This window comes from Mytilus californianus, unplaced genomic scaffold (assembly GCF_021869535.1).
Source record: "Mytilus californianus isolate M0D057914Y unplaced genomic scaffold, xbMytCali1.0.p SCAF_8, whole genome shotgun sequence".
NCBI classification, from domain to species: Eukaryota; Metazoa; Mollusca; class Bivalvia; order Mytilida; family Mytilidae; genus Mytilus; species Mytilus californianus.
This window is the reverse complement of record NW_026262734.1, coordinates 51183784-51327962: the sequence shown is the minus strand read 5'-3', so window position 1 is coordinate 51327962 and position 144179 is coordinate 51183784. Positions and strand designations below refer to the sequence as shown.

Sequence of the window (144179 nt, the reverse complement as noted above, 5' to 3'; positions counted from 1 at the left end):
GACAAATATGAAAAAAAAACTTGAAACACGTGTCAAATCACGTGTTTGGATTCTATCCATTTGTGCAAATTTAACCCTTAATTCTTTAAGCTTTGGAAAATTATCACACAACAAATAAAACCAATGTTTTGTGACTGGTTTATCATGCTTACGCTTGCCAAGGCTTAAAGCATATTGACCTGATTACGTACTCAATTCATCAATTGTATAATTATATCCCTGTTTCAACAACATCATTATACATTTGGTCAATTTTTCTGATTGATTTTGATCCAGGGTTGCATTTTGTCCTCTTCTCCTTTTCGTAGGGTTTCTTCTTTTCACTTTATGTGTGCTAGCAGGAATCTTGAATTTCGTGCATGCTTCCTTAAAGGACATTTTCTTCGATACAACTGCCTCGTATGCAATTATCCTTATTTCTTCATAATTCATCTCTCTTTCTCCTTCTTCCTTCCCTACAGAATAAATATAATAAAATAAACACATAAGATAATCTAACTTGATGCAAAGTATACGTTATTAGAACAAATATCTGAATTTCATCCATTTGGAATTCGTTGAACAGCATCTGCATATCGGAAAAGGATACATGAAGCATTCACGAGTCGTGAAATACAAAAAATTAAAAACAAATGTGAAAAATGCTTGTAAGTTTATAGAACGTACGTTATGTATTTTTGTAATGCTAGATCATGGTTCCCCCGAAAACCCTCCCACACAATTTTGAACATAAAGTTTTATACAGATAATGAACAACTTTTTAATTACAAAAGAAACCTTCAAAAACAAAAACGATAACAGAAGATAACTTATCTGACACAGATTCCAAAAATATTGAGCGACAAAAGAAAGGATACATTTTTTTTTTTTTTAATATTTTTGTTAAAACTAAAGATATAAAAATGAAACTTGATGCACACGTTAATTAGGTAAAGCTACGGCTGATACATATCGATTTATTTACCTGTGCAACAGATGAGTACCTCACAGTATTTAAATTCGAATTTTGAAAAATTTGCACGTGCAGAAAAATCTGTCAGTAAAACTCGATTACATTGGATGTTGTTCGACACCTGTTACTGTTTCCAGTCGTAAGTTTACAAAGTTACAAGAAAACATTTCAAAAGCCCCGTCTTACGCTCGCATTACGGGAACGTTTAATTGGCATGATTCAAGCCGGCATGGGTATAACTGCCGTGTCAAGAGCAATTGGTTGTAAACGTTTGGCATTATATCTTCTTCAGCAGAGATTCCAAGTGACTGGTTCTACGGTGGATCGACCTCGGTCTGGGCGTTCACTGGTAACAACAATTGCTGACGACAGATTCATTCGTATACGACATTTGCGGGATAGGTTTATGCCTCCTCAGGCTTCGACTGGTGTTGTTCAGGGTAGACGTTTCAGTGCAAAAACAGTCCGTAGAAGACTACGGTCATTTAATCTTCGTCCTAGACGTGCTTATAGGGGACCGACACTGACACAGACAAGAGCGGTTAAGATGGAGCATCAACAATATCTACGCACAACCGGACTAATCTCGTGAATGTCAATAGAACATTTAATGCCCAACGCTATAGAGATCACATTCTGTCAACGGAAGTGGTTAATTTCATTAACAGATATGGACCTGGAATAACATATCAGCACGACAATGCCAGTCTCCATACTGCTCGTGTTTCAAATGCCTACTTGCAGCAACAAAACATCGATTTGTTGCCATGGCCATCGAAATCTCCTGACCTGAGTCCTATCGCGCACATATGGGATGAACGTAACCGCAGAGTTCGCTCAAGGCAACGCCAACCTGTTACACTGCAAGAATTGTCCCCAGCATTACAACAGGAGTGGAACAACATGCTTCGGGCTACAATTTCAAAAATTGTCTTGTCTATGCGACATAGGATTCAAGCAGTAATTAATGCCAATGGTGGACACACCAGATATTTACTTTTCAAACGCTAAACATCTGATGAAACGTACTGTTATTCGAGATTTTTTATCTCATCTGTTGTTTTTGACATTGCGCCAAAACTGTTACGCAGCTGTACTTTATTTTTGTTAGGATGCATACTTCATTGTCAGTCTTTCATACATTTGTTATGGTTAATTTTGTTGTTAAACCAATTTTTTTGAAAATTTGATAATAAATAAGTGTATCCTTTCTTTTGTCGCTCAGTAATCTAGCTTTTGCTGTTTGCAATTATCCTTGTCCTGATGCTTTTGATCTTCAGATTCATTATAACCTTATGTGTTATGATAGTTTAACGATTTACATCTTTGATTTAACCACAAATATCGTAAGCAAGATTTCAAAATATTTACATGATTGAGATTGAGATTATATATGGTTTAGTGGAGTTGATCTCTGAACCATTTACAGATACTTAACAATGTATTGTATAAGAGGGGTGGCATCTTCCTCCCCGTCACACATACACCCTGCAAACCCTTAGGAACATTAAAAAGATATGAAAAGGCTAGCATGGACAAATAAATTATCCAATTACTTGACACTGAAGGATAGAGATCGTCTTCAATGTTACACAACGAAATCGCCTCGGGGTGTTGCACTTCAGTACCAAATATTGAAAGCATACATAAAAGACTGAATGGTATTTCTTAAACAAAATAACAGAAAGAAATCTTCAACAGTTGAAAAACAGAGTTTAATTGTCTATTCATTTTTATACTTTTGAGATATACAAATTATAAACATGATAAAGAGAACATACCCTAAGTTGGTCAGATTCCTCGGAATGGATACTAAATATGTACCATTTAGCGAATTTCAATTCCGAGCTTCAAGCAGTAATAAATGCCAATGGTGGACACACGAGATACTTACTTTTCAAACGCTAAACATCTGATTAAACGTACTGTTATTCGAGATTTTTTATCTCATCTGTTGTTTTTGACATTGAGCTCAAACTGTTACTCAGCTGTACTTTATTTTTTTATGATGCATACTTCATTGTCAGTCTTTCATACATTTGTTATTGATAATTTTAGTGTAAAACCTATTTTTTGAAAATTTGATAATAAATAAGTGTATCCTTTCTTTTGTCGATCAGTAATCTACCTTTTGTTGTTTGCAATTATCCTTGTCCTGACGCTATTGATCTTCAGGTTCATTATATCCTTTTGGCAAAATTTGGAATTTTCACCACAAATTTTACTCTGAGAACAGACATTCAAATGTACCTGTGCAAGCGGAAAATGTTTAAACATAGATTGACCTATATAAATAAAACCTAAATGCATTTTAAGTTTTGTTTTAGAATACTAAAAACTTTACTAGATTTTGCCTTGGAAAAAAAATAATCGAATTCAAGATAAGGTTTTAATTTTCTGAAGCATGAAATACATATAACCTTTTCCAGCAATCTTTAAAAACTATCCTATATGCACCTGTATGCCTGTACTCAGGGTAGATTTAGCGATGTAACACAGCCATATTTTGTCAATTCATTTTTTTCATGCAGAGCAACAATCAATTTTGTAAGTTTTGACATCGCAGGTCCCTGATTGAATTAACATGTTAAGATACCTACGCCTTATTTTTAGCCTGGATTATTAGTATTCGTATTGTCATCTGATAAAGGCATGTTGATTATAAGGCGTACCATTGTCTCTGCTTTCAAAATTTTTCTATTTGAACCCGTCCTGGTTTTCTTACTTTGAACCGGAATCTAAGTATGTCCTTACCGGTTTTCCGTTTGGTGCCATGACATTTGTGAGGCTTCCAGGTTGACCTTATCCCTTATTTTGTATATAATTGCTTTTATATTTTGTATTTTTGTACATTTTGAGGATTAGCTGAATGTGTGTTTGTATGTTTTATTACATTGTACTTGTTTTTTGGGGAATGTTGACTTTCTGGTAGTAAGACCCGTCACAGCCAGCCGTGGAAACTAGTTAGGCTAATGTTCACATTAAATATGTATCAATGCAGTGTGTTAAATATCCTTCTTTTACACCACAAGCAACGGTGGTGATTATTTTAAAGGAGGGAGATACAGAACATACATACATATCGGAAACTACATGTGAAATTTTGTATCGGTATCGAATTCGACCTAGAACTGGTTAATTATTTGTAATACTAATTGTGTGGAAAAAAAGGCCTGGAAGGGTGTAATGTTTTATTAACATCATTGTTTATATTAGTAATATATACAGCTGAATTCTTTGTTTTTACGTCATGCCCGCTAACAAATTGGACTTCGTTATTTTAGTAGTATAGATAAAGGCGTGGAATGACCAACCGAAGGGGCACCTCCCACAGGACAAAGCTTTTCGTTGCATTTGAATGTCCTACATGTCAAGCACGATTATATATATATATATATATATATAAATATATATTGGTGAGCTTATACATATCAGTAATATGACCTTGTAGGTTAAATGTCAAGACCAGGTGTCATCTTTAATGGTATTGTTTTAGGTGCTGCGACCATCTGCCACATACATAGATCCTACATCTAAATCAAAGGCGAAAACAATTGTGTTCCTTATATGAAAATGTAAAACAATTATGGTTATGTTTACCTTGAGGAGTTTTAAGTCGCGTGAAGATTGATTGATTGTTGGTGTTTAACGCCACTGTCATTAGTGTTGGCTTTATCGGGGCGGACAGTTCTAATTGAGGAGGAAGTCAGTGGCTCGGATAGAACCAGTAAACTTCGGCAAATTTTAATGCAAAGTTACGCTCATTCAAGTGAGCTTCATGTGTACGTAAATAAGCAAACTGAACAAGTTGTGAACTGTACATGTCATAGAATGCGGGAAAGGGAACATCGACATCTAAAAGGAAAGATTGTTATGACCAAGTTGATTCCAAATCTTTTTGTATTTTTTAAAGCAATCTTTCCCTTTTGCATAAATACAATTAGTATATAATGAACAACTTGACAACTATTATTGCATTAACAGCTTTCATAAGGACCATTTAGCAAATTTTAATACCGAGATAACATTATATTCAGTAATACACACACACACACACATATATATAAGATCAATCTTATAATTAAGATCAATGTTACATCTGGTGATCAATTTTTTTGGCAATCGCCAATGGCAGTCAGCAGGCTTTACGAACATCAGTTGTTCGACCTGTTAGTCAAATGCGTTTTGTTAAAATATTCTTTTCACTTTTTGGTATTTTGGAAAATGTTGTTTGTGCTGTATTTATTCCCCTCTACCAAGAAATTTGTTTTACATTCACACGTATAAAAATTGCGGTTTTTATCCAACGCAATCATAGGTTTGAACGTTGTTATCAATTTAGACTTGTTTATATTTTTTCGTTTGGGCTTGTTTTATATTTTCCTTCGGGTTTATATGATCCGTTCATCCTATTTCGACTCTTTAAAATTCAAGAGTCTATCCTAAATTGAGGTAAATTATATGGCCTTCCAAATACCGTTTCGATCCCTAACATCACTGAAGAGACATTAATTGTCGAAATCCGGATATGGTGTACAAAGTTTTGCACCTCATGTTTGCGATATACCATCTTTTTCGCAAGTTTATTGTTTTCTGTTTGATATTAAATTTATAATTAAGATCAATGTTACATCTGGTATCAATTTATTTGGCAATCGCCAATGGCAGTCAGCGAGGTTTAAGAACATCAGTTGTTCGATCTGTTAGTCTAATGCCTTTTGTTAAAATATTCTTTTCACTTTTTGGTCATTTTGAAAATGTTGTTTGTGCTGTATTTAGTCCCCTCTACCAAGAAATTTGTTTTACATGCACACGTATAAAAATTGCGGTTTTTATCCAACGCAATCATAGGTTTGAACGTTGTTTTCAATTTAGACTTGTTTATATTTTTTTGTTTGGGCTTGTATTATATTTTCCTTCGGGTTTATATGACCCGTTCATCCTATTTCGACTCTTTAAAATTCAAGAGTCTATCCTAAATTGAGGTAAATTATATGGCCTTCCAAATACCGTTTCGATCCCTAACATCACTGAAGAGACATTAATTGTCGAAATCCGGATATGGTGTAAAACGTTTTGCACCTCATGTTTGCGATATTCCATCTTTTCCGCAAGTTTATTGTTTTCTGTTAGATATTAAATTTATAATTAAGATCAATGTTACATCTGGTGATCAATTTATTTGGCAATCGCCAATGGCAGTCAGCAGGCTTTAAGAACATCAGTTGTTCGACCTGTTAGTCAAATGCGTTTTGTTAAAATATTCTTTTCACTTTTTGGTCTTTTGGAAAATGTTGTTTGTGCTGTATTTATTCCCCTCTACCAAGAAATTTGTTTTACATTCACACGTATGACATGTATAAAAATTGCGGTTTTTATCCAACGCAATCATAGGTTTGAACGTTGTTTTCATTTTAGACTTGTTTATATTTTTTCGTTTGGGCTTGTATTATATTTTCCTTCGGGTTTATATGACCCGTTCATCCTATTTCGACTCTTTAAAATTCAAGAGTCTATCCTAAATTGAGGTAAATTATATGGCCTTCCAAATACCGTTTCAATCCCTAACATCACTGAAGAGACATTAATTGTCGAAATCCGGATATGGTGTACAAAGTTTTGCACCTCATGTTTGCGATATTCCATCTTTTTCGCAAGTTTATTGTTTTCTGTTTGATATTAAATTTATAATTAAGATCAATGTTACATCTGGTATCAATTTATTTGGCAATCGCCAATGGCAGTCAGCGAGGTTTAAGAACATCAGTTGTTCGACCTGTTAGTCTAATGCGTTTTGTTAAAATATTCTTTTCACTTTTTGGTCATTTTGAAAATGTTGTTTGTGCTGTATTTAGTCCCCTCTACCAAGAAATTTGTTTTACATGCACACGTATAAAAATTGCGGTTTTTATCCAACGCAATCATAGGTTTGAACGTTGTTTTCAATTTAGACTTGTTTATATTTTTTCGTTTGGGCTTGTATTAAATTTCCTTCGGGTTTATATGACCCGTTCATCCTATTTCGACTCTTTAAAATTCAAGAGTCTATCCTAAATTGAGGTAAATTATATGGCCTTCCAAATACCGTTTCGATCCCTAACATCACTGAAGAGACATTAATTGTCGAAATCCAGAAATATATATATATATATATATATATATATATATAGATTCTACCACTGCATCAAGTGTGAGACGATATTTATCCACTCGAACCATTTAATTTTCAAATTTTAAAAGGCGAGGCCTGCCGAGCGTTTTAAATATTGTAAATTTAACTGTCAAAAATGAATATATATCGTATTGCACGACATATTAATTTACAGTAATATTACGAAAATGTATTATTGACTAAGAAAATGAGGTCAAGGTCAGATAATACATGACAGTTAATCATGTACACCTTACAATTATTTCATTCACCAAATATAGCTGACCTATTACTTTCAGAATTTGAAAAACAGACCAAAACACAAAAACTTAACATTGACCAATGAATCCTGAAAATGAAGGTTTGGAAGGGTCCTTCATTTCTTTATCGGTACACCGGATAATGCTGCTCGTACCCAATGACTCATAAATCCAACAAAGGATCAGGTAGTCTTAACCATGTGTCAATTTATTGTACAGGTACTTGGTTGCTAACATACTACATGTTTCCAGCAATATTCCGGGGATTCACGGTGAAAAGGGACAGCCTTGAAACGCGATCACTGTTATTTGGCAACAATAATAAACTTGTATAGATCGCTCAGCTGCCTTGTAATATAGAGCTAAGGAATGCTTATTTTCAAATACATGTACGATACAGAAACATTTTTTTTATTAACTTTTTCTGCTTCTGTGGATGGGGCTGGTCTGACGGAGAACCTCAAAATAACGATGCAAGATATTGCAAATGAAACTGATGACAATCAGTATATAATATCTTATATAACTACAGACAGACACAAACATGTAAGTTAACTATATATTGGTGTTGAAATGTGAAATATTATTTTCATTAATAAATTCATTTTCAGTTGGAAGTGTACAATGCATCTCAAAATGCCGCCCCCAGACAATTTGTTTCAGTGGCTACTGACAATACATGCCGAAAACTCAAATGGGTGTTATGAATTATGAATGAATGACATAAATCTATGAGAAAACAACTCAACAATACTAAAAACCAGTTACATGCTACGGGAGGGAAAAGAGAGGGGGTGTCTTCCTCGGTAAGTACAGACGTTACGCAGGTATTGATAACTTTTTCGAGATGTCAAATAAATCAATGGGTGCAATTTCACGAAGACTATTTAACAATGGATAGACATTTATATGTCAATTGGACTTGAATATTAATATTTTGCTAAGATGTGTGTAAAAACTGTGTACTGATCCTTTTATGTAGTTAATATGAATGAGCCCTGTGGTAAACATCTCAGTAAATGTCACGTACATATTGAATGTCCAGCTGATAGCTGGGAAATATATGAATGGGTTATGATTTTTCTATAAAATATATGTATGGGTAGGGATTTTCACAAGAATCAATTTATGAATGGGGGGAGGTTACAACCCAATCCGGATGTGTATACCCACATATTTATGTTTAACTTTGAAGATCAACAGTCTGTCCCTCTAGTGAGTACTGAATATAGACAGACTGGTTAAGGAGGTATGACAAGACCCCACGGTATGGTCGGAATGGCGAACAAAGGACATATTATCATGATTCTGGGAATGCCATAGAAGTACATCAAAATGTGCATGCATCTATCAACCAATAATGGTTCAGGATACCCACAACACCGTATCAAATTTACAACAAAACCAAGTTGCCTGCCAACAAAGGCAATCAGTCCAAATCGTTGTAACAAACAGTTACAATCAACCACAACAAAATATCCAACAACAAGCAGCCCTACTTCAAATCGTACAACAGCCAACAAGGATTCAGACACAACCAAATATACAGCAAAACATGCCACAACAATTCTCGACAACCAAACAACAACCTGCAAAATATTTTCAACAACAACAGAATGTACCACAACTGCAACAACAACCAACGATGATGGCAGTTTAACTACCACCGATCACAAATCAATATGTACCATCCGTACAACCTCAACCTGGTATTTGAAATGTCACAAGCCAACAACAACAACAGGACTATAGTTCAGGGTTCATAGCCAACAACTTTCCTTTACAACCACAAAGAGGCATACAAACTGGTTTTCAGAACACCGAGTTTCAATAAAATTTAGATTTTTCAAAACTGCTTCGTTTATTACAATATTTATCCATTCTTAAATTTTAAAATGAAATAACTGATAGTATATAAATAGTGTAGACGTCCATTGGGCAAATTGGAATAATCTGTTTCTATAATGAAGACTGATAAGTGGTTATATATGGCGGGAAATGCATACAACATTAGATAATTATAACTTTAAGTTATCCCATTTCACCTATTCAGGTAATGGGGTACGTAAAATATTTGAATCAACTCAAGCATCGCATACTTGTCATATTTTCAAAAAACATAATTGTATATTCATTGACGACGTAACCACGCAGAAGTGACATCACTTATTATTTCATTTTATTTTTACAACCATGAGTTATGAATATCAATGTATATAATATGTATTGTAAAAAAGAATGTCGATACTGTTTTTTTGTGTAGCTATGCGCGTGCTCCAACATGTTCTGTGTTTACTAAATCTTTATATCCATGTTAGTTGAAATAAAGATTCATTCATTTTTGTCATTCATTCATTCACATGTGTCCTTTTATTTGTTTGGTTTCTTAGATGTTTAATATTTTTTATGTCGTTGGGTTGCTGTTTCAATAACGTACACAAACATCACTTTATATTGAAATTTGAAATGTGTATGAACAGTCAATCAATTTTCTAAAAACAGAGAAAGCCAGATTTCCCGGAGAGAACCTTCCGTAGGAAAACTGATATTTCTAGTCAATTAAACATCAGTGTTGACAGACAAGTGAAACAGTAGATGAACCACTTAGATCACGCGGCCACGAAGCCTCCCTCAATCAATTGGATCGAATCTAAATTAATCTATAATCAACAGCAGTTCCAATCAAATTAAAGCCGGAAAGCCAGGAGAGAAACACCGACCCTCCGCAGGAAAACTGGCAATCCTATTCAATAAAGATTATATTCGAACGTAACTACCACGTGTGGGATTTGAGCTCTCAACCTCAGTGTTGACAGGCCAGTGAACCAGTAGAACTACTTAGACTTCTCGGCCACCATCAATCAAGTTGATCGAATCTATAATCATCTATAATTAACAACAGTTTCAATCAAATTAACTAAAACGTTTTTGAAAAATACAAAAAGATTAAAATATCGCGATTTTCTCATTGAAACATCTTCCAGTCAGTTACTGGCAAAACAAATTTCTATGATTAACTATCAGTGGTTTATTCATGCAAATAAGCATCCATATGTAGAATAGTAACGGACAGGGGTAATCCTATCGTACAATCAAGGTTCAAAAATACTGTATCTGATATAACACAAACATATTAACTGTTCAACAAAAACAGCATTTCATTGGTTAGCAAATTTCCAGTTAAAATGTTAAAATTCAACAATACAGATGGAGCTCTACATTATACACGGTGAAATGATCAAAATTATTGTATTTTATTTGTTTTCATCTGTAGTGATCTGAATGCTAAGTGAAATCCAGAACAGCATATAACTAGGATACTTTTGAATACCAAGGCAGAAAAATCTTGAAAGGTTCAACGAACATTTGGCTACACGTTGCTGTTTTTTCTTCGAGATGTTTTCTTTTACAAAATTTTTCACAGCTCCGCCGTTTTAAAACCGCATTGGCTTTCCATATTTTTTTTGTGTTTTAGTGTTCCTGATAAATGTAATTCCAGAAAAGCTCTTCGTAGCCACCAAAATCATCAAGTGCTTTTTATTTTTATTTTCTAGCACTCGAACGATACCGTTGCTGGTAGACTGTTAGTCCCCGATGGTATCATCAGCTCAGTAGTCCTTGCTTCGGTATTGCCATGATTTATAATCTCCTTCCTTAAATTCTTAAATCAAGAAATAACTAAGAAACTAGCATATCTACCCATGAGGAAAAAGTGATCTTAGTAGATTTGGTTTATTCTCTTAAGGTTCCTTTTGGTCATATAGCTTCCAAGTATTTACACATCTATGACTTTCCTTATTTTTTGGTTAGGGCATTCTTGCATCAGGTAAATAAAACAAAAGCAACTCGGATGCACCTAATTTATAAAGTGCTATAATATCATAGAGGTCAAAAGTACAAGCCATATATTTTTATTTAAATATTATCACACATGACCAGGAATAATTGTTAATCTGTATTACATTTTGCTAAACTTTGCTACTGGTGTTAGTTGAAAACTTGTACTCAAAGGACCGATTAAAACCTAAATTATTACCATGCTGACATAAAAAATAAGACAAGAACACTTTATTTTTATTTTCAAAGTGTGCAACAATAAAGCGCAAGCTCTATTACCATATAAAAGAAGGAAATAAAAAAAATCCAATTAAAACAATAGATCATACTAACAATATATATACAATCACCTCAAAACATGATCTATTCAGCAGCAAGACTTAAGAGATAGAAATATAACATAGCAATTAAATTACATGGACTGGGAAAAACAAACACAGGAGATGGCAAGTATAAAATATGCAAAGCATACAATGTAACTACACAGCGACATTCTAAAACATATATAGACTTATAATGTTTTTTTTTTAATTTTGGTTCATTTATATGTATGGAGTTTAGTGTGACGAGCATTTCGCTGGACAAGTATATATTATTGTTTAGTGCCAGCCGAAGCCCACCTCCAAGTGCGGGATTTTTTCGCTGCATTGAAGCCCTATTGGTGGCCTTGGGTTGTTTTCTGCTCTTTGGTCGGGTTGTTGTCTCTTTACCACATTCCCCATATGTTTGTAAGCAAGCGTATCACGAGGTGTTTACATTTGTTATGTGATAATTCATTGCTTTGACTTTTATCATTTACACCAATTAATTTTGTACCTTGGGCTTTAGCTTCTGAACCGTAGCTCTTAGTTCCTTATGATATTTTTTGACAATTTGCTGACCATATTGTCAAAAAATATCATAAGGAAGTAGGAGCTACGGTTCTGCAGCTACTTGGTACCAACGCATTCAAACAAAGACTTAAATTCTATTAAAACTATCGCAATGTTAAAAAACAATTAGGAAAAAGTGATAGACTATCTTCCCAGAAATTTCCTGAATCTAAACCATAAAATTGTTATATTGCTTCTTTCACCTCTGCGAACATATGACAAAACCAAGACTATCATGTTTCTTATACATTTAATATAGCAAAAGATAAATTCAATCCTAAATTCCAAACGTTATAGAAGTTTACAGCGACAGTTGATAACCTTTTAGAATTACAAATTATAAAAGGGTAAATTGAATATTGAGCCATGAATATATATATAAACGTATTGACTTGAAGCGGTATTAATATAAGAAACTTCTTATCACTGTTTAATGACACTGTTTCACCCGCATATACTAAAATATGAAAAGATCACAATTTCAATAAACTTTGTTATGTTAATTCATTTCGGAAGATACTTAGAATGAAATATATAGCAAAAAAAATTGAAAAAAAAAGAGTAAGGCTCAAACACAACAATGTGTGAGCAAACCAAACAGACATAAAAGGTAAAAATGTCAAAATTGGGGTTCAGCAGTAAACATTCTTAATCACTATAAAAACAAACAACTATGTCAACAAGGAAAAACAAAATGGCATATAGGCACTCTATAGACAGAGCACATAAGCAAAAATGAAAGACAAGAATACAAAAATGACCTTTGCACAATAACACAATGACGGGATGTATAAATACCGATTCTAATATGACGTCCTTCTTTCGCTTTGGAATTGTTTCAAATAAAACATGGACTGAACGTGATTGACGTCACAATTGAAATTGCAACATCAGCTGGTTTTTTATAATGACGCCGGAGATCAAAATAGACATTAGTGTTGGTGTTGCTCGCTAGGAAATTAAATAAAATCATTCTAAAAGTCAGTTTACATATATCTTTTCATTTTTTCTCGTGAAACGGTTGATTTCCTTTAACGTTTTGCTTTCATCAAATCAAAATGGCTGCCTTTCAAACATGTATTATAGGTTCACTTTTCAAGTGCAAAATTTCTAAAATTACCAATAAGAATCGAAATAATTCTGTCATGACATGCTCTATGTTCATTTTAACATGGGTAAGCATTATAGATATTGACAAATATAATGCCTACCCATGTTAAAATGACCAAAGAGCATGACCCGAAAGAATTATTTCTTAAGCCACGCAAAAAAACAAAAACAAACAAACAACAAAACAAAACAAAACCATAGCTCACTTACATATATGATGCAACCACAAGGGGTATATGAAACTAGGATCTTGGATATTTAGAGAAATATATATTGCACTTATATATATATCGCAAAAGTATATAGCGTTATCTAGAATTACATGTAAATATAGTGACATACATGGACATATTTATCCAAACACTCTTACAAAGTAACACGCTCCATTGTAAACAGCTTTGCACACACGCCTGAACAAAGAAGTCTTCTCTTTAATGTAGCGAACATCAGTACTGGCAATCTCGTTAATAATGTTGTCCGCTTTAGTCGGGTTGAACAGACAATTTTTCACCGTGTTTCCATTTTGATCTGTATAATCTGCAAAAAGTGTAGGTGAGGTGGTTGGTAAAAAATTTTGTATTGAGTAGATAAAAATTGAGGAGTTATGAACGTTTTCGCCTAAAAATCCTGCCGACCATCCCTCATTACGGAGGGCATCATTCGCACCCGAGGAATCGCAGCATACGGCTGTCCAGTAGTGATCAGGTATATTGACTCTTCCATTACCCATGAACCTATTTTTGCTCGGTAGAACGCCTGTAATGAAATAACGTCTTGCTCCTACAAAATTACAATACTTTTTTGAGATGTCATAGAGAGTGGTTTCAAATCTATTCCATATTCCTTGATTAAATGATGGGACTTGAGGTGCGATATTGGTTAAAGTATTTGTCGCTTTTCTACTGTCTTCAGAATAGCAATGATATAGCTGTGGATTTAAATGTCCCCTGTCATAACCGCTACCTGTATAGTCAACATTTACTGCTTGTTTACTCCCGAACGCAGCTACATTGTTGTTTGCTCTGTTGATCTTTACCATACTTGGATCATTTTTGGTGGCTAGTTGAGGCTCAACAAACCAACCATTATACCGATTTCCGCACCTATCAAACGACAATGTGTATGCGCTATAGTATGGAATTCTGTTTGTTGTGTCATAATCAGTGGCGTAATAATATAGGTTTTCAAGTCGTTGACAGATTTGAGTTGAACCGACCAGTCGTTTCAACTTTGGTGCAGTTTTCTGGTAGAAAAAATCATTTATACATTTTCTAAAATTTGGAGATACTTCTAATTTTACAAAATTAAAAGATAGGAAAATCACAACTGATCCAAATATATTTATCATTGTGTACAATAAATCCGCCTGAAAAAAAAAACAACAATAAATATATTTAATATTATGAAACCTGATACATAAAATATAAATCAGTATCTAGTTTTATTATTAACGTAATTAAGTTTTTCCACCTTTCTGTGTAAAGACATTTTGGTTTTGTGTGGATTATTATTATATGATATCGAACAGTCTGATTAACTTTGAAACTTACCCTGTTTAACCATGTTAACCTAACACTTTTCTTTGTATTAGTTATATCCCCTAGCACTGTTTTCCTGTCATCGCTTCTCGTCAATTACCAAATTTATATTGTTTGTTATATCCTAAGAATATCAGTTTTGATTGAACCGATCCAGCGACATTTTATATGAATGATTTCCCCTTATTTCGTAAGTCGTATAGACCTGATGTCCTTTGATTAAAAATCATTGACTATAACTTGGAAATTGATATTAAGGTCATAGGTCAAGATTATGTTCTAACGTGAGACCGTTGCTTGTTATTGCATCGCTTCTGTCTATAAAACACAAGTATGCTCATTTGGTACATTTGATTGAATCAATATATCCTTTGACTTCTAATATGTGTTATTACCCCTGAATGATTTAATTTGAGAGTAATTTAAACATATTTCAAACTGATACATTATAAAAGCATGGGGTCTTCTGATAATGAAAGGATCCACTTTACCTAAAAATGGTTATCTGGACGTGATATTATGCAAACCAAAATAATTGTGTTTACACTTACAGAGTCTAGATATCATACAATTTCAGAATCTGTGTAAAATCAGCTATATTATGACACCGCAAGACCATTATGTAAAGCGGAAGTAAATAATTGTGGTCTGCATTCCACAGAAAAGAACCTGGAAACCATGTGGTTTTGGAATAAATATAGAACAATATTTCTATGCCGTAGCGAAATGTACGCCGCGCCCTATAAATGAGGAATTAGATTGTGTGTCACAATGTGTAAATGTGGTATGATGGTCAATATATATGGTAAAAGACTCATAACACAAAAATGGTCAAATGAAAATCACGGTATAATGAGGTAAATTACACATGATGGCAAACAATCTTACCAAGTATGAAAGTTTTCTGGCCAATGGTTTCATAGGAGCTGCATTAATGAGGTGACACTAATACAATTCTTCAAAGAATAGTTAAAGTACCTTAACTCCCGTAAAATAGTCAGACTAAAATGACGATATATGGCCATTTATCCTACCTAGTATGAAAGCTTTATGTCAAAACGGTCTCAGAGTAGTTGAGTTGACAAGGTACAATTGTCACAACACTTCAAAAAATAGTCAAAGTCCCTTAACTCCCGTAAAAAAAGTCGAATAAAAATGACGATATACTATGATCAACTACACATGATGATAAAACTTGGAATAAATTTAAAAGACATTAAAAGTTGATTCAACATTAATGCGACTTCAATTTAATAACAAAAAACTACTCCCGGATTGCTCCGACGTCTGACGGTTTCTCGTTCCTAGAAAGGCCTAAAACAGGCTGTCAGGCTTTAGAGTAATGAAGTAGGAACTTCAATAAATAATTTTGATAATATCGAATGAGTCATTTCTTATACAAACGTTATAAGTTTCATTGAAATAAAACATTTCACTGCACTAAGCTTCCTTTCCTTTTAATTTTCTCTCACAACTACACAATAAAAAAGTAATAAACAATTCTAATTGTAGATGTGAATATATCATAAAATTGAGAATGGAAATGGGGAATGTGTCATAGAGACAACAACCCGACCAAAGAGCAGAAAACAGCCAAAGGCCACCAATGGGTTTTCAACACAGCAAGAAAATTCCGCACCTGGAGGAGGGCTTCAGATGTCCTCTAGATAAAAATGTGTACTAGTTCAGTGAAAATGGACGTCACACTAAACTCCAAAACATATAAATGAACTAAAATTAAAAAACATACAAGACTAACAAAGGCCAGAGGCTCCTGATTTGGGACACGGGGTTAAACATGATTTGTGAAATCCCCCCTCTCCTTTACCTCTAGCCAATGTAGAATAAACAAACACAGCAATACGCACAGTAAAACTCAGTTTAAAAGAAGTCCATGTATATTACAAGAAGCAATAGACTGCATAATTATTACCCGTAGAGGGTGACTATCATCTATTCATCCGACGTTTGATCAATTTATGATATCGACATCCTGTATCCTTTATCGACATCCTGTATCCCATATCCTTGTGTTTTTTCTATTATGTAGTAATCATATTACACATGATACATACGACTCTTGGTAAAATAAAATATGCAATCCAAACACCAGCATATTGAACAAACTGAGAAATAAAATACCAGTAGGTACATCGTCATTCAGGAAAGTTTCCAAGTGATCATTAGCGAAATGAAAGCCGCCATTTCGTTTGATTACCAAGACGTCTTTCTTGTCCGATTAAACCAGTGCTAATGAATGTCCATTTTGATTTGAGCGTTGTAAAAATACTAAGTAAACTCCGGTTTTGTTGGTTTTTGTTTAAAAACAAGAGGTAACTATGACAATCTCTCTACGTTAAAGACTGCAGGGAAAACATGTAGGTATTATCTTGAAAGGTTAATCTTTTGCAGCTATCCTATATTCTTCCCTTCTCACAACCTATTTACATTTCGATTTTTCATCTCATCAATCGCTTTCTTATTTATTTTGTTTTATTTCAAAAAGTTATGTTTGCTTGATTGCTTTTCAACGAGAATACTTATTGCATAATTATGTTTAACATTGTACATGTTATGTTTTTAAATATAGCATTAAATTTAGAAAGCAGTATATTTACTTACGAACGATTAACTATAGCACTACATTCACTGTGTTTTGATACGAGGCAAAGTGTGGAAGGAAAGTACCGTCTCTTCTTATACTTTAACCGATAGTCACATGCCTAGACTGAGGGTTATTAATCGTATTGGGGTGGGGGTTTGATGGGCAGATTATTCAATCCTGTTGTGAATATTTACGTAGGAAAATTGTTCTAAGAAAACAAGTGGGCTTTGGTGATCATGGCTTCTAGGAATTTAATTTCTTTAAACGGTACGAGGAAAAGTACCTTTTAACCTGATGTTTTAAATATCGTTTTAGATATATTTCTTCGTTCGTTCATGTTTAACCAAATCCATCAATGTGGAAATAGCATGGTTTTAAATTTATATGATACCTGTCTCAGTGCGCACGAAATTTGTAGAGCATTTACTAAACAGCTGAAAAGGCTAAATAGTATAAGATAAATTTTCCTAAAGGGACATATAACCTTAGGCTTTGTACAATACTATTGACATAGAACTCAAGTTATAATATATACGTTTGACAGCATAATTTATGAAATGAATATATGTTGCTAAAACGAACATTTTACTTATTGCGATTGCGGAAGCATTAGCTTCATGAGAAATGATAAATCGATACCCTGTTACGTGTAATTCATGAGTAATCTCACTAATCCCACGTTATACATGTTATATGGATAGTAATTAAGGCATGCTTTATCGGATGGTTCAGTTTTGTTGGAATGTTGAGCATTTGAATAAGTCTTTCTGGTTATAATGAAACATTAAGACCAAACAGCTTATTTATTATATATATGCATATGCTAGCTCAATGGGCTTGTGACATAAAATCTCGTTGCATACACTAACAAAAACAAGTATTGTTGTTAATAACAAAAAAAAAAAAAATAAAAAAAATTGCGTCAAATGTTCTATTTGCGGTACATGCGAAATTGTTAATCGGACTTTGAGGACAACGTTTACGTGAAATTCGGTGATCTGAAAAAGACAAATTGTTTTACTCATAACTTTTGCCGAAGGCCATTGAAATATATATTATTTTAAATATCATTACTTGAAAGAGATTCACAGCATTTGCCGTTTCTATTTTTTGTAATTTGGTAATACTGGAAAAGTATTTCCCTTTTGCATATTATTCCTGGCGGATATGCACTTAATCCTTATGCTAAAGATTAAAAACACATACGAATGTATGCTTAAAAGTCTTGAATCGATCGATCCAAATCGTTTTGTTTAACCCTCTTAATGCCAAGGCGATATTTATGGGTTTTAATGACAATGCGACATATATGTCGTCACATCAATTGAAACTAGTCTACTGTTACGATCATTTTTAAGTAAGATGGAAAACATTGGAAGTTCTATGACATTCTGTCCCTCGTTTTTTAGTGGATTTCCACACGACGATCCAATATCGTGGTTAGGAAGTTTCCGTGCCTGTGGAGATTTTAATTATTGGAAGGACCAACACAGATGATTCATGCAATGAAATTGCGTCCTACCGGAAGAACTCTGTAATGGATTATACAAGTGAATGCCAGCCAAACAGAAAATTCGGAGACCCTGAACAAGGCCTTTAAGAACTATTTTCAGGACATTCACCCTAAGTGACCTTAGGAACAGCAACTATATGATGAACGAATACCTGAAGATGAGAGTCTCGAGAACTGTGCCAACGGCATTAAAAAACGCTGTATCCTTCTGCGGAAAAATAAAAAAGGACAAAGTCATCTGTTTTATACTAGGAATTACAACAGCGTTAAGAATGGTCGTTATTTGAAAGAGCCAATGAATCCGTGAACATTCTTCCGCAGTTCAACCGTACATCTGACGACCAAACAGAACGTGATACAGTGCATTAAAACTAACTGTTTTGCAGAATGAAATAGCCATTTGTTCAGTTTCAAGTATAACTTGCCAGTTCCTTAATAATCAGAATACATCGCAAAGGAGTGACACAACCTGCAAAGATTCAGCACTCCAAAGAAGAAACTGAGGAAATGTTTTAAGTGTGGAAATGTCGGACACATTAAAAAATCTGCCGAAAAAAGTAGGAGTGCCTAGCCGTGTGAGGGCAGCCGCTGCGCTGAATGAACCATCTGCCCTAGCTAAACTAACAATATAAATATTTTTATGGATGGAATTAATTTGACAAATAGTTATGTTCAGATAAGGTAGGATAAGTTATTCAGTTTGCTTTTACTGACTCAGGGTCAGACATTAATGTTATAAATAAACAAATTGTCAAAATAGTAAATACTGATCAGATAAGATAATGAGAATATGCCATTCACAAGTGCTGTTTATATTTCAGTTACAATCGGAAATCATATATGAAGTGTGAAATTGTATGTGGTTGAAGGTAAAATGCCAGATATTATTTTGGACTTGGAATTTTTACAGTAAAAAATATTGTTATTGATTTTTAAACAATATAATACGCGTAGACCCTAGATGTCAGTTTACTTTAATTAACGGTACTATCATACCGCCTATGACTGAGGAAATAGTTGCAACAGAGATAATATAGTTGGTTTAACATCAGCATCGGCAAATTATTTGTCTTCTTGGTTAATGGCTGCTAAGTCAATTATTAGAGTTGATAAAAATCAGATTTTGTTTGGTGTTGGTAATTTTAACAGATAAACCAATTACTTTGTCAAAACAATGTAATTTAGGAAAAATCGTTTGTTTGTCGAAGCATGATCAGCTGTTTGATTTGAATCTCTTGATATAGAAATAGGGTAATGTAATATCACTAAATCAAGCTGACCAAACAATATCAATAAATCAAATATATCAGTAACAAGCGTTAGGTGACAAGCATAATGAAGTATTTGTTCGTAAAACAGTTAGCTTGGTAAATGATCACTCCTGCATATGAAACACAAAATAGAGGTTCATCAGGGAAAGACGAGCAAACAAGGCAGACTCACGTCAAAAGGATGTTTTGAAAAATAAACATGTTTGAGAAAGATATTATTGAAGAGTCTATTAGTCCCTAGTAGATCAGAAGTATAAACTTTTAACATATGTACAAATAGATTTTCGCATATACTTTTTATTGATCCCTTTTAACGTGCGACTTAAACTTTTTTCATATAAGCCTTTTCTGGAGTAAAACAAGTAAGTAATTCTAGTGTTTTGATCATTCATTAAACATTGAGAATAAAAATAAACTGTTCACACAGAGATATGTCTCGCCTTTTTGATACTTTGATAGTAAAATGCAAATGTTGAAACTAAAATAGCAATATTTTAACATGTAAGCTATGCAAAATATTCAAAGTCAATGAACCATGACTGAAGGCACAGGGTATAACAATCTCCATGGAAATGAGATGTGCCAATGCTTTTATATATGCATACCAAATATCATTGACCTGCCACTAGTGGTTCCCATTAACTGACCTAATCACAAACTAATACATGTAAACTAAGCAAAAGTTTCAAAGTCAATAGACCATGACTGAGGGGGTGGGCCAAATAATGGAAATGAGATGAGCCAATACTTATACAACTACATACCATATACCATTGTCCTACCACTAGTGGTTCACCATAAACTGACTTAATCACAAACTAATAAATTATTGACGCCGCCGCCTACGCCAGCATACCTATGTCTCGCTTTTTGAGTCCATCAAGGCGAGACAAAAACTGCATTACAGATACAGAATATAAAATTAACTAAAAACAATTCATTAGAAAAGCTCGAAAAGAATGGTTGTCAGTTTCAATAATATTATTTACTATTTCACCTAAACGTTGAACATAACAATATCAAAAATGAAAACATAATTTCTTTGTATTCGTGTTATTCGGGAAGTTTTAGAAGAAAATGCAAACAAAATCAAAAATCTACTGTGCGAGTCTACTTTAAAAAAAAAGTAAATACGGGTTTATACGGCACTTTAAATGTTTAACTATAATTGTATCCATTTTCTTCGTATTTTATGGTGTAACTACTACCTTTACAACACAAAAGAGGGTAATTGGTACCGTTATTTTACCCCATCATAACTACCGACAATATTTGCTTTAATCTGTTTATCATGTAATTGATTTGGTATATGAAATCACATAAAAGCAATTTATTGACTAAAAGAAGCATCTTCAAATATCATGAAGAAGAGTTGCGAATTGTACGGATACCTACGTTAATGTGCTGTAGCAATCCAAAGAAACAATTAATAAAAACATGACATTTAGAGGTCAGAAAACAACAAGCAAGCATCTGTATTAAATAGTAAAAAGTCCCGAGACTAGACAGGTTGAAAAAAAGCTACCTTAATTTTCTGTAAACATAAAATTCATGAATATAGCAAAAAATTGTAACATATTAACAAAGACAACTGCTGACCGCGTTCCTGTACTTTGAAAAGCGAAGTAAGTTTTTTGTCGTGATTAAACAGTCGAGCAAATACTCCAACCTCCCCTTTTATATCAATCATTGCAATACTGTGAAAATTGCACGCTTTTGGCACGCGTGAAGATTAAATAATTATAATTGGCCCTTCATTTTCCACTTATAAAATTTTTTTCTTGTAAAATTAAAATGAAATGATTGCTCTTCCACTTATATTAATCATTCTTTGTTTCTTAAAGAATGATAAAACAAATATTTGCTTAATGTCATACTAAAATAAAATTGAGGAAAAACTTACCCAAAAAAAGTTGGTTGATTAGAGATGAATGAAATGACGTTAATTTCACAAGTACAACAGTGTTTTAAGTTAATTTTTCATGCACCCCTTCCGTCCAAAAACGGAAATGCGTTGTTAATCTACGTAATTTATGAGCATATACAATTAAATAGGTCTGTAAATGCATCACCAACATTCTATCATGTACACTTCCTTTAACATGTTTAACAAAGTGCATTGCTTATTTAGGAAAATAACCTGCTTAATCATTTGAAAAGTCCATAAGGAAAGGATGACGTCAAACGAAATTGCCACTAGTGACGTTCAGATGTGAAACACATTGGCAATGCCATAACGTTAATTTAAAAAAAAAATCCGACATCAAGATGGTTAACGGAAAGAACAATGGTTTTAGGTTTGATATTAATGGGATATTTGAATTAAAAATTACTACAGAATGAAATTAACATTTCTGGAAAGAACAAGAAAATTAGGCTGTTATAGTAGAGAGGCGAAAATATCAAAGAGACATTCAAACTCATAAGACGAAAATATACTGACAAGGCCATGGCAAAAAAAGAAAAAGACTAAGACAAACAACAATATACAAAACACAACATAGAAAACTAAAGACTGAGTGATTATAGTGACAAAACGAAGTGTCCCACATTTTTAATACACATTTTTGTCTCAAAATCATACAATTACTTGCCACAAAAATAAAGCAAAGCATCGTTGGTGTCTGAGGCAGCCAATCTGATTTGAACATCCATACATTTAAATCATTACATTAGGTAATTTCTTATCACATTTATTGTTTATTCCAAGCAGGTGTTGGCATGAAATCACTACAAAATATAAATAAAGCTAAATCTTTAAAGTCATTCGAAACGAGTTTCTTGAAATTATAATGTTATTGAAATTATTGAAATAATGCATGCATATATACTAAACTAAGTCCTGTATGCACGATTTTTTTTAACATTTATTACGAATGTATAACGTATTATTGACTAATAATATTTCATTCAGTGATTGTTGATCGCAAGCTCATTAACTTTCGAGTTTGTTGCCGAAGTTTATAACCGGTTCGTGACATTGATTGATAGAACCATGACATTTGTTTTATTTTCCATGCGTTCCCATTTGTTAATTAAACTTTCCCATAACCTCTGTTAAATGATTTGGTGTATTTAATTTGTTTCTTTAAAATAAGTTATTACTATTTTTCCTTCCAGTGTATGCTTGTTTGGATTCTTTCACAACGGATTTCGCTATGCTAAGTAACAGCATGACAAAATCTGAATTTTCTGAATATTCATTAAGTTGTGCCAGTGGACGTTACACAGACAACAATCAATCAACCTTAATTTGACTTCTAGGAAAACTTATTGCGGACAATTAACTGAGGAACGAACAAAATTATACTCCATGCTTCTTTGTATATTATTATGTTATATATATATCATAACATCTTTGTGATGTAGAAAATTCGGTAGATGGTAGATTTTTCATAATAAATATATTCATACATTCTCGACATCTTCACTATTTGTGTTTGAGATTGTATAGACATCTGTCTAGTGTTGAAGACAGTATGCTGGACTTTATAGACATCTGTCTAGTGTTGAAGACAGTATGCTGGACTTTATAGACATCTGTCTAGTGTTGAAGACAGTATGCTGGATTTTATAGACATCTGTCTAGTGGTGAAGACAGTATGCTGGACTTTATGGACATCTGTCTAGTGGTGAAGACAGTATGCTGTACTTTATAGACATCTGTCTAGTGGTGAAGACAGTATGCTGGACTTAGATAAATGGCTAGATATCTGTGTGGTTTAGTTATTGTTCCATTGACGTGAACTCCACATCTGTTTAAATAATATTTGTATTAATAAAATTTGACTTAAATGGAAGGTATTGCTGTCAAATGTCAATCAAAGTGAGCTAATTACAGATCAGTGAAGCACGCTTCACATTTTGTCAATACAATGCTACTTACCAGCTGTCATAACTTTCGATAGAAATATTAAAAAAAAAGCTACAAAAGGAAATGATAGGGTGGACATGAATAAACCAGTACATATCCTTTCTTCCGAGCAGGATGTAAATACAACAAAGCAGTCACGATTTGACAAAATATATTGTTATGTGACAAACATGAGAAAAGAAATAATGTGTAATTTTTAATACGTAATATATGTATGTCGGTTAAACAGAGGGTCATGACTTGGAGATAATGTGCAAAATATTTTATAGAATGTCGTCCCTTCCATACAGGATGAAACATTTTTAAAACGTTTTTATTTGATAGGAATTTAAAATTTCTTTACATACAAGATGATTTCATAGAAATGTGCGTTACTAGTAACTGTTCCATTGGAAAAATGTCTTGGCTCTAAATATTGTGTTAATCATGAGTTAATTGATCCCAGACTTTTGTGTATTTTCAATATCCCCCCCCCTCCCCCCCCCCCCCCCCCCGCCCCCTTGCCAAACAGATAAAAATCCTTCCTATGTAGATACACTGATATTTCTTCACTGTATCTTAGTCTTTTTTTTAGTTTTAATTTTTACAAGCGATTGTATTTGATATTGACTACAGTAAGTGGAATTCTGTCAAATCATTTCCGTATGAATCGGGAATGTTTTTGACATTCTGAAAGAACGCTGAATTTCTTCACATGTAAATGCATGTTGGTATGCATCTGAAACAGTTTAACATAAAGCAGATCTTTCCAACTGCGAACCTGACACGCTAGCTTTGCAGTTGTCTGTAAACATACGTTCAAAAGCACTTAAAAAATCAACTTGTAATGACTGAATGGTCTTGTTTTCGTTGTTTTTGTTCTTCTCATTCCAATATTTCAACAGATACATACAGGTCATGTCCGTCCACGAGAAGACTTTTCTGATCCCGTGGTAGCGTGTGCCGAAGAAAATGAGTCCTCAGGTATTTTAAAAATATCTCTGATGGAAACAGTTCTTCCTCTGCTGGAAACCCAAAACCTGGTTTACAATCTTCTTGTAGACGTTTTATATCCACCTTTGATTTTGCTTCGGGAAAAACATACCACGGTGGGATAACTTTTGCCAGCTCCATTTGCACAAATGAAAAAAGTTATGGCTTCTTCATGAGAAGGGACCTCTCTGATTGCATAAGGCCATGAGTAAGACAATTCTGTAGAGCTTAAACTATAAATTGAACAAGGCTTCTTGGATAAGTCATGTTTGTTCACACAAGAAGACAAATAAGAAAAAAACTAGAAACACGTGTCAAATGACGTGTTTGGGTTTTTTCCATTTGTGCAAGTTTAACCCTCAATTCTTTAAGCTTTGGAAAATTATCATACAACAAATAAAACCAATGTTTTGTGACTGGTTTGTCATGCTTACGCTTGCCAAGGCTTACATCATATTGATTTGATAACGTACACAATTCATCAATTGTATAATTATATCCCTGTTTCAACAACATCATTTACATTTTGTCAATTTTTTCTGAATCTTGAATTTCGTGCATGCTTCCACAAAGGACATTCTCTTCGAAACAACTGCCTCGTATGCAATTATCATTTTTTCTTCGTAACTCATCTCTCTTTCTTCTTCTTCCTTTCCATACAGAATAAATATAATAAAACAAACACATCAGATAATATAACTTGATGCAAAGTATAAGTTAGTAGAACAAATATCTGAATTTCATCCATTTGGAATTCGTTGAACAGCATCGGCATATCGGAAAATGATACATGTAGCATTCGTGAGTCGAGAAACAAAAATTAACAAGCATTCTGTGGGTATTGCATGGCAATACATAGTTCCCTACCGGTTAAAAATTCAGAACAAAATGATAACTTGATCTATAAATTGTCATGGTGTAAACTATATAACAAATATCAAGTCAATATTAAAATAAAGTGTTGAAAACTGATTATTTGAGTGAATTTTATATGTCCAAGGACCATAACTCTGCTCAACATCATCAGACCGGAACAAAATTCAAACTTGAACTGTAGTTTGTCATGATAAAACAATACACTTAATATCAGATCAATATCTTCAAGCATGAAGAAAAAAAGTGTAGAAAACTAATTTGCCGGACTGACGGATGGACAGACAGACGGACGGAGTGCAAACCTAAAGTCCCTTTCGACTTTGTGGGCAGGGGACTAAAACAAAACTGAAATTTGCTTGTAAGTTTACAGAATGTATTTTTGTTATGCTAGATTATGTTTTCTTCGAAAATCTAACACAATTTTAAACATAAAATTTTATATAGATATGAAAAACTTTTTAATTTCAAACGATACATTCAAAAACAAAAACGATGACAGAAGATAAATAATCTGACACAGATTCCAAAAATATATTTAGTTTATTAGTCTTTTCATTTAAACAAAGCGATGATAAACTAGTCACTTCGAATAAAACTGACTTTGCTCAGTTTATTTTTCACTGATTCCAAAAATATACGATTTCTATGTCTTTGCCTATGAAAAAAGGGAGATAATCGACTACAACTAAGCCAAAGATGTACGTGAAGACTGCCACTTGTTAAAAAAGGAAATCGGTTATTTCGATCAGGGAAACCTACGGGTAATGTGTTTTCACGGATAGTTTCTATTGGACGCAAAAAAGGCATTTGTATATGTCTGTTCGATTAATGCGACGTATATTTAAAAAGTTGAAAAAGGACGCATTTTCAGTAATCCTGTTGATTTGCGTAAATTTGTCACTCCAATCTCCTTCTTTAAATTTTTATTTTTATATCCTAGGAAATTACATCAAATGTTGACTTTGATATATACAAATTATCTAAATTGTTTTGTTGATTTGTTAAATTATACTATTTAGCCATCTACCCACTGTCCTGTTTGTTGTTCATTTAGTTACATAAACTTTTTTTATTGATTTTAGTACGAATGTAATGAGGTATGAAATTATACCATATGTATATATATATATGATACAACAAGAAAAAGTTGAGATCTACTTTTTGTTGTTTGTAATAATCCTTGTCCTTACGCTATTGATTTTCGGGTTCATTATATCCTTTATTCAAAATTTGGCATTTACACCTCAAATTTTACTCTGAGAACAGACAAACCTGTGCACGCGGAAAAATGTTAAAGGACAGATGGACCTATGGAAATTAATTTTAAATGCAATCTATGTTTCAGAATACTAAAAACTTTAGCTTTTTTCCCTTCCTTCAAAAGGTACCAAAATAAAATAAGGTTTGAGAGGCTCTACTCACATAATAAATGTTATGAACTGTATTAATTTACATGGACACTAGATATCTTAGCAATAATAGGTGATTTAAACTTTTTGTAGCTGAGTGGAACATCGGTGTTTGTTTATTTTGTTATATTCTGCAGATTGCCAAAAACAAATATTCAAGGTAAGGTTTTTATTTTCTGAAGCATGAAATGCATATAACTTTCCTATACTAGTACCTAGGTCCAGCCATGCCTTAAAATTCTCCTATAAGCATCTGTGTGTGTGTACTAGCGGTGTAACACATGGTCAATACATTTTTTTCATGTAGAGTAACAATCAATTTTGTTAGTTTTGAAGTGAAATAATGAAATTTGTACGTATATGATGTCTTCTTTGCTATATGTTTTTTTTTCTTCATTTTTTTTATTACATCATATTCTTTCATTCAAAATATCCATATATAATTATGTTTCGTTACTAGGGGTAACGTTGGTTTATGAAGTCACAAATTCCTTCGTGTTTTGACAGATTACTTATTATCAAATCAGAGTACAAAGTTGAGATGGATTAAAACAGATGTCTCCACTATAAAACGATCTTCTCAAGGCAATTTGGAATTGATATGCTTAGGGTATTAAACATGCAAATATAATAGTTGGAGGGATATTCAAGCAATTTACAATCAAATAGAGACGCAGGAATGATACAAATTCTCCTCAAGAACGAAACATAAAGTGCACTAGAAAGTCTTTTAATGTAGACGCTTTACTGTATGTGTTGGAAATATTTTGATATACCAAACGATAAAAGATATAAAGGGGAGTGGAATTACAAACCGTAGGTTCTCTCTCCAAGGACAAACCTTTTGTTGCATTGAAATGTCTTATATGAGCATATGAGCTTTTAAATCATATATATATGACCTTGTAGGTTAAAAGTCAAGACCAGGTTTCATACTTAATGTTACGCAACACGTGCACATTGTTTTGAGGTGCAGCGCACAGTTCATAAAAAAGAATGTTTGTTTGTCCTAACCCTTCCTACCCAGAAAATAGCAGCCTACTCGAAAACTTTTATTGTCTTGATGTGAAAATTTTGTTTAAATCAGATATTAGATAATAAAATATGACTTAACACTTCCGACACTTCAATTTCTCTTTGCCGAAAAAACAAAATGTCTTCCTAACTACCCTCAGTCGCTACCTTAGGGTAGGGTTTGGGCAAACCAAAATATTCCCCATGTGCCAATTAAATAAATCCTACAACAACATCGAAGGCAAAATCAATTTCGATTTTCATATAAATTGTAAAACTTGGACATTTTTACCTTGATTGATTGGTGTTTGATGCCACTTTTTTGATAACACTATTGTGCTTTTTCGTAGTGGTCAGTTTTTATTGGTGAAGACAACAATAGTGCCCGCGGAAAACACCATAGACCTTTGGTAGGAAAACTAACAATCCTTGTCAGTTAAGATTGGAGTTTAGTGCAACCTCTACGTGCGGGATTCGAACTAACAACCTCAGTGTTGCCAGGCTACTAATTCGGTAGTTCGACTACTAAGACCACTCAGCCACCGAGGCTCCTTATATAAATTATATTAGACATATTGGATATGGCTCAAAATCAACATACATTGATATCATATTTTTTTTTTTAATTTTTATTCAGAAAATGTGGTTGAACATTTTCAACTCCATTTCACAAGGCTTTTCTAAAATCCGGATAAAGAAGACAATCTAAAAGTGCTCAAAATTCATCTTCTACAGTATAATTACAATTAAAAAACACACCCTCTGTCACAATTATTTTTATGAAAATAAAGTTCACCATTTAGATCCTGGGAACATGCTGAAGTTTAAGTATGTGCCAACCATTGAAATCGTCCTTCTTCACTAATACACATGTATATTAGACAGGTAGATCTAAAGAAATTTTGAATGATTTGACAGTTTGAAATACTGCATTTACAAAGTAAGTGCTAATTCATTGACGATTTTTTAGTAATACTGTTCACATTATTTACATAATTAACAGATTTAGAGGATTTGCTCTCTGAATCCTAAGATATTAAAAAACAACAGTCACAAGTAAAAAAAAAAAAATTTTAAGCAAAAAAAAAAAAATTAGTTTCTGAGCAATCATCTTGCATCAATATGTAAAGTCAACAAACAAATTATCAATACAAAATATACAAAATTTCAATCCTGGTATCTATAATGAGTTTATTTACCTGTGATAACAAATATAAGTATGTGTTATTTAATATGCACGATAAAGGAGAAAGTATTAGTTGTAATATCAAATTTGAATATTGACCTTATATATATCATTTGAGACATTTGCATACCAAAGTATCTTATGAAGGATTTCTTTTTATTTATAAATATAGATTTTCTTTTAAGGGACATTGGCTACGAGACAATCACATGGAAAAAACTAGAACATGATTTTGTTTTATTCAATATTTCATTAAAGTGAAAGAACGAAAAAATATTTTTTTCTAATCAAAAGTTGAAAAATACGAAAGTGCACACGTTTAAGTGTCTCGCCTACTTTACTAACCATTGACAGTGTGAAGATGGTCCTAAATATTAAGCTCAACCTTACTATTGATAAATGAACCATAAAAATGAGGCCACGGTCAGAAGAACCCTGCCACACAGATGTGCACACCTTACCATCAATACATACTTAAATATAGTTAACCTATTGCATATAGTATCTTAGAAACAAACTTATCCAGGAAAACTTACGATTGACCAATGAACCATAAAAATTAGGTCATAGTCAAATCATAATAGCCAGACAGACATATAAACTTTAGAATCATTTAATAGATTGATGACCTAGAACATGTAGAATGCTTAAAAGTATTAGAAAAAAAAACAACGTGAAAAAACATGCCCTGCTGATATAAACATCGTAAAATATTATCATATTTCTTCCAGTGTGACGTTTACATTCTGACGTCAAACACGTGACGCTACACTAGATTTGATGTGAACCTTATCATTCAGTCACAGGACTTCAAATATTTCAATCCTTTATGGGTTGATTTAAAATACATATATAAGTAAGCAATTCATGTGGTTGTTAAATCTGATAGATGATTTTTTGTGCTTCTTTGTTAAATATTTGTTTGTTTTTGTTCTAATTGAGATTGTGACACAGTGATGACTGCCGTGCCCCTATTTTGAAAATTTTACCTATTATGTCTGTTGTGTTCGCGCATCGTTGTAAATATAATGGCATTTGATGCGACTGTCATGCAAGTGAGAGGTTTAGCGCTATAAAACCAGGTTCAATCCACCATTTTCTACATTTGAAAATGCCTGTACCAAGTCAGGAATATGACAGTTGTTGTCCATTCGTTTGATGTGTTTTATCATTTAATTTTGCCATTTGATTAGGGACTTTCCGTTTCGAATTTTCCTCGGTGTTCAGTATTTTTGTGATTTTACTTTTTTCTCTTACACTAAATATATTTTACCTATTGCATACAGCATGTACAGTATTAAAAAAAAAACCCAAAACTTAGAAAAAAAACCGTTAACTTTAAAGAGGCACTTGCTGTCAAATTTATGATCACCGATTTGACTTAAAGTCTTATATTTGATTTATAACATACTGAAACGTATATGTAAATAACATTAAGACTGAAATTACCAGTTAACAATGCATGTGCTCGATAATATATATCAGAATTTCGTGTGTATTTCAGTGCAGACGTCATCTAATTAGCTATCGAGATGACCACCGTATTCTGTCGATGATCAATGAACATGATATAAACATAAGCATAAATATAAATAGATCGGCACCCTCGTGAAATTAGATTTTTCTATGTCTGTTTGATTCCATGTTATAACTAATAGGTTCAAAACAAAAGATAATTATTGTTTTTACCTGTTTAGGAATGTTTTTTTGTGGATCGAGTCATTCAATGAAGTGGTTCACCTTTTTTCACTTTCAAAGTTGACATTCTTTTCTTTTTATGGTTGGACAAGACTAATTCGTGCATAACAATCTATAGCTAAAGGGTATAATTGAAGGTCAAATGAATACGAATATAATGAGGTTGAATTATTCACTTGCAAGTGTATAATTCACCTTGGATGATTCTTTGCTCATTTAGACAAAATTGAACCAACTTGGCTGCTGAAAGCTAATTATTATTTTATTATTTCACTTTTTTAAATGATTGAACCAAACAAAATCACATTCTATTTTTTCATATCTCGTAGCTTGTGCCCCTTAAACCACTGAAAATGAAAATGAGGTCAAGGTCAAATAGACACAGAAATAGTTAAATAAGGTCAGATAGACACAGAAATAGTTAAATAAGGTCAAATAAAATACGAAATTGTAGACCATTGTAATCCAATTGGACAAGATCAACTTACAACCATTCCTTACACCAAATATAGTAGACCTGAACCATTAACATACGGCCAAGGACAATGGACATATGACAGACGGAAACTTTATAACAAAAGGATTCTGTATTCAAAGTATGGAGGATTAAGGTCTTATACCTTATGAAATATTAAGCCTTTGAAAACTATGTTAACACTGCTGTGCCCGCCAACACCGCCGGATCACTCTCCCTATGTCTGACAAGGTTGACGACAGTCTCGAAAAAAAATGTTAGTACATGTAAACATAAAATTCGAACTTTCTTTGGTTTGAACATATATATATTCTTCAGATTAATAATGTCACAACGTACAGTCACTAATATCTTCATTTTGCAATATCAGAGATTAATTCATTCTATGCCAATGTTAAGCATGCCACCTTAATTTTCTTAATTGTTCAATATCAATTCATCTCCTTCGTCACCAAACGTCATTTCAGATAATACTCAGATAACTTACTCACATCTGACTCATTACTTTCATCATTTTCTGTTGTCATTCCACCATTATCATGAATATTATCACCATTTGACAACACTTCTTCCTGAATCGACGTTAAATTATGATCTGCAATATGAACATGTTCTATAACACACTCTTCATTTCCATTATTCAGATACTTTTTGCTTTGCCTTAGAACTTTCAGAATATACTTTGCACTTGAACTTTAAGATGTGCGATCTTCCATTTCATCTGAATCTATAATGTCTTCAGCCTCCTCGGAAACCTCTTATTCACAAAATGGTTTAAGCACAGGTTCATTATGACATTTGTTATGCTGATTAAAAGATTCAATACTGTCAAATGTTTTTCCACAAAAGCAATCAAACATTCCATCATTATGTTTTCTCTTCTGCCCTAACAATCCTGCTGATTTGCTCGCAAACTATTTTCGCATAAGTGACACTGAGTATGTTCGTTTGCTGTCATATTCATTATGCATGTATCTTCATGTGGTGTTAGCTTACTGTTATAAACAAATTTCTTGTTGCAATTCTTGCATTTCAAAAGACCTCTATTTTTATGATTTAATATGTGTTTTTCTAATTGCTGTTTATACTTAAATACACTAGTGCAGGATTTAATCTGGCATTTATAAAATTGATCCGAATAAAAAGTGAGATCATTCCTGATCTGGTCCTGAAGGTCAATACAGAATATCTACAAATATGTATATTTGTTTCCTTCCTCTTTAAATAACGATGGTTGCTTGAATGCTGTTCATAATTCTTATGATTTTTTGTTGAAAAATTACATTTATCACATCTAAAAACCTTTGACCTTTTCTTATTAATAGCATCATTTAACGTTTTTTTACAATACCCTCAATATCATCATAATCACCATCATCATCATCATCATCCATGTCACCATCATCAACATCATTATCGTTATTTTCATCGTTTTCACCACCAGTTTCGTTAGGAAAGTAGCTATATCCTCATGTTCTTTCAAATCATGTTTTGTAACAAATGATTTTGCACACTTTCCACATTGTATTAAACCAATTTCTTCATGTTCTAATTAATGTTCATTTAACTTGTGTTCATCCGAAAAAATTTTAAAACAACCTTTCTCTAAGCATTCAAATACCATAGAATGTACCTTTTCCGTATGAACTTTCAAGGCAAGTGTAGTTTTATACTCTGTTTCACACTTATCACAAGTATGCGATTGGAGTTCTGCACTCTTTTGCTTGCGAATAAGGTAAGCATGGTGTTTTCTATGTTTAGTATACTGTATCTTATCTTCTGTTGAGAATTCACAATGTATACAACGGTAAACATCTTGTGTCTGTCTTGATTTTTTTTCATTCTGGTGGGTAAGTAAAGTTGAATTCATCCCTTCAACAAATTCCTCAACATTATCAGCATTAAACTCTTCCGTCGTAGTTTCTAAACTTGTATTCTCGACTGTTAAAATTGCTCTTTTGTTCTGATCAACTGCAGAAGTCATACTGTTGATATTTCTGCTAGTTTAAAACTTTAAAGATTCCCTATAATTGAAGCCTTTAACACCTGACAATGAATTTTACTCATATGTTCAGAAAGATATTTTTGGGCTTTATACACTTTATTACAAATGTCACATCGAAACATTAATCTTTTGACAGAATAATCCTCATGTCTTTTTAGTGCACCCTTTAGTATAAATACCTGTGCACATTTCCTACATTTCAGGACACCTTGTGATTTGTGCCATAACAAATGTTTTTGTAAGAAAGATTCTTCCACAAAACGTGATTAACACACTCTAAGCACACATCTCCATATAGGCTTATCCGAATGCACTATTTTTTGATGGCTTTGTAAAGCGTCTTCTGATTTACATTCATTATCACCTTCATCACAGGAATATTTTGGAGGTTTATATAGTTTAGACATTCTGACTTTTCGTTCAATGTAAGAGTGATGTCTCACTTGTTCCTTCTTATCAGCTAATGACAATTCACACTTTTTACAATGCCACAACTTTTCTTGATTTGTCTCACCTGATTCTCTCTTTACTTTATCTGATTGGCTCTTATTTCTAAGCTTTCTTTCAGATATTTCATAGTGTTCACATCCATCAATGATTATTTGTTCTTGTAACCATGGTAATGGATCACAGTCACCTTCTTCTAATGAAATGTGGTCTGGAAGTGGTGATCCTTCTTCCCCAGTCTTCTTTAAACATTTCTCTTCCAAATCAATAATATCCTATAATCAGATTGAAATTCTTTGTTTTTCATTTAGAATTTCAAATTCAATTTATTCTTGCAGAGCTAAAGTTTTAGAATTAGACTATTAACGGGGTTTGTAATAACATGAGCAATATGACGGTTGCCACATGAGGAGCAGGATCTGCTTACCCTTCCAGAGCACCTAAGATCACACCCAGTTTTTGATGGCGTTCGTGTTGCTTAGTCTTTAGTTTACTATTTTGTGTATTGTGTGCACTATTGTTTGTCTGTCTTTTTCTTTTAGCCATGGCGTTGTCAGTTTATTTTCCATCTATGAGTTTGAATGTCCCTCTGGTATCTTTCGTCCCTCTTTTAGTGATTTTAGAGAATACGCTCAATTATAGTCATTACACACAACTGTAATGACTATAATTGAGCGTATTCTCTAACAATGCAATAACCACTTTAAAATATCATTTGTTGTTTAAATAAAAAAAATGCCCTTGTTATCCCTCATGTGTTAATCTATCCCAACACCTTCATCCAAGGGGGTATGTTTATATAACAGGTTTCTTCAATGGTAAAACTTATTTTTAAAAGTGGAAAAAAGGTAATCAACTCGAGCTTTATTAAAAAAATGATTAATGTGTCCATTCCCACAGAAGTTGCCCCCGCTTGAATATGACGTTATATAGGAACATAATAGAACATTTAAAGAAACGCTATCCAAATTCGTACTGAATCTAAGTTTTGTGGTACCAAGCATTATTTATAAGTTTCATAACATTTGGTTAAGGAAAACTTGAGTTAGAGAATGGAAACGAAAAATTCTGCAATTTGAACGGAGACCAATTTTGGGACGTTCAGACGACAATTGTAGAACTTAATGCCCCCTCTGGTTAGGTGGGGTCTTAAATAAACATGAGAAAGTGATTTATTATTGTTTTTAAAGGTAATTTGTATTTGATAGGTATTGACCTGCTATTAAAATCAAGACATGGTTATAGGTTGCATTTCTGTAAATATAGACAATGCAATTTCCCATAGGTACTCCCTTTGCAGCTAAAACTGTGACACTTTTTCTAAGAAATTTGGTGAAAAATTATATCCTAAAATGGAAAGTTGATATGCACTACTATTTTATTCAAAGGTCAAAACATAGGGCTGTGCGGCATATTTTCAACATTTATATGCCCTGAACTTGTTAGAGTTTAAACTTATACTAAAATTATGTACTACCCCTACATTTACTTTTGCCTACTTCAGAATTCATTTTTCACCGCAAAAGTATGTTTTTATACTGGCAACAGTGTCAAGGTATGTCTCTATGAGAGGAAACATAGAAATCATATCTGAGAACCAGTATGTCAACAAATCAAATTATCTATGAATAGTATTTATCTCCCCAAAAGAGGCGTGGTTTGAGAAACAGCTGTATTCGTAAAATGAACCTATAAATATTTATACCAAATTTTACTTTCCTTCGGTGCCCTTCAACTGTTCAACATGTCATTTAACGATGTTCGCTCCTCTTGATTTTAAATTATTGACCGATATTCAGAATCCTCTGGTTTACCAATGAAGTGGTAAGTGCCATTAAAATATTGTGCTCACTAACCATTGCTAACCCCTACTATTCTTTCCATAATTTGATTACATGTAGTTTCAAATTTATTATGTATATGAACATCTTATAAATTACTTGTAATTTTTTCATTGTTTTTGAAAGAAAAAATGTGCCAATGTTAAATGTTAAAAGAACACTGTCTTCATTTTCTTCTGCTTTATTTAGTCATGTTAGTTTCTATATCTATATACATGTACTATCAATTTATAACAGTCTTTTAAAAAACTTATTATTTCGAAACAGAGTAGTAAACATCCTAAGGGAAACAACTCCAACTCAATCATATACAAGCTATTAAAATAGGCATCTGTGTTTTCATTTATTGTCAAATTGTCAAACTATAAAAATGTCTCATAAAATCGGTAAAAATAATTCTATGCATTCACAGTTGCTATAAACTCATCCTATTCGAGGTGTTGCAGAACTGAGTTATTTAAAGTATTCATATACGTGCGATACAGTTAAAATGAGTATCTTTTTTTTCTGAACCGGCGACTCTATCAATGTATTGATTAAATCAAAATGGGGTATCCTGTCATTTGTGCTTGTTTTTTTTCTATATGCCTCATTAATGTACAAAACAATGAAATACCGAAGAATGATTTTTAAAGACAGTAATCAAAACAAAATTTAACTTGAGATTCGATTGTAAAGTCAAGTACACCTGATATATTTAAAGCGTGTTCGGGTCGATTTTTTTGTCCTTTAAATGTTTGATGCAGAAGCTAAAAGAATATGATCTCGCTTCAAATTCCATTATTTTTATATTTTAAAGCTAGATTTTTATATATTGACATTCAAAATTTCATATTAAAAGAAAGCAAAAGATATGGGTCAAATGAAATATATTTGTGATGAGTCATCATAACAGGGTAGGAGTGTTTGATTATAGAAATAATTTTTATCTAATTTGTTGAACGTCTTACTCGTAATGAGTTTTATTTACTTGACCAATTTGAATTAAAATAAAAGTTTTTGACACACTAATCATTTTATTCATGAACATGTGCTTTAAAATAAAAGTCGGACGTTCATTCATTCTTCCCTTTTTGCTGCTAGTTTAATTTTTCAAACTACTAGTATTCAAAGTAACTATATATTAGCCTTCAACTTGTGGAAATTTTCTGTATGCCCTTTCACGAAACATTATCATATATTTTGTTTTTTCAGAATAGCAGTCTTTTATTGAAAAATGCGCCCAGGCAAACAATTTGACATTAATTTATGTATTATATAGACATACAGTGTGAAATTAACATTATATTAAACACGATTATATATTAAATCGCATTGGACAACATTAAACTCATACATGCATTCATTTAAAAGTTGCGAAATTGAGCACACCTTATACATGAGGCGTGTTTGAGTTTTTTCTGAAAACTTGACACAAGAAAAATAAATGTGCTAAGATTATTTAAATTTAAGGTTGAGTTTACTTGGTGAGAATGGATTATATAAATATGTGAAATATAATGAGTTCTAATTTTTTTCCCAGATATAATATAATATACTATACATGCTTGTCACACATAATTGGACGATACGTCGGAGGAACATTCTATTTTTGATGCTTTTATTTCACTGGCTGCTCTATACATACAGAAGTATCTCAGGAAGGTTCCATTATATTTATCATGCTCATCGAGCGGGCCTTTCTCGGTAATTTTTAACGTTAAATCTTTCACTCCATTAGTTCCTGTTAATTTTATGAACAAATCATTTTCAAATACAAAATCTGTCTATTTCAATTATATATTATATCTTTTACGCTTTAAGAATTTTATCGTCTGTAAAAAACTTAGTAGAAGTTATGATTTTTTTTCAGATACACTATATTTACAATACATGATTGTCACACATAATTGGACGATACGTGTAAGGAATATTCCATTTTGGTGCTATTATTTCATAGGCTGCTCGATACATACAGAAGCTTTTCAAGACGGTTTCATTATATTGTCGTGCTCATCGAACGGACCTTCATCCGCTTCGGTGTACTCGGCTTCTAATTTGTTGGTTTAGCTATAAATATAGTGGTTTACAGAAACTTGTTGGAGAATATTTCATTTTAACCCTCTAGGATTGCAGGAAGCTTAAGAGATATTTATTCAATCTTGCTAGGAGTTTCACCAGATTTTGTCAATAAATAATAAAGTTAGTCATTAGGTCTCTAGGGGAGGGGGTGACAGGGAGTAGTATTCTCCCTTCTACCGCCCTCTCCTCCCTTATTGCACCTGAACAATATATCTCCCTATATATGCAAAAAGTTAAAATCAAAATTATTTTATTTTCAGTTGAAATTCTTGTAAATGTCTTTACAACTGTTTGTTCTAGTTCAAGTAGCTCGTATGTTTTTTTCGTAACTCTTTTAGTATATTTTCGACACTCGCGCGATTCCAGTAGAGCCTCTGTTGGTCTGGTCTTGTAAGTGCTTCCTCGTGTACAATTCTTGAAAGGGTTTTATCCGGAATGTTTCGGACTAATTCAAAATCAGTGCTGATCAGCTATATGTATTTTTAATAGAACTAAAATAATACTTAAAATTTTTACTGAACTATTACACATTTTTTGTTAAAGGGTCAGCTGAAGCCCGCCTCCGGATACGGGATATTCTCGCTGTTTTGAAGACCCATTGGTGGCCTTCGGCTATTTACTGCTCTTTAAGGAATATATCAATCCATGTACTTTCACCCAATGTGCAGTGAATTAAGGGTTGAAGGGTGTAGAAGTCTCAATCTAAGATGAGAAAAAAAATCCTTTTCCTTTACATTATTTGATAAATTCGAATCGATATTTTTTTTTCATTATTACGCCAACCCTTATCTCGGACCTGGATCAGACCCAGCCATATGTAAATGTTATATACTGACAAAGCTATATAAATGTATGACAACTAAATACTATGCATGAAATAGTCTACACAACGGATTGCTGTCACATGAATATCCGCTCATAAGTATGCTATTGAAGGTTCGTTTTCTGTTAGTGATACACACCTTTTACTTTCTGCTCCAACTTGCAAAAAAAAAAAAAAAGTCATAAAAAATAATTTCTATGTTTATAGCTGAAAAAAAGTTTAAATTGTGACTACCTGTTGAAAAAAACAAGAGTGCACACGCTGGAATGTCTGGCCTTCTTTACTAACCATTGATATTATGTTGATAGGCCTAAATATAAAGCTTTACTACAATTATCGCATAAACTTCACCTGATCTAAGAAAATGAGGTCAAGGTCATAAACTACACGAGAAATACATGTACGACTTTCAATCATTCAATACACTATAAATATAGTTGACCTATTGCTTATAGTTTCTAAGAAACAGACTTAACCAAGAAAACTAAACATTGACCAATGAACCATGAAAATGAGGTCAAGGTCAGATGAACCATGTCAGACAGACATATACAGCTTACATTTTTTCCATACAACAAATATAGTTGACCTATTGCTTATAGTTTAAGAAAACAGACCAAAACACAAAGGCTTAACACTGAGCAATGAACCGTGAAAATAAGGCTAAGGTCAAATAAAACCTGTGAGACTGACATGTACATCATAACATATTTCCATACACCAAATATAGTTGACCTATTGCAAACAGTATTAAAAAAAGACCAAAACACAAAAACTTAACTATAACCACTGAACCATGAAATGAGGTCAAGGTCAGATGACACCTGCCAGTTGGACATGTACACCTTACAATCCTTCCATACACCAAATATAGTAGACCTATTGCAAACAGTATTAAAAAGACCAAAACACAAAAACTTAACTATAACCACTGAACCATGAAATGAGGTAAAGGTCAGATGACACCTGCCAGTTGGACATGCACACCTTATAATCCTTCCATACATAAAATATAATAGACCTATTGCTCATAGTATCTGAGATATTGAATTGACCACCAAACCTAAACCTTGGTCACTGATCCATGAAATGAGGTCGAGGTCAAGTGAAAACTGTCTGACGGGCATGAGGACCTTGCAAGGTACGCACAAACCAAATATCATTTAACCTATTACTCATAGTAAGAGAGAAATTAACATTACAAAAAATCTTATCTTTTTTTCAAGTAGTCACTGAACCATGAAAATGAGGTCAAGGACAATTGACATGTGACTGACGGAAACTACGTAACATAAGGCATCTATATACAAAGTATGAAGCATCCAGGTCTTCCACCTTCTAAAATATAAAACTTTTAAGAAGTAAGTTACCGCCGCTGCCGCCGGATCACTTTCCATATGTCGAGCTTTTTGCAACTAAAGTCGCAGACTCGACAAAAAACCTTGTTAAACCAATACGGAAATAGTAAACCCCTTGTTCTGAAATGATTGATCCGTTACATTTTTTTGTTGTTGCAGGGTATTCTTGTCCATGCAATCTTTGCATACAAACGTCTTATTATATGCACATCGTAACTGATGATTTCCATAATTGAAAACGTTGAACCTCAATTTATATAATAAAAAAGTCAAAAACATGATCAAACGTGAAATCAAAATTCACGTTTTATTATGTTGATCTTACCAGTTTCACTGGTACCGTGTTTTATATTTTCGATTAAATGATAAAGTTTCATCATGTTTCATTACCGTTCTGTCTTTTTGTGTCATGTTGTGAAATTGCTTTTATTTGTTTCCTCATTTTCACCTCTGATTTTCTTTTTTGCCTTACTAACACCCTTTCCTTTTTCTATCTCATACCCCCTTTTTACCTTGGATATCTTTTTCGCATTTCTTCCTACACCCTGTCCTCCCTCTTCTCTTTAGTGAATTCCAAACAGTCTTTAATAAAATGCTTCGCAGAGCACAGCCTGATACGACCGCAGAGGTCATACCTGAACAGTTGGTGCAAGTTTGGACACAATATTCAAGCTTGTTACTGTCTGAATTTGGATTGTGATCAAATTTTTGACATAATATAGGTTTCTGACACAAAATAAATGTGGTGAAAGATCTTAAAAAATTGAAATGGGTATAAATATTTGACTTCATTTTCAATGGAAGATTTCTTACTATTGCGAAATAATGTGCTATTCCCCAATACTGTGCTATTAAGCAATACTGTGCAATAAAAGATTTCTTGTTACTGGGCAATACTGTAATATTGCGCAATACTGTGCAATTAAAGATTTCTAGCTATTGCGCAATACTGAGCAATAAGATATTTCTTGCTATTGTGCAATTGAAGATGTCTTGCTCTTGCGCAATACTGTGCAATTGAAGATTTCTTGCTATTGCGCACAACTGTGCAATTGAAGATTTCTTGTTATTGCGCAATACTGTGCTATTGCACAATACTTCATATGATAACTTACACATCCTGTTTGGTGTGTATCTCCTGTCATATCAGTATTTTTTGCATTTACATATATCTGAAATAATTAATGGAAAAATGGAAAATTTAAAGAAAAAATTCAAAAAAAGATGAAAATAACCCCAATCCTCCATTACTCAAGCTCAGCCTTCCCTTGGAGGCATGGCAACTTGCAATACAATTTCAGAGAGATCCATACACTTAAACACAAGTAATTATCTGGAAACTAGAAAAATGCTAGTTTTTGTCCCTTATTCTTGAACATTTAGGGCAATTAACCCAAACTCATACCACGTCTTCCCATTGTGATATGGAACCTTGTTATACAATTTCGGAAAGATCTATAGACTTACACACAAGTTATTGTCCAGTAACAACAAAATTGCTTGTTTTTTTTACCCTTTTTTTGCCCTTTATTCCTGAACATTGAGGGCAATTAACCATAAACTCGTACTACGTCTTCCCATTGTGATATGGAACCTTGTGATACAATTTCAGAGAGATCCATACACTTACACACAAGTTATTGTCCAGAAACTACAAAATTGCTTGTTTTTGGCCCCTAATTCCTGCATATTTAAGACAATTACCCCCCAAACTTATACCCAGTCTTCCCATTGTGATATGAAACCTTGTGGTACAATTTCAGAGAGATCCATACACTTACACACAAGTTATGGTCTGGAAACTACAAAATTGCTTGTTTTTGGCCCCCAATTTCTAAACCGTTGGTACCATAAACCTCAAAATCAAATTTCACAGAGATACATTCACTTAAACTAAAGTTATTGTCCGGAAACCATATGTCTTCGGACGACGCTGAAGACGACGACGGCACCGTCATACCAATATACGACGCAAAAATTTGTTTTGCGGTCGTTTAAAAATCAGCCATTGGCTAGTCCATAAATAATACAAAATTTGGTGACTATGTTGAACGAATCTATCCCATCGAACTAGAGATAAAGGATACTACAGATATAATAAAGTCTGTCTCATATCTTGTCTTACATTTAGAAATTGACAATGAGGGTGGGTTGAAAACAAAACTTTACGACAAAAGAGATGATTTCAGCTTCCCAATTGTGAACTTTCCATTTCTATGTAGCAACATTCCAGCAGCGCCTGCATACGGAGTATATATCTCCCAATTGATACGATATTCCCGGGCTTGTATTTCCTATCATGATTTCCTTGATAGAGGATTGCTGCTCACAAGGAGGCTATTAAACCAAGAGTTCCAAATGGTGAAGTTGAAGTCATCCCTTCGTAAATTTTACGGACGCCATCACGAGTTGGTTGACCGTTATGAAATAACCGTTTCACAGATGATATCGGATATGTTCCTTATGTCGTAACTACAATACCCTTCCCTTTTCACGAATGTGACCTACCGAATTAGACTACTTACCGGATTTGTAATAACATAAGCAACACGACGGGTGTCACATGTGGAGCAGGATCTGCTTACCCTTCCGGAGCACCTGAGATCACCCCCAGTTTTTGGTGGGAGTTCGTGTTGCTTAGTCTTTAGTTTTCTATGTTGTGTCATCTGTACTATTATTTGTCTGTTAATCTTTTTATTTTTGGCCATGGCGTTGTCAGTTTGTTTTCGATCTGAGTTTGACTGTCCCTCTGGTATCTTTCGTCCCTCTTCCATAGCAGTACGTATAATATTCACTCAAATACAAATGATCATGATAATTTCCATTCATATTTAAATTATGTTGTTTTGAATTATGAATAGATAATCTCACCAGTTAGTGCCACGGTCAACTCGTTTTCTCCATTTCTGATTATTAAGCTTGTTATGAATTTTTTTAACAGTAGACTTAACGGACGGAACGGTCAGAGTTCGTATAACATTTAAATAAATATACACTGCAAAATAAAAAAAAAGATTTTTGATAATTCATTTTAGAAGATTTATAGAATTTAAACGGACTATTGAGTTATTTTTCAAACTCTGCTTTCATCATGAAAAAGAACAACGAAATACCATATAACAAGAGTGCACACGCTGAAATGTCTCGCCTTCTTTACTAATCATTGATATTATGTTGATAGTCCTAAATATAAAGCTTTATTACAACTGTCACATAAACTTAACATTAACCAAGTAAACTAAACATTGACCAATGAACCATGAAAATGAGGTCAAGGTCAGATGAACCATGCTAGGCAGGCATGTACAGCTAACAATTCTTCCATACAACAAATATAGTTGACCTATTGCTTATAGTTTAAGAAAAACAGACCAAAACACAAAAACTTAACACTGAGCAATGAACCTTGAAAATGAGGTCAAGGTAAAAAAAAACCTGCGTGACTGACAAATAGATCAAAAAATATTTCCATACACCAAATATAGTTGAACTATTGCATATAGTATTAGAAAAAAGACCAAAACTCAAAAACGTAACTTTGACCACTGAACCATGAAAATGAGGTCAAGGTCAGATGACACCTGCCAGCTAGACATGTACACCTTACAATCATTCCATACACCAAATATAGTAGACCTATTGCATTTAGTATAAGAAAAACAGACCAAAACACAAAAACTGAACTATAACCACTGAACCATGAAAATGAGGTCAAGGTCAGATGACACCTGCCAGTTGGACATGTACACCTAACAGTCCTTCCATACACCGAATATACTAGACCAATTGCTTATAGTATCTGAGATATGGACTTGACCACCAAAACTTAACCTTGTTCACTGATCCATGAAATGAGGTCGAGGTCAAGTGAAAACTATCTGACGGGCATAAGGACCTTGCAAGGTACGCACATACCAAATATAGTTATCCTATTACTTATAATAAGAGAGAATTTAACATTACAAAAAAACTTAACTTTTTATTCAAGTAGTCACTGAACCATGAAAATGAGGTCAAGGACATTGGACATGTGACTGACGGAAACTTCGTAACATGAGGCATCCATATACAAAGTATGAAGCATCCAGACCTTCCACCTTCTAAAATATAAAGCTTTTAAGAAGTTAGCTAACGCCGCCGCCGCCGCCGCCGGATCACTATCCCTATGTCGAGCTTTCTGCGACAAAAGTCGCAGGCTCGACAAAAAATACACTTTTCGACTTGCACTTCTTATTTTTACAGAACTTCACTTCTTTATTTAAAGACAAGGAAATGACAAGTATGTGTCTTTACGAATACATGTAAAACTCTTTTAGCATAATCAGAAATACGTCATATACGTTCCGTCATATACGGATACGTCCCCGATATGTGAGTTCTGCAACAGCTCTATTTGATGCTTTATCATCTATCTATGGCAAAGATAAAAAATAATTCAATTTCAATTACTGCCACCAAAATGTGACCACTTTACCATTGTTTAAAAACCAGTGTTGTTTGAAAGTTTCCTTTATAATACCTTGATGAGTCTGATAAACAAGATTACCATATTTTGTAAGCAGTGAATACTTCTTTTTTTATGCTTCTATACAATCTTGGGAGATGTTTGGAGAAAAAACATGGCTAATAAGTAGTTCTCACACAAATTGCTCTGAATTATCATCAAGATTATAGCACTATTTTGAAGTCTGTACACATTATTTACACGATTAACAAATTCACAGGCTTTGTTCACTAAATCCTTAGATATTTAAAAAAAAAAAAAAAACAGTCACAAGTTAAAATATATTTTTAAGTTTCTGAGCAATCATCTTGCAATAAGATGTAGTCAACAAGCAAATTAACAATATAAATAAGTTAACACAGGAACAAGATTCCCCATAATAACATATATAATTGTTGTCAGACATGTTTACATTAGAATAAATTATTAACAGTAATATTCAATTTGCTAATTGACCCGACCTCATACCAAAGTATCTCAAGTAGGATTTTTTAAAATTTATAAATATAGACTGTCTTTGATGTATGACAGACATGTGTTATTACCTTTCAACATAACAACAGGCAGATACGGAGAACATTTCTTTTCTATTATAACACATTTTGATATAATTTGTAAGAATTTTCACTATATATATACAATGCTGTAGATTTAAGAGCTGGAATGCTTATATGTAATGATGGCATATTAATGACAAATGCCATGAGTCAATGTGTACAAAATCTATAAAAGGATGTACCATTGTGTACTAAAAAAAAATAAAAATAAAATGAAAGAAAGAAGAAATTAATTTCATACTTTAATGTCTCATTTTATCATGTTTTATTCAGACAATGGCTACATGAAAGCGATACAGGTCTGAAACTGTATTGTAATTAAAAATATGACACATAATAGGTTTCTGACACAGAATAACTGTATTCAAAGAACTTAGAATTGGTTATTTGATTAGAATTTATATTCACTATGATGTTGCAAATTGCCCCCCCCCCAAAAAAAAAAAATTAAAAACAATTACCCCCACCCCCACCCCTCTTGTTTTTGCCAAAAAAATTAAAATATTTGAAGAAATTTTCTTTTTAATTCTGAAATGATAAAAAAAATGCCCCCCCCCCCCCCCCTCCCTAGTTCCTTTTTACACCTTCCCCTCCTTTTTCCATTATTGGTCATAATCTCAATTCAAATTTCAATTGGAGTTTTCAACCATAATTACCCGTTTAAATACATCATAAAAGTCTTAAAATAGAAAATGACATGCATTATCATGGCTAAAATTAATATTCCTTAATCATAATTTAAAAAAAAAAAATATTAACTTCTAAAAATAAATTGACAGCTAATCACCTCAAGACAATACAACATTTCTTTACACATAATTTAAAAGCAGTATAATAGAGATAATCCAAACATATAATTTGTACTTCTTTTTTAATTGTCCATTAACCAGGAAACCCTTTTTTGACCCTAATTCCGAAACTGTTAGGACCATAACCCCCAAAATCAATCCAAACCTTCCTTTTGTGGTTATAAACCTTGTATTTGAATTTTGTAGATTTCTATTTACATTTACTAAAGTTATTGACCTGAAACCAAATGTCTTCTGACGATGCAGACACATCGTGTTATCAATATACAACCGCAAAATTTTTTGTGGTCGTATAAAAATACAATAGTGCACACACTGAAATGTCTCGCTGTCATTACGAACCATTGATATTAAATTGACAGTCCTATATATAAAGCTTTACTTCAACTATCATATAAACTTTTATTGGTCACAAAAAATGAGGTCAAGGTCAGATAAACCAAGCTACAAACAGTCAAAGCTCAGACATAAACAAGATAGTTTTTTTCGACTCATAGGAGTCAAAAAATGACAGACTCGTTTAACTCTATTTGTGTTTATGAAAAGACTTGATTTTATTTGCTTCCCAAAGTGCACAACATATGACATTATAAACCTGTCTGAACGTTCACAAGGACATGAGCTATCTATATCTAATTATCTAATTGAACATTTTTACATAACATAAGATTATTTTCCTCCTTTAGTGTGGCTATAGATGGTTGCTTTGTAAAGTAAATAAACATAATTTCCGTTTGTTTAGGGTCTCATGCATAATTTTCTTTAAAAGACAAAGCATTGTATTTCAATATTGTCATAATTTCATATAGATGCATGACCTTTATATAAATATCCTTGGGTTTGAAGTTGACCAATTTGGTTAACTTATCGACTTGTAGGGGTCAATATTTGCGACTTTTGAATTTAGGTCAATATTTCTTGCTTAACACTAATCGAATTATTGAAGTCGTAAATTGCCTTAAATTAAAGGGAGACAAATCTTTGAATCTACAAATTTAGACCTCCATGAGTCAAAAACAGATTAAGACTTATTTATGTCTGAGATCTGACCGACAAATACAAGTACACCTTAAAATTATTCGATACATCAAATATGCTTTAAATATAGTTGACCTAATGCACATCTAAGAACAAACTTAACCAGGAAAATTCAACCTTAACATTGATCAATGATCCATACAAATGAGGCCAAGGTCAGAAGAACCTTAACGCTCAGATATGTACACCAAACAAACATTACATGCTTTAAATATAGTAAACCTATTGCAGTTAATTTATTAGAAACAAAGTCAACCAGAAAAACTAAAGATTGACCAATAAACCATGAAAATGAGGTCATGGTCAGATGTTAATAGCCAAACAATATAAACCTTACAATCATTCCATACACCAAATATAGATGTCCTAGAATGCTTATAGTATTAGAAAAAACAGACCAAATACTAAGAACTGTCACGATAAAATAAAAAATGCCACACTGACATGTATATTTTCATACACTAAATATATTTGACCTATTGTATACAGAATTAGAAAAACAGAACAAAACATAAAAACCAAACTTTAACTACTGAACCATGAAAATGAAGATGATACATGCCAATTGCCCATGGCAGGTTCAACTTACAATAATTCCTTAAATCATATATAGTAGACCTATCGCCTATAGCAGTAAAGTATCTGATATATAGATGTCGAGGTCAAGTGAAAACTGTCTGACGAGAATGAGGACTTCAAATTTGCAAGGTACACACATACCAAATATATATATTACTCATAATAAGAGAGAAATAAAGAATACTTTTTTTATAAGAAGTCACTGAACCATGAAAATGAGATCAAGAACAATGATCATATGACCGACGGAAACTTTATAACATAAGGCATCTATATTCAAAGTATGAAAGATTCAGGTTTTTCTACCTTCGGAAATATTAAGCTTTGAAGAGATTTGTTAATACCGACGTGGCTGCCGCCGCCAGATCACTCTCCCTATGTTGAGCTTTCTGTGACATATTAAAGTTGCATGCTCTAGAAAAAATGTTAATACATGTTAACTAAAATTCACACTATTTTGCTTTTTTTTTGTTTTGTATGTCTATATATTCGACAGACTATTCAATGTCACTACATATAGTCACTAATATCTTCATTTTACAACATCAGAGATAAATTCATTCAATGCCAATGTTAAGCATGTCACCATCATTTTGTTTATTCTTCAATATCAACTTATCCTTTTTATCACCAAACGCCATGTCATATTCCTTTCTCTCATCTTACTCATTTTTTTCATCATTTTCTGTTGCCATTCCATCATCACAATCGATGTTAAATTGTGACAATCTGCGATATTAACATGTTCTATAACAAACTCTTCATTTTCATTATTTAAATACTTTTTGCTTTTCTTTAGTACTTTTCGAATTATACATTGCACTTGAACTTTAAGATGTGCTATCTTCCATTTCATCTGAATCTGAATCGGTACTATCTTCACTCTCCTCGGCAACCTCTTTTTCACAAAATGGTTTATGCATAGGATCATTATGACAATTTTTATGCTGATTAAGATTTTTAATACTGTCAAATGTTTTTCCACAAAAGCAATCGAACATTCCATCAATATGTTTTCTCATGTGCACTAACAATCCTGATTTGCTCCCAAACTGTTTTCCGCATAAGTGACACTGCGTTGGTTCATTTGCTGTCTTATTCCTTATGCATGAGTCTTCATGACGTGTTAGCTTACTTTTCATAAGAAATTTCTTGTTACATTTCTTGCATTTCAAAAGACCTCTATTTTTATGATTTAATATGTGTTTTTCTAATTGCTGTTTATACTTAAATACACTAGGGCAGGATTTAACCTTGCATTTATAAAATTGAGCCGAATGAGTAGTGAGCTCATGTCTACTCAGTCCTTGTATGGACCTGAAGGACGCCCCACAATGTCTACAAATATGTATTTGTGTTTCATGCTCTAAACAATGTTCATTTAACTTGTGTTGATCTGAAAAATATTTAAAACAACCTTTCTCTCGGCATTTATATACCATAGAATGTACCTTTTCCATATGAACTTTCAAGTCAAGTGTAGTTTTATGCTCTGTTTCACACTTATCACAAGAATATGATTGGAGTTCTGCATTCTTTTGCTTGCGAATAAGGTAAGCATGGTGTTTTCTATGCTTAGTATAATGTGTCTTATCTGCTGTTGAGAATTCACAATGTATACAACAGTAAACATCTGGTGTCTGTATTGATTTTTTTTCGTTTTGCTGAGTGAGTAAAATTGAATTCATCCCTTCAACAAATTCCTCAACATTATCAGCATTAAGCTCTTCCATTGTAGTTTCTAAAATTGTTTTCTCGACTGTTAAACTTGCTCCTTTATTCTCATCAACTGCAGAAGTCGTACTGTTGATATTTCTGCTGAACTTTAAAGATTCCCTGTGATTGAATCCTTTACCCTCGTCACAATGCATTTTACTAATATGTGCAGAAAGATTGTTTTTGGCTTTATACACTTTATTACAAATGTCACATCGAAACATTAATCTTTTGAAACAATAATCCTCGTGTCTTTTTAGTGCACCCTTTAGTACAAATACCTGTGCACATTTTCTACATTTCAGGACACCATGTGATTTGTGCCTTAACAAATGTTTTTGTAAGGCAGATTCTTCCACAAAACGGGCTTTACACCCTCTAAGCATACATATCAATAATGGGTTGTCCGGATGCATGAATTTTTTATGGCTTTGCAAACCGACTTCTGATTTATATTCATTTCCACATTCATCACAGAAATATTTTTGAGATTTACATAGTTTAGACATTCTGAGCTTTCTTTTGAGGTAAGAGTGATGTTTTCGGTGTCTCTCTTGTTCCTGTTTATCACCTGTTGAAAATTCACACTTTTTACAAGACCACAACCTTTCTTGATTGGTCTCACCTGTTTCTTTCTTTCCTTTATCTGATTGGCTCTTATTTCTAAGCTTTCTGTCAGATATTTCGTAAATTTCACACCCACCGTTGTCTATGTGTTCTTGTAACCATGGTAAATGACCGCCGTCACCTTCATCTAAGGAAATGAAGTCTGGAAGTGGTGATCCTTCTTCACAAGTCTTCTTCAAACATTCCTCTTCCAAATCAACACTATCCTATAATTAAATTGAAACTCTTTGTTTTTCATTTAATATTTTAAATTCAATTTATTCTTGCAGATCTTAAATTTTAGTGATGTTTTCAATTTAAATAACTAATGAATTTTTAAAACAGTTATTGCATTGTCAGGATATACCCCTAATTAAAGCCATTAGTCAACTATCTTAATTGACCGCTTCATCTTTTCACAATTGCCCTTCTTACAGCATAGTGCACACGTGAATAAGAAGTCATTCATAAGGTCCTTGGTGAAAAACTGTGAACCTTCATGTGTTAATCTATCCAAACACATTCATCCAAGGGCATTATGTTTATATAACAGGTGTCTTCACTCATTGGTTAAACTTATTTTTAAAAGTGGAAAAAAGGGAATCAACTGGAACTTTATCAAAAGTAAACTAGAGGCTCTAAAGAGCCTGTGTCGCTCACCTTGGTCTACTGTGGATTCATTTATTTTCGTGGGTACCATTTTTCGTGGATTGAGGAAAACTTGCATTTTCGTGGATATTTAATTTCGTGGTTTTGGCAAAGTCTGTATACATTCTTTTGGAAAATTTGTTATTTGTTGAACATTTAAATTCGTGGTTCCCCTGTACTCACGAAATCAACGAAAATTGGTATCCAACGAATATTAATGAATCCACAGTATGTGAATATTAAATAAAGGACGCAGATGGATTCATGACAAAATTGTGTTTTGGTGATGGTGATGTGTTTGTACATCTTAATTTACTGAACATTTTTCCTGCTTACAATTATCTCTATCTATAATTAACTTGGCCCAGTAGTTTCAGAGGAGAAGATTTTTGTAAAAGATTACTAAGATTTACAAAACTAGAGGCTCTAAAGAGCCTGTGTCGCTCACCTTGGTCTATGTGAATATTAAACAAAGGACGCAGATGGATCCATGACAAAATTGTGTTTTGGTGATGGTGATGTGTTTGTACATCTTAATTTACTGAACATTTTTCCTGCTTACAATTATCTCTATCTATAATTAACTTGGCCAAGTAGTTTCAGAGGAGAAGATTTTTGTAAAAGATTACTAAGATTTACGAAAAAATGGTTAAAATTGACTATAAAGGGCAATAACTCCTAAAGGGGTCAACTGACAATTTCGGTCATGTTGACTTATTTGTAGATCTTACTTTGCCGACATTTATCGTTTTTTACAGTTTATCTATATCTATAATAATATTCAAGATAATAACCAAAAACAGCAAAATTACCTTAAAATTACCAATTCAGGGGCAGCAACCCAACAACGGGTTGTCCGATTCATCTGAAAATTTCAGGGCAGATAGATCTTGACCTGATAAACAATTTTACTTCATGTCAGATTTGCTTTAAATGCTTTGGTTTTTGAGTTAAAAGCCAAAAACTGAATTTTACCCCTATGTTCTATTTTTAGCCGTGGCGGCCATCTTGGTTGGTTGACCAGGTCACGCCACACATTTTTAAAACTAAATAACCCAATGATGATTGTGGTCAAGTTTGGTTTAATTTGGCAACGTAGTTTCAGAGGAGAAGATTTTTGTAAAAGATTACTAAGATTTACGAAAAATGGTTAAAAATTGACTATAAAGGGCAATTACTCCTAAAGGGGTCAACTGACCATTTCGGTAATATTAACTTATTTGTAAATCTTACTTTGCTGAACATTATTGCTGTTTACAGTTTATCTCTATCTATAATAATATTCAAGATAATAACCAAAAACAGCAAAATTTCCTTAAAATTACCAATTCAGGGGCAGCAACCCAATAACGGGTTGTCCGATTCATCTGAAAATTTCAGGGCAGATAGATCTTGACCTGATGAACAATTTTACCCCATGTCAGATTTGCTTTAAATGCTTTGGTTTTTGAGTTAAAAGCCAAAAACTGAATTTTACCCCTATGTTCTATTTTTAGCCGTGGCGGCCATCTTGGTTGGTTGACAGGGTCACGCCACACATTTTTAAAACTAGATACCCCAATGATGATTGTGGCCAAGTTTGGTTAAATTTGGCCCAGTAGTTTCAGAGGAGAAGATTTTTGTAAAAGTTTACGGACGACGGACGACGGACGACGGACGCAGGACGACGGACGACGGACGCAAAGTGATGAGAAAAGCTCACTTGACCTTTCAGGTCAGGTGAGCTAAAAATGGTTAAAAATTGACTATAAAGGGCAATAACTCCTAAAGGGGTCAACTGACAATTTCGGTCATGTTGACTTATTTGTAGATCTTACTTTGCCGACATTTATTGTTTTTTACAGTTTATCTCTATCTATAATAATATTCAAGATAATAACCAAAAACAGCAAAATTACCTTAAAATTACCAATTCAAAGGCAGCAACCCAACAACGGGTTGTCCGATTCATCTGAAAATTTCAGGGCAGATAGATCTTGACCTGATAAACAATTTTACTTCTGTCAGATTTGCTTTAAATGCTTTGGTTTTTGAGTTAAAAGCCAAAAACTGAATTTTACCCCTATGTTCTATTTTTAGCCGTGGCGGCCATCTTGGTTGGTTGACCAGGTCACGCCACACATTTTTAAAACTAGATAACCAAATGATGATTGTGGCCAAGTTTGGTTTAATTTGGCCACGTAGTTTCAGAGGAGAAGATTTTTGTAAAAGATTACTAAGATTTACGAAAAATTGTTAAAAATTGACTATAAAGGGCAATAACTCCTAAAGGGGTCAACTGACCATTTCAGTCATGTTGACTTATTTGTTTATCTTACTTTGCTGAACATTATTGCTGTTTACAGTTTATCTCTATCTATAATAATATTCAAGATAATAACCAAAAACAGCAAAATTTCCTTAAAATTACCAATTCAGGGGCAGCAACCCAACAACAGGTTGTTCGATTCATCTGAAAATTTCAGGGCAGATAGATCTTGACCTGATAAACAATTTTACTTCTGTCAGATTTGCTCTAAATGCTTTGGTTTTTGAGTTATAAGCCAAAAACTCCATTTTACCCCTATGTTTTATTTTTAGCTGTGGCCGCCATCTTGGTTGGTTGGCCGGGTCACGCCACACATTTTTTAAACTAGATACCCCAATGATGATTGTGGCCAAGTTTGGTTTAGTTTGGCCCAGTTGTTTCAGAGGAGAAGATTTTTGTAAAAGATAACTAAGATTTACGAAAAATGGTTAAAAATTGACTATAAAGGGCAATAACTCCTAAAGGGGTCAACTGACCATTTCAGTCATGTTGACTTATTTGTTAATCTTACTTTGCTGAACATTATTGCTGTTTACAGTTTATCTCTATCTATAATAATATTCAAGATAATAACCAAAAACAGCAAAATTTCCTTAAAATTACCAATTCAGGGGCAGCAACCCAATAACGGGTTGTCCGATTCATCTGAAAATTTCAGGGCAGATAGATCTTGACCTGATGAACAATTTTACCCCATGTCAGATTTGCTCTTAATGCTTTGGTTTTTGAGTTATAAGCTAAAAACTGCATTTTACCCCTATGTTCTATTTTTAGCCGTGGCGGCCATCTTGGTTGGTTGACGAGGTCACGCCACACATTTTTAAAACTAGGTACCCCAATGATGATTGTGGCCAAGTTTGGTTAAATTTGGCCCAGTAGTTTCAGAGGAGAAGATTTTTGTAAAAGTTTACGGACGACGGACGACGGACGACGGACGACGGACGCAGGACGACGGACGCAAAGTGATGAGAAAAGCTCACTTGACCTTTCAGGTCAGGTGAGCTAAAAAGGAATTTGTACATTCCCACAGAAGATGCCCCTGCTTGCATATGACGTTACATAGGGACATAACTCACGAACATTAAACGTAACGCTACCGAAATTCGTACTAAATCTGAATATGGAACCAAGCATTGTTCATAAGTTTCATAACAATTGGTTAACGCAAACTTGAGTTAGGGAACAGAAACAAAAAATTCTGCAATTAGAACGGAGACCAATTTCAGGACATTGAGATGGACAAGTGTAGAACTTTCCCTCTCTGTTTAGGTGGGTGCATAAATAAATTTGAGAAAGTGATTTACTATTTTTGAAAGGTAATTTGTATTTGATAGGTATTGACCTGCTTTTAAAATCAAGACATTTTTATAAATATCATGAATATTTAGCAAAATCCTACTTTTCTTGGGTGGCATTGAAGATTTCAGAAAGGATTTATTCTGGCCTAGAAAAAATGAAAACAAAGCTTACCCTTGAAACAGGTATGATGCAAATGAACATGTAAACGAAGCAAAGAAATTTTAATCTCAGATCAACCTCTTTTCATCCTCCCAAATCAAAATCAAATTGCGCCTTCCTTATTGTATTTTTCAAACATGGTTTCTAAAAGCAAAGAGGCAATATATGATGCATTAACAAAGATAAATGATTAACAGATAGGTGTTGATAAACTGTTTAATATCCGCTTGAATATAGTGTCCAAATGTGACCAAACTGTTCAGGGTTTGACTCTGGGGTGGTATCAGGCTGCGCTCAGGGAAGCATTTAATTGGCGTTAGACTTGTTTTTTATAAATCTACTATTTGTTTTGATTGAATTTGTTCAAAATGGTCATTGACTTTTGTTGAACAAGAATAACAAATTAACAATGAAAAGATACATGTCCATGTTGTATATATTACATACAGATAAATTATGTATTAATTAAAAGGAATAAACATGATAATCATTCAGTTGCATTTCAGATGAAAAATTCCAATAATCATGACAACTTTTATTAAATCTTTGTTTTAAGATTTCCTTCTGTAAAATTATCATGTATACAGTTTATATATTTCCTGTGAACATGGTGAAAGACTGATAACTTCTTTTTGTTACAATAACCTACTGGCTTTTTTCCATTTCCGTTTATTTAGGACAATTAAGTTCTTTATTATATGACTATAAATTTTCTGTTTTCTCATTGGTTCACAGCATTGGAAAATCTTTTTGATAAAACGTTATATTCACTGCGGCAAAAATCATGAGAGAGATTTGGAACAGCGTCAGTGTACCCAAATATAGATTTTCCAAGGCAACGTCAATGATGTAGGTTTATGACGGCAACGTCAATGATGTAGGTTTATGACATCAAGTAAATTCTAATTTTTTCTGTTTTCCTCTTGTTTTTGGTGTATTTTTTCTCTTCTTGTTTTTGATGTACATGTACAATGAACTTTTTTTTAGTAAATTTTATTGAAAATTTCGATTTATGAAAATGAGCAACTGCAAAAGCACATGATATAAATGATATATATATATATTTTGTATAAAAAACATTTGTATAAAAACAGGCAGCAGTTTTAACAGTATCTTGAGCAAATTCTAGAAACTTAAAGACAATAAAAAGTCTTATAATAAAACCAAGTGTTGGCTTTTGATTTCAGTTGATACAATAATTTATCAACAGCAGAGATATGTCCGCAGTGGATATAATTCCACTGGCATGGGTTGATAAATCATTGTATCAACCTCATCAAAAGTCAATAATTGTATATCATCATGGATTTGTTTATTTCAATTAAAACTGATTTCAGTGTGATACGCTTGACTATTTAAAGCGATATGACTATAGGAGAGGCCAGTCGTTGTCAAAATGTGCAAAATCTTGAACCTTAATTTTGTAAATCAACAAAACTCATGTTCACCTTGTTATATATATACATTTACTGACCATGCTGATAGTATGATACTAAACCCCTAATGGGAGGGATTGTACTTGATTTTCATATGATGAAGACATAATCTTTCAATCAGTTTAAATGAGGTTTGGAGCTGGCATGTCAGTAACTGCTAGTAGTCCTTTGTTCATTTATGTATCATTGTCATTTTGCTTAGTTTCTTTTGTTACCTATTCTGACATCGAACTCGGACCTCTTTTAAACTGAATTTTACTGTGCGTATTCTGTGTTTCTTTTTTCTACATTGACTAGAGTATAGGCGAGGGTTGAGATGTAACAAAACATGTTTAACCCCGCCGCATTTTTGCGCCTGTCCCAAGTCAGGAGCCTCTTGCCTTTGTTAGTCTTGTATGTTTTTTAATTTTAGTTTTTTTATATGTTTTGGAGTTTAGTGTGACGTCCAATTTCACTGAACTAGCACACAATTTTATTTAGGGGCCAACTGAGGACCACCTCTGGGTGCGGGATTTTCTCGTTGCATTAAAGACCCATTGGTGGCCTTTGGCTGTTGTCTGCTCTTTGATCGGGTTGTTGTCTCTTTGACATATTCCCCATTTCCATTCCCAATTTTATTGACATTAGACTTTAAAAAAAAAATGGGGAATGAGTCCATAGAGACACAGATGATGCCCCCGCTAGTATATAAAGCTATAAAGGGACATAACTCAAAAACTGTAAAAGTGAAGCTTCCAAAAATTTAACTTAGACTGAGTTTTGTGGTAAAGCGCATTATATTTAGTTGAGACAAACTCAAGTTAGAGAAAGGAAAGAAAAATTCAGCAAAGGCATAACCCTAGAACGGTAATCAAAGTGCTTGTAAGCACTGATTGGTAAATATTGCTTCAATTTATCAGTAGGAAGTAAAATTGAATATTGCATTGCATAAAGCATTGATTGCAGTTGATTCAACTATAATCATGGACAAAGGAAGATAACTCAAATTCTAAAAATTACTTGATTGATATTTTTAGAAAAAAAATAAAAAAATTAGCAATTTTTCCATTTGTAAAGGGCATAACTCTAGAACAGTAAAAGTGATGCCACCAAAATTCAAACTTGATCTGTATATTGTGGTAGTTAGCATTGTGTATAAGTTTCATAACAATTGGTTGAGGCAAACTTAAGTTCATGAAGTTAGAGAACGGAAACGAAAAATTTATCAATTTTTCCATTTGTAAAGGGGCATAACTCTAGAATGGTAGAAGTGATGCCACCAAAATTAAAACTTGATCTGTATATTGTGGTAGTAAGAATTGTGTATAAGTTTCATAATATTTTGTTGAGGCAAACTATAGTTAGAGAATGGAAACCAACTTTTGGATGTACTTACGTACAGACGGACAAGGGTTAAACTTAATGCCCCCTCCGCTAAGGCGGGGGCATAAAAAGTTTTTCTGACAATCATTCATTTGTTTGAGCAGTCATCACTACATGCAAATGACATGTGTGATTTTGTAAAGATTATTTAATTAATTGACTTGCATGTACATGTACACATGGTACATTTGTACACAAGATTCAAATATGTTCAAATGTACATCTTGTAATTTTTGTTCATTACATACGAAAGTTAACCCGTCATTGCCAGTATGGCAATTGGATTATTGCCTTTCAACATGTCAGTAAAGGGAAACAACTCCAACTGAAATCATATGTGGAGATACTACACTAAACATGCTAATTCTTTTTTCATTTAGCAAAAATGTTTATTTAGTGTTAAATTGACAAATTATAAAAATATTTCAAAGATTCAAATCATGATTATGGCAGTAATAAAAAATAATTCAATTTCAACTACTGCCTTAAAAATGTGACCACATTACAACCAGTTTTGTATGACATTTCCAGATGCATCTGATAAATGGATAACAAGATAACCATATTCTGTAAGCAGTCAATACTTCCTCTATAGCTATAATGCTTCTAAACAATCTGAGAGATGTTTGGTGAAAATAAAAATGGCTGATAAGTTGGTCTTGCACATATTGCTATAAATTATCATCATGATTATACATATTATACACATGTAGCACTATTTTGATGCCTGTTACAGTTTGAGGAATGGGTCCATAGTGCTCCTTTAATGGCAAAATGAGGCATGTTTTTGCCCCTAATTCCTGATTATTTGGGGCAATTACCCCCAAAGTAAATCCTAGCCTTCCCTTTGTGATATGGAACCTTGTATAAATCAATCTCAGAAAGATCCATACACTTATAACACACAAGTTATTGTCCAGAAACTACAAAAATGCTTGTTTTTGGCCCCTCATTCCTAAACTGTTGGTACCATAACCCCCTAATCAATCCAAACCTTCCTTTTGCATTTTTGTGGTATTGAACATTCTGGTAAAATTTCTTAGAGATCCATTCACTTAAACATAAGTTATTGTACGGAAACCAAATGAGTTGTTGGACGATGACACCCATGACGACATGATAGCATTATAAGAATGCAAAAAATTTGCGTTCTTATAAAAATTGTATAAGAAGAAGTTTAAATGATCATTACTAATACCTTTTTACTGTATTCTCCACCATCTTCACTGTTGTAACTTTGTGTTTGGTCTTGTTCAGTTCCCACCTCTTGGTCATCATTGGTTTCTCCACTAAATAAAACCATACATTCTGTACAAACTGTCTTGCTTGAATCTGTAACATTTTCCTCTTCACTGACAAATTTTTTTGTACATAGAGAACATAAACTGGATTTAGTTTGATCTAGACAAGAAGAAGCAGGTTTAGATGGCTGGGCTTCATCTATTCCAGACAACTGTCTTGCAATGGTCAATATTTCTGCCACATTAGATGAGGTGGCATTGTCTTTTGCTTGTGAAGTGTTCTCATTATGGACAATTTTTCTTCTCTTGTTGCTTCTGGTTTCTCTTCCTGTGGGCATGGTGGGCGGATCAAAAGATTTGTCGGCCGCCCTTTCTCCTTCTGAATCTTGACTCCTTTTCACCATATAACTATCAACTTTAGGATCACTGTTGTCATAGTTGAGATCCTCTACATTATCAACAGTATTTGTACTGTCAACAAAGTTGTCATCTGGTCCATGATTGACAGATGCCACTAGTGCTGTAATCCCATCCCGTGATTCTGATATTTCCTCTTCAACTTGAACAGCACAAAATGAGTTTATGTTTTGGACCTCATAAATATTTTGATCTTGCTGAATAAAATTTTCAGCAGCAGATTTTATATTGTTAAGCCCTATTGTCTGACACAAAAGTCTAAAATTTACTTTGTTCTCCTGGGAAATATTTAACTGTCCTGTATAAAGGGTCTGCACCAAACAGCATACTGTTTTTAATGAATAATTCTTAAGACTGACATAAACTCTTGTACCTTGACTTTCAGACGCCAATTGATTCCTTAAATATGGACTTTTGCATGCCAATAGAACAAGTTTATGAACAAATATGACCCCATCTTTGCACTCGAGGCCTGCATCACAGAATGTCCCTTCCTGCTGTAGTTCATACATACATTTTGTCAGGTCATCTACGTGACTAGGAATGGTAAAGCTGTCTTCCATGTTTCAGCACCTATTTAAAATTATTGTGATAGATCATTATTAACCATGTTAATCTAAAGCATATTACATGTAATACCATTAGAACACAAAACATCATTCAGATTATGATCATGTACTAGTTAATTAACAATTTGATCAAATAGATTTTTAATTTTAGCTTTATTTCTGTATCATTTTAATAATCAATGATAATTTTTACATGTATATGTATCATGTGTACAGAGTTCTTGAAAGGTGATAAGTCCTAGGGATTTAAGTTATTATCATTTGACCAACAAAATTTGTAAAGGTCCGGCACAATTTTAGTATTTTGTAATAGAAATAATAGTGACCCTACTGAAAATGAGTACGGGATTCCACTGGATTTCCAGTGAAATTACACTGGTATTCAGTGGAAAAAAATATTCCGATGGAATCCCATTAGAATTTCATCCAAAACATCTGGAATATTTTTCACAGTGTAATTCCAATGGAAAATCAGTGAAATATCCAATGAAACTTCCAAAGATTTTCCAATAAATTTCCAGTGGAATATTATTGTTTATATTTCAGTGGATTTTTGATTTAATGCAAATATTCCAGTGGAATTTTGGACTTAGAAATTTAAAGGAATATATACTTCTAATTCAAATTTTTCAAATAATTAAGTGAATGATTATTATATAAAGGATTTAATTGTAACATATGATTTGCTGGCCTGATAAGAAATTAAATATTATAATCATGATAATATATGGGATGTAATGAATATTTCATAAACCTACATATATACATGTATATGAAACATTTTTTCAAAAAAGTTACATGGTTAAACGTAATATGAAATCACTTGCCTAGCAACAAATAAAAATAATCATTTGGTCTGAAAGACCCCCTCCCCCCCCCCCCCCCCCCCCCCATATAAAATAAGTAAAATGGTAGCTCCTCAGATGTAGGGTGAATATAATGCATCACCATATAGCCTATGAGAATGACACATTGAAAGGATACATTTTAACTATTAAGAAATAAAATTAAATGTGCAATAATATAAATAAATAAATGAATATTTTATATCAAATTGGGTTGAGAATAAGATTCTGTTTGATTTAACGAACAAAAACAATTAAGATTCTTTTTGAAAAATATGCATGGCTCTTAAAAGGGCCGTTTTTAAACAGATCTGTTGCAGAAATTATCCTCAGTCTGTACGAATTGTTAGGATAACTCCGTTTTTTTCTTCAAGTGACCGTACTGGCAACTGCCCTGCACTACAGTCTACATGTATACAATAATATAATTATTTCTCCTTTGACTTCATCATGTTCATTAACTGTTACTGCTCTACTGTTCTTTTGAGAAAAATAAAGTGAACGGCTTTCATTTTCCACATTGTTCTATAAACTGTTTCGGTATCTTAACTTTGTCGGTGTGATGAATATTTCATCATTTTCATGTCCTGAACTCGGCACTGGAACTCGGGTCATACAAGTTAATCTATAGAAACATTTCACTTAATCCCCTCCAATTAATTGTACGATAAATGTCAGTGTTTCGGCATAAATTGAGCAGAAAATTCGTGAAACTGTAGTCTATAATGTTGTTTTTCAACACACATGTTTACATTCTTCTCTTCTCTAAGTAAATTCCTCCGCTACGGAGCACCCGTGTCACACGGTAAACAAAAAAAAAAAAAAAAAAAAGAAAGCCCTTATTTTCAATTAATATTGTTTAAAAACTTGGAACGGACTAGTTTAATATATATATACAATCCTTAAAAAACAAAGTATATTGTTGTCCTAAAATCACGTAGTAATGTAAAATCTATTATAAAAATATTTACACCTACTATTTTATGTACATTAAGGATAAAATATTGTTAGTTAAGATATCTTAAATGCACAGGTCTAAAAGGAGTGAAATAGATTTAATAGTAAAAACTAAAGGACATGCTTGAGTTTATTTATTTCTTGAGTAAAAAAAATTAAAAAAAAATTATTAAAAAATAAAATAAATAAAAATATAGATTACTATTTAATGGTCTGGGATTTATCGTTACTATGTACACCACTAAAATTAATAATAATTTTTATTTTGCTGTACAGAATTTACATCGGTATTATTATATTATACCAGTTGTTCTACAGTTCAATATCCAAGTGGATTAAAGGAATCATAGAACTTTTATAAAATCTAAAATATTTAATCTTCCACATTACCAATTTTGGCTTTTAAAAAACTAAAATATTGAATTTTCCTTTTTGTGTTACTTTTTCCATTTTAGCTTCCACTAAGTTTCCGTTTAAGATATTTATCTGATAATTAACTAACTTTATTTATTTTTAATTTCTAGTTATTTAGTCTTCGCACCCGGGGTCTTTTGCCTCAAACTGCCTTGCTACATCTATCCTTTTGTGTAATAATGTTCTTCCACAATGGAGGTCATAGCACAGTTTTTTGCTTATTCTTTCTATCTCTGTTGAAGTTTCTTCGTTGAGAATTAGAATATTTTCCCGTACTTTGCTTGAGTCAATAATTACTTGCATTAGTAATTCTTTGTTTCAATTGAAGTGTTCTTGCCACTTATTCTGGCCTATATTGCACATTATAGCTTGTTTAAGTGCAGGAAACACTTTTTGACGTTGTTCATTTAATGCTGGGAATCTTAGTAGGAAATGTATTAAGTCTTCCTGTTCTATTTGACACAGCAGGCATTTTTGCTCATCACTATTTCCATTAAACCTTTGAATATGTTCTTGTAATAGGTATGTTCCTGTCAGAAACCTAGCTTTAATGTTCGCTTTTTTTACCTCGTATGTTACTGGAGGTAAGGTTCTCCATACGGGATGGGCTTCATGTATCTTAAGTATTTGGATGTTACAATGTTTCAGTGTGGATTTTTCTTCCATTTCTTTTTTTAAAAGGTTTGACCACTTATCTGCAATGCTCCTGTTAGTATCTTTTTTCCAACGGATTTTTGAGGGTAGATGTTCCTTGAATTCTGCTATTGATGGTAGATTGTAGAAATTCAGGATTTCTTGTGCTCTTGAAAAGAAGCTGTCAGAGTTCCCTGCATTTACGGTCATCTGTCGTTCCATTACATTTTTCAGCTTTGTGTTTTCTGATGCTAGTATGGAATACAAGAGACTCAACTGTCTTTTGTGCAACTCTGCCTCAATCGGAAGGGCTCCTAACAGCATATAAACTGCTGCACTAGATGTCCTAATTGGCAATGATTGGAAGCATCTCAGAGTTTTGAGGTGGAATTGCTTTAAATCTGACATTTGGGTGGCATTCAGTGATAGTACTTCTAATCCGTATAGCAGTCTTGGGAGCACATAAGCTTGATATATTTTGTATGCTGTTATAGGGTTTAGCCCTTCTTGTCCATTTAGTCCAACAGGAATTAAAGTATATAGTGTCCTCCTAGCTACACTGATATGTTCTTGTATATTCAGTTTTGTTTCATTCTTACTTGCTCTGATAATGCCAAGATGGGTTGTCTGTTGGTCTTCTTTTATTGGTTTTTCTCCCAGAGTTATAGAATGTTGTTGTTTGCTTGTTTTTATCCTCTCTGTTTTGATAAGTGTACTCTTTTCTGGATGAATATTGTAGCGATGCTGACAGGAAAATTTGTAGGCAATATTTAACATTGCATGGATTTCTGTTTCATCTGTGGTCATTAATACAATATCATCAGCGCATAATGGACTTCCACAATATTCAAGACCTATATTTAAACCTAACCCTCTTCTTTCTAGCTCTTCAGTTAGTTCATTTATATATAATTTGTATAAATGGGTTGATTCATGGAGGCTGCCATTTTTTTCTACCAGACTATAAATATAACCGCTGATTTGATTGGATAACTCAATTTCCGGGATTTCCGATCGGCCAATCAGATCGTCGTTATCATTAATTCACGGAATGTGTTCAAATTTGAAACTAAAAATATTGTACGAGTATGTATCCTGTCCAGCTGTGGTTACATTAATCATGTTAATTATTATTAATACTCAACAACCTTCGATAAATAAAGAAATAGACATTAAATCAGAACATTTAGGCATGACATTAGCTGTTGAACCAAGAATTTACGATGAGACGATGTGCTGATGTAGGACAGACGTACAGCAGATACAGGTAATTTTTAAGAGATTTTACATTTGATCATGAATATTTTTAATTAAAATTTAAAAAAAGATATACACCCCCTTTAGTTTCATTCATAGGCTCCGTTAGTTCACACTTTGAGGATGACCATTTGGTGTTCTGAAAAGGGGGAATGTAATAATAATTTTATTCAATCAAGGAAAGATGTTTACTACACAATTTCCGGCACATTCAACTTAATTTTGTCATGTTCTGATTTGGATGGACATGCAACACAAAAATTCCCTAAAGGTTAATATTGTGTTTTAGAATCTTTATACTTAAATGAAAGAAGCTTCTTAATTATATATGTACATTGTATGATAAATATCAGTAATATATGATGCATACAGGTCATGACCAGAATTGAAAATTATTAATAAAATGTCTTTACATATTTTTTTTAGGTTGTCCATATATTAAAAGGGATTTTTCATGGTGAAGGTACAAAGCTGCAAAAATGATGACTGTGCATCGATCAATACCCACTCAATAATATGAAAACACGATGAAAACAAACAAACCAGCAGCAGAAAAGAAATTTGAGTATAAGATTATTGAAAGGTACTTATTGAATTATTTTTTCATCCTTCCCACACTTGAAATAAAAATACATTAATCATTCACATCTATAAGCTGTAAACACAGATAGTAAACCAACAACAAACACAACACAAAGGGAAAGATAATATGAGGCTAAATAAAAATATATGCATGGTTCCAATTACCTTACCTACCTTTTTTTTAGTCTTAACAATAGCCTACCCTAAAGATTTTTTTGTCATTTTTCACTGTTTAAGTCAGAATGTTACTCCCATAGACTCAATGTAAAAAAAAGCCATAAAATAAAAAAAATCTTTACCTATACCTACCCTAATTTTTTTTTAAATGTAACTGGAACCACACATACTATTTTATTTGGCCTCTGAGAGACACCTGATCCATGAACTATAAAAGTCTATTTTGATAAAAAGAGATGTGTGTTATAAGTCTAAGAGACAGCAACCCAACAACTATAGCCAAAGATATCTAGAGAACACATAGTCTTCAACAATAGACATACATGTGTCTAAATTGCTCTTAGTGTATAAATGTTGTGAATAAATTAAACAAACACAAAAAAAATATGCCAGTAACATATATTTTTGAATAATTGCAGACTGGAGCATGGTATTGTAATGTTATTTTAATTCAAAATTCTATGCATGTTATGATGTATGATTTTTTTTCTTTCAGATTAATCAATGAACATGATGAAGACTTAATGGAACAGGATTGGAATGCAGAAATTTTGGACTTAATTCATGAATAACATCAATGGATGATGAAGAAAACTGAACAAACTGACAAAGTATTTCGTATGCATGTAAACTGGACATTTTTGTTTGTTTAATGCACAATAAACAAATTTGTAAAATTGAAAATTAAAACCATTTGTGAAAGATTTCAAGAGGACCAGAAGTTACCATGGACTTATGAATGATTTAACCAGAAAAATGATTTACATGTACAATTAAGTAAATACATGTACATCTTTGACTAAAAAATGATAATTTATCAACATTAATATTTTAAAGAGGTTGATCTTTTCGTTTAAAAGGTCTTAAATGTGGATAATGTATAAACTGTTGTAATTTCTTTGATTGTTGACTTGCATTAAAATGGTTATTGTCTTATTTCAAGTTTTCTTATTAATTCATTCAAAAATAAGCAGAGCATGCAAAATGATATTTACATTTCAGTGGAAATGTCAATTTCCATTGAAATATCACTGGTTTTCTTTGGTTGATTGTTACAATTTCTAATGGAATTACCACTGGTATCCCAGTTGAAAACAATAAATGTCCAGTGGGAAAACAATGGTATTCCAACGAAGTTTTCACTGGTATTCCAATGGAATTTCCACTGTATTCCACTCGAGTATTCACCGGAATCCCACTGGATATTCCACTGATATCCCAATGGAAAACAATGAATGTCCAATGAAAATACCGACCAAATTTCCCAGTGGTAATACAGTGGTATTCCAATGGAGCTCTGATGAAACTCCACTGATATTTTCAGTGAAATCCCACTTTACATTTTCAGTAGGGGAGGACCACCATATTTTCCTCAAGGACCACCAGGGAAAAAAGATTTCAAGACCTCTATGTGTATCATATCATTTATATGGCATGAATGGACAAATGCAAGAATTCAAAGTGTATTAAATAACATCATGAATATTGGACAGGTTGAAACAAAAAAAGAGTATATTTTTTTTCATTTATTGACTGTTTTCTAATTTTTGCCAGACAAGCTGACATTTGATATAATTTTCTGATAAACTAAAATAAACCTTTTTCTAAAAATGTTTATAACATTGCATTAAGGTATGAATAAGATGGCGAGTTCAAAATTTTAATAAAATGCTCCGCAGGGCGCAGCTTGATACGACCGCAGAGGTCGAACCCTGAACAGTTGGGGGAAGTATGGACACAACATTCAAGCTTGATACAGCTTCGGATTTGGATTGTGATTAAATATTTGACACAGCATAGGTTTCTAACACAGATTGAATGTGGTCTAAGAACTTAAAAATTTTAAATTGGACATTCACCTATTATGGTCCAATATCCAAAATCTAAATACATGGTTAGATTCAGCATATCAAAGAACCCCAAGAATTCAATTTTTGATGAAATCAAACAAAGTTTAATTTTGGACCCTTTTGACCTCAATGTGGACAAAGTTGATAACGGGGCCCAAAAATCAAAAATCTAAATACATGGTTAGATTCAGCATATCAAAGAACCCCATATATTCAATTTTTGTTGAAATCAAACAAAGTTTAATTTTGGACCCCGATTTGGACCAACTTGAAAACTGGGCCCATAATCAAAAATCTAAATACATGTTTAGATTCAGCATATCAAAGAACCCTAAGAATTCAATTTTTGTTAAAATCAAACTAAGTTTAATTTTGGACCCTTTGGACCTTAATGTAGACCAATTTGAAAACGGAACCAAAAATTAAGAATCTAAATACACGGTTAGATTCGGCATATCAAAGAACCCCAATAATTCAATTTTTGATGAAATCAAACAAAGTTTAATTTTGGACCCTTTTGACCTCAATGTGGACAAAGTTGATAACGGGGCCCAAAAATCAAAAATCTAAATACATGGTTAGATTCAGCATATCAAAGATCCCCATATATTCAATTTTTGTTGAAATCAAACAAAGTTTAATTTTGGACCCCGATTTGGACCAACTTGAAAACTGGGCCCATAATCAAAAATCTAAATACATGTTTAGATTCAGCATATCAAAGAACCCTAAGAATTCAATTTTTGTTAAAATCAAACTAAGTTTAATTTTGGACCCTTTGGACCTTAATGTAGACCAATTTGAAAACGGAACCAAAATTTAAGAATCTAAATACACAGTTAGATTCGGCATATCAAAGAACCCCAATAATTCAATTTTTGATGAAATCAAACAAAGTTTAATTTTGGACCCTTTGGACCTCAATGTGGACCAATTTAAAAACGGGGCCCAAAATCCAAAAACTAAATACACGGTTATATTCAGCATATTAAAGAACCCCATGAAATCAAGAATAAAACCCCATTGAAATTGGTCAAGAAATAAGCAATTTATAGGAAGTATCTTCTTTTGCACAATCCTGTGCTATTAAATATTTCTTGCTATTGCGCAATACTGTACAATTGACAATTTCTTGCTATTGCGCAATATTGTGCTATTGGATATTTCTCGCTATTGCGCAATACTGTGCAATTGAAGATTTCTTGCTATTGCGCAATACTGTGCAATTGAAGATTTCTTGCTATTGTGCAATACTGTGCAATTGAAAATTTCTTGCTATTGCACAATACTTATTATATAATAATTTACACATCCTGTTTGGTGTGTATCTCCTACCATATCATTATTATTTGATTTTAAATATAAATCAGAAATAACCAACTTAAAATGGAAAATTTTAAAAGAAACAAAAAAGGAAAAAAAGAAAAAAAAGGAAAAAAAAATAAATTCCCCCCCAAAATTTTTTGAACCCCCATTATGATTCATCACCCCCAAACTCAATCCCAGCCTTCCCTTTGTGGTATGGTACCTTGCAGTACAATTTCAGAGAGATCCATACACTTGAACACAAGTTATTGTCTGGAAACTAGAAAAAAATGTGTTTTATGGCCCCTTTTTGGCCCCAAATTCCTAAACGTTTAGGACAATTACCCCCAAACTCAAACCCAGCTTTCCCTTTGTGATATGGAACCTTGTAGTACAATTTCAGAAAGATCCATACACTTACACACAAGTTATTGTCATGAAACTAGAAAAATGCTTGTTTTTTGCCCCTTTTTTGGCCCCTAATTCCTAAAATTTGGAGGCAATTAACCCCCAAAATCAATCCCAGCATTCCTTTAGTGATATGGAACCTTGTGGTACAATGTCAGAGAGATCCATACACTAACACACAAGTTATGTCTGGAAGTTACAAAAATGCTTATTTTTGGCCCCTTTGTGGCCCCTAATTCCTTTACTGTTATTACCATAACCCCCAAAATCAATCCCAACCTTCCTTTTGTGGTATTGAACCTTGTGGTAAAATTTCATAAAGATCCATTCACTTAAACTAAAGTTAGAGTGCGAAAACCAATGTGTCTTCGGACGACGCAGGACGACGCCGGACGACGACGACGACGACGACGACGTCGACGACGACGACGCCGGACGACGACGACGCCAACGTCATACCAATATACGACCACAAAAATTTTTTTGCGGTCGTATAAAAACTCACCAAGCTGGCAAGTGGGATTTTAATTTGGTGAGTTGAAATGAAAAACTGCTCGCCAATGTGGCTAGTTCCAGAAAAAAGTTTTCATACACTGTACATCTCAGTTAATTCCTATAAAAAAGAGGCTCTCAAGAGCCTGAATCGCTCACCTGCAATTTTTTGCTTAAATCTTTCATCAATGATTATTTTTGCTTTTTAATATATAAATTAATGAATGGCTTAAAAATTCCATTGATATGTTCATATTTTCTTCAAAAGCAAAGAAATACATTTTACCCCTATGTTCTATTTTTAGCCATGGTGGCCATGTTTTTTGACGAAACAAAAAATAAAACACAAATTTGATTCTTGATACCCTAAGGGTCATTCAGCTTAAGTTTGGTTGGATTTGGTTCAGTAGTTTCAGAGAAAAAGAAACATTTTTTAAATGTAACTGGAACCACACATACTATTTTATTTGGCCTCTGAGAGACACCTGATCCATGAACTATAAAAGTCTATTTTGATAAAAAGAGATGTGTGTTATAAGTCTAAGAGACAGCAACCCAACAACTATAGCCAAAGATATCTAGAGAACACATAGTCTTCGACAATAGACATACATGTGTCTAAATTGCTCTTAGTGTATAAATGTTGTGAATAAATTAAACAAACACAAAAAAAATATGCCAGTAACATATATTTTTGAATAATTGCAGACTGGAGCATGGTATTGTAATGTTATTTTAATTCAAAATTCTATGCATGTTATGATGTATGATTTTTTTTCTTTCAGATTAATCAATGAACATGATGAAGACTTAATGGAACAGGATTGGAATGCAGAAACTTTGGACTTAATTCATGAATAACATCAATGGATGATGAAGAAAACTGAACAAACTGACAAAGTATTTCGTATGCATGTAAACTGGACATTTTTGTTTGTTTAATGCAAAATAAACAAATTTGTAAAATTGAAAATTAAAACCATTTGTGAAAGATTTCAAGAGGACCAGAAGTTACCATGGACTTATGAATGATTTAACCAGAAAAATGATTTACATGTACAATTAAGTAAATACATGTACATCTTTGACTAAAAAATGATAATTTATCAACATTAATATTTTAAAGAGGTTGATCTTTTCGTTTAAAAGGTCTTAAATGTGGATAATGTATAAACTGTTGTAATTTCTTTGATTGTTGACTTGCATTAAAATGGTTATTGTCTTATTTCAAGTTTTCTTATTAATTCATTCAAAAATAAGCAGAGCATGCAAAATGATATTTACATTTCAGTGGAAATGTCAATTTCCATTGAAATATCACTGGTTTTCTTTGGTTGATTGTTACAATTTCTAATGGAATTACCACTGGTATCCCAGTTGAAAACAATAAATGTCCAGTGGGAAAACAATGGTATTCCAACGAAGTTTTCACTGGTATTCCAATGGAATTTCCACTGTATTCCACTCGAGTATTCACCGGAATCCCACTGGATATTCCACTGATATCCCAATGGAAAACAATGAATGTCCAATGAAAATACCGACCAAATTTCCCAGTGGTAATACAGTGGTATTCCAATGCAACTCTGATGAAACTCCACTGGTATTTTTAGTGAAATCCCACTTTACATTTTCAGTAGGGGAGGACCACCATATTTTCCTCAAGGACCACCAGGGAAAAAAGATTTCAAGACCTCTATGTGTATCATATCATTTATATGGCATGAATGGACAAATGCAAGAATTCAAAGTGTATTAAATAACATCATGAATATTGGACAGGTTGAAACAAAAAAAGAGTATATTTTTTTTCATTTATTGACTGTTTTCTAATTTTTGCCAGACAAGCTGACATTTGATATAATTTTCTGATAAACTAAAATTAACCTTTTTCGAAAAATGTTTATAACATTGCATTAAGGTATGAATAAGATGGCGAGTTCAAAATTTTAAAAACTCACCAAGCTGGCAAGTGGGATTTTAATTTGGTGAGTTGAAACGAAAAACTGCTCGCCAATGTGGCTAGTTCCAGAAAAAAGTTTTCATACACTGTACATCTCAGTTAATTCCTATAAAAAAGAGGCTCTCAAGAGCCTGAATCGCTCACCTGCAAATTTTTGCTTAAATCTTTCATCAATGATTATTTTTGCTTTTTAATATATAAATTAATGAATGGCTTAAAAATTCCATTGATATGTTCATATTTTCTTCAAAAGCAAAGAAATACATTTTACCCCTATGTTCTATTTTTAGCCATGGTGGCCATGTTTTTTGACGAAACAAAAAATAAAACACAAAGTTTATTCTTGATACCCTAAGGGTCATTCAGCTTAAGTTTGGTTGGATTTGGTTCAGTAGTTTCAGAGAAGAAGATGTTTGAAATAGTTTACACCAGACAAACGACGACAACGACGTCAGAGGCCAAGTGATGGCTAAAGCTCACCGTTCCTTCGGAACGGTGAGCTAAAAAGGAGTATCATGTGTATGTTACTGTTATCATGTGTACAATGACAAAAACATTATTTTTAATCTATTAATATGTAAATTCAGAAATTATTGTGATGTTTCTGTTTTTGTGAAAGTGCCATAGGGTTATAATTGCAATAATTTAAACTCGCATTTTGAAAATTTTTATATGAATAAAACAGGATTCTAGTCAATTTCGCAAAAAATTAAATCGCATTTTTTGTTTTAAATGACAAAATCGTAAAAATAAATGGATGCAATAATTTCTGAATTTATAGCTATAGGCTTTGCTCATTGTTGAAGGCCGTACAGTGACCTATAACTGTTTCTTTCTGTGTCACTTGGTCTCTTGTGAAATTTATTAGTTTTTGTGTGAAGGGTAAAAAAGCTATTCTTTTGCCAATACATCATGTATATATATCCCAAGTAACGAGTAACGACTTTGAAAAAAGCTCTTCTTTAGTTTAGCATATAAATAGTTATCCTAAAATCATCTGGATTAACAAGCACTAACTGTAAAAGCGTTGAAAAAAGTTCCACCGACTAACCCAATTTTTTATGAACAATGCCACATGCAACCAGAACAAACATTCTTTTTGGCGGAGGTGTGTTTCAACAATTATATGCTTGAATTAATTCAGTCAGGGGTACTACTTGCAGGGATGGGGTAATTGAAAATATAATGGTAATTAAGTGTAATGCATTACAATTTTCTATGTAAATGAATGTAATGTGTAATTGAACATTTTTTTTTAAATACATGTAATGGTAATTTAATTAATTACAATGATAAAAGCATGTAATGCTAAATAACTTTTGAATTACATTTCAATTACATGTACTTTTATGGTGTTGATGATAATAATACTTTATTCCATATAAAGCAAATACAGGTCATAGGATTAAACAGAGTTTGGCATACAATTTACATTGGTAATACAGGGTCATAACAAAAAACTAAGTGTTACGAACTTTCTCTGCCTCATAAAGGTATTTACCCAGATTATTTAATTCCTTAATATATTTTACAGATAATAACTGAACTAGCTGGAAAGTAGATGGGTTTCTATAATGATATATCTTAATATATTTACTTCTGACATTTACATATTTATCACATTTTTATATAAAATGATATTCGTCTTCGATTACTTTCTTATCACACATAGTACAAACACGCTCATTTCTGAAATATTAAAGTATCCTTCAGGTTTTACATTAAGTGAATGTGAATTGATTCTATATTTAGTTACATACGACTGGAATAAACTGTTCAATGGTCGATTCAAATAAAATTGCAAAGTATGTCCATCATGTATATATTGAAACAAAATTACATTTTGAAGTATTTTCAAAAAATGACAAGCCTTCAGCTATATAATTATCAACAAATCTTTTTTTAAATTCATACAAAAATAATAGTTTATTTCCAACACTTTGTGCTAACCATATATCATTAAATCCATACCTGTTTAGTATGTCTCTTATCTTACAACTCCAGTTGAGTTTATCATTCAGTTTGACAAAACTAGATTTGTACATATCTTCATAAATACTCTTCAATATATATATAATTATTAGATTCTAATAACTTCACCCAATAACGTACCATTCTTACATATCTATTTACATACAATGGTAAACGCCCAAGATCAAAATACACCATATGGTTTACAGTCCCTTTTCTCACTTTCAAAATTCTTTTTAAATAATACAAATGAAGCGTTTCTATATCAGCTCCGTTATGAAAACCCCATATTTCACAACCATAATTCACAATACTTGTTACATATGTATCAAATAAGGATATCAAAGTCTCAGTATTATAACAATCATCATAAATCTTACTCAATAAACAAAATGTAGCCTTTCTACCCTGTTCAGAAAGTGTTTTCTGTGTTACAGTAAAAGTTCCTTTATAATTTGATAACAAACCAAGATATACAAACTGATCACACATTTCTATTATTTTACCATTCAAGTACCATTTTTCATTCTCTTTCAGTACACCTCTGTTAGGAAAAACAACTATTTTGGATTTTCTTAAATTAATGTCAAGACCATTTTTGTATGAACTATCATATACAGGGACTATAATTTTTTGTAATTCAGAAATACTTTCGCTGAAGAGAACTGTACCATCAGCCTACATAAAAAGATAAAAATTTAACATTTTTACTTTATATGGTTCTATTCCTTGTTTAATTAACTCAATTTCTATGTCATTTACATAAATTGATTATAAAAATGGAGATAATGATTTTACACATGCTAAATATATGTTGTTTAAAAAAAATTATGATAAAATGTAATGTGTAATTTAACATTGTTTAATAAATTACTTTAGTAAAGTAATTTTAATCTAATGAATTACATTTCAAAAACTGTGCAATTAATTGTAATTAGTGTAATCGATCATTTTTGCAATGTAATGTGTAATTTAATTAATTACATTCCAATGTAATTGACCCCATTAAGTCTGTTTACTTGTACAAGTATTTTATATTTACTTGAAGATTAATATATTTATATAAGTAAATTTGTAGGATACTTATACAAGTAAATTTTATTTACTTTATAACTTAGCCAATTTTTTTTCCCTATACAAGTAAATTTAAAAACAAATTGGCTAAGTTATTGTCCCTTAGACATTCAGATTTGTTTACCTATATAAGTGAAAAAGTCTTCCTGTCTTCTTTTCTTGAAATCTTAGGATTTCTTTGCTCTAATATAATTTTAAATTGTCTGCCCTTTGCAGATGTCTTTACTAATCATTTAAGTGTAATTTCATTGACAATGAAAATCCCATTTGTTTGTTATCTTCAGAACACTGCTGATTTACAAGCCCATAAGGAACAATTTTTGAAGGCCTCCGTTTCTTTGCTGAATTAATGAGATGAAACATTGAACTCTAATAAAAATTTATGAGCTTTAAACCTAGGAAAATCATTAAAGGCATGTTTTTACATCTCAAAACTTGAGAATTTTTGTGAGATTGAAAAAATAATTCACCTATACAAGTGAATTTATAAGAAAATTAAGGGGAGATTATTCAAACATTATAATTAACTTATATAAGTATATTTTTTTTACTTTTTCAAGTAAATAAAGATGACTTGTACAAGTAGTACCCCTGACTCCTTTTGTTTCAGGTATTGTGAGTACAACAATGAAAAGAAGAAATGTGAATGTCATTTGATGTATAATTTAAGTCTCAATTGAAAAACAAGAGGCTCTCAAGAGCCTGAATCGCTCACCTGTTATTTTTTTGCTTAAATCTTTCATCAGCAATTATTTTTGCTATTCAATATATATTAATGAGTGGCTTAAAAATGCCATGTATCTGTCATATTTTCTTCAAAAGCAAATAATTGCATTTTAGCCGTAGTGTCTATGTTTCTTGACGTACAAGGAAATAAAATACAAAATTTATACAAGATTCATTTAAAAACATTTTTAAAGTTAAAAAACATAAAAACTTCTGTAAAATTGTCCTTTAAAGGGCAATGACTCCTTAAGGGGTCAATTGTCAATTTTGTTCATATAAAACTTTTTTATAGATCTTACTTTGCTGAACATTATTGCTGTTTACAGTTTAAATCTATCTATAATAATATTCAAGATAATAACAAAAAAATCTGCAAAATTTCCTTAAGAGAAAACGGTACTATTTATTCAGCCTTAGACGACAATACTAACATTTTCTAAATTTACCACTTTTTATAATAAAAACCTGGACAAAACAGTTATGTGTGGTGTTGGTACTTTATTACTCTGTTTTAAAAATTGAAGCCAAATAGTCATGATAGTATCATGACCAACTTCCAATGGAGCTTGTTTATGTTATCCATGCCCACCGTCATTTTACACCAAATTTATGAAATTTTGGAAGTCTTTTCGAATAATTCTCTAGAAATTATTTCAATGGGTTTCAAAATGTATATTGTAAATATACACACTGCAGTTATTCATAGATAAATAAAAAAATATATTGTATCCTTACATCCAATCACAGCGCTCCTAAGTTGACTACCTTCACCTGCCTTGGGTACACAAAAGGCCAACCTAATGCTTGGAAAATGTTATAGTAAGTACTATTTTTCCTATACTGTGACATAAAGATATAAAGAATTCTATGACATCATTAATGCAATTCTGGGTTATTGTGAAAACCTTGACTATAATAAATTCTTGTATATCCCCATTACTTAAGAAACATAGATCATTTCATGTCCCCACCCCTATATGCTGGTTTACCTCTTTCTGTACTTCTTTCAGATAAGGCTTAATAAACTACCTGTATCCAATCATATCTTATCTTATTTAAAAAAAATAATAAACAGTACCATTCAAACAGATAACAAGAGTGGACACACTGAAATGTCTCGCCTGTTTTAGTGTTCATAATTGAATTTATGTTGAAAGTAAAAAAAATAAGTTTATATAAGCTTTACATTAAATTAACATTTTAATGATGAATGAACATGAAGTCAAGGTGAGATAAACCCTATCAGACAAACATGTAGGCCGTACAATCATTCCATACACCAAATTTATTTAACATATATTGCCTAAAGTATCTTAGACACAAACCTCATTGAGGAAACTGAACTTTGACCAATGAACTATAAAATGAGGTCAAGGTAAGATGACACCTGTCAGACAGACATATACACATAACATTCATTCCATACAGAAAATTTTATGAACTTATCACTTATCTGCCAGTTGGAAATGTGAACCTTATGATCATTCTATACACCAAATATAGAAGACCTATTGGTGATAGAATTTGAGATATGGACTTTATCATGAAAACTAAATCTTGTCCATTAAATGATGTCAAGGTCAAATGAAATATGTCTGACAGATATGTGAACCATGCAAGGTACGCACATGCCAAATAAAGTTATCATTTTACTCAAAATAATTGAGAAAATCACATTACAAAAACCATACAGTTTTTTTTCCAAGTAGTTGCTGGACCAAGAAAATGAGGTCAAGGACAATGGACATATGACTGACAGAAACTTTGTCACATAAGGCATTAGAAATATTAAGCTGTAAGTAATGAGATAATGACGCTGCTGCTGCCGATGCCCCTGCCAATGCTGTTGCTGCCGCCCCTGCCACCGCCCCTGCCGAAGATCACTATCATAGTGTCTTCATACTACAAATTGTATGGGTTATTATCCACTATATGAAAATATGCTGAATAACTGTGGTTAAGGTTAAATAACATAGTGATATACCATTGATATTGATAATTGTGATTAAACATGGCAGTGATGAGTGATATTATGATTGTTAGATTTTAACACAAGAAGAATATTTAATCACAATCTTTGCAAGATAAGTGCTGAAAAGTGAAATAGTTTGACATGTGATAATGTTACATCTGCAGTGAGTTATAAAAACATCATAACTGCTGAAAAGGAAAATTATTAATATTAACTATTACTGAAAGAGAGGAATTTTCTTGATACCAGATCAACCAGAAATGCTGTTACCTTTTTATGGTCTGTGAATGATATCTAAATGAAAAATTCATTTATTTAAATGGTTATACAAAGATATATTTTTCTACATGGATATTACAAACAATACAGTTTACAACACATTTTGTAACACAGAAGACAAATTACAAAATTAAAAAGTACATGAGACATGATGTATATCTAAACACTTCATTGTGGCATTTCTGGCAGCTGACTCAGAAGAGCATCTTCTTCTTCATCACGTGCACACCTTACAACCATTCCATACACCACATATAGTTGACCTATAACTTATAGTATCTGAGAAGAGGACCAAACAAGAGCAACTTAACATTGACCAATGAACCATGAAAATGAGGTCAAGGACAAATGACACCTGCCAGACAGACATGTACACCTTACAATCATTCCATACACCAAATATAGTTGACCTATTGCTTATAGTATTAGAAAAACAGACCAAAACACAAAAACTTAACATTGACCAATGAACCATGAAAATGAGGTCAAGGACAAATGACACCTGCCAGTCAGACATGTACACCTTACAATCATTCCATACACCAAATATAGTTGACCTATTGCTTATAGTATTAGAAAAACAGACCAAAACACAAAAACTTAACATTGACCAATGAACCATGAAAATGAGGTCAAGGACAAATGACACCTGCCAGTCAGACATGTACACCTTACAATCATTCCATACACCAAATATAGTTGACCTATTGCTTATAGTATTAGAAAAACAGACCAAAACACAATAAAATGCTCCGCAGGGCGCAGCTTGATACGACCGCAGAGGTCGAACCCTGAACAGTTGGGGCAAGTATGGACACAACATTCAAGCTTGATACAGCTTTGCATTTGGATTGTGATTAAATATTTGACACAGCATAGGTTTCTGACACAGAATGAATGTGGTCTAAGAACTTAAAAATTTTAAATTGGACATTCACCTATTATGGTCCAATATCTAAAATCTAAATACATGGTTAGATTCAGCATATCAAAGAACCCCAAGAATTCAATTTTTGATGAAATCAAACAAAGTTTAATTTTGGACCCTTTTGACCTCAATGTGGACAAAGTTGATAACGGGGCCCAAAAATTAAAAATCTAAATTCATGGTTAGATTCAGCATATCAAAGAACCCCATATATTCAATTTTTGTTGAAATCAAACAAAGTTTAATTTTGGACCCCGATTTGGACCAACTTGAAAACAGGGCCCATAATCAAAAATCTAAATACATGTTTAGATTCAGCATATCAAAGAACCCTAAGAATTCAATTTTTGTTAAAATCAAACTAAGTTTAATTTTCGACCCTTTGGACCTTAATGTAGACAAATTTGAAAACGGAACCAAAAATTAAGAATCTAAATACACGGTTAGATTCGGCATATCAAAGAACCCCAATAATTCAATTTTTGATGAAATCAAACAAAGTTTAATGTTGGACCCTTTGGACCTCAATGTGGACCAATTTAAAAACGGGGCCCAAAATCCAAAAACTAAATACACGGTTAGATTCAGCATATTAAAGAACCCCAAGAATTCAAGAATAAAACCCCATTGAAATTGGTCAAGAAATAAGCAATTTCTACGGAGTATCTTCTTTTGCACAATACTGTGCAATTAAATATTTCTTGCTATTGCGCAATACTGTACAATTGACAATTTCTTGCTATTGCGCAATACTGTGCAATTGAAGATTTCTTACTATTGTGCAATACTGTGCAATTGAAAATTTCTTGCTATTGCACAATACTTATTATAAAATAATTTACACATCCTGTTTGGTGTGTATCTCCTACCATATCATTATTATTTGCTTTTAAATATAAATCAGAAATAACCAACTTAAAATCGAAAATTTTAAAAGAGAAAAAAAAGGAAAAAAAGAAAAAAAAAATCCCCCCCCCCAAATTTTTTTTGAACCCCCTTATGATTCATCACCCCCAAACTCAATCCCAGCCTTCCCTTTGTGGTATGGTACCTTGCAGTACAATTTCAGAGAGATCCATACACTTGAACACAAGTTATTGTCTGGAAACTAGAAAAATGTGTTTTTTGGCCCCTTTTTGGCCCCAAATTCCTAAACATTTAGGGCAATTACCCCCAAACTCAAACCCAGCTTTCCCTTTGTGGTATTGAACCTTGAAGTACAATTTCAGAAAGATCCATACACTTACACACAAGTTATTGTCCTGAAACTAGAAAAATGCTTTTTTTTGCCCCTTTTTGGCCCCTAATTCCTAAAATATTGAGGCAATTACCCCCATCATCAATCCCAGCAATCCCAGCCTTCCCTTTGTGGTATGGTACCTTGCAGTACAATTTCAGAGAGATCCATACACTTGAACACAAGTTATTGTCTGGAAACTAGAAAAATGCTTATTTTTGGCCCCTTTTTGGCCCCCAATTCCTAAACGTTTCGGCAATTACCCCCAAACTCAAACCCAGCTTTCCCTTTGTGATATGGAACCTTGTAGTACAATTTCAGGAAGATCCATACACTTACACACAAGTTATTGTCATGAAACTAGAAAAATGCTTGTTTTTTGCCCCTTTTTTGGCCCCTAATTCCTAAAATTTTGAGTCAATTACCCCCAAAATCAATCCCAGCATTCCTTTTGTGATATGGAACCTTGTGGTACAATGTCAGAGAGATCCATACACTTACACACACATTATGTCTGGAAGTTACAAAAATGCTTATTTTTGGCCCCTTTTTGGCCCCTAATTCCTTTACTGTTGGTACCATAACCCCCAAAATCAATCCCAACCTTCCTTTTGTGGTATTGAACCTTGTGGTAAAATTTCATAGAGATCCATTCACTTAAACTAAAGTTAGAGTGCAAAAACCAATGTGTCTTCGGACGACGCCGGACGACGCCAGACGACGACAATGACGACGACGACGACGCCAACGTCATACCAATATACGACCACAAAAATTTTTTTGCGGTCGTATAAAAACTTAACATTGACCAATGAACCATGAAAATAGGTCAAGGACAAATGACACCTGCCAGACAGACATGTACACCTTACAATCATTCCATACACCAAATATAGTTGACCAATGGCTAATAGTATTAGAAAAACAGACCAAAACACAAAAACTTAACATTGACCAATGAACCGTGAAAATGAGGTCAAGGTCAGATGAAACCTGCCAGACTGACATGTATCCCTTATAATCATTCCATACACCACATATAGCTGACCTACTGCTTGTAGTATCTGAGAACGAACAGTAGAATTTTATTACATAATCTATAAGATGAAACCTTGAATTTTACAGGAAAAATACTCCCACTGCTGGGAAAAATCTGTTAAGAAAGTATCAGTTCATTATGTTAAGCCATTTTTATAGCATTTTTTCAACTAAAATAGAATTTGCAGCTAAATGATTGCATCAAAGGCATACACCTTGCTGCTTAAAAGAAGCAAAAGGTTCATTTTTTTAAATTTTACTAATGAAAAAAATATTATCTAAACCTATGAGGGGCCTGATGGGTTATTTTCGTTCTTCGTGATCGGCGCATTTTCGCTATCGTGATCCGTTTTTCTACAGATTTATTTTTTTTTTATATTTTCGTGATTTGTCATCATGGAAATTTATTTTTTGTGAATCGTGATTGACAAAAAAATTAACTCGTGAATCGTGATGAGACCCCCCCCCCCCCCCCCCCCCCCCCCCCCCCCCCATCAGGCCCCTCACCTATGTGTTTAAAATTTTGGTAAAACTACAAAATCACAATTTGTGACAAAACTTCGAATTTGCTACTTAAATAAGTGATTTAAAAATGACTTATTTCAATAAGTCCCCTGTCTGTCTGCCATGGACATGATGGAAACTTATTAACAATGTATTGTAATTTCACATATTTAACTGGATATAACATGGATGTCTTTTACTTATGAATTTGAAATATTTTTTAAAAGAAAAATTGTATGAAAGCTTAGTATAACATTTGTATATAGCAATTTAAAGATAACAACTTACAATCACAATAAAAGAATGCATCTGTGGACTCATCAGTTTTAAAATGATGATTCCACACAGGTGTTCATGTGTCCAGGATTAAGTCGCCTCGAATGAATGTGGCTGGTAGTTTAATAATTTTTGACAAAAAACATGGTGCCAATTTTACGTGACAGGGACTATAGTTGGAGATTAAAACACAATACGTCTCCTAATTTATGATGTCTTGAAAGGCTATTTTTATTTTGCTGCGACAGGAAGGTGTCTTAGCAAAAATATAAAATAACCTTTCAAGAAGCCATTATTAACAGATTACTTTGGACTATTAACATGATTAAAGAAAGACAGCTGATCGAATCATACTAATTTTGCTATTTTTTTATATTTAGCTATAGACATGATAGAGGGTCAAATGGGGGTTACATCCCGTTAGTCCAACAACCATTATTCCGACATCCCACTATTCCGACAACCCATTATTCATCATTCGGACATTGCATCCGTCATCTGTGTATGATTTATTTTTCTCCAAAAGACAAACTACATTCTGGATAATATTTGTGGTTGTCCTTTCAGATTCGGATTATTCTTCTTAGGCACTGGATACGGTTACATGGAAATGTAACAATAATAAAATAATTATTGTTACATTGGAAAATTATTGCCGGAATACAGGGTTGGGTAAGGAACCAATTAATTATGAATGTAACAATATTTGTGTCTACTATTACATTGCGTTATTGTTACATTTATAAAGAATGCAATGTACGCTAGATTTATTAAAATTTAACCTTCTATATAGTTTTGTTGCTTAATCCTTCGATATGTACTAGATAATATTTGTAATAATGATAATAATAATAATATTATTTATATTCAACAAATTGAGTTTAAATAGTTTTAAGTATTAATTGTTTTGATGTTCTGAAAGATACTACTACAGTTTAGCAATGCCAAAGGTTAAACATATACATTGATATAGTTCAATGTTTCGTTGTTAAGAACTTGGACTAAGAAAGTGTTCACTTCTATGTACATTTGTATTTAACTACACACCTACCCTTATTACTGTCATTATACATTTTTTACTTTGAACAATGGATGAAGTGATTCCTAATTACCAAATTTGTTTTGGGTGAAAAAATTAAAACTTGGGATGTGTTTGAATCAAAACCAAAACAATATCAAGACTCAAATTTTTAACTTAAAAAAAGTGCAAAATGAAATTGAACAGTATATGCAATACAGACGTGCATAATTCCTCATCATTGGTTTGTAATGGCTGCTCAGTTGGAGTTGATTCACCAAAAATGCGTTGGACTAAATCATGTTCCCAAAAAAACATACTGGATTTGTAGAAACTGTCATTGTAAATAAAAATTAAAAAAAAATTGTATGCAATATTGTAAAATGATACTTATTTCTAGTCCCATCTTACATTGCAGTGCATCGATGACAATGTAACAATAACACAATGTAACAGCAGACACAAATATTATTGTTACATTCGTAATTAATTGGTTCCTTACCCAACTGCATTCCGGCATTAAGTCTCCAATGTAACAATAATTATTTTATTATTGTTACATTTCTATGTAACCGTAGCCAGTGCCTTCTTCTTATGCCAGATATTTGCCTCCGTGCCTTCGAGTATATACATATGCATATAATATTGCAACTGCTGGATCCTTATCTTCATCCTCACTTTTTTTTTGTTTTACGGGTCAGGGTATTTTATTTTGTTTATAATTTTGGCGTTTATATTTGGACTATCCTACCCTCATTGCTTCGCATCACGGTGCGGAGCTATTAGTTTCAATCGATATACACGCCATCTTGAAATGATTACTTATCACATATAGATTCTGAATGGTTGCTTTATGATGCGGCTGAGATACAGCAACAGCTATTGGCTTAAATGAGATAAAGAATTACAGACTTTTCTCGTCTCAGGTTAAGACATCAAATGCCAGATTATTAACTATGTGTATTTCAGATCCGATCAACTGTCAATAATTCATGTTTGTTTTATTATGCATATATTGCACACTGAAATTCGATATTGAAATATCAAGTATTAATACGTGTTTATTTGCTTTATAGTTAATCTGCAATATGCACGATTTGTTTTGCTATACAATGTTCCTATACAATGTTTACAACAATGGATTATCTGTATCTTATAACTTTTGCAAATCTAGGCACACCTCCAGAGTCGTGTCTATTTGTAAATGTTTTAATTTTCAAAAAAATTTTAAAAGCATGGGAGTATAATGCACACTCTTAAGGTTCATCTATACACTTCCACAAAAATGGCTGTGTTTACACCATGAAATTTTCTCTGAATACAGACACAAGAGTGCACACACTGAAATGTCTCGCCTTCTTTACTAACCATTGATTTTATGTTGATAGTCCTATATACAAAGCTTTACTACAAGTAACACATAAACTTAACATGATCCAAGAAAATGAGGTCAAGGTCAGATAAACCAAACAAAAAATACATGTACACCTTAATTACAATCATTCAATCAACCAAACATAGTTGACCTATTGCTTATTGTTTTTAAGAAACAGTCTTAAACAAGAAAACTTAACATTGACCAATGAACCATGAAAATGAAGTCAAGGTCAGATGAACCATGCCAGACAGACATGTACACCTTACAATCAATTTAGGCATTAAATATAGTTGACCTATTGCTTATAGTATCTAAGAAACAAACTTAACCATCAAAACTTAACATTGACCAATGAACCATGAAAATGAGGTCAAGGTCAGATGATACCTGCCAGACAGACATATACACCTTACAATCCTTCCATACATCAAATATAGTTGATCTATTGCTTATAGTTGAAGAAAAACAGACCAAAACACAAAAGCTTAACACTGAGAAATGAACCGTGAAAATGAGGTCAAGGTCAAATAAAACCTGTGAGACTGACATGTACATCATAAAATATTTCCATACACCATTTATAGTTGACCTATTGCATATAGTATTAGAAAAAAAGACCAAAACTCAAAAACTTAACTTTGACCACTGAACCATGAAAATGAGGTCAAGGTCAGATGACACCTACCAGTTGGACATGTACACCTTACAATCATTCCATATACCAAATATAGTAGACCTACTGCTTATAGTATCTGATATATGGACTTGACCACAAAAACTTAACCTTGTTCACTGATCCATGAAATGAGGTCGAGGTCAAATGAAAATTGTCTGACGGGCATGAGGACCTTGCAAGGTACGCACATACTAAATATAGTTATCCTATTACTCATAGTAAGAAAGAAATTAACATTACAAAAAATGTTGACTTTTTTTTCAAGTAGTCACTGAACCATGAAAATGAGGTCAAGGACAATGGACATATGACAGACGGAAACTTCGTAACATAAGGCATCTATATACAAAGTATGAAGCATCCAGGTCTTCTAGCTTCTAAAATATAAAGCTTTTAAGAAGTTAGCTAACGCTGCCGCCGCCGGATCACTATCCCTATGTCGAGCTTTCTGCGACAAAAATCACAGAATTCTAAATAGTTTTAAATCCTCAGGCAGCACCTAGATATATACAAGTTGTATTCATTTTGTATTTTAAAAAGAAAAAAAACTTTTGTGGATTTTGCTGAACATTTTCTTTCGTTGCCACAGGTGGTGTAAAAATAAACAAAGTCATGTGAAATCTTTGAGATGGCCACCCTCAGGTAATGATTGTATTGTATCATATTGATTGATATGGACAACAGAGGGACAATAGAAATCTACTCACAACAAAGGTGATTTAAATAGTGTAAATGAGTGGACTGTATCAAAGAAAACTCGGGTGTTTGTAGGTACCTCGAATGATCCAATAACACCATTATTATCCAAATAACACTTGTAATGACCGATTAACACTTGAAATTTTAATATTAGCACATATTGGTGACTTTTAAACATTGATTAATAAATAATAGTATATTATTAATGTATTTTATAACTTAAAAATGATTTACAAAAAGCAGGTAAGTTCATAAAGATTATTTTAAATAAAGTGTGTACATCCAACATGGTGACCAAGGAAATCACAATGGTAGCCATGTTGGATGTACACACTAAATTTAAAACGATCTTTATGAACTTACCTGCCTTCTGTAAATCATTTTTAAGTTATAAAATACACTTATAATATAATATTATTTAATAATCAATGTTTAAAAGTCACCAATATGTACTTATATTAAAATTTCAAGTGTTATTCGGTCATTACAAGTATTATTTGGATAATAACGGTGTTATTCGGTCATTCGTGTTACCCGGTGTTTGTTTATTTCACCATCTTCTGTGGCAAGCAAAGAAAATGTTTATCAAAATCCATAAAATGTTTTAACTTTTTAGAACATAAATTGGATGTAACATTAATTTATCTAGGTGCTGCCAGGCATTAAAACTTTTAAAATTACACAGTTTTGTCTGTACTCAGAGAAAATTTCATAGTGTAAACACAGCCATTTTTGTTAAAGTGTATAGATGAACCTTAACCCTTAGAGTGCCACGCTTTTTTTGTTAGAATACCGTTGAGTGCCATGGGATAGGCCCTAGATTTGAAATTTGAACATTCAACAACGTCATAAAAGAAGCGTAATAATGCACAACGTCATGCAATTGTTTTTGTATAGAAGCAGTTCTGTTTCGACATTCAGCGTATGTCAGTTAAATTTTTTTAGGTAATGGGTACGTACATGGGCATTCAAAAGGGTTTTTATGAATTTTTGCAGGCACGTTGATCCAGTAGAGCCGCAAATAAATATTCAAAAAGTATGCAAGTTAATTTTAGACTTTCGGAAACAAAGCAATCTGAAGATATTCTATAAAATGAAGTGCAAATATATATGTATGAGGATGCACGTAAATACCACAAACACTAATATCATGAATATAATTAGATAATTTGACTTTAAATTGACTTTTATCAAAAACATTCAACTTCAAAAATGATATTTTATTGTCACTAAAATTTCCGTTTTATTGATATAAACTTTACAGGGTTACCGAATTTATTTGTGTTGTACAAATCCTTCAAATGTATACGTTTTTTTTTGCCATAGCGCTGTCCATTTCTCTTTGACTTATATGTTTTGGGTGTCCTTTTGATATCTTCTGCATCTTTTTAAAGTCAAAGTTGCTGAACTTCTTTTGCAATATTTACATGTATTCTATTCATTCGTGTACCTCAGATTTCTGGATATTTTATTTTGCTATTCATATCTCAGAGTAAAAAGCTACATATATATAATTTTTTCGATGCTGATTGTTATCTCTGCTAGTTGACTCAGACCTTATGTATCTTATCAACATGTTACCTTACTGAATAAAATATTTGCCGCTGGACACTTAGTTACAAATAAAGTAGTTAATCCATAATTTCACAAACGTGTGTACTTTCTTTAGACTTTTAATTATGCACTTTAGTCAATTATTTAATTTTTCAATTCTTTTGTTTCCGATTGATTTTGTTTTGTTTGATTTATTGTTTACTTCTAAACGCTAAGACACCGATATAAGAATTAGATTTGCAACTTTAAGTTTTAATAATACTTTTTTTTAAAGGTTTGATCGAAAAATCATTGCAGTCAAGTTGTCATTATTTTTGTTTATAGCCCACACGGTTGTCACATTTATTTTTAAGTTGAGTCTTTTATAGTAAGTATTCAAAAAATCTTTCAATTGATAACACATTAAAAACATATTATTTTGAACTCTTGTATGGTTGGATTTTAACAAACTTATGATGAGTTGAAAAAAAAGAATTGTTTGAATGTATTTGTCTATTTGATCTTTGTCTTCTTTTGTTTCTTGTTTTATTTTATCCTGATGTTATCAAGTATATTTATTTTTTACAATTCAATTTGGTTGAAATAAATAGCAAATTTTCTGACAAAAGCAATATTTGTGTTTATATCATAATAAGAGGAAAACGATTCTCATAAAGAATTTAACAAAATAGACAAAAAAAACAAAAACAAAAAACTATGACAATTATGTTTCTATAGGTACCAAGTTGATTAGAATTCCAGTCAGAATTGATCTCCCAATATTTTTTTAAAAATAAGTAGCTTTATGGGAAATATATGACAAACAAGAATGTGTCCATAGTACACGGATGAATCACTTGCACTATCATTTTCTATGTTCAGTGGACAGTGAAATTGGGGTAAAAACTCTAATTTGGCATTAAAATTAGAAAGATCATATCATAGGGAACATTTGTACTAAGTTTCAAGTTGATTGGACTTCATCAAAAACTACCTTAACCAAAAACTTTAACCTGAAGGGGGACAAACGATGAACCGATGGACGAACAGACCTAAAAATATAATGCCCCTAAGTAGGGCATAAAAAAGGGGACGATTATTTATTGCATAACTCTGTAAACGTTATCGAAACATGATTTTGCTTCTATCGTCTTTGTGCTTAACTTTATCTGTAAGGATATTTGTTTTGTTTAGCTGACGAAAGTTTTTATATAACTTCATATGCATTCAGTAAAGTTGCAGTGAAAAAAGAAACACCGAAGAAATTTATCGAATTCAAGTTAAGTCAATGAACACACCTTTTCAATAATTGATACTGGTAAATTTTCAAAAGTTACTAACTAAATAAATGTTTATTTTAATATGAATTAAAAAAAAAAATCCTCAACAAAATATAAACACGACATCATTTTTTTTTTATTAACTGAACATAAAGAATTTCATTATACAAAACATGTACCAAGCTATCAGGTGCCCTCGTTTGCCAAAAGCTAACTTTAAAAAAAATACAGAAGTTCTTCTTAAAGTGTAGGACTAAAGGGAAAGCAAGTCTTCCTTTTTAGTTTTCTTTTTCGTTAGAATAACTTTTTGAATACAGATAAAGTAGTTTATTTAATGATGAACATAAGTAATATTAGAACAAAGTTGCAACATATTTGTTTGTTGCGTAAATACTTTCACCATATCTAAAGAGAACAGTAAATAGATATAAACTATTGGCGATGAGTGTATATCTAGCACTCTTACAGGTCCCCTCTGGTTAATATTTAATTATGGTTCTTTTTCATTTTCTGGTTTCAAAGCCCAAAACCACAGAGTTGGAATAGAGTTGACACCAGCCATCTCCCGAATCCCGCAATCTAGCATTATGATGTATTGTTTATTATTACATAACGTCAAAATACCGTTGGCCTTTGTGCCTATGCCGTGACACTCAAAGGTAGTGTTTTTGAATAGGCCGGATAGGCCGTATGGCAGAGAAAAGGTTCAAGTAGAACAACATCATTTTCACTGAAACTAAATATCTATTGCATTTTATATCAATCAATATCTAAAAATACCACATTTCCAATACTAAATCAACAACCACGTGCACACATATTACTTTAAATTAGGAAAAAGCGAAGCAGTCCACGGGTTTTTAGAAAACTCAAACTTGTGATACTGATAGATTTCGAATCCGGGTCCGTTCGCACCCAATCACGTTCGCCCCCCTTTCACCTTCGCACCCTACACGTAGCACCCAAAGTCCGTTTGCACCCTACACGTTCGCGACCAATTTTTATTGGTTTTGTGTTTAATAATTTGTAAACGAGTTTTGGTAAGTGTATTGCTATAAATATATATTTTTTCATTGTTTCTAAATAAAGTGAGATTCTGACAAGGTTTTTTTTTTGTGTCATGGTAAATGTATTGCTATAAACATTTTTTTTTCATTGTTTTTAAATAAAGTGAGATTCTAACGACCAGTATTTTATTTTTGTGTTGAATAATATTTAATCTGATGTTTAGGTAAGTGTATTGCTCTATATATATCTATATATATATATATATATAAATTATTTTTTTTTATTGTTTCTAAATAAAGTGAGATTCTGACAACGTTTTTTTTAGGTGTTGATAAAATCTTAATCATGTTTTGGTAAGTGTATTGCTATAAATATTTCTTTTTTATTGTTTCAAAAGGAAATCCAGGGATTCTGACAACATTTTTTTTTATGTGTTGAATAATTCATAATCATGTTTTGGATAGTGTATTGCTATAAATATTTTTTTTCATTGTTTATGAATAATGTGAGATTCTGACACACATGAGATCAAAGGAGCCAAACTGTTAAAAAAACAATTATCTTTCATGTTTTTTATTTAAAATCTTCAAAGTTTTACTCATATCCCGCAATGGTGGTAAGTCGTGCACTTAAGGCCATTTTTTATTTTATTTTTCTGTAGACTTAGCTTTGTTTTTTTATTACTGTGTATTGTCAAGCTTGGTTACTCATAATTGTTTCTCAGTCACGGAATGTACGATGTTGTTCTATACTGCAGCAGCTGACCCGGTTTGTTTACATTCAAATTCTAATGGCTTCAAAACCACGTGACACATTGAATCGTTATATCCGATCAAATTGCTCTACTGTCAATTAGGTGATTTTATAGTACAAGGCAATTATATTATTTGTTTGTATGATATTGCTTTGAAATAGTTTGCAATAAATTGGGGGTTTATTCAATAGGAAACCTCATTATTAGCCATGAAATTCGATATCAATGGAATTTTATATGAATATTTACTTATGGTCAGAATATCGATCTCTTGACAATTGTTATAATTTTAAAAATTTAAATAAATCTTCTAAATTTTTATGGTTCTTGACTCAAGAAAATGTAACTCTTATGGAAAAACTGGGCTGTTATATTTGTGACTGTTTTGAATTAAGGAGATCAGGTATGCATAATGACACTAAGTCAAGTAAATGATTCGAGAATGAATGCATATAATGTAATTTTATTCTTTTATTCACAATATTTATGTGGTTTTTGGCTCTGATTCTGATCAATGCTAATATACTAAATATATATTTTCAAGTGACTATTATTGTTGTTGTTACCAATTATGTAAATCAATTGTATCTGATTTTATGCCCTTTATGGGCCCTGTAATTTAGGAAATAAAAATATTCTATTCTATTCTATTCGATTGAACCAATTTTTTTTTTTATGAAAAATATATGTATATTGTTTTTTATTAACCTACTCTATATTCCTGAACAAAAATATGGCATGATTATCGTTTGTTTCCCAAAGTTTTTCTTTCAATTTGGATGGTTTTTTTCGCGGGAAAATCGCATATGTTTAGAAATGTTTGTTTATTTAGAAGTGTAGAAAAAATGTATTCTGCACTAATTTTGTACGCTGGTATTAGCGTAGTGACGTCAATGCGGGGTTTTCCCGTGTGATAAGTACAATAACTAAATCCGAACGAACCAACATTATGACAGATTATAGACTACGGTAGGATACCAAGCTAATTACATGCAGTATTTACATTTAAAGCATTAGTTAAAACATTGACAACAATCATGATTTTTAAACACTAAACAATAACACCATATTAGGCTGTGTATAAATACCAATTAGCAGTAATCATACATAATTAACATTTAATAATTAATCATCAAATCAATTTAAAACAATATTTCATTTAAAAATTCCCGAATTTTTATTTATGAGAATAAAAATATTTTTATATAAACATCTACAAAATATCTAAAAATTTATCAGGTTTTTGAATAAAAAATAGGGTGCGAACGGACCTAGGGGGCGAACGTGTGGGGTGCGAACGTGTATTGGGCGCGAACGGACCCGATACCATAGATTTCTATAAGAATGATAAACTTGTCTAAGTATAAAATAAAACAAGTTCAAAGTCTGTGATTCTCTTCACTTACCCTTTCATAGAAATCAGGAGCTCATAAAACATTTCGAGGTTTCTTTGTAATTTTAGCATGTTTAAGAGTGTGAAAACGATGATTGTATGTCAGACATGACGCTACCTTGATTTTTCGGTCTTTAGCTTACATCCTGAAAAATCCTACATTTCCGGTTTACAGACTTAAATCACTTTGGATGTCTGTATGTTCATAGAATCATTTGGCGTAAAAAATAAATTTAAAACCCAAAAGAAAACAACATAATAGGTGTACAACGGACGTTAATTGTTTATAGCATTTGGCCCCAGACCACAATTAATGATCCCGCTTTTCGTTGTCATATAGTTCCCTTTAATTAAAGTGTATTTTTTATTATTTTTTTTTCTTTTCCTTTCACATACATTTCTAAGTTTTTATGGGGTGGAAATGAAAGAAGAGAGCTGAAATAAATTTTTGGATGTTTTATTTTAACTGATTTTGATATGGAAAGAGTGATAAGGCCAGGTGCAAAAAGGTATTATTTACAGTTTTCAGAACATCTCTTGACTTGTCTATAGGGGTATGGATGTGTATTGGCTAAATTCCTATGATGTATACATGCATTTTTTCTGAAAGTTGGATATATTTTTGGACTTGTACTGTACATTACACAAACAAAAAAATTGACCAAAAAAAACAGGTAATTTTTTTTTTAATGCGACAAAACGTTAAAAAGAACTAACTGAGGAATTAATTGTTGTCTGTGGCCTACTAAAACATATTTTATTTCAAAAATCATGTACATGAAATGATGCAATTCCCAGCCTTATGTCTGAGAAGTAGTCTAGATATTGATGACATCTTCAAATAAATGAAAAGCTACTTTTTGCGTTGTAGGAAGGCCCTCAGGAAGGCGCCAAAGCAACAACAACAAAAAATAGCTTGATTCATCATTTAGCGGACTCGTGAGTGGACCACCGTTTGATATTCAAAAGAGGGGGGGGCAGGTTGATTTCTTTTGGATCGATTATTTACGATTGTTTATTTTCTGCATTGTTGAAGCATGATTTTTTTATTTTCATTAAAACAAGGGACTGAATATGAATGTGAAAGGAAATGAAGTCCGTATCAATTAATTTTTTTAATATAATTTTAATGTTAAATAAATAGCTTCGCAGAGCGCAGCTGGATATGACCGCAGAGGTCCAACCCTAAACAGTTGGGACAAAAAAAAAGACACAATATTCGCACTTGATTAAGTTGATACAGGTCTGAATTTGGATTGTAATTGAATATTTATTAGTGACATATAATAGGTTTCTGACACAGAATAACTGTAGTTAAAGAACTTGAATTTGTTATTTGATTTGAATTTATATTCATTTTTTTGCTTTTGTGCAAATCAACTCATCATAGATACCAGGATTAAATTTTGTATTTACGCCAGACGCGCGTTTCGTCTACAAAAGACTCATCAGTGACACTCGAATTCAAAAAAGTTAAAAAAGCCAAATAAAGTACGAAGTTGAAGAGCATTGAGGACCAAAATTCCTTAAAGTTTTGCCAAATACAGCTAAGGTAAGCTATTCCTGAGATAGAAAACCTTAGTATTTCAAAAAATCAAAAGTTTTGTAAACAGTTAATTAATAAATATGACCATATCAATGATATCTCATGTCAGCATAGAAGTGCTGACTACTGGGCTAGTGATACCCTCGGGGAATTAAAACCCCACCAGCAGTGGCATCGACCCAGTGGTTGTTAATACTCATCATAGATACCAGGATTAAATTTTGTATTTACACCAGACGCGCGTTCGTTCAATACACTATGCGGTTGCGAATTGACCCCATCCCCCCACAAAAATTATGATCCCCCCTTTTTTGCAAAAAAAAAAAATATATTTAAAGAAATTTTCCTTTTAATTTCTGAAATCTTGAGAAAAAATCCCCCCCCCCCCTTTTTTTTTTTTTGTTTAACCTCCCCTTCCAGATAAAAAAAATCTTCCCTCAAGATATGATTAAAATCTCATTTCAAATTTCCAAGGTAGTTTGCAATCATAATAGCCCATTTAAATACATCATACAAATCTAAAATAGAAAATGACCTCCATAATCACGGCTAAAATTAAAATACCTTCGTCAGCATTTTTAAAATAGTAACTTCTAAAAATAAATTGACAGCTAATTACATCAAGACAATACAACATTTCTTTATACATAATTTAAAAGCAGTGTAAGGCAGGTATTTCAAAAGGTTGTGTTCGAATCAAACGTTTCCGATGTTGGTCCTGTTGTTAATGATAGACAAACGAGACCGGAAGAAAGAAAGAGATTTCTGTGCTAATGCGAGAAAATAAAAAAGCTAGAAAAAAAGTTAATGATTTTGAGTTCATTAGTAGATTGGAAAAGAGATATATATATATATATATATATATATATATATATATATATATATATATATATATATATATATATATATATATAGATATATATATATATATATATATAGATATATATATATATATATATAGATATATATATATATATATATAGATATATATATATATATATATATATATATATATATATATATATATATATATATATATATTATTGATTATAAGGGACTTAGTTCCTTTATTTATTATTTTCACAACTATATATATATTTCTAATATCTAAAACTTCAAACAATTTTTAAATTTATTTTTCTATTCTTAAATTAAATAAAATAATACATGTATAGTCAAGTCATTATGTACCATTTAATTAAAATAAATCATCGTCCTCCCTCTTCGGAAATGAATCTTCTGAATTCCAAACTACATATACATGTACACGGTATTAAAGTTGGACTGTAACTAGCCTCTTTTAAAAGTACTGCCAAACATATTTTGGATGAGCAGAGCGAGGCTTAAAAATTAACGAAGAATTTTGGACCATGTGAAGACCCCAAGAAGCTATAGAACAAATGATGCAAAATCGTGCTTTCTTGGCGTTTCCCAGACCGAAAACGCAAGTACTGTTTAAATAATTTTCTGACAATATTTAGGTCTCGAAGAAAAATGTATAGACACAGTGGAAGACTTTATTTTTAGGAACAACACCAATAGACCAATATGTAGGATAAAACACAAATGTAATTCCGATAGTTGAGTATGTGGCTGCTGGATTTTTTTTTTGGGGTTTCAGAATTTAAATTTTTTATACCTGTAAATTTTGTGTTTTTTTTCAAATTAAGTTAAGAGGGGCTGATTATCAGAAGTAAACTATGTCAAGTAAGTTTTTATAACACATTTCAATTACACCCTGATGTAGCTCCTAACTGGGATACAATTTAGAGTAGTTAAGTTGTAAAATTAGCTAAAAAGTCCATAACTAAAATATAACTCATGATCAAGTTTAATTTTTTTTTACTAAATTACAAAAGGAATGCAACACTAAGAGAATACAGAAGGAGAATCAATAAAAGAAAAGACAAACTCTGGAACAGACAAAACACAAAATGACAAACAATAAGACAAATACCACATAAAACTAAAAATAAATAAGAAACATGGATCCCGAAAAAAAACCAGCATTAATAAAATGGCTTAAAATCCTGTCGAGTTAATTATTTTCAATACATTGGAAGTCAGGTTTTTCATTTTCAAATTACCACAGAACAAACCATTCATTTTTGTGATTATCAAGGCTGAGTTTAATTATTTTCAAAATCATCCAGCCCCCACCCCCCCCCCCCCCCCCGCAGAATATCAAATGATCGTCCTCTAAACTAGGTTAACCTAATTATGCCACTCTTTTTTTGAATATCACTTATAATTCCTTTGTATGATACAACCATGAATTTGAGAGTCACAGAAGGGGTTTCGCTTGTTTTTCGATGCATTATTTTTAACATTGTGACGAATAGCACGTGCAATCATAGCTATTGTATTTTAACAATCATGTTTACACGGTAATAAAATATGATTTATTTGAATGCCTCAACATAGTTGTCAAAATTACGGATTCTAATAAAATATTCATAGATTTGAATGGTTAATGTTATAATTTTATTTGGGTGTATAAGCGTTGACCGAAGCACATTTGTATGAAGCGCGGAAGCTTTTTGCTTGTTTTTCAATGCATTATTTTAACATTGTCACTGAAGCACGTGCAGTCAAAGCTGTTGTATTATACACGGGAATTTAATATGATCTTGGAGTACTTCTTAGTTATTGCCAGTCAATCAAAAGAACGGATTCTGATTGATTCTTTGATAATTTGGTCACTTTTAAATTTGTCACAGATAACAAGTTGTCGAAAGAGAACAACAGAGGCGAGGGTCATGTCTACTATGATACTTCAAACGGAAGGGTTTTCCTGACTTTGACAATACACAGACATGCAACATTCAAATATTGGTACACCGAATATTGCATCTGGTACATATCGACTCATAAACCCAATAAAGAAAACATTTGACAATCTGTATAAAAAATACTGTAAAATAATGCAAACATTTTTTATGATTTATATAGAAATATTTCATGGTGCAAAGTTCATTAAAAAGGGTTGGGCGCAGCTTGATTCGACCGCAGAGGTCGAACCCTGAACAGTTGGGTAAAGTATGGACACAACATTCAAGCTTGATTCAGCACTGAATTCCGATTGTGATTAAATATTTGACACAGCATAGGTTTCTGTCACAGAATGAATGAGGTCTAAGAACTTAAAAAATTTTAATTTACCTATTCAAACCATATCATTATTATTTGCTTTTATATATAAATCAGAAATAATGTAAAATGGAAAATTTTAAAGAAAAAAAAGGAAAACAAGAGGCTCTCAAGAGCCTGAATCGCTCACCTGTATTTCAGAGGAGAAGATTTTTAAATGTTAGCAAACTTGATGAACAAATTGTGTAAAATTGTCTTTAAAGGGCAAAAACTCCTTAAGGGGTCAATTGACAATTTTGGTCATATTAACTTTTTTGTAGATCTTACTTTGCTGAACATTATTGCTGCTTACAGTTTATATATATATCTATAATGATATTCAAAAAAATTACAAAAAACTGCAAAATTTTGTTAAAACTACCAATTCGGTGGCAGCAACCCAACAATAGGTTGCTCGATTCGTCTGAAAATTTCAGAACTGATAGATCTTGACCAATTGAACAATTTTACCCCATGTCAGATTTGCTCTAAAAGCTTTAGTTTTTGAGATATAAGCCAAAAACTACATTTGACCCCATTGTTCTATTTTTAGCCATGGCGGCCATGTTTGTCGATGAATCAAAACTTCGTATGCAATTTATAAACTAGACACCCTAAGGAACATTTAATTAAAGTTTGAAGGTATTTGGCCCAGTAGTTTCAGAGGAGAAGATTTTTGAAATAGTTTACGACGACAGACGACGACGACCGACGACGGACGCCAAGTGATGGCATAAGCTCACATAGGGCCCTTCGGGCCCCGGTGAGCTAAAAAGGGTGAAAAAAAGGAAAAAAAGGGGAAACTCCCCCCCCCCCCAATTTTTTGCACCCCCTTATGATTCATCACCCCCAAACTCAATCCCAGCCTTCCCCTTGTGGTATGGAACCTTGCAGTACAATTTCAGAGAGATCTATACACCTGAACACAAGTTATTGTCTGGAAACTAGAAAAATGCTTGTTTTTTGGCCCCTTTTTGGCCCCAAATTCCTAAACGTTTTGGGCAATTACCCCCAAAATCAATCCCAGCATTCCCTTTGTGATATGGAACCTTGTATTCCAATGTCAGAGAGATCCATACACTAACACACAAGTTATTAGATATAAGAAGATGTGGTATAAGTGCCAATGGGGACAACTCTCCATCCAAGTCAAAATTTATAAAAGTAAACCATTATAGGTCAAAGTACGGTCTTCAACACGGAGCCTTGGCTCACACCGAACAGCAAGCTATAAAGGGCCCCATAAATATTTCTTGCTATTGCGCAATACTGTACAATTGACAATTTCTTGCTATTGCGCAATATTGTGCTATTGGATATTTCTTGCTATTGCGCAATACTGTGCAATTGAAGATTTCTTGCTTTTGCGCAATACTGTGCAATTGAAGATTTCTTGCTATTATGCAATACTGTGCAATTGAAAATTTCTTGCTATTGCACAATACTTATTATATAATAATTTACACATCCTGTTTGGTGTGTATCTCCTACCATATCATTATTATTTGCTTTTAAATATAAATCAGAAATAACCAACTTAAAATGGAAAATTTTAAAAGAAAAAAAAAGGAAAAAAAGAAAAAAAAATGAAAAAAAAAAATCCCCCCCCCCCAAATTTTTTTTGAACCCCCTTATGATTCATCACCCCCAAACTCAATCCCAGCCTTCCCTTTGTGGTATGGTACCTTGCAGTACAATTTCAGAGAGATCCATACACTTGAACACAAGTTATTGTCTGGAAACTAGAAAAATGTGTTTTTTGGCCCCTTTTTGGCCCCAAATTCCTAAACATTTAGGGCAATTACCCCCAAACTCAAACCCAGCTTTCCCTTTGTGGTATGGAACCTTGTAGTACAATTTCAGAAAGATCCATACACTTACACACAAGTTATTGTCCTGAAACTAGAAAAATGCTTTTTTTTTTCCCCTTTTTGGCCCCTAATTCCTAAAATATTGAGGCAATTGCCCCCAACATCAATCCCAGCAATCCCAGCCTTCCCTTTGTGGTATGGTACCTTGCAGTACAATTTCAGAGAGATCCATACACTTGAACACAAGTTATTGTCTGGAAACTAGAAAAATGCCTATTTTTGGCCCCTTTTTGGCCCCCAATTCCTAAACGTTTCGGCAATTACCCCCAAACTCAATTCCAGCTTTCCCTTTGTGATATGGAACCTTGTAGTACAATTTCAGAAAGATCCATACACTTACACACAAGTTATTGTCATGAAACTAGAAAAATGCTCGTTTTTTGCCCCTTTTTTGGCCCCTAATTCCTAAAATTTTGAGGCAATTACCCCCAAAATCAATCCCAGCATTCCTTTTGTGATATGGAACCTTGTGGTACAATGTCAGAGAGATCCATACATTTACACACAAATTATGTCTGGAAGTTACAAAAATGCTTATTTTTGGCCCCTTTTTGGCCCCTAATTCCTTTACTGTTGGTACCATAACCCCCAAAATCAATCCCAACCTTCCTTTTGTGGTATTGAACCTTGTGGTACAATTTCATAGAGATCCATTCACTTAAACTAAAGTTAGAGTGCAAAAACCAATGTGTCTTCGGACGACGCCGGACGACGCCAGACGACGACGACAATGACGACGACGACGACGACGTCAACGTCATACCAATATACGACCACAAAAATTTTTTTGCGGTCGTATAAAAACTTAACATTGACCAATGAATCATGAAAATAGGTCAAGGACAAATGACACCTGCCAGACAGACATGTACACCTTACAATCATTCCATACACCAAATATAGTTGACCAATGGCTAATAGTATTAGAAAAACAGACCAAAACACAAAAACTTAACATTGACCAATGAACCGTGAAAATGAGGTCAAGGTCAGATTAAAACCTGCCAGACTGACATGTATCCCTTATAATCATTCCATACACCACATATAGCTGACCTACTGCTTGTAGTATCTGAGAAACGGACCTAATCACGTAACTTTAACCTTGATCACTGATCCATGAAATGAGGCTAAGGTCAGGTGAACCCTGTCTGATGGACATGTAGACGTTGCAAGGAACCCATATACCAAATATAGTTATCCTATTACTCATAATAAGTGAGAAATTTACATAACAAAAAAACTAAACTTTTTTTTCAAGCAGTCGCTGAACCATGAAAATAAGGTCAAGGACATTGGACATATGACAGACGGAAAGTTCGTAACATAAGGTATCTGCATACAAAGTATGAAGCATCCAGGTCTTCTACCTTCTGAAATATAAAGCTTTATACAAATAGTTTACGCCGCCGTCGCCCCCGCCGCCGCCGGATAGTAATACCTATGTCTCACTTTCTGCGACTTTCGTCGCAGGCGAGACAAAAAACGAGAAACGAGAAACACTTATGAACCACATCAACGAACGACAACTACTGAACATCAGATTCCTGACTTAGGACAGGTGCAAACAAATGCAGCGGGTTTAAACGTTTAAATGGTACCAAACCTTCACCCTTTTTATGAAACAATAGTGTAACATCACAACATAGAAAGACATACTATAATGTCTGGAACTTACAAAAATGCTTATTTTTGGCCCCTAATTCCTTAACTGTTTGTACCATAACCCCTAAAATCAATCCCAACCTTCCTTTTGTGGTATTGAACCTTATGGTAAAATTTTATAGAGATCAATTTTAACAATATAAATAAGTTAACACAGGAACAAGATTCCCCATGATAACATATATAATTGTTGTCAGACATGTTTAAATAAGAATAAATTATTAACAGTAATATCCAATTTGCTAATTAATACGACCTCATACCAAAGTATCTCAAGTAGGATTTTTTAAGTTTATAAATATAGATGGTCTTTGATGTATGACAGACATGTGATATAACCATTCAACATAACAACAGGCAGATACGGAGAACATTTTTTTCTATTATAACACTTTTTGATATAATTTGTAAGAATTTTCACTATATATATATATACTGCTGTATATTTAAGGTAGCAGAATACAAAGATTTGTTCACCCCCAATCAGACAACTTTAAACTGATGTAATTTCGTTCATCCAGCTTTAAATTTTATAAATGAGGTGCCAAAAGAAAGAAGAAAGATTAATCTTTCAAATGGTGATAATTTCATTATGACATAATAATTACATAATTAATTATTATGTAATTAGTTGCTATATTGTGATGTCCACACTTGAATGAAATTAGTTTCTTTGTTATTCATAGCATCCCAAAATATTTTATAGATTCTTGTATAACACAGTTAGTCTTCCAAAAGGGTGTCTCAGATTTTTCCTATTGTATTTCAACCTCTCACAAACCTTCAATGACGTTTGCAACCTCAATTCATAAGAGATCACTCAATTTAATTGGGTATAAAATTTGTTCTATTGATGTTTTTGGAAATCTGAGACACCCTTTTGAAGATAACTGGTCAAGGAACAACATGACTGTGTGAAAATCAGGCATATAGGCACCCATCTAGGAGCTAAATTCATTTAAAACTACATTCATGACAAAAATGAATGTGTCACAATTTAATAAATAAGGATTTTCCTACTTTTACCCCATTAACTTCAATATAAGTTACACATGTACCATGGGGATACTTCAGGATTGGCCTTTAATCATAAATCAATTAGGTTTTGACCAGTAAGAAAGCATGCCATTTCAGCAATTATAAATATACAAAGAAAATGCAAACACCCTATGCATCAGAAATCAGATCTGGCGGGAGATGTTATATCATTATTGACCTTGCTGTAAGTCGAATGCTACTGATATGGTCAAAACTCCTCCCACCATGATAAATCTTTACTATGAATGATCTCAGAAGTTTAATTACGCATTGCATTTACTTTTTTCAATATGGATTTTATTCATTTAGTACATAAAATAATATATTTAGTTTTTTTCATTGTTACAAAAAATAGGTTATGCATGTGGACACAAAATGATCAGTTGTTCAGTCTAGAGGATCTTTATGGGGGATTTCTAGAATTATAATTGTTTACAATGACAAAATGGTGTTTTACACAAAGTAGATATTTTTCATTTTTGCAGTTTGAAAATGAAATATTTAATTTGTATTTTCTTTTAAAAAGAATTCATATCTAAATATTCTCCTTACGAAATTTTAGTTTACACATCAGAAACATTAATTGTTGTACAATTACATTTGTTTAATATCTGTATATTTATATTTTGATTCCCTCTATATCTCCAAATTATTGTTTTGTTTTTTCTCCTGGCAGTTCCAATACAGAAATGTGTTTTTATTTGGAATTCACTTTCTTCATTTTTCCATAAATCCCTTATCCACCTCTTTTTCATAACTGTCATTTTTATAGCTGGTCAGTGGTCATAAAGCTATCAAATGATCCTATTGATTAACCACATAGTACTGCCCACATGTTCTTATCTTGTATCAGTCAGACACGTGCATTTGTTTATAAAACTAATTATCATCAAATCTCATTAACAGTGCAAGATATATAAATAAATTTTTCTTCTGTGGTTTTGGAATATTAAGAAGTAACAAAAACAGCTGAAAATGAAATTTTGATAAAATTTAGTTACTTTTGTATTGTGCTACCTTAAGAGCTGGAATGCTTATATGTAATGATGGCATATTAATGACAAATGCTACGAGTCAATGTATACAAAATCTATAAAAGGATGTGCCATTGTGTACTAAAAAAAACAAAAAAAAAACGGAAGAAAGAAGAAATAAATTTCATACTTTAATGTCTCATTTTATCATGTTTTTCAGACAATGGCTACATGAAAGCGATGGTTTGACAAATAGCATCGTGAACATGTATGAAAAAAATCAGACTTAATTGCCATCTATTCATTAATTAGAATAATTTTCTTTTCCTGAAATAATATTTACACTTTCAATGAACTTTTGGTGGCTAAATATTTTTCAAATCAAAATTTGAATAAATTGCTTCGCCGAGCGCAGCTGGATACGACCGCAGAGGTCCAACCCTGAATATTTGGGGCAAAAATGGACGCAATATTCGCGCTTGATACCGGTCTGAATCTGGATTGTAATTAAAAATTTGACACATAATAGGTTTCTGACACAGAATAACTGTATTCATAGAACTTAGAATTGGTTATTTGTTTAGAATTTTGTATTCAATTTTTGAATTTGTTCAATACACTATGCTGTTGCAAATTGCCCCCCCCCCCCCCCAAAAAAAAAGAATAAAAAAAGTACCCCCACCCCAAATAAAATATATTTGAAGAAATTTTCTTAATATTTCTGAAATGAAAAAAAATGCCCCCCCCCCAAAAAAAAAAATCCTTTTTACACCCCCCTCCTTCTTCCATTATTGGTCATAATCTCAATTCAAATTTCAAATGGTTTGCAACCATAATTACCCATTTACCCATGGCTAAAATTAATATTCCTTAATCAGCATTTTTCTAAAATAGTAACTTCTAAAAATACATTGACAATTAATCACCTGAAGACAACACAACATTTCTTTATACACAATTTAAAAGAAGTGTAAGGGAGATAATCCAAACATATAATTTGTACTTTTTTTCTAATTGTCCATTAACCAGAAAACCCTTTTGGCCCCTAATTCCGAAACTATTAGGACCATAATCCCCAAAATCAATCCAAACCTTCCTTTTGTGGTTATAAACCTTGTATTTGAATTTCATAGATTTCTATTTACATTTACTAAAGTCTTCTGACCAAGCGGACACGTCGTAATACCAATATACAACCGCAAATTTTTTTGCGGTCATATAAAAATACAATAGTGCACACGCTGAAATGTTTCGCCGTCATTACGAACCATTGATATTAAATTGACAGTCCTAAATATGAAGCTTTACTTCAACTGTCATTTAAACTTTAATTGGTCACAAAAAATGATGTCAAGGTCAGATAAACTACACAGTCAAAGCTCAGACATAAACAAGATGTTTCTTTTGTTTTTGACTCATAGGAGTAAAAAAATGCATACAAATGTGTTTTAATTTTCAGACTTATTTAAGTCAGAAAATGACAGACTTGTTTAAGTCTTTTTATGTTTATGAAAAGACTTGATTTTATTTGCTTCCCAAAGTGCACCACCTATTCCATTATAAACCTGTCTGAAAGTTCACAAGGACATGAGCTATCTATATCTAATTATCTAATTGAACATTTTTTACATAACATAAGATTATTTTCCTCCTTTAGTGTGGCTATAGATGGTTGCTTTGTAAAGTAAATGATTATTATTTCCATTTTTTTAGTCTCTCATGCATAATTTTCTTTAAAAGAGAAAGCATTGTCTTTCAATATTGTTATAATTTTATATAGATGCAGGACCTGTATATAAATATCCTTGGGTTTTGAAGTTGACCAATTTTGTTAACTTATCGACTTGTAGGAGTCAATATTTGCAACTTTTTAATTTAGGTCAAATATTTTTTGCTCAACACTTATCGAATTATTGAAGGCGTAAATTGTCTTAAATTAAAGGGAGACAAATCTTTGAATCTACAAATTTAGACCTCCATGAGTCAAAAACAGATTTAGACTTATTTATGTCTGAGCTCTGACTGACAAATACAAGTACACCTTAAAATCATTCGATACATCAAATATGCTTTAAATGTAGTCGACCTATTGCACATCTAAGAACAAACTCAACCAGGAAAGTTCAACCTTAACATTGATCAATGATCCATACAAATGAGGCCAAGGTCAGAAGAACCTTAACGCTCGGACATGTACACCCAACAAACATTACATGTTTTAAATATAGTAAACCTATTGCAGTTAGTTTATTAGAAACAAAGTCAACCAGGAAAACTTAAGATTGACCAATAAACCATAACAAGAGGCTCTCAAGAGCCTGAATCGCTCACCTGTATTTCAGAGGAGAAGATTTTTAAATGTTAGCAAACTTGATGAACAAATTGTGTAAAATTGTCTTTAAAGGGCAATAACTTCTTAAGGGGTCAATTGACAATTTTGGTCAGATTAACTTTTTTGTAGATCTTACTTTGCTGAACATTATTGCTGCTTACAGTTTATATATATATCTATAATAATATTCAAAATAATAACAAAAAACTGCAAAATTTTGCTAAAACTACCAATTCGGTGGCAGCAACCCAACAATGGGTTGCTCGATTCGTCTGATAATTTCTGGGCCGATAGATCTTGACCAATTAAACAATTTTACCACATGTCACATTTGCTCTAAAAGATTTAGTTTTTGAGATATAAGCCAAAAACTGCATTTGACCCTTATGTTCTATTTTTAGCCATGGCGGCCATGTTTGTCGATGGATCAAAACTTCGGATACAATTTATAAACTAGATACCCTAAGGAACATTTAGTTTGAAGGTATTTGGCCCAGTAGTTTCAGAGGAGAAGATTTTTCAAATAGTTTACGACGACAGACGACGACGACAGACGAAGGACAACGACGGACGCCAAGTGATGGCATAAGCTCACATGGGGCCCTTCCGTCCCCGGTGAGCTAAAAAATGAGGTCATGGTCAGATGTTAATAGCCGAACAATATAAACCTTACAGTCATTTTATACACCAAATATAGATGTCCTAAAATGCTTATAGTGTTAGAAAAACAGACCAAATACTAAGAACTGTAAACATAAGGTCACGATAAAATATAACATGCCAGACTGACATGTACATCGTGTATTTTCATACACTTAATATATTTGACCTATTGCATACAGTATTAGAAAAACAGAACAAAACATAAAAACTAAACTTTAACTACTGAACCATGAAAATGAAGATGATACCAGGTTCAACCTACAATAATCCCTTACATCAAATATAGTAGACCTATCGCCTATACTATCTGATATATAGATGTCGAGGTCAGGTGAAAACTGTCTGACGAGAATGAGGACTTTGCAAGGTACTCACATACCAAATAGTTATATTACTCATAATAAGAGAGAAATAAAGAATACTTTTTTTATAAGTAGTCACTGAACCATGAAAATGAGATCAAGAACAATGATCATATGACCAAAGGAAACTTTATAACATAAGGCATCTATATTCATATATGAAAGATCCAGGTTTTCTACCTTCGGAAATTATTAAGCTTTGAAGAGGTTTGTTAACACCGACGTGGCTGCCGCCGCCAGATCACTCTCCCTATGTTGAGCTTTCTGCGCCATATTTAAGTCGCATGCTCTAGAAAAAATGTTAATACATTTTAACTAAAATTCACACTTTTTTTATTCTTTGTTTGTTTTGTGTGTCTATATATTCGTCAAACTAATCAATGTCACTACATATAGTCACTAATATCTTCATTTTACAACATCAGAGATAAATTCATTCAATGCCAATGTTAAGCATGTCACCATCATTTTGTTTATTCTTCAATATCAACTCATCACCTTTATCACCAAACGCCATGTCATATTCCTTTCTCACATCTTACTCATTTCTTTTCATCATTTTCTGTTGCCATTCCACCATCACAATCGATGTTAAATTGTGACAATCTGCGATATTAACATTTTCTATAACAAACTTTTCATTTCCATTATTCAAATACAGTTTGCTTTTCTTTAGTACTTTTCGAATTATACATTGCACTTGAACTTTAAGATGTGCTATCTTCCATACCATCTGGATCTGAATCGGTACTATCTTCACTCTCCTCTGCCATCTCTTTTTCACAAAATGGTTTAAGCATAGGATCATTATGACATTTTTTATGCTGATTAAGATTTTTAACACTGTCAAATGTTTTTCCACAAAAGCAATCAAACATTCCATCATTATGTTTTCTCATGTGCTTTAACACTCCTGATTTGCTCCCAAACTGTTTTCCGCATAAGTGACACTGCGTTGGTTCCTTTGTTGTCATATTCCTTATGCATGAGTCTTCATGACGTTTTAGTACACTTTTAATAATAAATTTCTTGTTACATTTCTTGCATTCCAAAAAACCTCTATTTTTATGATTTAATATGTGTTTTTCTAATTGCTGTTTATACTTAAATACCCTAGTGCAGGATTTAACCTTGCATTTATAAAATTGACCCGAATGAGTAGTGAGCTCATGTCTACTCAGTCCTTGTATGGTCCTGAAGGACGCCCCACAATATCTACAAATATGTATCTGTGTTTCATGCTCTAAAAAATGTTCATTTAACTTATGTTGATCCGAAAAATATTTAAAACAACCTTTCTCTAGGCATTCATATACCATAGAATGTACCTTTTCCATATGAACTTTCAAGTCAAGTGTAGTTTTATGCTCTGTTTCACACTTATCACAAGTATATGATTGGAGTTCTGTAATCTTTTGCTTGCGAATAAGGTAAGCATGGTGTTTTCTATGCTTAGTATACTGTGTCTTATCTTCTGTTGAGAATTCACAATGTATACAACAGTAAACGTCTTGTGTCTGTATTGATTTTTTTTCATTTTGGTGACCGAGTAAAATTGAATTCATCCCTTCTACAAATTCCTCAGCATTAAACTCTTGCATTGTAGTTTCTAAACTTGTTTTCTCGACTGTTAAACTTGCTCCTTTATTCTGATCAACTGCAGAAGTCATACTGTTGATATTTCTGGTAAACTTTGAAGATTCCCAGTCATTTAATCCTTTACCCCCCTCACAATGCATTTTACTCATATGTTCTGAAAGATTTTTTTGGGCTTTATACACTTTATTACAAATGTCACATCGAAACATTAATCTTTTGAAACAATAACCCTCGTGTCTTTTCAGTGCACCCTTAAGTACAAATACCTGTCCACATTTTCTACATTTCAGGACACCATGTGATTTGTGCCATAACAAATGTTTTTGTAAGGCAGATTCTTCCACAAAACGTGCTTTACACCCTCTAAGCATACATAACAATAATGGCTTGTCCGGATGCATGAATTTTTTATGGCTTTGCAAACCGACTTCTGATTTATATTCATTTCCACATTCATCACAGACATATTTTTGAGATTTACATAGTTTAGACATCCTGAGCTTTCTTTTGAGGTAAGAGTGATGCTTTCTGTGTCTCTCTTGTTCCTTCTTATCACCTGTTGAAAATTCACATTTTTTACAATGCCACAACTTTTCTTGATTGGTCTCACCTGTTTCTATCTTTCCTTTATCTGATTGGCTCTTATTTCTAAGCTTTCTGTCAGATATTTTATTGTTTTCACGTTCACCGTTGTCTATCTGTTCTTGTAACCATGGTAAAGGACCTCCGTCACCTTCATCTAAGGAAATGAGGTCTGGAAGTGGTGATCCTTCTTCACAAGTCTTCTTTAAGCATTCCTCTTCCAAATCAACACTATCCTATAATCAGATTGAAACTCTTTGTTTTTCATTTAACATTTTATAAATTCAATTTATTCTTGCAGATCTTAAATTTTAGTGATGTTTTTCAATTTAAATAACTTATGAATTATTAAAACGGTTATTGCATTGTTAGGATATACGCCCAATTAAAGTCATTAGTCAACTATCTTAATTGACCGCTTTATCTTTTCACAATTGTCATTCTTACAACATAGTGCACACGTGAATAAAAAGGCATTCATAAGGCCCTTGGTGAAAAATTGTGATAATTCATGTGTTAATCTATCCAAACACCTTCATCCAATGGCAGTATGTTTATATAACAGGTGTCTTCACTTATTGGTAAAACTTATTTCTAAAAGTGGAAAAAAGGGAATCAACTGGAACTTTATCAAAAGTAAAAAAGGAATTTGTCCATCCCCACAGAGGATGCCCCTGCTTGCATATGACGTTACATAGGGACATAACTCAATAAAATGCTTCGCTGGGCGCAGCTTGATACGACCGCAGAGGTCGAACCCTGAACAGTTGGGGCAAGTATGGACACAACATTCAAGCTTGATACAGCTCTGAATTTGGATTGTGATTAAATATTTGACACAGCATAGGTTTCTGACACAGAAAGAATGTGGCCTAAGAACTTGAATTTTTTTAATTTACCTATTATGGTCCAATGTCCAAAATCAAAATACATGGTTAGATTCAGCATATCAAAAAACCCCATATATTCAATTTTTGTTGAAATCAAACAAAGTTTAATTTTGGACCCCAACTTGGACCAACTTGAAAACTGGGCCCATAATAAAAAATCTAAACACATGTTTAGATTCAGCATATCAAAGAACCCCAAGAATTCAATTTTTGTTAAAATCAAACTAAGTTTAATTTTGGACCCTTTGGACCTTAATGTAGACAAATTTAAAAAACAGGACCCAAAATTAAAAATCTAAATACAAGGTTAGATTTGGCATATCAAAGAACTCCAATAATTCAATTTTTGATGAAATCAAATGAAGTTTAATTTTGGACCCTTTTGACCTCAATATGAACCAATTTGATAGCGGGGTCCACAAATAAAAAATCTAAATACATGGTTAGATTCAGCATATCAAAGAACCCCATATATTCAATTTTTGTTGAAATCAAACAAAGTTTAATTTTGGACCCCAATTTGGACCAACTTGAAAACTGGGCCAAAAATCTAAAATCTAAATACATGTTTAGATTCAGCATATCAAAGAACCCCATATATTCAATTTTTGTTAAAATCAAACAAAGTTTAATTTTGGACCCTTTGAGACCTTAATGTCCAATTTGAAAACTGGATTCAAAATTAAAAATCTAAATACACGGTTAGATTCGGCATAACAAATAAATAAATGTGGTCAAAGATTTTACAAATCTAATGTGCCATACTGTGCAATTAAAGATTACTTCTTGAAATTTTTCAATATTTGAAATTTGAAAAAAAAAAATATTTGAAGAATAATTCTTTTTTATTTCTGAAATCTGAAATGAGAAAAAAATGACCCCCCCCCCCCCCCTTTTTTCCCCCAAAAAATTCTTTCCCTCAAGATATGGTCATAATCTCAATCAAATTTCCAATGGAGTTTGCAACCATAATTACCCATTTAAATTTACCATAGTGCCAACTTAATCTATTTTATAATAGAATTTAAAATATAGTGTCAAATCTTTCATATGGATTTTTTTGTAAAAAAAAAAAGATGCAACATTTGCAGATATTTTTACTGGTCTTCCTTTATAAATATGCATTTCTTAAAACATAATTTAAAAGCAGTGTAAGGGAAGTAACCAAAACGTTGTATTTGGATTACCTCCCTTACACTGTTTTAAATTATCTTAATTGTTCATTAACCATTACTTTATACATAATTTAAAAGCAGTGTAAGGGAGATAATTTCAATGATGTATTTGATTTATCTCCCTTACACTGCTTTAAATTATATTTTGTACTAAAGTATTTGTCCATTAACCAGGACAACCTTGTTTTTCCCCCTTTTTTGCCCCTAATTCCTAAACGGTTTGAGCCATAACCCCCCCAAAGCAAATCCTAACCATCCCTTTGTGGTATGGAAACTTGTAGTATAATTTCAGAGAGATCCATACACCGTTCCACAGTTATTGTCTGGAAACTAGAAAATGCTTATTTTTGGCCCCTAATTCCTTAACTGTACCATAACCCCCAAAATCAATCCCCACCTTCCTTTTGTGGTATTGAACCTTATGGTAAAATTTCAAAGAGATCCATTCACTTAAACTAAAGTTAGAGTGCGAAAACCAATGTGTCTTCGGACGACGACGACGACGACGACGCCAACGTCATACCAATATACGACCGCAAAAATTTTTTGCGGTCGTATAAAAACATTAAAAGTTACGCTACCGAAATTCGTACTTAATCTGAGTTTTATATACCAAGCATTGTTCATAAGTTTCATAATATTTGGTTAATGCAAACTTGAGTTAGGGAACGGAAACAAAAAAATGTGCAATTAGAACGGAGACCAATTTCAGGACGTTGAGATGGTCAAGTGTAGAACTTAATGCCCCCTCTGTTTAGGCGGGTGCATAAATAAATTTGAGAAAGTGATTTTCTATTTTTGAAAGATAATTTGTATTTGATAGGTATTGACCTGCTTTTAAAATCAAGACATTTTTATAAATATCATGAATATTTAGCAAAATCTTACTTTTCTTGGGAGGCATGGAAGATTTCAGAAAGGATTTATTCTGGCCTGGAAAAAATGAAAACAAATCTTACCCTTGAAAAACGTATGATGCAAATGAATATGTAAACAAAGCAAGAAGTTCAAACGAAACTTTTAATCTCAGATCAACGTCTTTTCATCCTCCCAAATCAAAATCAAATTGCGCCTTCCCCTTACCGAAAAATAAGCCCTGTGGCAAACATTTGCCGCAAGTTTGCAGCAAACATTGCCGCAAGCTTGCGGCAAACATTTGCTGCAAACTTGCCGCAACCATTTTACCATGCAAATGAAGGTTGCGGCAAGCTTGCTGCAAACAAAATTATGCAAATTAGATTTGCGGCAAGCTTGCGGCAATTGTTTGCTGCAAGCTTGCGGCAATTGTTTGCTGCAAGCTTGCGGCAAATGTTTGTTGCAAACTTGCGGCAAACTTGCAGGAACTACACATATATTAATGTCATGTGTGTAGACACATTCAATTTAGCTCTTTCAAATTACACAGCAACATTTTTAAAAGAATTCCTGCCTGTATACAAACAGTCATTGAAAGAATTCTTGCAAACAAAGGGGACAGGGGTCATTCTCAAATGACATCATATACCTGTAATTAAGAAATGAAAAAAGAATAAATCTTAAGTGTGTATCGGGTATAAAGCTAGGTAATAATTGCATTACAAAATTGAACTTAATTTTAATAAACATGGTACAGTACATCAATTACAAAATTCAAACTTTTAATACATGTAGCTAAAGATTTTCAAACACACACATATATATATAGTTGCTTACTTAATTATGTATGATGTGACATTAATTATTTTATCAAAACATGCTGTTCTATGAATTATTTGTACTTACAAAATTACATATTGATATAAATCCTTTATCATTGAACCAAAATGCCTCCTTGATCTCTTATATGTGAAATGCATTTTCCAAACACAATCAACATGACCTAGTCACAATTTCAAATTGTTAGCTTCCAGGAAGTGCCAACTAGGCATGCCCAGTTAATATTGTGTAGTTCTTGCAATGTTCTGGCAAACATATAGAATGGTCAAAGTTTTCTGCAATTTTGTGGCAAACATATAAAATGGTCAAAGTTTTCTGCAATCTTGCGGCAAACATTCTTAATTATCCTAACTTTCTGGCAATCTTACGGCAAACATTGATGTTTCTGCAAACTTGCCGCAAGCTTGCAGCAAAAAGCTGCAATGTTTGCCGGAAGTTTGCAGCTAGCGGCAAACATCTGCAAACACAATTTTCTGTGTTCCTGCAAACTTTTTGTTTGCCGCAAGCTTGCGGCAAGTCTGCTGCAAGTTTGCGGCAAACAATTCAGTTTCATAAGGGTCCTTATTGTATTTTTCAAACATGGTCTCTAAAAGCAAAGAGGCAATATATGATGCATTAACACAGATAAATGATTAACGGATTGGTGTTTATAAACTGTTTAATATCAGCTTGAATATAGTGTCCAAATGTGACCAAACTGTTCAGGGTTTGACTCTGGGGTGGTATCAGGCTGTGCTCAGGGAAGCATTTAATTGGCGTTAGACTTGTTTTTTATAAATCTACTATTTGTTTTGATTGAATTTGTTCAAAATGGTCATTGACTTTTGTTGAACAAGAATAACAAATTAACAAATTAACAATGAAAAGATACATGTACATGTTGTATATATTACATACAGATAAATTATGTATTAATTAAAAGGAATAAACATGATAATCATTCAGTTGCATTTCATATGAAAAATTCCAATAACCATGACAACTTTTATTAAATCTTAGTTTTAAGATTTCCTTCTGTAAAATTATAATGTTTACAGTTTATATATTTCCTGTGAACATGGTGAAAGACTGATAACTTCTTTTTGTTACAATAACCTACTGGTTTTTTTCCATTTCCGTTTATTTAGGACAATTAAGTTCTTTATTATATGACTATAAATGTTCTTTTTTCTCATTGGTTAAAAGCATTGGAAACTCTTTTTGATAAAACGTTATATTCACCGCGGCAAAAATCATTAGAGCTAGGTTAATATAAGATTTGGAACAGCGTCAGTGTATCCAAATATAGATTTTCCAAGGCATGGTCATAATGGTCAATGAGGTGGGTTTATGACATCAAGTAAATTCTCATTTTTTCTGTTTTCCTCTTGTTTTTGGTGTATTTTTTCTTATCTTGTTTTTGATGTACATGTACAATGAACTTTGTTTAGTAAACATTATTGAAAATTTCGATTTATGAAAATGAGCAACTGCAAAAGCACATGATATAAATGATATATATATATATATATATATATATATATTGTATAAAAAAAATTGTATAAAAACAGGCAGCAGTTTTAACAGTATCTTGGGCAAATTCTAGAAACTTAAAGAACAATAAAAAGTCTTATAATAAAACAAGTTGACTTTTGATTTCAGTAGATACAATAATTTATCAACAGCAGAGATATGGCCTCGGTGGATATCATTTCACTGGCCTGGGTTGATAAATCATTGTATCAACCTCATCAAAAGTCAACAATTGTATATTATCATGGATTTGTTTATTTCAATTAAAACTGATTCCAGTGTGATACGTTAAACTATTTAAAGCAATATGAATATAGGAGAGGCCAGTCATTGTCAAAATGTGAAAAAGCTTGAACTTTAATTTTGTAAATCAACAAAACTCATGTTCACCTTGTTATATATACATTTACTGACAATGTTGACATTACACTTTTAAACAATAAATGGGGAATGTGTCCATAGGGACACAGATGATGCCCCGCTAGCATATAACGCTTTAAAGGGACATAACTCAAGAACCGAAAAGTGAAGCTTCCAAAAATTTAACTTAAGACTGAGTTTTGTGGTAAAAAGCATTATATATACATTTCATTATATTTAGTTGAGACAAACTCAAGTTAGAGAAAGGAAAGAACAATTCAGCAATTTTTTCATTTGTAAAGGGCATAACTCTAGAACGGTAATCAAAGTGCTTGTAAGCACTGAATGGTAAATACTGCTTCGATTTATCAGTAGGAAGTAAAATTGAATATTGCATTGTATAAAGCATTGGTTGTAGTTGATTCAACTACCATTCTGGACAAAGAAAGATAACCCAAATTTTCAAAGAAGACTTTAAAATATTTTTAGAAATGAAGGATAAAAGTTGCTTTAATTTATCAGTGGAAGGCAAAATTAAACTGCGTTGTATAAAGCATTGATTGTAGTTGATTAAACTATAATCATGGACAAAGGAAGATAACTCAAATTCTAAAAATTACTTAATTTAGAGAACAGAAACGAAAAATTCATCAATTTGTCCATTTGCAAAGGGCATAACTCTAGAAAGGTAGAAGGGACGCCACCAAAATTCAAACTTGAGCTGTATTAAGTGGTAATAAACATTGTATATAAGTTTCATAACATTTGGTTGAGGCAAACTTAAGTTAGAGAACGGGAACCAACTTTGGGACGTACGTACATACAGACGGACAAGGGTAAAACTTAATGCCACCTCCGCTAAGGCGTGGGCATAACAAGTTTTTCTGACAATCATTTATTTGTTTGAGCAGTCATCACTACATGCAAATGACATGTATGATTTTGTAAAGATTTTTTTAATTATTTGACTTGCATGTACATGTACACATGGTACATTTGTACACAAGATTCAAATATGTTCAAATGTACATCTCAGTAAAGGGAAACAACTCCAACTGAAATCATATGTGGAGATACTACACTAAACATGCTAAATCTTTTTTCATTTAGCATGTTTAGCAAAAATGTTTAGTGTTAAATTCAAAATTATGAAAATATTTCAAAAATTCACATCATGATTATGGCAGTAATAAAAAATAATTCAATTTCAACTACAGTACTTGCAACCTTAGGCGTTACTATTTTAGCGATCAGTCAGCAGTCATTGATCAGTCACCGATCAGTCAAGTTCGCATCAAACTCACGTGACCAATCCGTCAGACTTATAGTAAAAATATTTGACTGATCGGAAGGATCTGACGGATCGGAACGATAGACCTTTCTGATGGATTGAACTCTACTACGTCACATGATGAACTAATACAAATTACAGAATCTTAGATTCGTTTCATTTAATTAAAATGGCGCCACGGAAAAAACGAAACGTTCAAGTACAAAAGATCAACATTTTTTTAGTAATTATTCAGCAAAGTTTTATGAATTTAAAAAGAAAAGAAATATACAAATAAAACTGATTTCAAATATTATTATAAAAGAATGCTGATTTTCGTTTTTTATTTGGGTTATATATATTTTCATACACGAAGAGTGCTAAAACGATTGTTATTGCTATTAGGATTTTGTTCCGAAAATGCTCTGGAAAATGAAATGACAAGATCATTTATTGCCAATTTCTGTGTATTATTTTCAATATTTTTAAGTATTTAAATCCTTATAATTCTTATAAAAAACTTATCTGGAGGCCTTTAAAATAACTAGTTACAAATAAAATTTGCTGAATTTTTTATAAAAAAAAGAAATATTGGTAACTTGTTAGAGTTTAAAAACTGCAAAAGACTTTTAATATCTTCTCTCTGATATTTATTTAATTTTATGAAAAACAACCCATTATTGCAATTGACATTGCATTATTTCTGATATAAAAGAAGAAATATTTGCATTTTTTAGCAATGTGAACAATAATTTAGTATTTTTTCCCAGAAATTCAGCATTATTTATGAAAAACAACCAATCCAACCAACCAATGTACAAAAAGTACTGAAATCAAATGGCGGTTCGTGATTTCTATCATAATAAGGAAATTATTGTATGTGTATTCAAGTTTAAGTATTATCCTTACATTTTTAAAATTCTTAAAAAAATAAATTATCTTGAGGCCTTTGAAATAACTAGTTACAATAACATTGCATTTTTTTTTATCAAAAAAAGAAAAATTGGTAATTTTAAACAATGCTAACAACATTTTAGTATATTTTCTCTGATATTCTTTAAATCTTATGAAAAACAACCAATCCTGAACTACAAAAAGTACAAAATCCAATGGCAGTCAATAATTTCCATTAAAATAAAGAAATGATTGCATTCCTTATCACAAAAAACAAAAGTTTATGCATATTTATCCTTCAATTATTCACATTTTATACAAAATTACTTATCTAAAGGCATTTACAATGACTGATTGCAATTGACGTTCCATTATTTCTGATAAAAAAGAAGAACTATTTGCATTTTTAGCAAGACAAACAAAAAATTCAGTATCTTTTCCCTGAAATTCATCATAATTTTTGAAAAACAACCAATCCTGATGTACAAAAAGTACTGGAATCAAATGGAGATTCATAATTTTCATCAAAATAAAGAAATTATTGCATTCATATTTAACACAAACAAAAGTAAGTATTTTTTCCCTACATTATTCGCATTTTATACAAAATTACTTATCTAAACATGCTAAAGGCATTTATAATAACTGATTGCAATTGACATTGCATTATTTCTGATATAAAAGAAGAAATAATTGCATTTTTAAGCAACACGAACAAAAAATTAGGATCTTTTCCTGAAATTCAGCATAATTTATGAAAAACAACCAATCCTGATGTACAAAAAGTACAGAAATCAAATAGTGGTTCATGATTTCTATCATAATAAAGAAATTATTGTATATGTATTCAACACAAACAAATTTTAAGTATTATTCTCCTTACATTATTAAAATTCTTATAAAAACTTACATGTATCTTGAGGCCTTTGAAATAACTAGTTACAAATAACATTGCATTTTTTTTATCATAAAAAGAAAATAGGTAATTTTAAACAATGCTAACAACATTTTAGTATATTTTCTCTGATATTCTTTCAATTTTATGAAAAACAACCAATCCTGAACTTCAAAAAGTACAAATTCCAATGGCGGTCAATAATTTCCATAAAAATAAAGAAATGATTGCATTCTTATTCAACAAAAACAAAAGTTTATGCATATTTATCCTTCAATTATTCACATTTTATACAAAATTACTTATCTAAAGGCAAATATAATGACTGATTGCAATTGACATTCCATTATTTTTGATAAAAAAGAAGAAATATTTGTATTTTTATGCAAAACAACAAAAATTTAGTTTCTTTTCCCTGAAATTCAGCATATTTTATGACAAACAACCAATCCTTATGTATAAAAAGTACTGAAATCAAATGGCGGTTCATAATTTCTATCAAAATAAAGAAATTATTGCATTCATATTCAACACAAGCAAATGTTTAAGCCTTATTTATTTAAAATTCTCATAAAAAAAAATTATCTTGATGCCTTTTAAGTAACTAGTTTCAAAAACATTGCATTTTTTTTTATCATAAAAAGAAAAATTGGTAATTTTAAACAATGCGAACAATATTTTAGTATATTTTCTCTGATATTCTTTCAATTTTATGAAAAACAATCAATTCTGAACTACAAAAAGTACAAAAATCCAATGGCAGTCAATAATTTCCATTAAAATAAAGAAATGATAGCATTTTTTTTCAACAAAAACAAAAGTTAATGCATATTTATCCTTCAATTATTCAAAATTTATACAAAATTACTTATCTAAAGGCATTTATAATGACTGATTGCAATTGACGTTGCATAATGTCTGATATAAAAGAAGTAATATTTGCATTTTAAAGCAATGCCAACAGAAATTTAGTATCTTTTCCCTGAAATTCAGCATATTTTATGAAAAACAACCAATCCTAATGTACAAAAAGTACTGAAATCAAATGGCGGTTCATAATTTCTATCAAAATAAAGTATTTATTGTATATGTATTCAACACAAACAAAAGTTTAAGTATTATTCTTCTTATATTATTAAAATTCTTATAAAAAAATTATCTCGAGGCCTTTGAAATAAATAGTTACAAATAACATTGCATTTTTTTTATCATAAAAAGAAAAATTGGTAATTTTAAACAATGCGAACAACATTTTAGTATATTTTCTCTGATATTCTTTTAATTTTATGAAAAGCAACCAATCTTGAACTACAAAAAGGTACAAAATCCAATTGCAGTCAATAATTTCCATTAAAATAAAGAAATGATTGCATTCTTATTCAACAAAAACAAAAGTTAATGCATATTTATCCTTGAACCATTCACATTTTATACAAAATTACATATCTAAAGGCATTTATAATGACTGATTGCAATTGACCTTCCATTATTTCTGATAAAAAAGAAGAAATATTTTCATTTTTAAGCAACACGAACAAAAATTTAGTATCTTTTCCCTGAAATTCAACATAATTTTTGAAAAACAACCAATCCTGATGTACAAAAAGTACTGAAATCAAATGGTGGTTCATAATCTCTATCAAATCAAAGAAATTATTGTATATGTATTCAACACAAACAAAAGTATTTTTCTACTTACATTATTAAAATTCTTATAACAAACTTATCTTGAGGCCTAAGAAATAACTAGTTACAAATAACATTGCAATATTTTTTATCAAAAGAAGAAAAATTAGTAATTTTATACATTGCAAACAACATTTTAGTATATTTTCTCTGATATTTTTTTAATTTTATGAAAAACAATTAATCCTGAACTACAAAAAGTACAAGAATCCAATGGCAGTCCTAACAATAAAGAAATGATTGCATTCTCTATCAAAATAAGAGAATATGAAGTAATACATACATTGGTTAATGCGTGAACAGTAATTTATATATCTTTTTTATGTGTTATTGCGACCAAGTTGATTACAAATTAAGGAGTAAAGGTGTCTTTGTAGAGGTCCGTGTTTATCGAATGTAATTACTGTGGAGTTCGTTTTACATAAGAATTTTAATTATATACGTATCTGTCCAATCCGTGCATATAACTACTTTACTGATCGATTGCTGACCGTTGTCACGGTAACTCTCACATAGCTAATTTGACGTATCTGACGGAATCTATGGGTCATCGATCACCGATCAGTCATTGACCAGTCAAACATCTGTCACCGATCATTCACGTCAAACAGTAACGCCTAAGGTTTGCAAGTACTGTACTGCCAAAAAGATGTGACCACGTTACAACCAGTTTTGTATGACAATTCCTGATGCATCTGATAAACGGATAACAAGATAACCATATTCTGTAAGCAGTCAATACTTCCTCTATAGCTATAATGCTTCTAAACAATCTGAGAGATGTTTGGTGAAAATAAAAATGACTGATAAGTTGGTCTTGCACATATTGCTATAAATTATCATCATGATTATACATATTATACACATGTAGCACTATTTTGATGCCTGTTACAGTTTGAGGACTGGGTCCATAGTGCTCCTTTTATGGCAAAATGTGGCATGTTTTTGCCCTAATTCCTGATTATTTGGTGCAATTACCCCCAAAGTCAATCCTAGCCTTCCCTTTGTGATATGGAACCTTGTATAAATCAATTTCAGAAAGATCCATACACTTATAACACACAAGTTATTGTCCAGAAACTACAAAAATGCTTGTTTTTGGCCCCTCATTCCTAAACTGTTGGTGCCATAACCCCCTAATCAATCCCAACCTTCCTGTTTCCATATGGAAAATTATGGTAAAATTTCATAGAGATCCATTCACTTAAACATGTTAAACTTAAGTTATTGTACGGAAACCAAATGAGTCTTCGGACGACGACACCCATGACAACATGACAGCATTACAAAAACGCAAATTTTTTCGGTCATATAAAAATTGTATAAGAATAAGTTTAAATTATCATTACTAATACCTTTTTGCCGTCTTCTCCACAATCTTCACTGTTGTAACTTTGTGTTTGGTCTGGTTCAGTTCCCACCTCTTGGTCATCATTGGTTTCTCCACTAAATAAAACCATACATTCTGTACAAACTGTCTTGCTTGGATCTGTAACATTTTCCTCTTCACTGACAATTTTTTTTGTACATAGAGAACATAAACTGGATTTAGTTTGATCTAGACAAGAAGAAGCAGGTTTAGATGGCTGGGCTTTATCTATTTCAGATAATTGTTTTGCAATGGCCAATATTTCAGAGACATTAGATGAGGTGGCATTGTCTTTTGCTTGTGTGATTTCATTGTGGAACATTTTTCTTCTCTTGTTGCTTCTGGTTTTTCTTACTTTGGGCAGATCCAAAGATTTGTCGGCATCCCTTTCTCCTTCCAAATCTTGACTCCTTTTAACCATATCACCACCAACTTTTACATCACTGTTGTCATAGTTGAGATCCTCTACATTATCAACAGTGTTTGTACTGTCAACAAAGTTGTCATCTGGTCCATGATTGACAGATGCCACCAGTGCTGTAATCTTATCCGGTGATTCTATTATTTCCTCTGCAACTTGAACAGCACAAAATGGGTTTATGTTTTGGACCTCATAAATATTTTGATCTTGCTGAATAAAATTTTCAGCAGCAGATTTTATTTTGTTAAGCCCTATTGTCTGACACAAAAGTCTAAAATTTACTTTATTCTCCTGGGAAATATTTAACTGTCCTGTATAAAGGGTCTGCACCAAACAGCATACTGTTTTTAATGAATAATTCTTAAGACTGACATAAACTCTTGTACCTTGATTTTCAGACGCCAATTGATTCCTTAAATATGGACTTTTACATGCCATTAGAACAAGTTTATGAACAAATATGACCCCATCTTTGCACTCGAGGCCTGCATCACAGAATGTCCCTTCCTGCTGTAGTTCATACATACATTTTGTCAGGTCATCTACGTGACTAGGAATGGTAAAGCTGTCTTCCATGTTTCAGCACCTATTCAAAATTAAATTGTGATAAATCATTATTTATCATGTTAGTCTATAGCATGTTACATGAAATACAAGAAGAACACAAAATATCATTCAGATTATGATCATGTTCTAGTTAATTAACAATTTGATCAAATAGATATTTAATTTTGGCTTTATTTCTGTATCATTTTGATAATCAATGATAATTTTTACATGTATATGTATCATGTGTACAGAGTTCTCAAAAGGTGATAAATCCTAGGGATTTAAGTTATTTTCATTTGACCAACAAAATTTGTAATGGTCTGGGACAATTTTAGTATTTTGTAGTAGAAATAATTTATTTTCCACAAGGACCACCAGAGAAAAAAGATTTCAAGAACTCTATGTGTATCATATCAAAAATATGGCATGAATGGACAAATGCAAGAATTCAAAGTGTATTAAATAACATCATGAATATTGGACAGGTTGAAACAAAAAAAAGTGTATTTTTTTCATTTATTTGGTAAAAATGCTTGACTGCTTTCTAATTTTTGCCAGACAAGCTGACATTTGATATAATTTTACGAAAACAAGAATAAAGCTATTTCTAAAAATGTTTATAACATTGCATTAAGGTATGAATAAGATGGTGAGTTCAAAATTTTAAAAACTCACCAAGCTGGCAAGTGGGATTTTAATTTGGTGAGTTGAAATGAAAAACTGCTCACCAATGTGGCTAGTTCCAAGAAAAAAGTTTTCACACACTGTACATCTCAGTTAATTCCTATAAAAAAAGGAGTATCATATGTAACTGTATCATGTGTATGTTACTTTTATCATTTGTACAGTGACACAAACATTATCTTTAATCTATTAGTATGTAAATTCAGATATTATTGTGATGTTTTTATTTTTGTGAAAGTGCCATAGGGTTAAAATTGAAATAATTTAAACTAGCATTTTGAAAGTGTTTATATGAATAAAACAGGACTTTTCTCAATTTCGCAAAAAATTTAAATCGCATTTTTGTTTTAAATGACAAAATCGTAAAAATAAATGCATGCAATAATTTCTGAATTTACAGCTATGGGCTTTGCTGATTGTTGAAGGCTGTACAGTGACCTATAGCTGTTTCTTTCTGTGTCACTTGGTCTCTTGTGAAATTTATTAGTTTTTGTGTGAAGGGTAAAAAAGCTATTCTTCTGCCAATACATCATGTATATATATCCCAAGTAACGAGTAACGACTTTAAAAAAAGCTCTTCTTTAGTTAAGCATATAATTAGGTATCCTAAAATCATCTGGTTTAACAAGCACTAACTGTAAAAGCGTCGAAAAAAGTACCACCGACTAACCCTATTTTTTATGAACAATGCCACATGCAACCAGAACAAACATTCTTTTATTAGCTTGAATTAATTCATGTAGAAAATCACTCATTTAAGCAAGTCCCCTGACTGTTAGATATGATTAATAGTTCTCTTAAATTAGACATGATGTAATACAATGTATATCTATTTTCAAATTATAAACAAATATATTTAATAGTTCCAAATATTTTTTCTTTCATTTGTCACAAACTAATATAAGGACCCAGCAGTTGCAATATTTTATGCATATATATATCAGCTCCAAAGCACGGAGGCAAATATCCAGCATAAGAAGAAAAATCTGAATCTGAACGGACAACACCACAAATATCAATATTATCCAGAACTTAGTTGGTCTTTTTGGAGAAAATAACTAATACATAGATGACAGATGCAATGTCCTAATGTCAACAACTTTTATCTATACACAATGTAATGTAATGAAATATATACCTGAATAAAAATAGATTATTATCTGATTAAAGGATTTCACTTCATAAAAAAAAATATATATAAATATAGCATTCAGAAAATTAGTTTATACAAAATCACACAAAACTCAAACAATTTACCAAAGAATGTATTTTAAACAAGCATTCTGAGAGTATTGCATGGCACTACATAGTCCCCTACTGGGTAAAAATTCATTATACTGGAACAAAATGCTAACTTGTTCTATAACTTGTCATGGTGTAAACAAAAAGTAAATATCATGTCAATATCTTCAAGCATGACTAAAAACAGTGTGGAAAACTGATTATATGAGTGAATTTTTCAAGTCTAAGGACCATAAACCTGCACAAAATTATTAGACTGAAACAAAAATTTGAACTTGATCTGTAACTTGTAATGATAAAACTATATACCAATTATCAATCAATATCTAACAATGTCTAATAAGCATGATGAAAAAAACATTAGATATGATTAATAGTTCTCTAAAATTAGATATGATGTAATACAGTGTATACTGTATCTATTTTCAAATTATAATCAAATATAATTAATAGTTCCAAATATTTTTTCTTTCATTTGTCACAAATATAGATTTGTAACTTGTCAATAAAATGTCAACAACTTTTATCTACACAATGTAATGTATTGAAATATATACATTAATAAAAATAGATTATTATCTAATTATAAGATTTCTCTTCATAATTTTTTTTTATATATATAGCATTCAGAAAATTAGTTTATACTAAATAACAAACAAACCTGTCAAAAAATTCTTCAAATAATTTAACAAAGAATGTCTTTTAAAAAATGAGTTATCTCCCTTTGTACAGAAATATGGTTTAACAAATTCCTTAAACATTAGATATGGTCCAGAGTTATGGTCCATAACTCTGGACTAAATCATCAGACCAGAACAAAATTCGAACTTGATCTATAACTTGTCATGATAAAACTATATACCAAATATCAAATCAATATCTTCAAGAACAAAGAAAAAAGTGTGGAAAGCTGATTTGCAGGACTGACGGATGGACAGACGGACAGATGGACAGACTTACAGACGGACAGGCGGAGGGAGTGCAAACCTAAATTCCCCTTCGACTTCGTCAGTAGGGAACTAAAAATGAGTTATCTCCCTTTATACAGAAATATGGTTTAACATACAAAATGTAGTACTCTAACATTATATATGGACCATGATAACTCTGGACTAAATCATCAGACTTGAACAAAATTCGAAGTTGACCTATAACTTGTCATGATAAAACTTATACCAAATATCAAATCAATATCTTCAAGAACGAAGAATAAACTGTTATCACAGAGATATGTCTAGCCTTTTTGTAATTTTGATAATGCAAGCAAATGTTGAAATTAAAATAGCAATACTTTAACAGGTAAGTTATGCAAGTATTCAAAGTCGATGAACCATGACTGAAGGTACATGGCTATTAAACAATCTCCATGGAATGAGATGTGCCAATGCTAATACAACTGCATACCAAATACCATTGACTTAGTATAAGTCGTTCCCTTTAAACAAACCTAAACACAAACATTAATAACTTGTAAACTATGTAAAAGTTTCAAAGTCAATGAACCATGATTAGGGTGGGGGCTATATAATCTCCATGGAAACGATACTTGCGAATGCCAATACATTTGCATACCAAATTTCATTGACATAACATTGGTAGTTCATCTTAAACTGATCTAATCACAAACTAATACATGCAAACTAAGCAAAAGTTTCAAAGTCAATAGACCATGACTGAGGGGGCGGGGCCAAATATTCTCCGTGGAGATGAGATGTGCTAATGCTTATACAACTGAACACCAATTAACATTGGCCTACCACTAATGGTTCCCCTTGAACTGACCTAATCACAAACTAATACATGTTAGCTTAGCAAAATTTTTAAAGCCTATAGACCATGACTAAGGGGGAGGAGCCAAATAATCTCCATGGAAATGAGATATGCCAATGCTTATACAACTGCATACCAAATATCATTGTCCTACCACTAGTGATTCCCCATAAATTGACCTAATCACAAACTAATACATGTAAACTATGAAAAGTTTCAAAGTCAATAGACCTTGACTGAGGGGGCGGGGCCAAATAATCTCCATGGTAATGAGATGTGCCAATGCTAATACAACTGCATACCAAATATCATTGACCTACCACTGGATTTGTAGAAACTGTCATTGTAAATAAAATTTAAAAAAAAATTGTCTGCAATATTGTAAATATCAAATAAAAGTCTTCAAATTTTATTTTGATACATATTTCTAGTCCCATCGTACACTGCAGTGCATTGATGACGATGTAACAATAACACAATGTAACCAATTATTGTTACATTCGTAATTAATCGGTTCCTTACCCAACCCTGCATTCCAGCATTTAGTCTCCAATGTAACAATAATTATTTTATTTTTGCTACATCTCCATGTAACCGTAGCCAGTGCCTTCTTCTTATGTGGGATATTTGCCTCCGTGCCTTGGAGTATTGGAGCGTCTTTTTACCACAGAAACCCACAGAACACCACAGAATACCACAGAACACCCAAAATATAACACAGAACTACACAAAATACAACAAGAGTGCACACACTGAAATGTCTCGCCTTCTTTACTAATCATTGATATTATGTTGATAGTCCTAAATATAAAGCTTTATTACAACTGTCACATAAACTTAACATTAACCAAGTAAACTAAACATTGACCAATGAACCATGAAAATGAGGTCAAGGTCAGATGAACCATGCTAGGCAGGCATGTACAGCTAACAATTCTTCCATACAACAAATATAGTTGACCTATTGCTTATAGTTATAGAAAAACAGACCAAAACACAAAAACTCAAAATTGAGCAATGAACCTTGAAAATGAGGTCAAGGTCAAATAAAACCTGCGTGACTGACATATAGATCATAAAATATTTCCATACACCAAATATAGTTGAACTATTGCATATATAGTATTAGAAAAAAAAGACCAAAACTCAAAAACTTAACTTTGACCAATGAACCATGAAAATGAGGTCAAGGTCAGATGACACCTTCCAGCTAGACATGTACACCTTACAATCATTCTATACACCAAATATAGTAGACCTATTGCATACAGTATAAGAAAAACAGACCAAAACACAAAAACTTAACTATAACCACTGAACCATGAAAATGAGGTCAAGGTCAGATGACACCTGCCAGTTGGACATGTACACCTTAGTCCTTCCATACACCGAATATACTAGACCTATTGCTTATAGTATCTGAGATATGGACTTGACCACCAAAACTTAACCTTGTTCACTGATCCATGAAATGAGGTCGAGGTCAAGTGAAAACTGTCTGACGGGCATGAGGACCTTGCAAGGTACGCACATACCAAATATAGTTATCCTATTACTTATAATAAGAGAGAATTTAACATTACAAAAAATCTTAACTTTTTTTTCAAGTAGTCACTGAACCATGAAAACGAGGTCAAGGACATTGGACATGTAACTGATGGAAACTTCGTAACATGAGGCATTCATATACAAAGTATGAAGCATCCAGATCTTTTACCTTCTAAAATATAAAGCTTTTAAGAAGTTAGCTAACGCCGCCGCCCCCGGATCACTATCCCTATGTCGAGCTTTCTGCGACAAAAGTCGCAGGCTCAACAATAAAACTACTTAAATATACCACAGAACATTGAATTAATTTACAAAATGCAAAACTAATAATTCAGAATTATATTATTTTTATAATTCGGGCTACACTAATGACAGGACCATTGACCGGATGAGATATAAATTACTTTAATGATCATAACTTTTCTTGTTATTTGGTAGATTTTTTTTTATATTTGGAGACCTTTGAGATACTAAACTATATTTTATAAAAATCTTTTAAAAACAATTTATTCTATAGAAAAAAATGATTTTCTATAAATAAATGTTTTCTTATAAATATTTTTTTTTCTATTAAAAAATGTTTATCTATTAATAAAATGCTTTTTCTATTAAAAAAATGCTTTTTCTATAAAGAGAAAAGTTGACATGATGAATTTTACCGGCGCCATTTATACTACTAAGATTAAGTTTGTTCTCCCAATTCTGTTAATAAATTTCAAAATAATCAACTATTTAAAAAATTGTCAATTGATTGAATTCTAATTGCCATCTGATTATGGAGGGTATAAATGGTTTATTCCTCCTAAAATCTTGCAGAGACATATAATAAATGTATATCTGAATCTTGTACAATGTATGTCATTTGTAAACTTCTTAGGAAGAAAGATAAGAAGTTAGCAATATCCTTTAACTTTACTTTCCGCTATATAGATGATGTTCTCTCACTAAATAATTCAAAATTTGGTGACTATGTTGAACGCATTTATCCCTTCGAACTAGAGATAAAGGATACAACAGATACAGTTAAGTCTGCCTCATATCTTGACTTTCATCTAGAAATTGACAATGAGGGTTGGTTGAAAACAAAACTTTACGACAAAAGAGATGATTTCAGCTTCCCAATTGTGAACTTTCCATTTCTATGTAGCAACATTCCAGCAGCGCCTGCATAGAGTGTATATATCTCACAATTAATACGATATTCCCGGGCTTATATTTTCTATCATGATTTCCTTGATAGAGGGTTACTGCTCACAAGGAAGCTATTAAACCAAGAGTTCCAAATGGTGAAGTTGAAATCATTCCTTCTTAAATTTTACGGACGGCATCACGAGTTGGTTGACCGTAATGGAATAACTGTTTCACAGATGATATCAGATATGTTCCTTATGTCGTGACCTACCTAATTAGACTATTTACCAGATTTGTAATAACATGAGCAACACGACGGGTGCCACAAGTGGAGCAGGATCTGCTTACCCTTCCTGAGCACCTGAGATCACCCCAAGTTTTCGGTGGGGTTCATGTTGCTTAGTCTTTAGTTTTCTGTGTTGTGTCTTGTGTGCTATTGTTTGGCTGTTTGTCTTTTTTGTTTTTTGGCTGTGGCGTTGTCGGTTTGTTTTCGATCTGTGAGTTTGACTGTCTCTCTGGTATTTTTTGTCCCTCTTTTCTAAGAAATCCATGTAGAAATATAAGGAATAGATGAATAAACAAGGGTATCATCAGATTAGAATGTCAAAACATAATGCTAATTAACTTCAGGTAAATATCTATAAAACCTAACGAGTTTTCATCTTCTTCTTCTTCCGGTAAGCGGCCACCGTCAACTGGTTGACTATTCTGCCACATTTTGGAGTGAGCGCATGAAATATTTTTGAAATTTAATAAACAAAAAGAGAATGGGTGCAATTTAATATATATACAGGTTACAATTAAAAACATGGCATTTACTTCTAATGACGGAGCTGAGCCTTGAAGGATTCAGGACTCAGGGCGGAGAGACAGTAGAGTTGGGCAAGGTGTTCCACTCTCTGATTGTTCTAGGATAGAACGACTCCTTCCGTACAGTTGTTTTACATGATGGTATTCTAAGTGCCTTTTCGTTGTTATGTCTGGAAGGATGTTCATTCAGTATTAGCTTACTGGATGTATCGATTTTGACAAAGTTGTTTTGTAGCTTATATATATATACATCATTATAAAGCGGCTATGTTTCCTTCGTTCTTGTAGGGTAGACCATTCAAGATGTTCAAGCATGCTACTAACAGATGAGGTGTTGTGATATCTGTTAGTAACATACCTTGCTGTGTACAGTTTGAAAATATAAATAGTAAAAATCTGAAATATTGTCCAATGACTTTTATTTCATCTCAAAAAATTTAGTTTATTTGAATAATAAATGTCAAATTATAAAAAGAATTAACAGTAACAATAATATAATGTCTGAAGTAATTATATTTCGAAGTTCTGTGGTATTCTGTGGTAAAAAGACGCTCCCGTATACATTTAATATTGCAACTGCTGGGTCCTTATCTTCACCCTGACCTCACTAATACCACAGGAATCGGAAATTCTATCAATAAAATTCTGTAAATAATAAAGTCGACTATCAATAGAGCTTCTCGTAGTCGCTTCTCTACGAGAAGCTCTATTGATAGTCGACTTTATTATTTACAGAATTTTATTGATAGAATTTCTGATTCCTGTTATCTATTAGCACAGGAATTTCCGATTCCTGTTATCTATTAGCACAGGAATCTGAAATTCTATCAATAAAATTCTGTAAATAATAAAGTCGACTATCAATAGAGCTTCTCGTAGTCGCAATCGGAAATTCTATCAATAAAATTCTGTAAATAATAAAGTCGACTATCAATTAAGCTTCTCGTAGTCGCTTCTCTACGAGAAGCTCTATTGATAGTCGACTTTATTATTTACAGAATTTTATTGATAGAATTTCCGCTTCTCTACGAGAAGCTTTGTTGATAGTCGACTTTATTATTTACAGAATTTTATTGATAGAATTTCCTATTCCTGTGCTAATACGAATACGAATACGAAAGTTTTATTTTGATTCGGTTCACATTTAACAATACAAACATAAGCTCTTTTTACCGCATATAAAGTAACACAAACACAACATTAAAACACACAACATGCAGACAGGATATATATCAGCACAGGCATATTGAAATACATGCAAAGCACTGCTAAAATACATATCTAAAGCCAAAGCTGAAGCACACCTAAAATTTAAGCACAACTAAAATTAAGCACAAATAAAATATAGCACACATGCAAAAATCTAAGGCATAATAACATGTTAGAGCAACTTCTAAAATATGAAAAATCTTATCTACAAGCAGAACAACAACATTTTGAACGGGTCTCACTAATTAGCGACAAGAAGCGTCAAGAAGCGACAAGAAGCGACAAGAAACGTCAAGAAGCGTCAAGAAGCGACAAGAAGAATAAATTTAGCGACAAGAAGACTATTTAGCGACAAGAAAACTTAAAAAAAATATTATTAGAACAAATATATTAAAAAAAATATGCATTGACATTTTTATTTTAATATACAGAAAGTAAAGTGATTTTAATTTTTTTTTAAATATATTGATAGATATTGATAAATATAGAAATTTTCGGCGTTTATATTTGGACTATATATCCTACCCTCACGATACTGATAGATTTCTATAAGAATGAAAAGTCTAAGTATAAAATAAAACAAGTTCAAAGTCTGTGATTCTCTTCACTTACCCTTTCTTAGAAATCAAACGGTCATAAAAGGAGCTCATAAAACATTTCAAGGTTTCCTTGTACGAAATCTTCTTTAGCATGTTTAGAGTATGATTGTAGGTCAGACATGACGCTACCTTGATTTTTTCGGTCTTTAGTTTACACATCCTAAAAAATCCTACATTTCCGGTTTACAGACTTAAATCACTTTGGATGTCTGTATGTTCATAGAATCATTTGGCGTAAAAATAATTTTTAAACCCAAAAGAAAACAACCTAATAGGTGTACAACGGACGTTCATTATATTTAGCACATGACCCCAGACCACAATTAATGATCCCGCTTTGCGTTGTCATATAGTTCCCTTTAATTAAAGTGTATTTTTTCTTTACTTTTTTTCTTTCCCTTTCTCATATATTTTTCTTAGTTTTTATGGGGTGGAAATGAAAGAAGAGAGCTGGAATAAATATTTGGATGTTTTATTTTAACTGATTTTGATATGGAAAGAGTGATAAGGCCAGGTGCAAAAAGGTAGTATTTACAGTTTTCGGAAAATCTTTTGACTTGTCTATAGGGGTATGGATGTGTATTGGCTAAATTCGTATGATGTATACATGCAATTTTTCTGAAAGTTGGATATATTTTTGGACTTGTACTGTACATTACACACACAAGGAGGAGGAATCTTGGATCGATTATTTATTTTCTGCACTGTTGAAGCATGATTTTTTACTTTCATTTTTAAACAAAGGACTGAATATGAATATGAAAGGGAATGAAGTCCGTATCAATTATTTTTTTTTTTAATATTATTTTAATGTTAAATAAATTACTTCGCAGAGCGCAGCTGGATATGACCGCAGAGGTTCAACCATGAACAGTTGGGACAAAAAATAGACACAATATTCGCACTTGATTAAGTTGATACAGGTCTGAATTTGGATTGTAATTAAATATTTATTATAGACATATAATAGGTTTCTGACACAGAATAACTGAAGTTAAAGAACTTGAATTTGTTATTTGATTTGAATTTCTATTCATTCATTTGCTTTTGTGCAAATCAACTCATCATAGATACCAGGATTAAATTTTGTATTTACGCCAGACGCGCGTTTCGTCTACAAAAGACTCACCAGTGACGCTCGAATTCAAAAAAGTTAAAAAAAAAAGCCAAATAAAGTACGAAGTTGAAGAGCATTGAGGACCAAAATTCCAGAAAAAGTTTTGCCAAATACAGCTAAGGTAAGCTATTCTTGAGATAGAAAAGCCTTAGTATGTCAACAATTCAAAAGTTTTGTAAACAGTTAATATATAAATATGACCATATCAATGATAATTGATGTCAGCACAGAAGTGCTGACTACTGGACTGGTGATACCCTCGGGGAATTAAAATTTACCACAAAAGCAGTGGCATCGACCCAGTGGTTGTTAATAAATCATCATAGATACCAGGATTAAATTTTGTATGTACGACAGACACGCGTTCGTTCAATACACTATGCGGTTGCGAATTGACCCCCTCCCCCACAAAAAATATAATCCCCCTTATTTGCCAAAAAAATAATATTTAAAGAAATTTTCTTTTTAATTTCTGAAATCTTGAGAACAAATTCTCCCCCCCCCCCCCCCATTTTTTGTTTAACCTCCCCCTTTCCAAAAAAATTCTTCCCTCAAGATATGGTCATAATCTCATTTCAAATTTCCAATTGAGTTTGCAACCATAATAACCCATTTAAGTACATCATACACATCTAAAATAGAAAATGACATAAAAAATCATGGCAAAAATTAAATTACCTTCATCAGCATTTTTAAAATAGTAACTTCTAAAAATAAATACACCTTGTGTTTAAATTTCATAGATTTATATTTACTTATACTAAAGTTATTGCGAGAAAACGACGACGCCGACGACGTGATACCAATATTCGACCGCAAAATTTTTTGCCGTCGTATAAAAAGAGACGGAATTACCGTAATGTTTCCGATGTTGGTCCTGTTGTTAGTGATAGACAAACGAGACCGGAAGAAAGAAAGATATTTCTGTGCAAATGCGGGAAAATAAAAAAGTTAGGAAAAAAGTTAATGATTTTGATTTCATTAGTAGATTGGAATATTTATATATCTATATATACAAGTCTAAATTGAAAACAACGTTCAAACCTATGATTGAGTTGGATAAAAACCGCAATTTTTATACGTGTGCATGCAAAACAATTTTCTTGTAAGAGGGATCTAAATACAGCACAAACAACATTTTCCAAAAGACCAAAAAAGTGAAAAAGTATATTTTAACAAAACGCATTTGACTAACAGGTCGAACAACACATGTTCTTAAACCCTGCTGACTGCCATAGGCGATTGCCAAATAAACGGATCACTGTCCATTGAATTTGGATAGTGTCACTTTAACCATTATTGAGTTATGCCCCTTTATAAATCGAAAGATTGCAAAATTTTTAGTTTCCATTCTGTAACTTAAGTTTGCCCCAACCAAACATTATGAAACCTATACACAATATTCATTACCACAAAACTAAGATCAAGTACAAATTTTTTGTTTCCGTTTTCTAACTTTAGTTTGCCTCAACCAAATGCTATGAACTTTATACACAATGCTTATTACTACATAATACAGATTAAGTACGAAATTTGGTGGCGACACTTTTACCATTCTTGAGTTATGTCCCTTTATAAACATAAAAATTGCTGAATTTTTCGTTTCTGTTCTCTAACTTTAGTTTGTCTCAACCAAATGTTATAAAGCTTATACACAACCGTTCTAGAGTTATGGGAGTTTACAAATAGAAAAATCGCTGAATTTTTAGTTTCTGTTCTCTACTTAAGTTAGCCTCAACCAAATGTTATGAGACTCACACACAATGCTTATTACCACAAAACTCAGATCAAGTTCAAATTTGGGTAGCGTCACTTTTACCGTTCTTAGGTTATGTCCCTTTATAACTATATGATATGCAAGCGGGTCATCATCTGTGTCCACATGTGGACACTATCCACATTTATTTTTTTTAAAGATTTGAAAGAACAAACATTAAACATTCGTATATTGTATATGTATGTTCATTTAATGAATTGATTATTTTATCAAGGTTTTCAAAAGCAATGCATATATCAATGTATATTTTTAATGATGAGTTTGCAGTGGTACAAGTTCGCAATGATTGCAGTTGTTCTAGTTGGTAGTTAACGTTGGTACCAGTTGACTTTTAGTGGTACAAGTTGACGTAGTACGAGTTTGTAATAGTATGAATGGACTTGCTTCCCTGGCAGGAACACTGTGTTTGGGTTCTACAGTACAAAAGTTATGAGACACAAATCAGCCAAAGGTTTACTACTACAGGGATCAAAGGTGAGGTCTGATTGACCTGCCCATAGTAAATGCAAATGACCCTTACCTTCACCAAGTCCATGATGTCACTCCATCCCAAGTTTGGAGTAAAATGACAGGTGATTATAAAACAGTTGGTCAAACATTCTTGGGCTTTACACAGCTTGAAAGACTTATATGTTTTCTTTAAAATGAGCCATAAATAAAAGTTTTTATAGGCCCAGAAATAATTAAAAAAATAAGTAAAGTAAATTCAATTAACCTAGACTTATTTTTGCATCAGTTAAATTTTATAATAAACAAGAAATAATTGTAACAGGATGCTGTTACGAAGTCTTCTAAACAGAGCTCCCATAATTCTTCATTCCCATGGTCGCCTGACATTGAGCAAAGTCCAGTACAAATTGGTTAGGTCTAGTAAAGTGATATGCATATGTGACCCCTAGGAGAATGACCCTGTATGTCATTCAAATCTTCTTGAAATGATGAACAGGAATAAATATGGTTTAGGGTTGGGTATTTCACCGTTTACAAGTTCTCAAAAAGGGGGGGGGGGGGGGAGTGATCCCCAGGGGACTTGCCCTTTATTTCATTTGTTTATTGTCCCATACAAAAATATATATGGTTTTGGGGTGGGGATCTAATCTGTTTACAAGTTTTCAAAAATAATGGGGGTGGGTCTGACCCCGGTGGACTCCCCCTATATTTCATTTGATTTGTTTTATTGTCACATAAATGAATATATATGGTTTAGCGGTGGGGATCTCGACCGTTTACAAGTTTTCAAAAATAAGGGGGGGGGGGGGGGGGGGTGAGCTCCGTGGACTCCCCCTATATTTCATTTGATTTGTTTTATTGTCCCATAAATGAATATATATGGTTTAGGGGTGGGGATCTCGACCGTTTACAAGTTTCCAAAAATAAGGGGGTGGGGGTGACCCCAGGAACTCCCCTATATTTCATTTGATTTGTTATCTTGTCCCGTAAATGAATATATATGGTTTAGGGGTGGGGATTTCGAACGTTTACAAGTTTTCAAAAAGAAGGGGGTGGGGTGACCCCTGTGGTCTCCCCCTATATTTCATTTGATTTGTTTTATTGTCCCATACAAGAATATATATGGTGCAGGATTTGGGATTTCGACCGTTTACAAGTTTTCAAAAAGAAAGGGGTGGGGGTGACAACAAGGACTCTCTCTTTATTTCATTTGATTTGTTATCTTGTCCCATACATGAATATTTACTGTTTAGGGGTGGGGATCTCGACCGTTTACAAATTTTCAAAAAACAAGGGGGGGACCCCTGTGGACTCCCCTATCTTTCATTTCATTTGTTTTACTGTTCCATACAAGAATGTGTATGCAGTAGGGGTGGGGATCTCGACCGTTTACAAGTTCTCAAACAGAAGGGGATGGGTTGACGCTGGGGATTCCCCCAAATTTTCATTTGATTTGTTTTATTGTCCCATACAAGTATATATATGGTTTAAGGGTGGGGATCGCGACCGTTTACACGATAAAAGCACATTTTAAAATTGAAGGGGGTGGGATGACCCCCAGGGACTCACCCTATATTTTATTTGATTTGTTCTATTGTCCTGTTATTATTACTGAAGACCGTGTGTGTCTATCACTTACTGTTTTCAAGAAATAGTCATTTGAAAATTGAAAAAAAATAAAATCCTATAGGGTTCTATATTAAACCCCTCCCTTCTTTAGGCCCCTCAAAATACCCCTAAGTAGACCCCAAGGCACAAACGAAAGATTGGTGGCTCCGCTAGACAATCATGTTAGTCTAACATTTTATGAAACCCTAAGTAAATCTGACAAGCGGTCCGATTGGACTCAGTCCGACTTGTCTCGGGGACGAGTTGTCCACATTTTATAAAACATCCGATCAACGTCGATTTTCATCTATGTCATTCATAAAACAACAACAACTTTATTCGGCAAGTTCAGTGATGAACGGAATAACTTAATAAAAGAAAGGAATTTAAATGTGCATACATTTAATTGAAATTAATTGATTAATCACAATCTTCTTAAACGAAAAAAAGTTCATGATAAACAAAACTTACTTTATAACATCAGAATACTTACTAGCTTACGTTTCGTGTAAGTTAAATTTACCGCCACGGTAGACTACTATGTATAACTTTATTTCCTCTATCATAGAGATTTGGTGTACATGAACAATATTGCTGCGCCGTTTGCCATTTGGGCAAGGTAAACGATTTGTAATTAGAGATTTTCGGCGATGAAATACTTCATACAATTGTTCTTTGACATCTTAGCCAAAAGTACATAGGATAATAAACTACGTACGAATTTCTATTGAGCACTACTTCCTATGTGCAACTTCAAAAATTTTGGGTGGTTCGACGATCATTTAAGGTTTTTCTGGTCATATTTGTTGTATTCCAGAATTGAAAGTATGGAAAACGTGCCCAATTAGTTATTATTAACATATTAGCCAGCTAGATAATAACAATAGCACTTTTTACACCATTCAGTGGGAAGAACACAAATCTAGGGTGGTAGCATTATGCAGCTTAACTGCCTAATAATACATGCATAGTCAAGTCATTATTTACCATTTAATTAGAATAAATCATCTTATCATTTTCTTTCGGGTAAAAATCGTTGACCGATGCACAATTATTAAAGATGTGCGCCCGAGATCAACGCTGTAACATTCCTATACAATTATAATTTTGGTTCAAACTTGAATTGCAATGCCTTTGAGTGAAGTTCGTGCGACAAAAAGTTGGAAAAACATTACAATAACAGCCGATCCAATGTTTGGTATGGATATGAAAATACGGACTGTCATACAGAAACTGCCCAAAGTACATACATAACATAATTATGATGCTCCTATAAACCCCCTATCATGACGATGAGGGCTATTTTAATCTTCAGCTTTCCAAAAATGAATTTTATTGCACATTAGCTCTCATATTTGAAAAACCCACCGGGGCAAAAATGCGAAACTACACACCTAACTGTGGTGTCATACCTTTCACTTGTGGAGAAACCACAGATACACTCAATCCAGTTTTTAGGGAGACGGATTTAATATATATAAGTCCTTCTTGTTTCTGAATCCCTGTATTTCTATTGTATAATAGTATTTTGTGCACTTTTGAAAATAAAATATTGTTTAAACTAACCCAGCTTTGGTTTGTCTGATTGACGTTGTTCAATCTTTAGTTTTCTCTGTCATATTGATTTGTCTGTTTTTTTTTTTTGTCATTTCGTCGATTTTCATTTTGGCCATATCGTCAGACTTTCTTCGACTTGTAGTAGTTGATTATTCATTAAAGTTTCTTCTTCGTTCATATAATTATGTTAAACATTATAATACATGTATTTTTTGTTTCTTTTAAGAGAAAATAAAATAAAAAAGTTACAAAAGGAAATGATAAGGTGGACATGAATAAACCAGCATAGACCCATCCACTGTCTTCCAGGAAGGTTATTAATAAAATAAAGCCGTCACGATTGAAAAAAAAATTATTATGTGAAAAACATGAGAACAGAAATTATGTTTAATTTTAAATACATAATATATATATATATATGTATGTCGGTTAACCAGGGGGTCATGACTGTTAGATTATGTGCAAAATATTCTAAAGCATGTCGTCAGGTAACTTCCATACAGGATACAACATTCTAAAAACTTTTTTATTTCATTCCAAATACAGAGTCAGATAAAATGATTTCAACACACAATGTGTCACAAGTTACTGTTCAAGTAGAATTATGTGTTGGCTTTAAATAGTTTGTAAATTGATCAGAACGTATTTCTCTTACTTTTCTTCTTTGTCAAACAGATAAAAATCATTCATATGTAAATACACTGATATTTCTTCAATGTATCGTAGTCTTTACAATTTTTAGTTTTAATTCTTAACAGCGATGGTATTTGATATTGGCTACAGAAAGTTCAATTCTGTCAAATCATTTCCGTAGGAATCGGGAATATTTTTGACATTCTGAAAGAACGCTAAATTTCTTCACATGTGAATGCATGTTGGTATGCATCTGTAACAGCTTAAAATAAAGCAGATCTTTCCAACTGCGAACCTGACACGCTAGCTTTACAGTTGTCTGTAAACTTACGTTCAAAAGCACTTAAACAATCAACTTGTAATGGCTGAATGGTCTTGTACTCATCTGCAGGAAGAACAATAAAAGTGATTTGGTTTTTTTCTGCCCATTCCAATATTTCAACAGAGACATACAGGTCATGTCCGTCAACGAGAAGAATTTTATGATCCCGAGGTAGCGTGTGGCGAAGGAAATGAGTTCTCAGATATTTTAAAAATATCTCCGATGGAAACAATTTCTCTTCTGCTGGAAACCTTAAACCTGGTTTACAATCTTCTTGTAGACGATTTATATCCAAATTTGATTTTCCCTCGGGAAAAACATACCACGGAGGGATAACGTTGCCAGCGCCATTTGCACAAATAAACAAAGTGATTGCTTCTTCATGAGAAGGGACCTCTCTGATTGCATAAGGCCATGAGTAAGACAATTTTGTAATGCTTAAACTATAAATTGAACAAGGCTTCTCGGATAAGTCATGTTTGTTCACACAAGAAGACAAATATGAAAAAAAACTTGAGACACGTGTCAAATCACGTGTTTGGGTTCTATCCATTTGTGCAAGTTTAATCCTCAATTCTTTAAGCTGAGGAAAGTTATCACACAACAAATAAAGCCAATGTTTTGTGACTGGTTTATCATGCTTACGCTTGCCAAGGCTTACAACATATTGACTTGATAACGTACACAGTTCATCAATTGTGTAATTATATCCCTGTTTCAACAGCATCATTATACATTTGGTCAATTTTTCTGATTGATTTTGATCCAGGGTTGCATTTTGTCCTCTTCTCCCCCATTTCGTAGGATTTCCTCTTTTCACTCTATCTCGTAGTGTGCTATCAGGAGTCTTGAATTTCGTGCATGCTTCCTTAAAGGACATTTTCTTCGATACAACTGCCTCGTATGCAATAATCATTTTTTCTTCATAATTCATCTCTGTTACTTTTTCTTCATTTTCCTACAGAATAATTATAATAATATAAATAATCTTACTTGATGCAAAGTATACGATATTAGAAAACATATCTGAATTTCATGCATACATATTTCGTTAAACAACATTTTATTAGTCTTTTCTTTAAACAAGGAGATGATAAGATACTTCCCGTTTAAAATAGTCACTTCGAATGTCATCTGACATTGTATCAGTTTACTTTTCACGGATTCCAAAAAAATATACAATTTCTATGTCTTTGCTTTTGAAATAAGGGAGATAATCGACTTCACCTAAGCATATCAAATATTTACGTAAAGACTGACACTTGTAAAGAAAGGAAATCGGTTATTTCATTCATATATGAGCGTCACTGATGAGTCTTATGTAGACGAAACGCGCATCTGGCGTATTAAATTATAATCCTGGTACCTTTGATAACTATTCATAAGTGGTTTCTATTGGGTGTGAATAAGGAATTGGTAAAGATATTAGAAGATGTGGTATGAGTGCCAACGAGACAACTCTCCATCCAAGTCACACTTTGTGAAGTAAACCATCAAATGCCAAAGTACGGTCTTCAACACGGAGTCGTGGCTTACACCGAACAGCAAGTTATAAAGGGCCCTAAAAATGACTAGTGTAAGACCCTTAAAACATGAAAACCAACGGTTTAATCTATATAAAAAAAAAACGAGAAACGAGAAACACTTATGAACCACATCAACAAACGACAACCACTGAACACGAGGTGTGTTCGATTATGAGACGTAATTTTAATAAAATGCTTCGCCAGGCGCAACCTGGTACGACCAAGAATTAGGTCGTATCCTGAACAGTTGGGGCAAGTTTGGACACACTATTTAAGCTTGTTACTATTTAATTTACCTTGTATGATTTGATATCCAAAAGCTAACAACATGGTAAGATTCAGCATAAAAAAAAAGCACACGAAAAATTTTTTCAGTTGTGCTGTTGTCCAATATTTTAGTTAATCTGTAAAGACATTATAAGTTACACAGTGTGCAATTGTCCTAATACGAGAATTTATCGGGTCAATAAAAAATTTATATCGGTTGAGGCGACGCCAAACCCGATATGAATTTTATTGACCCGATAAATTTTGTATTAGGACAATTGTATACTTTGTAACGAATTCATCCTCATTTTGTTATATTACAATTTTATATTCTAATTCAATTATTAGGACAATATCAACCAAATAAATGTATTTATTTCATCTAAAACTGTGAAAATTAAAAATATAAGGACTATTAAGCAACTAAAAAAACAAAAAAAAATAGATTTTTAGGTCAATGGTATAAGGGTGATAATTCTATTTGACGTAATGAAAAATTGTACAGAAATTTATTGGGACAAAATCAGCCAATAAAATTGCGAGATATAACTCATAATCAGGATAAAACCATTTACACACCCTGTTTGGTGTGTATCTCCTGCCATATTAGAAGTTGATGCATTTATATATACATCAGAAATAATCAATGTAAAAATGGAAAATATTTGGAAAAAAAACCCAAAATTATGATAAAAAAAATTCAAAGAGTTGTCCCCCCGAAAAATAAGTGGTTTCAGAAATTTGAAATTTTTAAAAATCTTGAAGAAAAAAGTACCAACCACCAAAAATTTTTTTTTAAAGTTTGAAGATTATTTTCTTTTCAGGAAAAATGAACAATTTCTAGGGGTTCCATCAATTTTAACACAAGTTGTTGTCTGGAAACAAGACACATGCGTGCTGACTTCATACAGGAACTTCTTAGGAAGAAAGATAAGAAGTTAGCAATATCCTTTAACTCTACGTTCCGCTATATAGATGATGTTCTCTCACTAAATAATACTAAATATTTGGTGACTATGTTGAACGAATTTATCCCATCGAACTAGAGATAAAGGATACTACAGATACAGTTAAGTCTGCCTCATATCTTGACTTACATCTAGAAATTGACAATGAGGGTCGGTTGAAAACAAAACTTTACGACAAAAGAGATGATTTCAGCTTCCCAATTGTGAACTTTCCATTTCTATGTAGCAACATTCCAGCAGCGCCTGCATACGGAATATATATCTCCCAATTGATACGATATTTCCGGGCTTTTGTTTCCTATCATGATTTCCTTGATAGAGGATTGCTGCTCACAAGGAAGCTATTAAACCAAGAGTTCCAAATGGGGAAGTTGAAATCATCCCTTCGTAAATTTTACGGACGCCATCACGAGTTGGTTGACCGTTATGGATTAACTGTTTCACAGATGATATCGGATATGTTCCTTATGTCGTAACTACAATACCCTCCCTTTTCACGAATGTGACTTACCGAATTAGACTATTTACCGGATTTGTAATAACATAAGCAACACGACGGGTGCCACATGTGGAGCAGGATCTGCTTACCCTTCCGGAGCACCTGAGATCACCCCAAGTTTTTGGTGGGGTTCGTGTTGCTTAGTCTTTGGTATTCTATGTTGTGTCATCTGTACTATTATTTGTCTGTTTGTCTTTTTATGTTTGGCCATGGCGTTGTCAGTTTGTTTTCGATCTATGAGTTTGACTGTCCCTCTGGTATCTTTCGTCCCTCTTTTGGCCCCTTTTGAAATTGTACTCGAGTTCCATACATCAAAAGGCCTAGGATAGCTGTGATTGAGTTTGGGAGTAATCGACCCAAACGTTTAGATAACTCCCAAACTCAATCACAGCTATCCTAGGCCTTTTGATGTATGGAACTCGAGTACAATTTCAGAGAGATTCATACACTTAAACACAAGTTGTTGTTTGGAAACTAGAAAAATGCTTATTTAGGCCCTTTATTCATGAACGTTTCTGGCAATTACCCCTAAATCACAGCCCTCCCTTTGTGATATGGAACCTTGTGGTACAATTTCAGAGGGATCCATACAATTACACACATGTTATGTCCGGAAACTACAAAAACCCTTCAAAAAATGCTTGTTTATATATATATATATATATAACAAGAACAAGTTGAGATCTACTTTTTTTGTTGTTTGTAATAATTCTTGTCCTGGCGCTATTGATCTTTGGGTTTATTATAACCTTAATGCAACATTTGGCATTAAAACCACAAGTTGTTTACTCTCAGAACAAGCTTGTGCAAGCGGAAAATGATAAATCTAAATTCAATTGATGTTTCAGAATACTAACAACTTTACAGGATTTTGCTTTTTTTTCCTTTCAGCAAAAGGTATCAAAATAAACTAAGCTGTGAAAGAGGTTCGTGAGGCTCCACTTACATAATAAATGTTATGAACCGTATTAATTTACATCGACACTAGATATCTAAACAACAATAGGTGATTTAAACTTTTTTAAGCAAAGAGGAACATCGGTGCAGATTGCCAAAAACAAATATTCAAGGTAAGGTTTTTATTTTCTTAAGCATGAAATGCACATAACTTTCAATATAACTAGGTCCAAGAATGCCTTTAAATTTTTCAATATGCATGTGTGTGTATACTAGCGATGTAACACAGCCATATTTGATCAATACATTTTTTTCTTGTAGAGCAACAATCAATTTTGCAAGTTTTGAAGTGAAATGATATTTGTACGTACATGTACTAGTATATATGATGTCTTCTTTCCTACATGTATTTTTTCTTCAATTTGTGTTATAACATCTTATTCTTTCATTCAAAATAACCACTTACAGTTATATAATTATGTTACGTTACTGGGGGTAACGTTGGTTTATGAAGTCACAAATTCCTCTGTGTTTTGACCGATAACTTAAAAATAATATCAGAGTGCAAAGTTTAAGGTAGATGGGGTGTCTAAATTATAATCCATAGATTTTTTTAATAATTTGCCAAAATGTAGTTTATATCATGCTTTTTAAAAAAAAATAATAAAAAGAATGGGTCACGGGGCTTATTTCACGCTACAGGTTGTGCAAAATTGACAGATTTTGTATAGCTTATGCATGGAAAACCCAATTTTCTGCCATAAAACGAAAACTGCACCATAGAGTTTTGAGATAAAATATGAGAAGATAGCTCTAATAGTATGCTTTCAGATAAGAAAAAGAAAAAATGGGGTCACGGGACCCGTTTTCTTGCTACATAATAAAATAGGTAAATTCCTAACACATTCTTTTGTAAAAGTACCTTTATCTGAATTATCTGCCCTTACATTTGAGTTGCCTCCCCTTATGTGGCAAAGTTGGAAAAAAAAGAATCAAACAAAAGTATTCCGTTTTTTTGTAAAATACAACCATAAATATGATAAAATATGTCATTTTCTATATTGAAATGAAAATTCTTACACATGAATTACCTACTACTCTCAAAATTTGCACCTTTTATTAAAGATCTAGACCGATTGTTTTCTGGTATTTCAAAATCCAAGATGGAGGAAGACACCCTATCTACCTTAAATGGACTAAAACAGATGTCTCCACTATAAAACGATCTTCTAAATGCAATTTGGAATTGATATGCTTAGCCTTAGGGTATTAGACATGCAAATGTAAAAGTTGTAGGGATATTCAAGCAATTTACAATTAAATAGTGAGCAGGATGATACAAATTATCCTTAAGAACAAAACATAAAGTGCACTAGAAAGTTTTTCAATGTAGACGCTTTACTGAAGGTGTGTGAAAATATTTTGATAAACCAAACGATAAAAGATATATAAAGGGTAGTGGAATTACAAACCGTAGGTTCTCTCCTCCAGGACAAACCATTTGTAACATTGAAATGTCTTACATGAGCATATGAGCTTTTAAGTCATTTTACTATGACTTTGTAGGTTAGAAGTTAAGACAAGGTGTCATACTTAATGTTACGCAACACGCGCGCATTGTTTTGAGGTGCTGCGCCCAGGATGAAAAAGTAATATGTGTTTGTCCTAACCCTATCGACCAAGAAAATAGCAGCCTACTCGAAAACTTTTATTGTTCTGATGTGAAATAGTTTTTTTTTTTAATCAGATACTAAGTAATAAAATATGACTTAATACTAACGACACATCAATTTCTTTTTCCAGAAAAAAATGTCTACCTACCTACCCTCAGTCGCTACTTATGGGTAGGATCTGCTTACCCTTCCTGAGCATCTAACATCTCCTCCAGTTTTTGGTGGGGGTCGTGTTGCTTAGTCTTTAGTTTTCTATGTTGTTTCTTGTGTACTATTTTTTGTCTTTTTCTTTTTTTTCAGTTTATTTTTTATCTATGACTTTGACTGTCCCTATGTTATCTTTCGCCCCTCTTTTGTAAACAAAAATACTCTTAAGTGTTGTTCCATGTGCCACATAAACAGATTCTACATTTATATCAAAGGTAAAACCAATTTCGATTTTTTTATAAATTGTAAAACAAATATGGATATATTTACCTTGAGGTAAAAGGTTTGAAGTCTCGTTAAGATTGATCGATTTTTGGTGTTTAAAGTTACTTTTAATATCATTGGCTATTTTGGGACGGTCTGTTTTAATGATGGAGGAAGTCGGTGGATCGGATAAAACCACTAAACTTTGACAAATGGTAATTCAAAGTTGCGTTCATTAAAGTGCCCTCATGTGTATTTATATACCTATATGGAGTTATTTTCTTTCAGAACGATAGGTCATTCTTTCGAAGAATCAACCCGGACGATACCATGTTTCAATGAAATATGCTCCAAGGTATAAAATAATGACCTGTGGGAGGTCATTGTTTTCCTTGATAAAAATGCAAACTATAATTTACTTCAAAATTATATTCGTCTGAAAGTTTCTGTTGCCGATTTGGGAATTTATTTTTTAAAGTTCAATCTATGATAGGTGGAAAAAAAATCGACATTGCCCGTATTTTAATTTTAGAAACAAATAATGAGAAGTTTTGTTAATTCATCGCTACAATACAGAGACATTATCATATATGCGAAATGAATTTTAATGTAAAACTTTCATAACACTTTAAAGCCAGATTTAACATATTCGTGTGTAAGATTTTGAAAATCTTATTGATATACACTGAATAGGTTGATTGATTGGTGGTTACTTAACGTCCAGTAGCAAATATTTCATGCATGTTCAGGACGATACACACTGAATAGGAAATCCTACTGTGACCTGCATGTATTGATATTCGTTTTCGTGTAACATGTACATGTATCACGATTTCGATTTCGTGCCCCCTTCGTGTCAGTTCTTAACTTTTTTACATTTATGTATACCTTTTACTCTATCAAATGATTAACTAATAAAATATTCTTATATTCTATTGAAAAACATTCACGTACCTTACAATGAGGTCGGGTGGGGGGAGGGTATATAATTATAACCTGATTATCTGTTAAAAAATGTATTGCTATTCAAAAGAAAATCATTCTGAATATTTCATTCGATACAATTAAAATTATAAAAAAAATAATCTCTTTTCCGCGATAAAATTTCATTACAAATAGACAAAAAAAAAAAACATAGCACCCCACCCCCCCCCTCTCCCCCCCCCCCTTTCCATTAACTAAGTTGGTACAATAAATTACTTTCAAAGTGTCTTGTATTTTTCATACACCGAAATCAGAAGGTAATAATTCATTTGTGTCTTACTTCATGCAGTTACAGTAATATTTTTATTGTGTATGGATGATAATTTCCAAGTATTATATCTAGATTAATTAGTGAGTTTTATTTCACATTCTAAATGAGCCGTAGGGCGTATTAAAACCTGAACGCATTAGAAAGGAATATCTCACTTCAGTGTGGTCGGTAAAATAGGATGCTAAATTTTGCAAATCTTTATAAAAAACAATATTTTTTTGACGGTATATAAGTCAGATAATGCATATTTTATAAATTGTGAAATGCAGACGTCAAAGAAAGCAAGAAGGAGAGCATCGCCAACCAAAATATGTTGGTACATGTATTTTGAAAAGAGAGGCGAAAGAAACGGACATTTTAACTCATGAGTCGATGAGTCGAAACAGTACACAAATCACCACATAGAAAACTGAGCTACACGAACCCCACCAAAAATGGGATGATCTCATGTGCTCAGAAAGGGTAAGCAGATTTAAGTTGCAATTTTCCCCTATTACGTAAACACACATATATCTACAATGGACACCAAGGACTGTTATTATTGCACGAGCAGATTTATCTAGATGAAGTCACTTTGGGTAGATTATGTCAGCATGTTTACTGATCTCTTGATCGTCAGCAGAAAATATTACATTGAGTATCTAGTACTGTTGTTTAGAATTTTATATTTTCATTTGACTCAAATTTACGAAAGAAGACCCATAACGGGTACAAGAACGATTGATAATCACAGCAGAGGATTTTTGAATCCTATGGAATTCTGATAACTTTGTGATTTACATTCTTCAGCAAGAAATCAAAAGAAAATATCAAAGGCTATTGACATGACATTGATAGTATATATGGCTTAGTGGAGGTGATCTCTTAAATATACTCTGTACATCAACTTCGAGATGTGCTTTCCTCGTCATCATAAACATGATAAACAATTGTACTGTCTGCAGTTTCCAGGAAAATATCTTGTTTAACAGAATGGTTCAAGCACAAGATATCATTATGACAATAAAAGCAATGAAACATCGCATACCTAGGTTTCCTTATTTGTGACTTCTCAACGGCACTTTAACCAAATAAACTATTAACTCAGCGATATGTCTCGCCTATTTTTGATGCAAATGTTAAACTAAAATAGCAATACTTTAACATGTACGTTTTGCAAATATTCAAAGTCAATGAACCATGACTGTAGGTAAAGGGTTAAACAATCTCCAAGGACATCAGATGTGCCAATGCTAATACAAATGCACAACAAATACCATTGTCTTTTCATAAGTAGTTCCCTAAAAAAAAACTTAACACAAAGATTAACTATGTAAAAGTTTCAAAGTCAATGAACCATAATGAAAGGTTGCATGGGTAATATAATCTCTATGGAAATGAAACTTGCACATGCCAATACATTTGCATACTAAATATCAATGACTTGACATTAATGGTTCATCTTAAACTGACATAATCACAAACTAAAACATGCAAACTAAGCAAAAGTTTCATAGTCAAGAAACTATGAATGAGGAGGGCATAGTCAAATAATCTCCATGGTAATGAGATGTGCCAATCCTAATACATATGCATAACAAATATCATTGACCTATCACTAGTGGTTCACCATAAACTAGACCTAATCACAAACTAATACATTGTTGACGACGCTTCCGCAGCCGACACCGGAAACAGCATACCTATGTCTTGCCTTTTGACTCCGTCAAGGCGAGACAAAAATGTT

The 144179-nt window shown here is 32.5% G+C and overlaps 2 protein-coding genes and 1 long non-coding RNA gene across 9 annotated transcripts; 1 reads left to right on the top strand and 2 right to left on the bottom strand.

Annotated features, from left to right (window-relative positions):
* Positions 1-11425: 11425 nt before the first annotated feature.
* On the bottom strand, positions 11426-22123 carry LOC127712230 (endonuclease domain-containing 1 protein-like). The gene is made up of 2 exons (XM_052218560.1): positions 22013-22123; positions 11426-14548 (listed from the first exon to the last, which is right to left on the bottom strand). Exon 2 carries the CDS (start codon positions 14528-14530, stop codon positions 13535-13537), a length of 996 nt encoding a protein of 331 aa, XP_052074520.1. The 5' UTR covers positions 14531-14548; positions 22013-22123; the 3' UTR covers positions 11426-13534.
* A 23835-nt stretch (positions 22124-45958) lies between these two features.
* LOC127712216 (zinc finger protein 33A-like) lies at positions 45959-127623 on the bottom strand. 7 transcript variants are annotated; one of them, XR_007986994.1, is made up of 5 exons: positions 127507-127623; positions 119176-119284; positions 117517-118537; positions 102036-106020; positions 45959-46836 (listed from the first exon to the last, which is right to left on the bottom strand). XR_007986994.1 is itself a non-coding variant. In XM_052218526.1 (4 exons), exons 3-4 carry the CDS (start codon positions 118525-118527, stop codon positions 48466-48468), a joined length of 2730 nt encoding a protein of 909 aa, XP_052074486.1. In that variant the 5' UTR covers positions 118528-118537; positions 119176-119284; positions 127507-127623; the 3' UTR covers positions 45959-48465. The 7 variants fall into 7 exon arrangements, 6 of the variants coding, with proteins under 6 accessions (XP_052074486.1, XP_052074487.1, XP_052074485.1 ...); XM_052218526.1 differs by lacking the exon at positions 102036-106020 and having other exon boundaries at positions 45959-50184; XM_052218527.1 differs by lacking the exons at positions 102036-106020; positions 119176-119284 and having other exon boundaries at positions 45959-50184.
* LOC127712237 (uncharacterized) lies at positions 63430-69848 on the top strand. The gene is made up of 3 exons (XR_007986998.1): positions 63430-63512; positions 63929-64085; positions 69102-69848. It is a non-coding gene; the product is annotated as an uncharacterized LOC127712237 (long non-coding RNA).
* Positions 127624-144179: the final 16556 nt, after the last annotated feature.

Bases quoted from the DNA above. Each gene is read 5' to 3' on its own strand.
- LOC127712216 (XM_052218525.1), bottom strand. From the start codon at position 59,390: ATGGAAGACAGCTTTACCATTCCTAGTCACGTAGATGACCTGACAAAA. The intron at 50,185-58,367 runs GTATTAGTAATG...ATTTAATTATAG, and splicing joins GTGGAGAATACAGTAAAAAG to GATAGTGTTGATTTGGAAGA.
- LOC127712230 (XM_052218560.1), bottom strand. From the start codon at position 14,530: ATGATAAATATATTTGGATCAGTTGTGATTTTCCTATCTTTTAATTTT.